This window comes from Myotis nattereri (assembly GCF_964212035.1).
Source record: "Myotis nattereri genome assembly, chromosome: 2".
NCBI classification, from domain to species: Eukaryota; Metazoa; Chordata; class Mammalia; order Chiroptera; family Vespertilionidae; genus Myotis; species Myotis nattereri.
In genome coordinates, this window is record NC_138076.1 from 82,252,038 (window position 1) to 82,396,216 (window position 144,179).

At 41.3% G+C, this 144,179-nt stretch overlaps 1 protein-coding gene across 2 annotated transcripts; it reads left to right on the forward strand.

Annotated features, from left to right (window-relative positions):
* Positions 1-3,534: 3,534 nt before the first annotated feature.
* On the forward strand, positions 3,535-91,803 carry NAA16 (N-alpha-acetyltransferase 16, NatA auxiliary subunit). 2 transcript variants are annotated; one of them, XM_081083776.1, is made up of 21 exons: positions 3,535-3,835; positions 10,864-10,948; positions 12,539-12,643; positions 14,392-14,549; positions 17,846-17,980; positions 26,812-26,965; positions 32,724-32,843; positions 34,152-34,178; positions 35,848-35,943; positions 56,965-57,071; positions 66,785-66,857; positions 69,826-69,995; positions 70,341-70,493; positions 71,444-71,572; positions 77,451-77,664; positions 78,379-78,572; positions 81,368-81,476; positions 82,175-82,273; positions 82,605-82,748; positions 88,740-88,837; positions 90,455-91,803. In XM_081083776.1, the coding sequence occupies exons 1-21, from the start codon at positions 3,782-3,784 to the stop codon at positions 90,650-90,652; spliced, it is 2,622 nt and encodes an 873-aa protein (XP_080939902.1). In that variant the 5' UTR covers positions 3,535-3,781; the 3' UTR covers positions 90,653-91,803. The 2 variants fall into 2 exon arrangements, with proteins under 2 accessions (XP_080939902.1, XP_080939903.1); XM_081083777.1 differs by lacking the exon at positions 34,152-34,178.
* The last annotated feature ends 52,376 nt before the right edge of the window (positions 91,804-144,179 follow it).

Here is a 144,179-nt window from a genome sequence, read left to right on the forward strand (position 1 = left end):
ATTCCCTGATAGGGCACATGCCTGGGTTGTGGGCTCAACCCCCATTGTGGGGCCTGCAGGAGGCAGCCAACCAATGATTCTGTCATCATTGATTTTTTTTTAAATATATATTTATTGATTTCAGAGAGAGAGATAAAAATATCAGTAATGATGAGAGAATCATTGATCGGCTGCCTCCTGCACGCCCCCTACTAAGGATTGAGCCCACAACCCGGGCATGTGCCCTTGACCAAAATCAAACCCGGGACCCTTCAGTCCACAGGCCAATGCTCTATCCACTGAGTCAAACTGGCTAGGGCTCATCATTTGATATTTCTATCTCTCTCTCCCTCTCCCTTGTCTGAAATCAATACGAATATATTTTTAAAAAGTAATTCTTTCCTCAATTCCCATTCTTCTAAGATGACCTTGTTTTACTAGTACGTCCTTCCTAGGACTTCCCAAGGTCTAGAATTATCTTGTTTATTTATGTATTTGTTGTCTGTCTCTTCCCATTAGAATATAAGGTAACATAAGGAGAGAGAAAATGCAAATAGCGGGGGAGAGGGGGGATTAAAAGTTCAGGAAAAGCTGAAGGAGATGGGATCAAGAGCTCCAAGGGAGGCTCTGGCTGGGTAGCTCAGCTGAATGGAGCATTGTCCCCATACACCAAGGCTACAGGTTCAATCCCCGTCCATCAGGGCACATACAAGAATCAACCAATGAACTCATGAACAGGTGGAGCAACTGATACCTCTCTCTTTCCCTCTCTCTCAAATCAATTAAAAAAAAAAAAAAAGAGCTCCAAGGGAGGAATGACAAGGTAGGTGGAAGAGAACAGAAACATTAGGGAATCTGAGGTATAATGTATTATGCAATCTGATGAGTTATTTTCCCATCAGCCTTTAGTTACATGGTTAAATTGGTTATGGGAATAGCAGCAAAATGCTTGATTTTACCCTGCCAGCTGGCTCTGTAAGATATGTTGTGTTTATGGGTTGGAGAACATCCTTTTCTAGATTCTTTACTCCTTGGCTCTACTAGACTTAGCAAGAGAGTCACTGGTCCATATCATGTATGTAAAAAGTGCTTTGGTAACTGGGAAGGTCTTTATAGTTGTTACTGCTGTTTTACTGTGTGCATGATCCTTAAGGAGGTACACCCCACCTGAAGCACCTGGACAGAATACCTCGATGAAAGCCCACTGTGACACCAATGGGGCTTCAGCATTCTTCCTGAGAGACAGCGAGTTCAGATTTACAATGCTTTTTATTTTTTATTTTTACTATGGGCTTAGAAATGACTAAGCATTATATTCACATAACCTTGCTGTAAAAGATTACAATAATGTTATTATAACCCCATTTTCTGTTGAAAGGTGGAAATAAGATTTGCTCCAGACTAAACAGGAGGTCAGTAATAAAATTATAGCCATTGGCTAACCCAGACTTTCTGACTGCATGCATTACATCTTTTATGTAGTCTAAGGTTCAGGCTGACAACTACCAGCAACACTACTGTCATTCTCTTCAGTTACTCACCTCTCCCTTGACCCCTATCCTAGGTGTGCATACATTGTATGTCAACGTGTGTGAAAGACAGATAAGGAAAATAGTAAATATGAGTGTTTATAACTACCTATTTCTTGGTATTAGGGATTTCAGGTTTTCTTTGAACTGCTGGGAAGCCTGTGGGAAGGGGAAGAGGCTGGCAGTGGGTGGGAAGCTGCAGAGTGCAAATGTAGAACCAGCATAGGCTGCCTGATTTAGGGGTGGAGAGAGCCATGGTGAAATCTGGCAGCTACCACAGGTTATCCATTTGTAATAAGTTAGACTGGACAAAGCCCAAAGGAAACTTTCATAAAAGATAAACATTACTTGTCTCCAAATATTTACAGTTTAGCATTATGTCCCCTACCCCTCTTAATTTCTTTTTTCAGTTTGTCATTTTGATAACTGGAGGTGAGGCAAAGTGGCTTGAGATGGCTGAAGTACATTCCAAGAGGATCAAGGGATGGCCTGACTGGAGGACTGGAGCTTCAACTTGTCCCACAATTAACCCTTTACTCCTGAGGCTGTAGATAAATCGGGAGCCAAAGAATTTTCCTGAATATTGCTAGAGTGAGCAAACAGTGGGTAGAGACTATGGAGTGTCTGGGTATGAGGGTGCTGTGAGCAGGCACTTTTCTGCCCCTGCTCAGCTGTCTAGATTACGACTAGTTCAGGTGCAAATCAGCCAGTTTTCCATGAAGCCCTCATTCCTCACTTCCTTCTTTAACATCTTGGGGAACCTAGTTTCTGACCAGAAAACAGGCCCTCTGGACCTCCCCCTTTTAAATAACAGCCCCCTCCCTATTTGAAAAGATTCCCATGGTACTTTCTCCCATCTCAAACACAGGCTAGAGGGGGAAAAATATCAAATAAGCTGCAACCCATCTCAGATTATATAGCCCATTAAATGCCATTATGCATCAATTACCCTGTAGTCTTACAAACATGCACAAATTAATATCTAGAACATGTATAAATAAGTTTATGTACCTAATGTCTACATAGTCCTTAATAGTAAACCTATGTTGTATGTATGGCTATTCTTTTTTTTTTTAAGTTATCTCACCATTATCTGATTTTTTAAAAAAGTTATATTTGTATTGATTTCAGAGAGGAAGGGAGAGGGAGAGAGAGATTGAAACATCAATGATGAGAGAGAATCACTGATTGGCCCAGCAACCCAGGCATTTGCCCTTGACCAGAATTGGACCTAGGACCCTTCAGTCTGCAGGCTGATGCTCTATCCACTGGGCCACACCAGCTAGGGCTGTATGGCTATTATCAACGATGGATATCTGTATCTTTCGAGGCTCACATATGTTCTATCACTATTCTATTTTCTTCTGCTTTGTTTTTGTTTTGGGATATACTCCCTTTCATGTAGAGCAGATAGTGTTCCAGAGTTGGAAGATCCTGGGTTTGAGTTTTGTTGCTCTCATTATACCTTGTATAAAGGGGAACCATCTGAGGAGAAAGAGTAGGTAGACTTGGAGGATCAGTGGCCCCATAAAACCACCTTAATGCTCACTGACAATGTTAGGTGTTCTAAACTGCTGGGAAGGCTTTTTTTGGGGGGGGTGGGGGTTACTTTTTTTCTGAGACATCTCAAAGGGCTTTCACATCAGCTCACGTCAATGCCTGCTTCATGCCCTCACTACGTTGTGAATACGTCATTGGTCTGCACAAGTTCATCCATCTATTTTGGGTTCGAGCCCCGTTTTACTAGTAAATTCCTGAGCGGAGAGAAATCCCAAAAGTCTGACTCTGATATAACCGACATTATCTTGGGCCACGAGACTAAACAATCATAGCACCATACGAACGACTTACGAGGAGCTACGGTGCAGGAGCCGCACCCCTCCTCCTCCACCCCCCCACCCCCCCACCCCCGCACCCCCGTCCCCGCCAAGTGACCCCGGACAACTCCCCATCCCCAGCACCGTCCTCCCCGCCTCCCGGCTCCCCGCAGCCCCGCGCCCCGCGCATGCGCACACCGCCCGCGGGAGGGGGCGGGCCCGGCTGCCATCTTACCGCGCGGGAGACGCGCCGCTCGCCCCTCACCTGGGCCGGTGCTGGCGGCGTTTTCCTTCTCCGTTGCCAGCCCTGGCGCAAGAGCCCCGCCGAGGCCGCCCAGCCCCCACTCCAGGCCGATGAACTGACCCGTCCTCCGCACCGACTCTCGGCAGCGGCTCGTCCCCGGGTCCACCCTGCGGAGCGGAGCGCCCAGCCGCCCAGCCTCCCCGCCGGCCGCGATGCCGAGCGTGCAGCTGCCCCCGAAGGAGAGCAACCTCTTCAAACGCATCCTGGTGAGTGGCGGGAGGCCGCGCCTTCGCGCCCTGGGCAGCCCCGATCCGGCGGCGGCGCCGGCGAGGCCGCCTGGGTCCGCGCCCGGGTCTTTGTTTACCTCGGAGGCTTCGCGGGTCCGCCCGGCCGCTGCGTCCCGGGCCGCGGACGCCGGGCCTCCTGCGGCGCCCTCCCTTGGCACCGACTCCCCGGGCCTCGGCGCCGCGGACGGGGACTCCCGTCGCCCACGGGTCAGGGCCGCGTCGGCAGGTAGCGGCGCCCATGCCCACCTCGGCGGAGCCTCGAGGGCGGACTCGCGCGCGACCTGTTCCTTCTGTCCGCCCGGTTGGTATCTTTGGCCAGCCTCCCCCCGGAGGTGTTCCTCCCCTGCGTTGTGCTGGTTAACGCCGGTGCCCACGGAAGCCGGGGCGATCCTGTGGCGGGCGGGCCCCGGGGGTGGACGGCGCCGGGAAGATCGGGGGGCGCCGCAGGCCAGGCTGTCCGCGGGGGGGAGACCGTGCCCGTGTTCGAGGTACTCAGCGCCGCTGGGAAGTGAAAGGTGGGCACGGGCTGCATTTCTAAAGTATAAAACCGGACATGGCTCTGCTGTTAACTTGCACCGGCTCGACTTCGAGAAAGTGTTCCGGGCTTCGTGCGCTGGCTGGTTTTGCACTGGAGGGGGTCATATGCTTGGCTTGTGAGCAGAAACCTGAATCATGCCGCGGGCCGACGAGAAGGGAGTTCCCCGCAGGTGGTGTGCCGCGGCCCGCTGCCTCCACGGCGTCCGGGGTCCCGATCCTCCATCGCCGAGAGGCGGCGAGCGGCGAGCGTGCCTGTGCTTTTCTCATGTACGCTGGGGACCGTGGATTTTAAACTAAGATTGTAAATAGGTAGCTGTTTTTGTTTTTTCCTAGTTTGTCTTTTCACCTACCTGAACATGAGCGTTTAGATTTTAACAGTGAATTTATTACTTAGAGCTTGTGTTATGTGACTATTAGCTATCGCTTACCTTTGCTATAAATACAAAATTCAGAATGTTTTCAGTATTACCAATGGCAGGTATCCAATTCATAGTAGCTGTTCTGTCCCAGCTAATAGAAACTTCACATTTAATCCTTACTTTCGCTTTTCTCATAGACGTGTATTTTTCACAGTATGGAACTGGAGAAGTGAACTTTTTTTGCCCCTTTCAGGTGGATTTTTTTTTTTTTTTTTTTTTTGTCTAGGGAATCTGAAATATATTAATGAAAAATCATCTATGACTTTTTAGTAAGATTTCAGGACATTTGGCATTATACCTAAAAGATGACAGAACACTTACTTTCTCTATATATGGGTACTTGTAGTTCTAATCCTGTTATCAGTAGAATAATGAAAAACAACTCCGTGATTCATTATACTTTATTTACAAAAAGGTTAAAGCTGCTGCTGAGTTAATTTTATCCCCAAATAAATTGGAAAATGCTAAACATTTTCTTATCTGGGTATGTAATGTTTACTTTTTAAGCTTATATGAATTTAGGAGGGTGCAGCAAAGGTGAATGATTTAATTATCTCACATTTGCAATAAATGTGGGTAAAATTTTGCTGCAACAAATTCCATGGCAAATTGAAGTCTCTATAATAAAATTATTTTTAAGTTTGGTTGGTGGACCAAAGTGTTTTGTCACCAATAGTAAATTTGTATTGATTATCAGTGTACATAAACACACCCATATCACATGGTCTATGTGACTTATGCCTGTCTATTTTATTCCTCCCCAAACTGGCTCTTAACATTACATTTTGTTGAATTTTTGAGCTCTACTTCATGCCCTCTTTTACGGATGAGACAGTCAAACCCAGGAATGGTAAATGACTAAATGTCTAAGGCAGTGGTTCTCAACCTTCCTAATGCCGCCACCCTTTAATACAGTTCCTCATGTTGTGGTGACCCCCAATTTCATTGTTACAAATTGAACATAATTAAAGCATAGTGATTAATCACAAAAACAATATGTAATTATATATGTGTTTTCGGATGGTCTTAGGTGACCCCTGTGAAAGGGTCGTTCGACCCCCAAAGGGGTCGCGACCCACAGGTTGAGAACCGCTGGTCTAAGGTTTTCTGGTTAGTATCAAAGTCAAAACAAGAATCTATCTTTTCTACTAAATATATATTCCTTACTGAACTTAAGACGTTTCTTTGTTTTTAATATATGTTTTATTGATTTTTTTACAGACAGGAAGGGAGAGGGAGAGTTAGAAACATCGATCAGCTGCCTCCTGCACACCCACTACTGGAGATGTGCCCACAACCAAGGTACATGCCCTTACCGGAAAGGAACCTGGGACCCTTGAATCCGCAGGCCGACCCTCTATCCACTGAGCCAAACTGGTTAGAGCTAAGACTTTTCTTTAACTTGAGTACTTGGGTATTGGAGATAGACTACCTTGGTTTGAATTGTGGCTCTGACTAGCTGTGAAAACTCACGTTACTGTGTGCCTCAGTGCCCAGCTGATATGCCTCTGGGCATCGAGCATCATCCAGTGGACCAAGAGATCCTGAGTTTGATTCAGCGTCAGGGCGCATGCCCCAGTATGGGCTTGATCCCCAGTAGGGGGCATGCAAGAGGCAGCGGATCAATAATTCTCTCTTTCATTGATGTTTCTAACTCTCTCTTCCTCTCCCTTCCTCTCTCTGAAATCAATAAAATAGGTAAATAAATAAAATGGAGATAACATGCATCTCAGAGGCTTTCCTGGCATTTCAATAAAGATTAAATGAGAGTGCCTGCCACATAGTAAATGTTTCAGTAACTATTATTATTACTGTTATATTTATTACTTTAGCGATCACTTGGTCAGTCAGAAACCTCCCCACATATTTTCCTCTTCCCCAGTAGTTTCTTCTGTTCCTTTTTTTCTTCTTGTCATATGTCAGGTGAACTCCTATAGTCAAACTCAGATTATTTTTTATTTTTTTTTAAATAAAGTATTTCTACCATTGTTCTTTAAAATTTTTATTTTATCTATTTTATATTTTTATTGACTTTACAGAGAGGAAGAGAGAGGTAGAAACATTGATGAGAGAGAAACATTGATCAGCTGCATACCCCCTCCTGGGGATTGAGCCTGAAACCAAGGTACATGCCCTTGACTGGAATCAAACCCAGGACCCTTCAGTCCAGGGGCCGATGCTCAATCCACAGAGCTATAGTGGTTAGGGCAGATTATTATTATTATTGTTTTTTTACTTTAAAATATTTTTGGAATAGGTAATATATTCCCATGGTTCAAAATTCAGGTTTCTGTCCTATCCTTGTCTCCCAACCATTAAGTTTCCTTCCCCAGAGGCAATCAGGAAACCTCAATATAAACATTTTTTTTTTCTGTAAACACTTTTCTAATTCTTGCCTGCACATCCTACTCCTGCAGCAAGGATTAATCACTTCCTCCTCCTTTGCTGGTACCCTGTTTGTTTGTTTGTTTGTTTGTTTTAACTTAGTAGGCTGTATTCATTGAGCAGTGCTTATTTGTCTAGAACCAGAGGATGCAAGAGTGTTTAAAATAGGCAAGAGCTGCCCTGGTTGGTGTTGTTCAGTGGTTAGAGTGTTGGCCCTCACATGGAAGGGTTGTGGGTTTGATTCCCAGTCAAGCCCACTTACTTGGGTTGTGGGTTTGATCCCCAGTCAGGGTGCATGCGGGAGGCAATCAACAATCAATGTTTGTCTTTCTCTCTCTCTTCTCCCTCCCCCACTTTCTCAAATCAATAAAAACATGTTTTAAAATAAGCAAGATTCCTGTTCTCAAGGAGCTTATAGTATGGTGGGGGAAGATACTAAAAGAGTAATCACATAAATAGGAATGTCGGGAAATGATAATGCTGTGTAGAAAATAGAGTAATATATAGAGAAAATGTTTGTGTCGGGCTGGGTGGGGGCGAGTAAGAAAGCTGTCAGTATTAAATAGAGTGGTCAGGTAGGTGATGTGTGACACTCAAACCATAAGGAATTAGCCACAGGAAGACCTGAGGAAGAACATTTCAGATGGAAGAAACACAAGTGCAGAGGCCCTACCATGGGGATAAGTACTAGAAAGAACACTATAATAATAAAAGCATAATATGCTAATTAGATCAGACGTCCTTCTGGACGAAGCTGGGGCTGCGAGGGAAGCCCAGGTCCCGGGTGCCAGAGGGAAGCCAGTGCTGGCAGCTGGGGAAAGGAAGGCCTACTCTTGCATGAATTTCATGCATCGGGCCTCTAGTAACAACATAAGTGAGAATGTGAGTGAAAGGAGATGAGTTGTTCTCATGATCAGTGGCTGTGGAGGACAGTCACGGATTACTTAGCCTGGTTGGTGGCATCCTATATAATAAAAGCTAAGTGTCCGACCGTTCGCCGTTCAACCAGTCCCTATGATGAGCACTGACCACCATGGGGCAGACGCTCCGACTGGTAGGTTAGCTTGCTGCTGGGGTCCAGCTGATCAGGACTGGGTTAGTTGGACCGGACACGCCCTGGAGCCCTCCCGCACTCCTCCCCGGCCCCGATCGTGCACCAGTGGGGTCCCTCGGCCTGGCCTGTCCCCTCTCACAATCTGGGAACCCTCGGGGAATGTCAGAGAACCAGTTTTGCATGGGTGGATGAGTCCGTGCACCAGGCTTCCAGTTTGTCTACACCAGGGGTGGGCAAACTTTTTGACTCGAGGGCCACAATGGGTTCTTAAACTGGACTGGAGGGCCGGAACAAAAGCATGGATGGAGTGTTTGTGTGAACTAATATAAATTCAAAGTAAACATCATTACATAAAAGGGTACGGTCTTTTATTTCAGTAGTTTTATTCATTTCAAACGGGCCGGATCCGGCCCGGAGGCCATAGTTTGCCCACGGCTGGTCTACACTAATAAAAGAGAAAGATGCAAATTGACTGTACCTTCACGATGCCCACCAGCCAGTCAGGAGTGAGTATGCAAATTAACCTCATCACCTCCGTGGAGACTGACAGCAGGGAGGAGGCAGCTCCCAGCTCGGCTTGGCCTGCTTGGCCGTCGCCAAGGCAACCTGGGAGCAGGCAAATGTGGCCCGCAGGCAGCTCCCAGCACGGCCTGCGGCAACCTGGGAGCAGGCAAGCCCCATTGGTAGGCAGCTCCCAGCACGGCCTGCTAGGCTGTTGCCAGGGCCACCGGGGAGCAGGCAAGCCTGGCCTATAGGCAGCTCCCAGCACGGTTTGCTTGGCCATTGCCTTGGCGACTGGGGAGCAGGCAAGTGCTGCCCGCAGGTAGCTCCCAGCATGGCCTGCGGCGACCTGGGAGCAGGGAAGCAGCCCACAAGGCAGCTCCCAGCACGGCCTGCTTGGCTGTTGTCAGGGCGACTGGGGAGCAGGCAAGCCCGGCCCGTAGGCAGCACCCAGCATGGCCTGCTTGGCATTCGCTGCGGTGTGGAGCAGGCAGGTCCTGCAGAGAGCAGAGAACCACAGGGAGCGGGCCTAAGCCGTCAGTAGGACATCCTCTGAGGGCTCCCGGATTGGAGAGGGTGCAGGTCAGGCTGAGGAACACGCACGCACGCACGCACGCACCCCCGCCCGGTGCACAGATTTCATGCACCAGGCCTCTAGTATATATATGAAAGCCTAATATGCAAAAGTGTCCCCTTGGGAGTTCGACCGACTAGGAATTCAATCGCTCAATATGACGTGTGCTGACCACCAGGGGCCGGCGCAGAACAAAGGAAGGCCCTGGGCGGCGGCTGGCAGCTGGAGGAAGGAAGGCCCCGGCTGGCAGCTGGCAGCCACTAGGGACAGTACCTGTGCACGCATTTTGTGCACTGGGCCTCTAGTTTAGGAATAAAGAGGTTGCTTACACTTACATTAGACTAGTAATGGAAAGACCATGATCTTTGGAGTCACACCAGAGTTTGCAACTAAGCTGAATCACTTTTAAACACAGTTTATGAACATTTTCCAGATCTGTAAGGTGGAGGTAATGACACCTACCTTAAGGAATTAATATGAGTTATAGCAAGTTCTGTAGACACACAAAATAGGGTTGCTCAAAAAATAGCAGTATTTTGTGTGTGTATTTCTTGGTTCCATTCTTTTTTTTTTTTTAAATATATTTTTATTGATTTCAGAGAGGAAGGAAGAGGGAGAGCAAGATAGAAACCACAATGATGAGAAAGAATCATTGATCAGTTGCCCCACACTGGGGATGGAGCCCAAAACCTGGGCATGTACCCTGCCTGGGAATTGAACTGTGACCTCCTGGTTCATGGGTCAAGGCTCCACCACTGAGCCACAATGGCTGGGCTTTTGGTTCCATTCTTGAAGTACCAAAGGCTTTTAATGCAGTTTCTAGTATTTTTCTGTCGTTATCACATATATTTTTGCTTTTGGGTTTTGAATTTTAAAAAGCTGTAGCAGTATTGATTGACGACTAAATTCCCTGTTTATTAAGTGTATTTTTTTCTGTATCTTCTGTAAAAGTGAAAATGCTCAGACACTAGAACAGTTTGGTAACAGAAACACACTTCATGTTATCCTATATAAGAAAGACAAAATATGCAAATTGACCATCACTCCAACACACAAGATGGCCACCCCCATGTGGACACAAGATGGCCCGCAGGGGAGGGCAGTTGTGGGCGATGAGGCCTGCAGGGCAGGGCAGTTGGGGGCAACCAGTTCTGCAAGGGGGTGCAGTTGGGAGTGACCAGGCCTTCAGGGGAGGGCAGTTGGGGGGGTCCGGGCTGGCAGGGGAGCAGTTAGGCATCGATCAGACTGGCAGGGGAGTGGTTAGGGGGTGATCAGGCAGGCAGGCAGGTGAGTGGTTAGGAGCCAGCAGTCCCAGATTGGAGAGGGTGCAGGCTGGGCTGAGGGACAAACCCCCCCCCCCCCACACACACACACCCCGCACAAATTTCGTGTACTGGGCCTCTAGTAAGTGATATAAATTGACATAAAATCATTCCGTCACATATGTTTTAAACCTCACTTTGGATCTTGAATTATGTAAAAGTTGTTTTGTGTATATTCATTTTATAAAATAATTTTTGTTTATATTTCTTTACAGAAATGTTATGAACAGAAGCAATATAAAAATGGACTCAAGTTTTGCAAGATGATTCTTTCGAATCCAAAATTTGCTGAACATGGAGGTATTGTCTTACCTGTGAGAGATTGCTTTGGGGAAATCTAATTCTAAAATCAGATAGATAGGATTCCTAACAGTGAAAGAAGAATACTTCCCAGATTCCATGGCCTAGTAGCTCTCTAGTGTATAAATATTTAACATTTTTAGTTATATTTCATGTCAGTCTTATTCTAGGTTACTTTACTTCTATCATGTTTAAGTCCATATACACATATACATATACATAGAGAGTCTTTACTATTAGATGAGAGGTTGTTGGTTGATTAATTGGGAAACAGTTGGGAATATATGCCAATATTTTTATAGACGTGATTTCATCTATTTGACTAGAACTTAAGTTTATTCTTTGATTTTCTCTGTGTAAAATTAGGATAATATTTGCAATACCTAAGTAGTATAAAGATACAGTCAAATGCATTTTATTCTTTGGTAGATGCCTTTTATATGTCTGCTGGCCTTTATATATAAATATGACATTTATCATTAGATTGTTTATCTTGAGTTGTTTTTCTAGCACTGGTATTAATAAGTTTGCATTTGCTTGTCTCATCGTTTTTCACTGGTCACTAGTATTTTGTTAAAAGGATAGATGAGGTTAGAATTAGATACACAAATTAAGGTCGTATAGCAAAGCAAAGTTAACTGAGTTCACTGAATATTAGACTTCGGTATTTCTTGAAATTGTCTTATTGGGAAAATAGGCTGACCTGGCTCAGCTTTCTAATGTTGAAAACATTCTTTGAAGGAAATGGAAAGAAGTCTTCATTTCATAGAATTTTAGAAATTTAAACTTGTTTTCAAACTTTTTCACTATGGAACCCTTATCTATTAGTAAGTGGAAGCTTGTAGGGAAGTTCTTTATGTATAAAAGAAAAAAATTGTTTGGTTATAGGAGCTTGGACTCACCATGTTCTGAAAACAAGAATCCACAGACATTAATTTGAAAACAATTGTTCTTATCTAATTCCCTTGTGGATTATTTTTTTGGGGGGGTTATTCAGAGAGTTATTTCAATCTAAAGCATCTTTCATTAATTACTTTAAACATATTTTTGGGTTGCCACTCCTGTCATCCAGTGTTGTATCCTTGAAAGGTAAAAGGGTATTAATTAGCCGAATTAGGATTAGTTAGAATAAACTTGCCAAAAATGCAGTCTATTCCAGTATTGAGTAAGGTGATTTTTTTTCTCTTTGTTAAGGTAGATTGTTTTGTGGGGTGTAAGTCAGATTTGAGATTTGATTCTTGATTCGAATTGATCTCAGGTGAAGGGTGGACTGCTGTATAGATTTAGCTCAACAGGAGTCAGGTGCCTGCTGTGTTACCTTTTCTCAGCAGAATCATCTCAACCCCCTTTAAAGAGTCTTCTAAAGAGCAGAAAGCATTTTAGCAACTCAGCCCCCACCTAAGGAATTTCAGAAAAGGACCTGGGCTAAACTTTAAGCAAATATTTAAAATGCAGCTTTTGGAGAGAAGTTCTTCTAACTATGGGATTAAAAAGATGAATAATATAAGCATGGCAGGTGTCAAATGTTAAAATAACCCTAAGATAATTTGAATCTTTCATGTGTAAATTGAGGTTAAAAATATTTTTCAGAGACTTTGGCTATGAAAGGCTTAACATTGAACTGTTTAGGAAAAAAAGAAGAAGCATATGAATTTGTTCGTAAAGGACTTCGTAATGATGTCAAGAGTCATGTCTGTATCCTTTTGCAGTGGTTGAGTAGTTTAATTTCATGTATATATTTTCAATTTATTAGTGTTTTTTCCTAATTCAAAAATTCAATCCTATGTAGAAGAGAATTTAATGAACTCTGTGTACTAATTACTCAGGTTCAATAATTATCAACATTTTGTAGTATTAGTTTATCTGTCCCCTATGCCTCATTTATTGGAGTATTTGAAAGAGAATCTCTATACAGTAGGTATGTATTTCAGTTGTGCTTATTGTGAGAGAAGAGTGCTAATAATTATATGTGACTTGAACCTCATTGTTTTTTCTATACATCCATAAACTAGTGATATTTCACATCACTCTAGATAACTTATAAACCTGTATAGTGTAGTAAACCTGTATAGTAAAATTTATGTTCTTTAAACTTTTGTTAAGAAACTTTACAAGAAAAATTCAGATGAAATTTGTTTTAAAACATTTTATTTAGTATTAAGTGTGATATTATATTGGTTCTTCAGCTTGTTTCATTTGCATAGGGACATAGCTATTTTCACTGATACTCATAATTGTATTTTTCTGTGTCTAGTATCCAGCTTGTAAAAGAACAAAAGTACTTTTTAAGGTTGGATCATTGAAATTGATATTCATTTCTGTTTTGCTTATTTATATATTTATTAATAACCTTTTCACATATTGTCCTGTTTCTTATGTTTTTACATTTAATTCATCTATGGGCCAGTATTGAACATCAATAGTCTTAGTTGTGTTTTCACATTTTTAGCTTAGGGTTCTCAAAATACTAAATACTTATTTCTTTCTCTTTTTTTTAATATATTTTATTGATTTTTTACAGAGAAGAAGGGAGAGGGATAGAGAGTTAGAAACATCAATGAGCGAGAAACATCGATCAGCTGCCTCCTGCACACCCCCTACTGGGGGTGTGCCCACAACCAAGGTACATGCCCTTGACCGGAATTAAACCCGGAACCCTTGAGTCCACAGGCTGACGCTCTATCCACGGAGCCAAACTGGTTAGGGCAGCCGTGGGCAAACTACAGCCCACGGGCCGGATCCGTGGGCAAACTACGGCCCACCGGCTGGATCCGGCCCGTTTGAAATGAATAAAACTATTGAAAAAAAAGACCGTACCCTTTTATGTAATGATGTTTACTTTGAATTTATATTAGTTCACACAAACACTCCATCCATGCTTTTGTTCCGGCCCTCCGGTCCAGTTTAAGAACCCATTGTGGCCCTCCAGTCAAAAAGTTTGCCCAGCCCTGGGCTAGGGCAATACTTATTTCTTTATCTCAGTGCTTACTCTCGAGCAGAGAGAGAGGGCATATAAGTATGGTAGTGGTTTTGGCTCCAAGATATGCTAAGAATTTAATTTACAATAAATAAAAATTTAATTTTGTGGTTTTTAATATCATTGGTGAATTAAATGATGGTTACATGTTGTTTTAGAATTGATTGAATATAGACTCGTTTTAAAAGATAATTTTTGTATTCTAGTATATTCTGTTTCAATACTAGTACATAGTAAGTGAATGTGCCCAGCACCTAGCTTCAATAATTTAACAGTTGTCAGTCAAGGCTGATCTCATGTTATCTTTTACCATTTGCTCACTGTGCCCTTCCCTCTGACCCCAGGTCATTCTGAGGTAAATCTCAGACAAAAATGCCATTTCGTTAAAGTAAGCTTTATATTAGATAGGTATGTAGCATAGTATTTTCTAGTACCTGTGAATGTCTGTATTTCCTTAACTTAATAGGTTGGCATGTATATGGACTCTTGCAGCGTTCTGATAAGAAATATGATGAAGCTATTAAGTGTTACCGAAATGCCCTGAAATTAGATAAAGATAATCTGCAAATTTTGAGGGATCTCTCTCTGTTGCAGATCCAAATGAGAGACCTTGAAGGTTACCGAGTAAGTACTCTAATCTTAAGTGTACACATTTTAACAGATAGATATAATTTAAAACATGTGAATTCAGAATGAAGTGAGTGTAAGCCAAGATCATGTAGATTTGGTTGTTCATTATAGTCTAGAAGTGGAAAGTCACTTGCGACCTTCCCCCAATAATAGTTGTAGAACTGCATTATCAACAAGGGATAACTTTATTTAATGCTTTTTTAAAAAAAACTGTACTATCTCCTGTGTACAAATGCTGTACTATATTCTTTGTTGGTTTGACATTTACAAATTTGGTAAAAAGAATGCTTATAATTGAAATCTAAATGTAGAGATTAGTTAGCTTTCTTTATTATGGGTTAGTAAATATAAAGTAATGTGAGGATTGCCATTCATCAGTCTTTCTGTAGTCCATACTGGCATCTTCAGCTCTGCTGAACATCTCCATGTGTATCCTAAACTCATTATGTCCAAAACGTAATTCTCTTATTTTCTTTTGTGAAGGAGGCCACCAACTCTTAACACTTTTTAAATAAATTGTCTTTCATTTACTTTTTACTTTTGCCCTTCTGCCATAAGTCATTATACCCTATGCCTAGATTTTTTACAGATGTTTAAAGAGTTCTGCTGAGATTAATATAATTCTCCAAGATTGTGTGGTTTTTCTTCAGCAGTACTTAACAGCCTGGGTGTGGTGAGAGTTAACATTAGTTATATTCATGAGGCAAAGAAATTAAGAATATTGGCAACAGAGTGGTTCCTAAGAGGGATAGTGAAATAAATGAAAGTAAAAGAGCTGGTGGTTAGAAGTGAAGGATGCAAGGAAATAGAGTTACTAATGGTGTCCTCTTAAGAACAAGGGTAGGAATGTCACTGAGTGAAAATGTTGGCAGCATAGGCGCTGTGGCCTGAGAATGAGATAATTTGTTTTTGTGATTTCTGGGTGGCAAATAGGACAGTGATTTTCAACCTTTTTCATCTCATGGCACTTTTAAACTAATTACTAAAATTTGGTGGCACACCAAAAATATATATTTTTGCTAATCTGATCATAAAAAGATATAATTTTGATTGGTTTACAAAAATAACAATAATAGTAATTATGCTTTTTACTCCAAAGTGATTGAAAAAAAAATCAGGTGCCTATACTTGTATATAAGGATTTCTGGTACCAAGAATTAACCAATTAGATGCAACCTTATGTGGCATGACCAATAAGATACAACTCTGTTATATGACCTATGTATTATGGTTCAAGACAGGGCATTCACACCAATGGGCTATTGTGTTGACTGTTGTCATTTTTCTATTTGACAATCTTAGTGATTTTCAACCTTTTTCATCTCATGGCACATATAAGCTAATTACTAAAGTTCTGTGGCACACCAAAAAATAGATTATATTTTTTGCCAATCTGACCAAAAAAAGAATTCATAATTTTTATTCATTCACACCAGATGGCTATTGTGTTGGCTGCTTTCATGTTTTTATTTGACAATCTAAGGGAAAAGAGGTCAGTGCATCTGACTCCTGACTAGATAGTCAGGTATTGCATGTTTTAAAAAATCTCGTGGCACACCAGTTGAAAATCCCTGGTCTAGGATGTGGTTGTAGGAGTGGGTCCCTGAAGAGGGGTAGAGGACATCATTAAAGATAAGGAAATTTTAGATGTAAGATAGGTTGTTGGATGGGTGTTCTACAGTGTTCCATTTGCCCAGGATAATGGTGAGATTTGGCAGAGAGAAGAAAACTGACCCAGACTTTAATAAAGGGGTGGAGTAACAGAAGCAATAATGAAAATAAGGAATGAGAGTGATAATAGCATACTATATAATAAAAGGCTAATATGCAAATTGACTGAATGGCAGAATGACTGGTTGCTATGACACTCACTCACCACCAGGGGAAGACACTTAATGCAGGAGCTGCCCTCTGGTGGCCCCTCAGCCAGAAGCTGGGCTCACGGCTGGCAAGTGCAGCGGTGGGCTGGAGCCTCTCCTGGCCACTGCTGCAGGCAGGTGGTAAGGAATGAGGGGTCCTGGACTGCTAGAGCCCCAGACTGTGAGAGGGATGTCTGCCTCTTGGCTTAGGCCCAACCCGCCCCAGGTGTCTCGGACTGCAAGAGAGGGCGCAGGCCAAGCTGAGGAATGCCCCCCCCCCACCCCCACCCCCCCAGTGCACGAATGTTGTTCACTGGGCCTCCAGTAATTTTATATGCCTAAAAGGAACCAGACACTTAACATGAAGGTAGAGGAGTGATACTAAGTTGTTTCATCAAAGATAATCTTTTTATAAAAGAAGATCTGATCTTGTTATTCCTTTTGGCATTCCTTTTTTTTAAAAAAAATATATATTTTATTGATTTTTTACAGAGAGGAAGGGAGAGAGACAGGGGTAGAGAGTTAGAAACATCGATCAGCTGCCTCCTGCACACCCCCTACTGGGGATGTTCCTGCAACCAAGGTACATGCCCTTGACTGGAATTGAACCTGGGACCCTTCAGTCCACAGGCCAACGCTCTATCCTCTGAGTCAAACCAGTTAGGGCCCTTTTGGCATTCCTTTGACCAGTTCTAACAACAGAGTAAGGGAAGCTAAACACTACATTTTCAAAATTTCATTGTAGCTAGTGTTTTTTGAGACCTGTTCCTCCAAGCAGATGCACTTTTGTAAAACATGGAGGCAGATATGAGCAGTGAAGAAGTGAGGTAAGGAGGTTGTATTTTCTGTTAATGATGGTATCTTGATTCTTCTGGGATAGCCATAGTGGAATTTCTGGTGTTTTCTTCCTAATGTAATAGATACTGACCTATCTTAGAGTGGCAGCAGTGGTGTTTCTGCTTGAAAAGATGTTTGAGAATTCCATCCTATCTCTGGAGCCTACTATAACAATGTAAATCCATTGTAATTTCATATAATAATTTTGTAAACAGCAAAATTTAGTTCAGTAAAAAACTATCTCAATCTCTCTTTTAAGATATGTAATTACCAGAAGAAATTATTATATAAAGGTAATTTTATAAGTCAGCCCAAAAGCATGAGCCTCAGGGCCGACTTTTCAGTGACAGTCTTACAATGAGCATTATATGAGGTATTTTACAAGTTAAATAATTTAGATAAGGCACACAGAAAGTATTTTATTGTGGAACATATATTTGTTAATTGAATACATTAAAAAAGAATTAAAGGTATTGAATTGTTTCCTGAAAACTGTGATGAACAGAAATACTTTACAGAAAGTTTAAAAAGCTAAAAAAAAAAAAAAAAAAAAAAATTATTTATTTATTTATTTATTTATTTATTTATTTAAAGGAGACAAGGTATCAGCTTCTCCAGTTGCGCCCAACACAGCGTGCTTCCTGGATTGGGTATGCTATTGCATACCATTTGCTGAAAGATTACGACATGGCACTAAAACTATTGGAAGAATTTAGACAAACACAGCAAGTAAGTTCATTTTAACATTTTTTCCTACTTTCATAAATAAAATAGTTAACTTCTATATTGTCCCAACCCCCAAATGTGAGTTAAAGTTTTGTGGCCTATGGAAAAATGGGAAAACTGAATTCATTGGTACAACCGCCATGGAAAACAGTATGGAGGATCCTCAAAAAATTAAAATTAGAATTGCCTTATGACCTAGCAATTCCACTTCTGGGAATGTAACGGAAGAAACCCGAAGCACTAATTCGAAAGGAATTATGTTCATTGCAGCATTATTTAAATAGCCAAGATTTGGAAGCAGCCGAGGTGCCCATCAGTAGATGAGTGGATGAAAAAGCTGTGATATATTTACACAGTGGAATACTACTCAGTTGTAAAAAAGAAGGAAATCTTAACCTTTTGCTACAGCATGGATGGACCTAGAGGATACAGTAAACCCTGATTTTGTATACCTTGATTTAACAGACTTTGGATTTATTGGACAAAATTTCCGGACCATATGTCAGACGTGAAAATTAACACCTGTTAAATTTAAAAAATTTATTTATTTAACTATTTATTTTGTTAATCCTCACCTTAGGGTATTTTTTTCCACTGATATTTAGAGAGAGTGGAAGGGGAGGGAAGAGAGAGAGAGAAGCATCGATGTGAGAGAGACACATCAGTTGGTTGCCTCCCGCATACACCCCCAACTGGGGCCAGGGATCAAGCCTGCACCTGAGTTTAAGCCTTTAACCTGGAATGGAACACAGGACCCTTTAATCCAAGGGCTGATGCTCTAACCACAGAGCAAAGCTGGCCAGGGCTTAAAATGCTTTTAACCAGGATTTACTTATAAGAAATTAACAGGTTATTGTTTTGTTATTAATTTGCTGTTATTTTTGAACAAATTTAGCAAATAGGCCATATGTTGGAAAAACACTGTAGTAATTTCGCCAAAATAAATAAATACTACATGTCTACAAGTATAGTCTACATAATTAAATCCAAGAGTCACCCCTCATAAACAATGTTCAGCAAATAATTAAGGTGTGATCACACAGCATTACTTGAGGTAATTGATTTGGTTGTCAAATGAGGAGACTTTCTGTAGCAGTTTTATTTTTTTGAACTCTTCTTTCCACATATATATATATTTTATTTCAGAGAGGAAGGGAGAGGGAGAGGTAGAAACATCAATGATGAGATAAAATCATTGATTGGCTGCCTCCTGCATGCCCCCTACCGGGGACAGAGACCACAATCTGGGTATGTGCCCTTAACCGGGATCGAACCCGGGACCCTTCAGTCTGCAGGCTGATGCTCTATACCAGGGGTGGGCAAACTTTTTGACTCGAGGGCCACAATGGGTTCTTAAACTGGACCGGAGGGCCGGAACAAAAGCATGGATGGAGTGTTTGTGTGAACTAATATAAATTCAAAGTAGAAATCATTACATAAAAGAGTACGGTCTTTTATTTCAGTAGTTTTATTCATTTCAAACGGGCCGGATCCGGCCCGCGGGCTGTAGTTTGCCCACGGCTGCTCTATGCACTGGGCCAAACCGGCTAGGGCTCTGTAGCAGATTTAACACACTCTTACAGGCCAGTGTTCTAATGTGTGTGCTAAGCTATGCCTCAGCCATGTACATTTGTGTACTCTTGGTGACTGGTGAATGCACTCATTTATTAGACCTATTCAGTAATTAAAAGTTACAGTAATACATGTAGAAAACTCTTCTGTGAAATTAAGCTTTTCATACATACTTAATTTTAATTACACACACGTGTCTACATAAGTAAAAACAGCTAAACTAATTTGTCAAATTTTTAATGTATGCATTCAGAAAAATCACATGTTTATATAACGGACTTTTGGTTTTAATGGACACCCCCTTGCCTGAATTAGTCTATTATATTGAGGCTTTACTGTATTATGGTAAATGAAATAAGCCAGTCAGAGCAAGACAAATATCATATGATTTCACTTATATGTGGAATCTAATGAACAAAATAAACAAAATAGAAACAGACTTCTAGATACAGAGAACAGACTGATAGCTGTCAGAACATAGGGGGATTGGATTGGGTGAAAAGTGAAGAGATTGCCCTAACCGGTTTGGCTCAGTGGATAGAGCGTCAGCCTGCGGACTCAAGGGTCCCAGGTTCGATTCTGGTCAAGGGCATGTACCTTCGTTGCGGGCACTTCCCCAGTAGGGAGTGTGCAGGAGGCAGCTGATCGATGTTTCTCTCTCATCGATGTTTCTAACTCTCTATCCATCTCTCTTCCTCTCTGTAAAAAATCAATAAAATATATATATATATATATATATATATATATATATATAAAGAAAAGTGAAGAGATTAAGCAGTACAAATTGGTAGTTGCAGAATAGCTACAGAGATGTGGATTGTAGCATGGAGGATGTGATCAGTAATGTCAAGATAACAGGGTATGGCGCCAGGTAGATGCTAGGGGCAGCAGGGAGGAACACTAGAGTATATAGTTTAATGGCTACTTTGCTATACGCCTGAAACTGGTGTGGAAGGGTATTGAATGTAAACTGTGGTTGGAAAAAAACCCCAGAATTCTTTTTTATGTTATATTTATTTTTTTTCCAGCTTATACAAAGTGGATGTAGAAGCATAAACATAGTACATTTCTACCATCTTCCAGAAAAATATAACCAATATATACAATTATTGTATTAAAAATACAAAAGGGATACAGACTCCATCAGTGTCTTTCTAAAAGATATACAGGTACAAGTAGTATCAAAAGTATGAGGAAATCACCAGTTAATTGTACATTCTGCACGTGACATCACAGAGCAAACTGAGATTAGCAGTCCTATGTTCTACACTTACTTAATGCTTAGATAACATTTGTGCAGCTTGTGGTAGAGTTAGATTTCTGTCTTCCTATATATATGCATTTGAGGTTCATAGTCTATATAATACAACTGGCAAAGAATGCATATATTACATATAAAATTACAAATGCTTAATTAACAATGTAATATATAAGCAAGTAGACATATGCCATGAGACAGAAGAGAATTCTATCTAATAAAAGCCTAATATGCTAAGTGTCCGGTCATCCAGTCGGCCATTCAACCAATCAAAGCATAATATGCTAATGATATGCTAAGGCCACTCAACCTCTTGCTATGATGTGCACTGATCAGCAGGGCGCAGACGCTCTGACCGGTAGGTTAGCTTGCTGCTGGGGTCTGGCCGATCGGGACTGAGCAAGACTGGCCAGACACGCCCTGGAGCCCTCCTGTGGTCCCTCCCCGGCTGGCCAACCTCCTGCGTCCTTCCCTGGCCCTGATCGTGCACTGGTGGGGTCTCTCGGCCTGGCCTGCACCTTCTTGCAATGTGGGCTGAGGGGATTTCCCCCCCCCCCCCTCCAGCCCTGAGTGCATGAATTTTGTGCACTGGGCCTCTAGTTATTAAATAAAGCACTGGCATAGTTTGATATAGTAAAAACAAACTGCATTTCGGCTCTTTTTAAAATTTGAATCTAGCCCTAACTGGTTTGGCTCAGTGGGTAGAGCATTGTCCTGTGGACTGAAAGGTCCCAGGTTCGATTCCAGTCAAGGGCATGTACCTTGGTTGTGGGAATATCCCCAGTAGGGGGTGTGCAGGAGGCAGCTGATCGATTTTTCTCTCTCATCGATGATTCTCTCTCTCTATCCCTCTCCCTTCCTCTCTGTAAAAAAAAAAAAAATCAATAAAATATATTTAAAAAAAATTTGAATCTATTTACATTTCTCTACTGATCTACATGACCAGCTGAATTTAATGGGGGAAAAAATCCAAGACTAGCAGTTCCTCACATTTGAGTACTACTTGGATTGGCAGCCTTCACTTTTCCAGAGTCTGTGCAGAAACAACACAAAAATAGAGTGGAGCGGTCATTTTAGTCGTTATAGGGTTAATAGCAGCTGTGAGCAGGTGATTGCTACACTTAGGCCTTCTCTATCCACCCCATGTCCATTAAACCACTTCCAGGTTAGTCTTTGGCGACTAACCCCCCTGGCGAAGGCTGGCATATCTCACCAGGTTTGGGATCTTTTGATCTTTGATCACGGTCAAGGATTGTTTATTCCCTAATGCCAATTCAGTAAAGGGAGGCTGTCTTGAAAAATGGCTGACAATAGCTCCAACATCCCAAGCTGCTTCCATTGCAATGCTATCCAGTTATAAACATTTCTCTTGAAAAACAAAAAAATCCCTAAAACGAGATGAACAAAAATAAAAAATATATAATTAAAAAAAAAGGGGTGGGATTCAGAATTCTTTCTTTTAAAATTTTTTATTTATTGATTTTAGGAAGACTGAGAGAGACAGGCATCAATTTTTTCCACTTATTTATGCATTGACCAGAGGCCTGGTGCATGAAATTTGTCCATGGGTAGGGTTCCCTAGGCCTGGCCGGCGATCAGGGCTGATCTGTGAGTCGACCGGCGGGGTGATTGGGGGGCTCCCTCTGGCACCTGCCTTGGCTGGCCTGGTGCCTGTGGGCTGGGGGCAGCTCCTGCGTTGAGCGTCTGCTTCCTGGTGGTCAGTGCGCATCATAGCGACCGGTCATTCCTCCAGTTGTTCCACTGTTGGGTCGATTTGCATATTAGGCTTTTATATAGAACTAGAGGCCCAGTGCACAAAATTCGTGCTTGTGTGTGTGTGTGTGTGTGTGTGTGTGTGTGTGTCCCTCAGCCCAGCCTGCACCCTCTCCAATCTGGGACCCCGGTGGGATCGGGCCTAAACGGGCAGTCGGACATCCCTCTCCCAATCCAGGACTGCTGGCTCCCAACCGCTAGCCTGCCTGCCTGCCTGATTGCCTCTAACTGCTTCTGCCTGCCAGCCTGATCACCCCCTAACTACTCTCCTGCCAGCCTGATTGACACCTAACTGCTCCCCTGCTGGCCCGATTGTCCCTAACTGCCCTCCCCTGCCAGCCTGGTTGCCCCTAACTGTCCTCCCCTGCAGGCCTGGTCACCCCTAACTGCCCTCCCCTGCCAGCCTGGTCCCTGCCAACTCCCCTTCCCTGCAGCCTTTGTCCCTCCCAACTACCCTCCCTTGCAGGCCTGGTCTCCCCCAACACCCCTCCCCTGCTGTCCTGATCACCCATAGCTGCCCTTCCCTGCTGGCCATCTTGTGTCCACATGGGGGCGGCCATCTTGTGAGTTGGAGTGATGGTCAGTTTGCACATTACCTCTTTATTAGATAGGATTAGTTGATTTTTGTATATGCCCTGACCAGGGATCGAATCTGCAACCTTGGCATATTGGGATGGTGATCTAACCAACTGAGCTAACTGTCCAGAATTTTTAATGCAAAATAAATAATATAAAAATGTTTGTACACTTTAATTTCAACAATATTCAAATGACAAAGGAAAGACTGTAAAGAAATGAAAGTTTTTTGACTAAGAATTGTTTCTCTAATATATATTGCTTTATACTTGATGTAAACAATAAATACATTTTAACTTGTAAAATACAAAAGAACGAAAATATACACATGAAATTAAATAATTAACATTATTCATATCACTCCAGATTTTGTTATTTTTTAAAGGAATGAAATTACAGAAATAGCTAAAGTTCTCCCATGTGCCTCCCTAGAGGTAGCCACTATTCTGAAATTGGTATGTCATTCCAGTGCATTTACATTATGTATAAGTTCAAAAAAGTTAGTATTATTTTGTATACTTAAAAATCTGTATGGATGATATGCAGGTTTTTTTCATTCAACTTTTCTTGATGTCTGTATTGATACATGTAGGGCTAGTTTACCCATTTTTAACTGTTGTTTGGAGTTTCATTATATGAGTAAGCCATAGTTTATCCATTCTACTTTGCCTCTGTTGAAAAACAGTGCTGTAATGAAGATTCTTGTCTGCTGTTTCATGAGCCACATTTGTGAGTTTCTCTTCAGTGTACACCTAAAACTGGAATTGTAGAGTTGTAGCTGTGTGTATGCCCTTGACCGGAATCGAACCTGGGACCCTTCAGTCTGCAGGCCAATGCTCTATCCACTGAGCCAAACCGGTTAGGGCATAACAAAAATGGTAACATAATAGAGCCACTGTTATTTTTCCACTTGATTTATTTGGGAGTGTCTTCCCTTTCAGTACATAAAGGGCATACTTATATTTTCATAACTACACTTTAGTCCATGTCCGGAAGTACCATAACATTTTTTGTTGTTGTTAATCCTCAACCGAGAATATTTTTTCCATTGATTTTTTTTAAAAACAAATCTTCATTGTTGAGAGTATTACATATGTCCCTTCCCCCCGCCTCATTGCCGTCCCCCCCCCAAGCCTTCACTACCAATCGTCTCTGTCCTTGGGTTATGCATATATGCATATGAGTTCATTGGTTGATCTCTTCCCCGCCCCCCCACACTCTCTCCTGCCTTCCCTCTGTGGTTTGACAGTCTGTTTGACGTTTCTATGTCTCTGGGTCTGATGTGAGAGAGACACTTTGATTGCTTCCTTCATGCTCCCTGACTGGGGCCGGGGATTGAACCTGCAACTCTTTGTTGCTTGGGCTGACGCTGTAACCACTGAGATACACCAGCCAGGGCTTCATTTAACTTTTTAATAAACTGCCCAATTGTTTTCCTGAAGCATTTTGTATTCCCTCCAATAATGTATGAGGGTTCCAATTTCTACTCATCCGCAGCACCAGTTATTGTCTAATTTTTTTTTATTGTCTGATTTTTTGATGTATTGTAACTGAAATCTGAATTCTGCCTGCAGCAATGAAAGCCAAACTTGTGAGACAGGTGCTGGCATCTTGAGAAGATGGGGGACTCTCCCCAGTCCTCAAAAACCCATCTTAAGATCTTGTTGCAGGCAGAGGTTTTCAAAAGGAGGGAGAAGGAAAGCAGAACAGAGATCAGGGGGAGGGGCTGTAGATAGCAGGCAGTGTCCTTGCTGGTCCTGATATGGATTTTTAACTCAGCATCCTTGAGTTGGCCATCTGGTTTTTTTTGTCAGTGAATTGCTGTGTCTGGGCAGTTGGCATTAACCAGAGCCTTGAAGGTCAGGCTGCTCCTTAGGTTCACACAGGAACTGAAACTGCTGGATTGTGAAGTATACTAAAAAAAACCTTTTGACATGTAAGCTCTAGTTTTGAGAAAAATCAGGGGTTAGAGTAACAAGCTGGGTTTAACATTTGCTAAGATTAATATGGGTAGCTTTCTATAAGTATAGCTTATTCATTTCCTGTTACAGTTTCCTAACAACTAATGATATTGACCATTTTATTATGCTCTTATTAGCCATTTATATTTCTTCTTTGATGAAATATCTATTCAAATTTTGTGCCCATTTTTAAATTGGGTTATTTGTCTTACAACTGAGTTGTAAGAGTACTTTATATATTCTTAATACAAGCTCCTTATCAGGTATATTATTTGGAAATATTTTCTCCCAATCTGTAGCTTGTATTTTCATGTTATTAATGGTGTCTTCTGAAGGAGAAAAATTTTTTAATTTTGATGAAGTCCAGTTTATTAATTTTTTTCTTTTATACATGGGGTCACAAAGAATTTTTTCTTCTATTATAAGATTTCTTTTATACTTTTATTGCTTACATTTAGGTGTATGATCCATTTTGAGTTAATTTTTGTGTATGGTATGAATTATGAGTCTAAGGTCTTTCCTTGCATACTTAATTTAATTGTTCCACTATTATTTGTGAGAAGACTACTCTTCCTTCATTGAATTGCCTTGGCACCTTTGTGAAAAATCAGTTGACAAGAATATACTAGCTTATTTTTGGACCTTTTATTCTGTTCCACTGATCTGTATAGGTATCCTTGTGCCAGCGCCACACTGCATTAATTTTTGTAGCTTTGTAGTAAGTTTGAGATGTGAAACACATGTCCTCCTACTTTGTTCTTTTTCAAATTTTTTTTGCCATGTAGGGTTTTTTTTTAATTTCCATTTGAATTTTAGGATTAGCTTATAAATTTCTGTAAAAGGCTTGCTGTGAGTTTGGTAGGGATTGCATTGAATTTATAGATCAATTTGGAATTGCCATCAAAACATTGAGTATTCTGATCCATTACTGTGGAGTGTACTATCTCACCATTTATTTAGGTTTGTCTGTAATTTCTCAGCATATTTTGTAGTCTTCAGTATATAGATCTTATTTCTTTACTTTAAAAATTTTTTAAATTTATTTCAGAGAGGAAGGGAGAGAGAGAGTTAGAAACATGAATGATGAGAGAGAATCATTGATCAACTGACTCCTGCACGCCCCTTCCGGGGATCGAGCCCGAAACCTTGGCATGTGCCGTGACCAGAAATCAAACTGTGACCTCCTGGTTCATAGGTCGACGCTCAACCACTGAGCCCTACCCACGGTGGAGGGTGCAGGGTGTTTAGATCTTGTTTCTTAAATTTATTTCTAAATATCTTGTTCTTTTTGGTGCTGTTGTGAATGAAATTATTTAATTTTCAGGTTGTTACTATAATATAGAGATATAATTGATTTTGTATATTGATTTTTTCTGTCATCTTGCCTAACTCCTTGATGAGTTCTAGTAGGTTTTTTAATGTAGATTCCTTAGGATTTTAACCAATTTTTATACTTTTTTGGGTGTATAGGACCTGTTCCATTTGCTCTATACCAGAGTCCTACCCCTTTACTAGTATTTATTTTAAAGAATGTATTAATCTTTGCTATTAATTACTCTTCTGTTTATAATTGTTCATGGGTTGCTTTTTTAAATCTGTGTGAATTGCTTTCCTTAGAAAGCAGTGAAATTAAAGATCTGAAATTGCTTTCTGTAATTATATAAACATGATAATTTGGTCCTTTCTATTTTTAGGTTCCTCTCAACAAAATTGACTATGAATATAGTGAACTGATATTATACCAGAATCAAGTGATGCGAGAAGCAGATCTATTTCAGGAATCTTTAGAACATATAGAAACATATGAAAAACAAATATGTGATAAACTTTCAGTGGAAGAAATTAAAGGTTAGTTGACCTGCCTTTTCTTTTTAATTAAAGAAAAGAACTAAAACTATACTTTATTCTGTCTTAACACTTAAATAAGATTTATGTTTTAGGTAATATTCTATACACTTATTATTGTGATGTAATTGTTATATTCACTTCAGCGTTTGGTGACTGAGGAACAGAGAGTTAAGTGACTTGCCCGAAGTCACACAGCTAGGTAAGCTGGGTATAGTGCTGTATATGAGGCCAAGAAGTTTGACTTCAGATTTCATTTTCTTAAGCAGAACATTATACTACCTTTATATTTTACCCCTCTATATTTGTATGTCTATATCTTTATCTGTATCTATTCATGTATAGTAAAATATAATGAGAATAATAATTGATACTTGGGATTATCAGGAAGTCAAGTATCATTATGGGCTAATTAGGAAGGCAGGGTCCTGATAGTTTGTTAAAAACATTCATCAAAGGGTTAGCCACATTTTTTCTTAACAAAGCTTTGTTCATCAATTACTCATTTCATTAATACTGTATTAAATAGAATGTCCAACTAAAATCATTAGTTTAAAATTAAAGTTCGTATAGTTGTAGGACTTTTAAAACTTAATAAAAGCTAACATTTATTTACTTTTCCTGTGTTTTAGGGCATGGTAATTGCTTAAACTGCTTAATTTCACTTAAATATTTAGCACCTCTAACATGGGTACTATTTACTATCTCCATTTTATAGCTGAGGAAACTAAGGTTAAGAGATATTAAGGAGTTGTCCAGAGTCACCCCACCTTTTAGGTTCTAGAGTTAATTTCTTTTCTTTCTTTCCTTTTTTTTTTTTGGTTAATCCTCACTTGGTATTTTTCCATTAATTTTTAGGGAGAGTGGGAGAGAGAGGGAAAGACAGAGAGAAACATCGATGTGAAAGAAACACATCGATTGGTTGCCTCCTGCTTGCACCCTGACCAGGACCTAGGCCAGGGAGGAGCCTGCAACCAAGGTATGTGCCCTTGACCAGAATCGAACTCAGGATCCTTTGGTCTGCAGGCCTGCACTCTATCCACTGAGCTAAACTGGCTAGGGAGGTAGAGTTAATTTCTAAGCACATCTTTTTGACTTCAGAGCCCTTATTCTAAAATGTTTTTTTTTAATAGACTAGTTTTAGTTTTTACAGCAAAATCAAGTTGAAGGTACAGAGATTTCCCATATACTGTATTTCCCTACTCATGCATAGTCTCCTCCACTATAAATATCCTCCTCCAGAGTGGCATATTTATTATAATTTTTTAAAGTACATTTTAACTTTAAAAAATATTTTTATTGATTTCAGAGAGGATGGGAGAGGGAGCGAGAGGAGAGAGAGAAACATCAATGGTGAGAGAAAATCACTGATTGGCTGCCTCCTGCACATCCCCTACTGGGGATTGAGCCCACAACCTGGACATGTGCCCCTGACCAGAATTGAACCCAGGATCCTTCAGTCTGTGGGCTGACGCTCTATTCATTGAGCCAAACCAGCTAGGGCTATGTATTACAATTAATGAACCTACAGTAACACATCATTACCACCTGAAGTCTATAAAGTTGACATTTTTGTTAGTTCTTGGTGTTGCACACTCTCTTGGTTTTGACAAATGTATAGTAACATGCAGCCACCATTATAGTATCATATGGAGTACTAGTTTCATCGCCCTAAAAATCCTCTGTGCTCTCCCTATTCATTTCCCCTTGCCCCCATCCCTGGCAACCACTGATCCTTTTACTGTCTCCATAGTTATGCCTTTTCCAGAATGTCATGTATTTGGAATTATGCAGTATGTAGCCTTTTGAGATTGACTTTTCTCACTTAGTAATATGCATTTAAGTTTTCTTCATGTCTTTTCATGAGCCCTTACTTTTAACTGCTGTATTTGACACTTGTTAATATATAGCAACTGACTGACTTAGTTTTTATTGTAAATAGTACTAATATCAGTATTGACTACAATGCTATTTTTCATACTATTGGTAAAATGTGGATAAATAATATTCTGGTTTCTTTCTTATTCTATTACCTGTAATTGATGGGAGAAAATAAAAGGCAATTATTTTTATGTTCTGATGTATTGCTATTTCCTGATTAAATCTCAACTCTTAGGTTGCTTTTTCTGTTTCTCTGTCTTTGTCTTATAGCATTACTAGGGAATGCAGGGATTAAAAAGTAGATATGCGCCAGAACCGGTTTGGCTCAGTGGATGGAGCGTTGGCCTGTGGACTCAGGGTTCCCGGGTTCGATTCCGGTCAAGGGCATGTACCTTGGTTGCGGGCACATCCCCAGTGGGGGCCATGCAGGAGGCAGCTGATCAATGTTTCTCTCTCATTGATGTTTCTGGCTCTCTATCCCTCTCCCTTCCTCTTTGTAAAAAATCAATGAAATATATTTTTAAAAAAAAAAGTAGATATGCTATAGTATGGTCAATTCTGGTTTAAAAAATCTGCAAATTGCAGCATATATTGGTAATGTGGGTCATTTGGGGGTCATCAATTTTAATATAAAGCCGATATTTTGTATTGCTTATAGAGACAGGATATGTTATTTTTATTTTTTCAGTGAAGTTTGCAGACCCAGAGATTTTGATATTTATACATTTATGTCTTTTGTATCCACTAGTATATTAAAATAATTTTAAGAACTGTTAAAGTTAGAGATTTTTATTTTTAAAAAATGCAAGTGTACTTATTTGTCCCATATAATCCTATAGTAATAACCTTTACTGTATAGTAGTAACAGATAATAAAATGTTTGGACTTGAAGAATAGTGTCAACAGGGTAAAAATTAGACTGACCAGAAGTTAATTCTGGAGGAATGGGGCATGTTTATAGTTTTAAGTAGCAAATGTTTACATGTATTCACTTTGTGCCAGGCATTGTGCTAAACCATTTTAAGTAAATTATTTCCTTTGATTATCACAGAAGTGGATTAAGGTAGTTGATATATTAGAGGCAAGGAAATGGACATTGGAAGTTTGTAACTTGTTCAGAGCTAGAAATTGGTAACATTAGTAATTACATCTAGTTAGTTTTACTATACCCTCTTGGTTTTGACAAATGTATAACATGCAGCTTGAATAATATATATCATATATAAGTAGTAAAATAATAGTATATAATCACTACTGTTATATGCTGCCTTCTCTAAGATGATGAAAGCTGAAATAGTATGACTTAAAGACATTTCAGAGGATTATTTGTTTGAAGTGGATTATTTGGGGAATGGGAAATTTTAGGGATGGGAAGTTGGGGTATTTCTTTTTGAGAATCTTCCGTTTATCTTAGACTCGGTGTGCTTTCTGTTATGTTTGAAAAGTTTAGATCTTCATTCCCCATGCCCCCTTTCAACTTGTGTAGCTTCTTGAAAGCCACATAAAAATTGAACCTTGTAGGTGTCCAACATGTGAACATGGTTTGTGTGGTTTCTTGCTGTGAAGTGGGGTTTAGTGTTACTTTTTACAAGTTGATTCAAATTTTAGTGACCTGGAAAGGAAATTAAGAGCATTGAATGAAGAATTGCTTAATATATGAACTTATCAGGAAAAGTACATTTAAATTGTGCAGTAGGAAGATAGGGATATTTCATTAGAATTCATTAACAATCCTATCTAATAAAAGAGTAATATGCAAATTAACCACCACAACCTCACTCCATCACAAAGATGGTGGCGGCCACGGAGCTGGAGCGAGCAGGAGGCTTGGGTCGCCCTAGTGATGGAGGAAGTCAAACTTCCCGCCTGCCCTTGCCGGACCTGAGCTCCGCTTAAGGCTACAAAGTTTCAATTATAGAAGATAAATAAATCCCAGATACCTGCGGAATTCCAGCCTGCGTGGCCTCCTCTCAAGGAGGGGCTGGGGGTGTGGCCAGCCTGAAAACAGTCCTCAGCCCCTCACCCAGGCTGGCCACACTCCCATGGGGTGAGGGTCCCCACTGGGGGGCTTGGCCTACCTGCAAACAGCCATCAGCCCCTCACCCAGGCTGGCCAGGCACCCCAGTGGGGACCCTCACCCTGAAGGGGGTGTGACCAGCCTGAAAATGGCCTCAGCCCCTCATGCAGGCTGGCCAGGCACCCCAGCGGGACCCCCACCCTGATCCGGGACTCCCTTCAGGGCAAACCAGCCAGCCCCCACCCGTGCACCAGGCCTCTATCCTATATAGTAAAAGGGTAATATGCAAACTGACCCTAACAGCAGAAAGACTGGGAATGACTGGTCACTATGACACACACTGACCATCACGGGGCAGATGCTCAATGCAGGAGCTACCCTCTGGTGGTCATTGCGCTCCCACATGGGGGAGCTTGCTCAGCCACAAGCCAGGCTGATGGCTGCCAGTACAGCAGTGGTGGTGGGATCCTCTCCCACCTCCTCAGCAGTGCTGAGGATGTCCGACTGCAGCTTAGGCCTGCTCCCCGCTGGCAAGTGGACATCCCCCGAGGGCTGCCAGGCTGCCAGAGGAATGTCTGATTGCCATCTTAGGCCAAATCCCCCAGGGAGCAGGCCTAAGCCAGCAGGTGGTCATCCCCCAAGGAGTCCCAGACTGCGAGAGGGCACAGGCCGCGCTGAGGGACCCCCTCCCCCCGAGTGCACAAATTTTTGTGCACCGGGCCTCTAGTCTCTATTTATAAAAGCCTAAGTGACCATTATAACTGGTCAACCGGTTGCTCTGATGTGCACTGATCACCAGGGGGCAGATGCTCAATGCAGGAGCTGCCCCCTGGTGGTCAGTGTGCCCCCATGGCCACCCTCCTGTGGCCCCCCCACCCCCCCACCAGCCACCCTCCTGCGGGCCCCCCCCCCCGCCGGCCAGCCCCCCCAATAGGCCCCAATTGGGGGACTCGCCAGCCAACATCCTGGGGTCCCTGCCCCCGGCTACCTGGCCCCTTGATAGACCTCGGTCACTGGCCAGCTGAGAGACCCCCACCCATGCACGAATTTGTGCACCAGGCCATTAGTCTTATGAAGGGTATGTAAAATACGCGTAATGCAGACTTTTACTAACAAATTAATATTCTACATGTGTATTTGGGATATTGTAGGGAGCCAAAAGTGAATCTATTTATATAAAAGCCTAAGTGACTGATTGTACATATGTCTGACCAACCGACTGGCCGGTACATATAACATACACTGGCAGTCTGACCGACTGACTGGCCGGTACATATGACGCGTGCTGGCAACCTATATATATAAAAGCCTAAGCGACTGGACGACCAGACAACCGGCTGGTAGCTGTGACATGCACTGACCACCAGGGACAGACACTCAACATAGGAGCTGCCCCCTGGTGGTCAGTGCGCTCCCATAGCCAACCTCCCACGGCCAGCCAACCTCCCGTGTTCCCTCCCCCTGGCTGGCCAATCTCCCATGGCCCATCCTCCCAGCTGGCCAACCTTTTGTGGCCCCTCTCCTGGCCAACTTCCTGTGGCCCCTCTCCTGGCCAACCTCCCGTGGCCATGATCGGCCCCGATTGCAGGCCAGGCTGAGGGACCTCACCCATGCATGAATTTGCGCACTGGGCCTCTAGTGTTAGTTTAGTAGAATGTGTAAATGAAGGTTCGTTTCTGAAGGCAAGCTGTAAATTAATCTATGTTTAGTTATATATAAACTGCAATCTACCCCAGAGGGAGGCACATACAGTCCTGTCTTCCATAAATATCTACTATGCTAATAATGTTTAGTGAAATCTCTGGGATCAGAAAGGTATTTAATGTTTAAGTTAAATGATTGTGACTTTAAACTTAATTTTAGGGGAAATGCTGTTGAAATTGGGAAGATTAAAAGAAGCCAGTGAAGTATTCAAAAATCTGATTGATCGGAATGCGGAAAATTGGTGTTATTATGAAGGCTTGGAAAAAGCTCTGCAACTTAGTATGTACTGATTTTTCTTTTCTACCTTCTTTTAACTATTGTTTGAAGTACGTATAATAAAATATAAAATTGTAATAATATTTGAAGACATATATTTCTTGCCCTAGAATTCATTTTTCCATGTAGGAAAATTATTGGAGTGAAGATGAATTAAAATATTTATACTTACGTGGTAAATGTGTACAGGTACAGGTAATGATAATGTTACCTATTTAGACAGAGAGATGGGAAAGATAATGAGTGTTCTCTTTCTGGAAAGTGTCAATTATTTAATATTTTTAAAGAATTAGAGGTCTGCCCTGGCTGGTTTGGCTCAGTGCATAAAGCGTTGGCCTGAGGACTGAAGGGTCCCAGGTTCGATTCTGGTCAAGGGCACATGCCTGGGTTGCGGGCTTGATCCCCAGTAGGGGGCTTGCAGGCGGCAGCCAATCAATGATTCTCTCTCATCATTGATGTTTCTGTCTCTCTCCCCCCCTCCCTTCCTCTCTGTCTGAAATCAATAAAAATATATTTAAAATAAAAAAGAATTAGAGGTCTGTTATCCTCAATCTCTAAATAACAGTTGGGATAAAGAAATTTTGATGAGAGTATATGGTATATAACATTGGCATGAAAATTGTTCTCTGAATTTCAGACTAGGTTAATTTGTGTGGAATAAAATGTTATACATCTTTTTAAATTATATAACCTTGACCCTTTTCAGAAATCTAGAGTCATAGTTTAAATTTTCCCTAATACTTTCATAATTAAATGTTGTTAGCAATTAAAATTTCTAAAATCCTGTTATTTATGGATAAATATATGACTGAAATAATTATGAAAGTATGGTTCAGGGGTGTTGAAAGAGCAGAATTTTTAAATTTAATAAGTAGAGTAAATAGGCAGCTACCCGTATTCATTTACAGTAGTATGAACCATGAGAAAAGTTTATTTGTTATGTCCTAATTATTTTTATAAATTAATTCAGGTTTTCTGCTTGTATTTAAAATTTAATGTCACAATTACTAAAGTATTTTTAAATGTTTCTTAAAAAATGGTGGAAATTTAAATATTGGTTAGTTCAATCTGGTTTTTTTATTATTTTTATTAAAAATAGGACAGAAGACATGTCTGAAAGTTGGAAATGTGAGATAACTATGATTTTTCTTTAAACTACCAGTTACTGACATGTAGTTAATAATACAGATTATTTAAAACTACAGATTATTTACATGTTTTAGTAAAATGAATATATTCTGTATTTCAGAATCCATACTTAAACTAAAATGTCTTGATTATAAAACTAATAGCATTACTTTATCTTTTTAGGTTCCTTAGGACCTTTTCTCCCCCATGGTAAGTTCTGGAGCTCCAACCTGTGACTTGAAATAGGGCATTGAAATGGTTCGGTTTTGTCTTAATGGTATTTCAACTATATTTATAACACTTGTTATATCTGGGATAGTGGAAAAAATTCTTTTATGCTTACAACTTAAAAATATCATTTTCTAACATTAGGCCTACTTATAAGAACTGCCTTTTAAAAATACAAACAAACAAACAAACGAAAAGCCCGCAATAGTCTTCATGTGAATTTTAGTGGAAGGGTGCTTGATATTTCATGAAGTTTCCAAATCGCTAACAGAATCTAAAAATTATTTTTCACATATCCCACTTCCAAAAATCTAGCCACATTGGAGCTCCAAAACATATTATTGGGGGAATGAAGAAGTCTTAAAAAAAAGCAAACAAATATAGTGTTTATAGTCATGATTGTGAAACTACATTTATTATGGAAATACTTTGATTACTAACACTAAGAGTTATTCTTAAAATAATTGTATTTCTGTGGTCTGAATTAAAATCCCCTTAAATCTTATAGTTTAAAAGAGGTTTGTTTGCTTTTTCTGAAAATTCTGCTGTCAATTGGCTTATTGCTTATGTAAAATAATGCATGCAATCTATCTTTGTAAATTATGCAGGATATTGTTTTAGAATAACAAACCAGATACAGATTATAACCTGCAAATTTTTGTTGTAGAGTATCATATAGATTATATTAGATGTATAGCCTCTGTTTAGTACTATAAAATTAGGTGGTCTTGGGAGGGAAGATACAACTTTCTATTAGAAGTATATTTTATATTAGTATTCGAAGTATATCATTGTATTTGGGAGAAATGATATTACTACTTTAAATAATCTGTACTAATGGGGTTCTTTATAATGGAGTTTCATTGAACATTTTAAGTGTCTGTCTTAGAAATTTAGTTCTTTTTACATACAAAACATTTACATTCAAGATCTTAAAACTGTTGCTTCTCTTAAGCCTAATCAATGGATATTATACTTGTAGACTTCTGTGGGCTAGTGAGCTCATGTAAGATACGTTATAAAGCAGCGATTTTTAAACTTTTTCATCTCGTGGCACACATAATTACTAAAAATTTGTGGCACACCAAAACATAGATTATATTTTTTGCCAATTTGACCAAAAAAATAGGTATAATTTTGATTCATTCATATTGGACGGCTATTGTTGTGTTGGCTATTGTCATTTTTCTTTTTGACAGTCTACGGGAAAATAGGTCAGTGCCCCTGACTAAATAGTCAGGTATTGCATGTTTTAAAAATTCTTGCGGCACACTAGTGTGCGTCTTCTTGCACTCTGGTTTAAAATCTCTGTTATAAAGGAATGTTTTCTTTTTCATGGGATGTACATTAAGGAATACAAGGCAAATGTAGTTTATCTTAAGTATTTGCATCTTCTGTGTATATGATTTGAGTTGCATATACAATCTGTTTTACTAAAAAAAGTTTTGGATTTCTCCAGAGATTGGGTTTAAAATGGTTATTTTCTAATTGCATTATTTCACCACCACATACTTTTTAATGTGATTCTTACAAAAATTGAGAGTAGCTTTAATATTGTTAATTTAATCTCATAATTTTTAAAGTTTATTAGTGTTTTATGATAGATACAAGTTTTGATGCTTTGAATCTCACACATGTTTATTGATAATAGGCACTTTAGAAGAGAGGCTTCAGATTTATGAAGAAATTAGTAAGCAGCACCCCAGAGCAATTTTACCTAGAAGATTGCCTTTGAATCTTGTCCCAGGTAATATTAGGATATCTTTGTAACACTAATAATTATTTGTTAAAATTCCTCAGCACTATTTACATTTTACATCTGTATCATTCTTGGGGGTGGGAGTGGTCAGTTATGAATTTATTATGCATTTGTTAATAAGAGTGTACAATGTATAGCTATATGTAGGTTTTATGTATCAGAAATTATATAAAATTATTTTTCTTATGTGACTTTAAAAATTAAATGCCATTTTAGAAGGTAAATGAAATTCCCTGGAGTTGATGACAAATTTTATATGAGGTGTTATGATTTAAGTGGTAGAAATTTTGAAGTTTTGGATAATTTCAGAAGATAAATTCAAAGAAAGAATTGTGAGCTTTGTACCCACCGTGTTCAAGATAAGAATATCACCATTCCTATTGAAGGTCTTCTTTCCTCAGATTTGACCTCTTTCCTGAAAGTTGGTTTTATCATGCCATTGTTTTTATAGAGCTCTATATATTTTATATGCCCAGAAAGAAAATCCTCCAAAAGCCCTGCTTTTGTACTTATTATAAATTGAAGTACAATGGTTTGTATTCTGTGATTTGCTTTTATTGAACAACTAGTGACCCAGCGCATGAAATTGCGCGACACCGGGGACCCTAGACCCCGTCATGCTGTGGGACTCTCTCAAGTCCCACCGCTCCAGGGGACCCAGAGTCAAGTCCCTGCCCACCTGCGCGCACCTCACCATGCACGCAGCCCTGCCTACACACGCGTGCCTCGCCGCACTGCGTATGCAGCCTCCTGGTGACCGGTCTTTGGTTGTTACGTTGTTAGGGCCACTGGGATTTTATAATATAGACTAGAGGCCCGGTGTGTGAAATTCGTGCACTTGGGAGTGGGGGTTCCCTCAGCCCAGCCTGCCCCTCTCACAGTCTGGGAGCCCTCAGTGGATGTCCTACTGATGGCCACAGTCTGGCAGCAGAGGCTCGGAGCAGGCATCCCGTGTGTGTGTGCGCACATGTGCGTGTGTACGTGTGTGTGTCTGCTGGGGCCTGCCCCCAGCCACGCCACATAGGCTTGAAGCAGTTGCCGTGTGCATGTGTGTGTGTGTGTCCCCACTGGGGGTCTGCCCCCAGCCACATTGGAGGCTCAGAGCAGGCACTGTGTGTGTGCGTGTGTGCGTGTCAGGCTGGCGGGTGACTTAAGGTCCACACCATGGAGACTTGGAGCAGGAGCCCCTCTGTATTGATCTCTCAGGCTCCTGGCCTCCACTGCATATTGTACTCTCCATTGAGCTATGGCTAGGTTGGGGGTGCTGCTTGCAAGCCAGGCTTTCCTGCTCCAGGATCACCATGGCGACGAGGGAGCAGGCCCAGCTTAGAGCTGCCCTCAGACTGGGCTTGCTCTCCTGCTCCCGGAACCCCATGGCATACGGGGAGCAGGCCCAGCTGTGGGCTGCCCGCAGGCCGGGCTTTCCTGCTCCCGGATCAGGCACAGCTGGGGGCTGCCTACAGGCCGCACTTTTCTACTTACCGATGGCCGGATCACCACAGTGACCCATAGCCCAGCGGGACTTTCCTGCTCTCCAATAGTCATAGGGTCCCGGCTGGGGGTGGGGCTTAGCAGTGTGGGGCTTAGGCGGCACGGGGGTCCCAGCTGGGGGCTCAGGTGGCACATAGGGGTCCCGGCTGGGGGGCGGGGCTTATGCCCCACTGCCCAGGGCTGCACATGGGGCCTGGATGGCAGCTCGCGCTGTCCTGCCCTGCCTGTAGTATAGGATAGAGGCCTGGTGCACGGGTAGGGGCTGGCTGATTTGCCCTGAAGTGTGTCCCGGATCAGGGTGGGGGTCCCGCTTGGGTGCCTGGCCAGCCTGGATGACGGGCTGATGGCTGTTTTTAGGCTGCCCGCACCCCCTTTAGGGTGGGGGTCCCCACTGGGGTGCCTGGCCAGTCTGGATGAGGGGCTGAGGGCCGTTTTCAGGCTGGCGAGTGACTTAAGCTCCCAGCCTCTCCTTTTTTTTCTTTTTTTATTCTGGGATTTATTTACTTTCTATGGCTGTCACTGGAGCTGAGAGCTGGCTTTAGCTCTGAGGCCGGCTCCAGCTTGAGGCCTCGGCTGCTGAAAGCAGATATCTAGGCTTTGTTTAGTTTCTATTATTGAAACTCTGTCACCATCACTGCCGCTCTAAGCCCGCTGCCGGCTGAAAGCAGCTGTCTGGAGCTTGTTTAGCTTCTATAATTGCAATATTGTTGCATCCGGAATTCAGAGCTGGGCTGCCGCAGGCAGGGAACCTTGGCTTCCTCCGTCACTGGAGCAAGCAAGCCTCCTGTTCGCTTCAGCTGCCTGGCTGCCAGCCACCATCTTGGTTGGCAGTTAATTTGCATATCCTGCTGATTAGCCAATGGGAAGCATTCGGGGGTATGGTCAATTTGCATCTTTCTCTTTTATTAGTATAAACTAGAGGCTTGGTGCACAAAAATTTGTGCACTCAGGGGGCAGGGGGGTCCTTCAGCCCGGCCTGTGTCTTCTCGCAGTCTGGGACCTCTCAGGAGATAACTACCTGCTGGCTTAGGCCTGCTCCCGGGTGGCAGAGTGCAGGCCCAATCCCTAGGTGCAGCCCCTGGTCGGGCTCAGAGTAGGGCCGATTGGGGAGTTGGGGCGCCGCCCCCTGTCATGCACAGAGCAGGGGATTGAGGAGCTCCCCCCTGTCACTCACAGAGTAGAGCTGATAGGGGAGTTGGGGCACCACCCCCTGTCACACACAGAGCAGGGCGGATCAGGGTGTTGGGGCGCCGCACCCTGTCACACTCAGGGAAGGGCCGATGGGGAGGTTATGGCTCTACCCCGTCACACACAGAGCAGGGCCCGTGAGGGGGTGGGGGTGTTGGGGCGCCGCACCCTGTCACACAAAGAGCAGGGTCGATCAGGGGGTTGGGGCACCGCACCCTGTCACACACAGAGCAGGGCCGATCAGGGGGTTGGGGCACCGCACCCTGTCACACACAGAGCCGCAGGGCGATAACGGGGTTGAGGAGCTCCCCCCTATCAGGCACAGAGCAGGGCTGATCAGGGGGTTGGGGCGCCTTCCCCTGTCACGAACAGAGCAGGGCGGATAGGGAGGTTGTGGCCCCGACTCCTGTCACACACAGAGCCCCAGGTCAATGAGGGGGTTTGGGTGCTGCCCCCGTCACGCTGATCCCGGTGCCTGGAGGCCTCACGGCTCCGCTGATCCTGGTGCTGGGAGGCATATTACCCTTTTACTATATAGGATAGAGGCCTGGTGCACAGGTGGGGGCTGGCTGGTTTGCCCTGAAGGGTGTCCTGGATCAGGGTGGGGGTCCCCACTGGGGTGCCTGGCCAGCCTGGATGAGGGGATGATGGCTGTTTGCAGCTGGTCATACACCCTTCAGGTTGGGGGTCCCCACTGTGGTGCCTGGCCAGTCTGGGTGAGGGACTGAGGGCTGTTTTCAGGCTGGCAGGTGACTGAAGCTCCCAACCGCTCCTTTTTTCCTTTATTTTCTTTTTTTATTCTGGGCCAGCTTTAGCTCTGAGGCTTGGCTCCCACTTTTAGGCCTCGGCTGCTGAAAGCAGGTATCTGGTTTGTTTGGTTTCTATAATCGAAACACTGTTTCAACTCCAGCTCTGAGATCCCGGCTGGCTGAAAGCAGGTTTCTGGGGTTTTGTTTAGCTTCTATATTTGTAACAATGTTTCAAACTGCAAGTTCAGAGGCCGGCAGCGGCAGGCAGGGAGCGTTGGAGTCCTCCGTCACTGAAGCAAGTATGCCTCCTGTTCGCTTCAAGCTGCCTGGCTGCCGGTCTCCATCTTGGCTGGCAGTTAATTTGCATATCGCCCTGATTAGCCAATGGGAAGGGTAGCGGAGGTATGGCTAATTACCATGTTTCTCTTTTATTAGATAGGATAGTATATTAGCGACCTTGATTCAGGTTGTTGCATGTAGGTAAACTCATTCACATTTGGGCTGTATAGTAGGTAAAAAGTACATTAGCTCTTTACATAATTGATATCTTTTTGATGACTTTACAAAAAAATTTGCCTTTTTAAAATATGTTTATTTTTAGTGGAAGTGTTATAGGTTATGAGTTATTTATTGGAACTTCTGGCATGTCCTTTGATACAAGCCAGATCCTAGGAAGCTAACTTAAACATATTCTAGGCCTGGGTTAAGGAGGGAGTATATTTTCTAATGAATTCTACTTTATAGGGGAAATATTTGTTTAAATAATTGGGCTATAATTTTATTTTTATTAAAAAATTCACAAAAAAATAAAATAAAATAAAAATTTCATGAAATTAAAAGCATTTTAGTTGAATGACTTACAAAATATATGAAATGCTTCTTTTAAATGTATTGGTTTAGACAGTAGACATCAATATATTAAAATATTTCCACTAGTACATTTCAGTTCCACAAATGATAAATAATATTCTTCTAATACTCTTTTTAATTTTGTATTTGTAACATACTGAGAGCAAATTTTCCTAATGTTTTCCAAGGAGCATTAAATCCAAGTGGATATTAGTAGGTTTTGGGGGCTTGGGGGGCAGTGCTGGTGTTTTGGGATGTTCTTCAGTCAAGTGAGTTTGGGAAACTGGGTGAAACACAGCAGTCAGGCCGAAACCGGTTTTGCTCAGTGGATAGAGCGCCGGCCTGCGGACTGAGAGGTCCTGGGATCGATTCCGGTCAAGGGCATGTACCTGCGTTGCGGGCACATCCCCAGTAGGAGATGTGCAGGAGGCAGCTGATCGATGTTTCTCTCTCATCGATGTTTTTAACTCTCTATGTCTCTCCCTTCTCTGTAAAAAGTCAATAAAATATAAAAATAAATAAATAAATAAATAAATAAATAAATAAATAAATAAATTCCCTTCCTTTAAAAAAAAAAACAACAAAACACACAGCAGTCAGGTTTCTATAGGACTTAGAACTTACAATGTATGCATTGTGAATTTCCAAGATGCTGTATACTGTGCAGGGAGGAGCATTTTCCTAATAAATTGTTTTATGGAAGATGCTTGGGCTCACATTTCTGTATCTCCTTCAAAAACAAAACAAAACACCTCCTACTGGGGATGTGCCCGCAACCAAGGTACATGCCCTTGACCAGAATCGAACCTGGGACCTTTCAGTCCACAGTCCGACGCTGTATCCACTGAGCCAAACTGGTTAGCACAAGAGAAAATCATTTATCAGCTGACTCCTGCACGCCCCCTACTGGTAACAACTGTTGTCTCTAGGGAAGATTCCAGTCAAGGGCATGTACCTTGGTTGCGGGCACATCCCCAGTAGGAGGTGTGCAGGAGGCAGCTGATCGATGTTTCTCTCTCATCGATGTTTCTAACTCTCTATCCCTCTCCTTTCCTCTTTGTTAAAAATCAATAAAATATATATTTAAAAAATGATTTTCTCTCAGCATTGATGTTTCTATCTCTCTCTCCCTCTCCCTTCCTCTCTCAAATCAATAATGATAGTCATAAAAAAAGAGAGAGAGAATGCAAGGTGAAACTTTTGAAAAAGGCTTTCCAGTTTTTAAATATGAAGGCTTAGTACATACAGAATAGTGAACAGAGCAGAATTCCTGGGGTTGTTTACTAGCCTAAAATTTTAAGTTCCGTGAAAATAATGGGATATAGCTCCTTTTCAAAGTAATTAGTTTAGTTCATCATGTTTTATTAGTCTTTACTGGCCAAGGTTGGGGAGAGCTGAGGAGATAATCAAGAGTTTAAACATAGAATGCTTGTCAAATGTTGCTCTATTAGTTATTTTTGTTTCATTTATTTATTTCGAGATATAATTGGTATATAATATTGTAGACGTTTAAGGTGTAGAATTATTGATTTGATAAATTTTTATCTTGCAATATTACTACTGTAGTGTTAGCTAACACCTCCATCTGGTCACATAGTTATCTTCTATTTAGTACTGAAAACCGTCTCCATTATTTAGAACTAGAGGCCCAGTGCACGAAATTTGTGCACACGTAGAGTCCCTAGACCTGGCCAGCGATCGGGGCCAATTGGGGCCGTCCAGCTTCCGGCCGGGGTCTCCCTTCGTTCCGCGCCGCCCCCTAGTGTTCAGCACACATCATAGCGAGCAATTGAACTCCTGGTCTCCCAGTTGAACTCATGAGGGGTCAATTTGCATATTAGCCATATATATATATATATATATATATATATATATATATATATATATATATATATAATAACTTTTCAGTGATTCGGATACAGACTGATATTAGTGTTTATGTTAATCATTGTAATAGTGGTTTTGGAGACATCAATTTTTATGGGGATCTATGCTATATATCTAGAGAGAATTGGCATAGCATCTATGTAATCAGATTGTAAGCTATAATACTAAACAGGCCCATGACTGATGGGTGTTTTTCCCCCACAAAAGAAAGACTGGGGTCACTAACAAGTTATTTAAAAATAACTAGGAAAAAAGGGAGATTATTTTGTTGAAAGGTTTTCTTATACCTAAAGCAAAAAATTATGAGATGGGTAATAGTAATTTTTGGATATACTATGTGACTGAGTAATTAAGTAGCTGTCTGTAGGCTTCTTGTTTGGATGATAAATTCATACAGTTTTAAATAAAAGAGTACAAAATTGGCTCTGTCCTCTGGCTACCAAGTTTACTTCCCTAGAGAGAACCGTTGTTACCAGTATATGGTGTGTTCTTCTAGAAATACATTGTGCATATACAAACAAAAATATGTTTGGCAGGTTGATTTATAGCTTTTTTTTCTCCCCTTTTGTACAAAAGTGATAGCAAACAGAATGCTCTGCTCTTGTTTTTGTTTTGTTTTTTTCTCCCGCTTAACTCTGTATCTGGAGTTTAGTTCTCTTTGAGCACATAAGAGCATCCTCATTTTTTTCTCATAGCTGAATAGGTAAATAACAGTTTAATGGGAAAAGAGGCTTTTAATATTGAGGATGATTGGGAGTTGAGTATATTACAGTATCCTATATAATAAAAGGCTAATATGCAAATTGTCCCCTTGACTTGGAGTACAACCAGGGGGCAGGGCGTGCCAACCACCTTCGGCTCCTCCCTTTGCCGGCCCCGCCCCCGATTGGCCCCATCCCAATTGGGGGCGGGGCCAGCCCACCAACCTCTCACATCCCCTTCTCCCGGCTGTCCGGGCCCAATCAGCCCCATTTGGGGTGGGCCACCCTGACCCCACCCATGCACAAATTTGTGCACTGGGCCTTTAGTTTTAAATAAAATCTGCCAGTATAATATGCATAGACGGAGAAATTTAACCAAGAAGTGGAGTTTAGTCTCTGACATGCTTGTTTTTTCAATAGGTGATAGCAAATATGGAAAAAATTATTAACCATACAAATACAGTAGCTGTCAGATATCAAGGCATATAATGATAGACAACATTTATTGATTACTGTATGTCATACACACTGCTTACTGTTATATACTTATTATCTTGTTTGAACCATACAAGAGTACTCTTGAGGCTAGTGGTGGTGGTAAACTCATTTTGCAGTGGAGAAAGTTTTTTAGTGGGCAAGTTATTTGTGGAAAGTCATACAAAATAAGAGGAGGTTAATATTCCTGTAAGCAACAACATCTCTGTCTACCACAATACAATATTTTTAACTTTTGCTTTATATCAGAGGACATGCTGGAAAGATTTGATCTCTGAAATTACTTTTGATTTTTAATGAAGTAATGATGTTTATTTAACCCAAAGAGAAATTTTGTGTTGTCTTGGTAATCTGTGATTTTCAAAAGACCTATGCTTTGTATTTGATCAAATAAAAGATTAGTGATAATCTGAAAACAGTATTTATACTAATTCAAGTTAACAAATGTTGTATGTTTTTACATTCGATAAATTTTCCACTCAGTAAAATTTAAATTTCTCTTTTATATTTTATGACATTTAATTATAATGAGTATACGTATTTTGTTTAGCGCTATTGGTCATAACAAATGGAAATAACCACTTCAGGTTGGTGCTTTTTTTTTTAAAGTGTGATTCGAAAAGAAACCTCTTAAGAGTTCATTTTTTTCAATCTTACTTTCGGTTAAACATTCATGACATACTTGCATTCGTTTTTTTTTTTTTTAATCTTTATTGTTCAGATGATTACAGATGTCCCTCTTCCCTCCCATAGTTCCCTTCCACCCAGTTCCCCCTCCACCCTAGGCCCTCGCCAACCCAATGTCCGCGTCTATAGATACTGCATACATGCATATAAGATCTTTGTCCAATCTCTTCTCGCAGCCCCTCACACCCCTGAGAATTGTCAGTCTGCTCCATTTCTATGCCCCTGATTCTATTAGAATCACCAGTTTATTCTGTTCATCAGATTTTTTTATTCACTTGATTTTTAGATTAACTTATTGATAGATTTGTATTTGTTGTCATTGTGTTCATTATTTTTTATCTTTACCTTTTTCTTCTCAAAGAACACCCTTTTCAGCATTTCATATAATACTGGTTTGCTAAGTGCTGAACTCCGTTAGCTTTTTTTGGTCTGTGAAACTCTTTATTTGACCTTCAATTCGAAATGGTAGCTTTGCTGGGTAGAGTAATCTTGGCTGTAGGTTCTTGCTATTCATCACTTTGAATATTTCTTGCCACTCCCTTCTGGCCTGCATAGATTCTGTTGAGAAATCAACTGACAATCGTATGGGTTCTCCCTTGTAGGTAACTAACTGTTTATCTCTTGCTGCTTTTAATATTCTCTCTTGGCTTTTGCCCTTGGCATTTTAATTATGATGTGTGTTGGTGTAGTCCTCTTTGGATTCCTCTTGTTTGGGGTTCTCTGCGCTTCCTGGATTGGAAGTCTATTTCTTTCACCAGGTAGGGGGGAAAGTTTTCTGTCATTATTTCTTCAAATAGGTTTTCAATATCTTGCTCTCTCTCTTTTTCTGGCACTCCCATAATTTGGATGCTGGTACACTTGAAGTTGTCCCAGAGACTCCTTACACTATCTTCATATTTTTGGATTCTTTTTTCTTTTTGCTCTTCCGGTTGGGTGTTTTTTGCTTCCTCATATTTCAAATCTTTGACTTGATTCTTGGGATCCTCTAGTCTACTGTTGGATCTCAGTATATTATTCTTTATTTCAGTCAGTGTATGCTTAATATCTGACTGTTCCTTTTCCATATTTTTGGCATTCTCACTAAGTTCCTTAGAGGTTTCAAGATTATTGAGTAACCGTATAACTGACACGGTTTGCTTTCCTCCATTTCTTTCATTTGTTACATGTTTCTTTGTTTCCCCATTTTGGCTGCTTCCCTGTGTTTGTTTCTATGTATTGGTTAGCTGCTAAGTCTCCTTGAGTTGGTAGAGTGGCCTTGTGTAGTAGGTGTCCTATAGGGCCCAGTGGCTCAGCTTCCCCAGTCATCTGAGGAGGACACTCTTGGTTCACCCCTTTGTGGGCTGTGTGTACAGTCTTGTAGTTGAGCCTTGATTGCTGTTGTTATCACTGGGAGGAATTGACCTCCAGGCCAGTTGGCTGTGGGGACCAGCTGTGTCTACAATGGAAGAACTGCTGTGCAGGAGACACCTTTATGGGGCAGGACTTGCTTCAGTGGGGCTTTGGTGCTCACTGATTCTGCCCCTTGAATATGTCACTTACGGATGTGAAGAGTTGTAATCTGGTCTAGTCTCACACTGACCACTGGGTACACTGGCTCTTGGATCTCCAAGGAGGTGCAAAGTTAGCTACCCAGCAGGAGCTACAGAGAGATCTGCAGATTCCTCCTCATTGTATGGGGTTTGGAAGTACCCAGATGAGGCCCAGCTGTGAAGCAAGGCAGGCTGGTGCTGGTACGGCCTTGGTCCTTCTTATAATAGCTTTGAGGCTCCCTGACCCAGCTGCAGCTTGTTTGACAGGTTTTAGGCTTAGAAAGGATAGTCCATTTATATGCAAAAGCTGCTGAGCACAGCTTGGATGGGGTTGTAAATTGGTTAGGGCGGAGTCTCGGGGAATCTCCAGGGCGGAGCAAACAGCAATAGCTGCCAGTCAGCCCTTCACCTGGGAGGTCCTAGCACAGGAACATTGACCCCCCCCCCCTCCCCTCCAGCACAGGAACAATGACCGTTGCGAGCACCTCCATCTGGAAGAAAGCTGCCTCTATGTTCCTGTGCTGATGCCGAACAGTCCAGTTTCTCCTGGTATTGTTATTTTATAAGTCAGCAAGCTAAACAGAGGACACCTTATTAAGCCAAATTTTGGAGTCTTTTATTTCGCTGTGGGCTCAGGAATATTGCTTCTCAAATTCTGAGCAAAAACATGGAGGAAGCCCTCCCTTTTTATATTCTCCCAGTCCTTTGTTTCCCAAATATGGAATTATACTTCTGGACCTTTCGCGGGCTTTGCCCTATGTAGATATTTTGCAGGAAGCTTGTAACCTGAGCTGTAACTTGAGCATAGTACATTTCAGATTACTGGAGTATGGGAGTAACCAAGGGACATCAGCGGAGCTGCTTGCCAAGTCACATAGTTGCACTTATTTTTTCTATTATTTAAGCAAGCGTTTACGGAAGCCAAAATAGCAGGGCTAAAATTTCAAACAGCAGTTTTTACAAAATTGAGGTTACTATGCTTCATTCCCCACTGGTTTTATATACATGAGCCAAATCATTGACTCTTGGGGTCCATTGTTGGGGATGGATTTATATCGACCCCTTAGGACCATGAGCTTGATAGAATTAATTCTTCGTTGAATAAAGTTAGTAAAGCAGTTTATGCAATAGAGGCGCAGAGTGAAGACCAGGAGTACATGCGAGAGTCTCAGCTTTTGTGGGTCTGATGAAGAGTTTTGGGTTTTCTATTTTGCTTTAGCCATCTTGAGTCGGGTATGGTGGAGCCACGGCAGGATTCCATTGACCTTTAATGCTGAGGGGTGGTCAGGATATTGGTATACGATCCTTTCCAGGTAGGAGTCAGTCCTTGGGTGGTAAATTTCTTTACCCAAACAGTCACCAGGTTGGAAGGGATAGACCGGATCAGAAGTTGGTACAGGTAGAGCGTCTTGGACGTGCTTCTGGACTGCTTTCTTGGTGGACTGTAAAACCTATAAGAACTTGAATAGCCGAAACTGGTTTGGCTAAGTGGATAAAGCATCGGCCTGCAGACTGAAAGGTCCCAGGTTCGATTCCGGTCAAGGGCATGTACCTTGGTTGCGGGCACATCCCCAGTAGGAGATGTGCAGGAGGCAGCTGATCGATGTTTCTCTCTCATCGATGTTTCTAACTCTCTATCCCTCTCCCTTCCTCTCTGTAAAAAATCAATAAAATATATTTAAATAAAAAAAAAGAACTTGAATAAAGATTGACTATGGATTTCAGCTTTTCTAGATTGGGTATATAGTGCTTATCTCTTAGAAGCTCTGTAAGCTTAGTGTGATTCCGTGTAAGCTGGTGAGGTGGGTAGGTCAGGGTCTGGAAGAGTCACTAGAATCTGTAGAGGCCCCACTGGTTTTAGGGCATCCTCTCGGGCTGCTTAATCTTCGGCCTGGTTCTCTTTTTATTCTAGGGAGTCCCCCTTTCCTTGTAAATAGTACTGTGGATGTGAACCATTCCAAACGCGCACCTACTATCAGTATAAATCGTTACTGATTTTTCTCTTGTCCAATGGAGAGCCTGAATAAGGGCAGTTAACTCGGCCTTCTATGCTGATGTCCTGCGAGTCAGTGCCCGAGACCAGATGGTTCGGCCTAAAGTAACTACCACCACCCCCACATACCTGATTCCTTCCTGGACAAAAGTGTTCCCATCCGTGAACAATACCTCATCTGGCGATGTCAATGGGGTGTCAGTGAGGTCCAGGCCAGCTGTCTGTACTAAGTCGACGACCTCCAAACAGTTATGCAAAGGTTCTTCATGGTCATCGTCCAGGAGGAGGCTGGCAAGGTTGATGGTGAGGGTCTTGTGGAACCTGATGGGGGCTGGTCGAGTAGAGGAGCCTGAAAGTGAGTGTTTGACATCCAGCGCTCCGGCGTGCTCCGGAGTAAAGCCTCAACCACATGTGGGGTGGATAGGATTAGTTCCTGCCCTAGGGTTAACTTGTCTGCTTCTTTGACAAGTATAGTTGTGCCTGCTACCGCCCGGAGACAAGTAGGCCAACCAAATGCAAAGGGGTCGAGTCTCTTGGACAGGTAGGTTGTTGGTCTTTTCCAAGGCCCAAGACTTTGGGTGAGAACACCTTTTGCTATGCCCCTTGTCTCATATATGTATAGGTGGAAAGACTTAATTATATCTGGTAGCGCAGGTTGGCCCATCGTCCTTGCTCTGCTCATGTCTGTCTCATTGCCTAATATGTTACCTCAAGGATCTTGGCTCTGAACTCTTTCAGGGAAAATGGATGTCATTGGGGCCCTCTGGCTACTTCCATGCTGAAGAGGGACGGAGTTTTCTTTCAGAGCCAAGAGAAACCAAGATGGCGGCATAGGTAAACACCTGAAAATGCAGCCTCGCACAACCACTTCAAAACTACAACTAAAAGATTAAAGGGACATCATTCAGAACCACAGGAAGGCTGGCTGAGTGGAAATTCCACAACTAGAAGGAAAGAGAAAAGCACACTGAGACTCAGAGGAGGTGCGGAAGTAAAGTGCAGAGGTACAAAGGCACACATGGAAAGGGCTGGCAACTGAGGACGTGGTTGTCTTTTTCAATCGGGAGGGAGACACAAGCTCCCGACTGCTGTGAACTGCACTTCTGGGCAAGTCTCTGGGGACCCAGACTCATACGGGGAGAAACTGGACTGTCTGGCATCGGGCCCAACTCGAGGGCGGCTTTCTCTCAGAGGTGCTTGCAGCGATTGAGGGACACTGAGACCCCGGGACTCTTAGGGCAGGGCTGAGGGTCAGCCATAGCTGTTTACTCCGCCCTGTTGATTCCCTGAGACCCCGCCCCACCCAAGCTGCTAGCAGAGGCATTTGCATATGAATGGCCTAGCCCTTTGCAATCTAAAATTACCTAACAAACTGCAGCTGGGTCAGAGAGACCCAGAACATCCAAAAGAAGGCCCAAGGCCCCACAGCAGCTTGCACTGCTTCACAGCTGGGCCTCATCTGGGCACCTCCAAACCCCAAACAAGGAAGAGGAATCTGCAGATCTCTCCGTAGCTTCTGCTGGGTAGCCTCAGGCAGAGGCTAAATTAGCACCTCCTTAGAGATCCAAGAGCCAGTGTACCCAGTGGTCAGAGTGGGACCATCCAGATTACAACTCCTCAGATCCATAAGCGACACACTCAGGGGGCAGACTCAGTGAGCACCAAAGCCCCACTGAAGCAAGTCTTGCTCCAAAGGGTGTCTCCAGCACAGAAGTTCTCCCACTGTAGACACAGCTGATTCTCACAGCCAATTGGCCTGGAGGTCATTTTCTCCCAGTGACAACTACACTACAACAATCAAGGCTTAACTACAACAAGACTGTGCATAAAGCCCACAAAGGGGTGCACCAAGAGTGTCCACCTCAGGTAATTGGGGAGGCTGAGCCATTGGGCCCTATAGGACACCTAGCACACAAAGCCACTCTCTCAACACAGGGAAGCAGCCAAAATGCGGAGACAAAGAAACAGATCACAAATGACAGAAACGGAGGAAAACAAACGACTGGATATAGAGTTCAAAACCACGGTTATAAGGTTTTTCAAGAATTTTCTAGAAACCGCCGATAAATTTAGTGAGACCCTCGAGGATATGAAAAAGGACCAAATATAAATTAAGCATACACTGACTGAAATAAAGAATAATATACAGAGATCCAACAGGAGACTAGAGGATCTCAAGAATCAAGTCAAAGATTTGAAATACGAAGAAGCAAAAAACACCCAACTGGAAAAGCAAAAAAAAAAAAAAAAGAATCCAAAAATCTGAAGATAGTGTAAGGAGTCTCTGGGACAACTTCAAGTGTACCAGCATCCAAATTATGGGAGTGCCAGAAGAAGAGAGAGAGCAAGATATTGAAAACCTATTTGAAGGAATAATGACAGAAAACTTTCCCCCCTACCTGGGGAAAGAAATAGACTTCCAATCCAGGAAGCGCAGAGAACCCCAAACAAGAGGAATCCAAAGAGGACCACACCAACACACATCATAATTAAAATGCCAAGAGCAAAAGACAAAGAGAGAATGTTAAAAGCAGCAAGAGAAAAACAGTTACCTACCTACAAGGGAGTACCCATACGATTGTCAGCTGATTTCTCAACAGAATCTATGCAGGCCAGAAGGGAGTGGCAAGAAATATTCAAAGTGATGAATAGCAAGAACCTACAACCAAGATTACTTTATCCAGCAAAGCTATCATTCAGAATTGGAGGTCAGATAAAGAGCTTCACAGATTAGAAAAAGCTAAAGGAGTTCATCACCACCAAACTAGTATTATATGAAATGCTAAAAGGTATTCTTTAAGAAGAGGGATAAGAAGAAAAAGGTAAAGATTAACAATTATGAACAACAAATACATATCTGTCAACAAGTGAATCTAAAAATCAGTGAATAAAAAATGTGATGAACAGAATAAACTGGTGAATATAATAAAATTAGGGGCATAGAAAGGGAGTGGACTGACAATTCTCGGGGGGAAAGGAGTGTGGGTGGTGCGGGAAGAGACTGGACAAAAATCGTACACCTATGGATGAAGACAGGTTGGTAAGGGCATAGGGTGAGGTGGGAACTGGGTGGAAGGAGCTCTGGGGGGAAAAAAGGGAGCAACTGTAATAATATGAACAATAAAGATTTAATTATTAAAAAAAAAAAAGCCAAGAGATCCTTGCTGTCAGAGGGACGATGAGGCCTGGGCACAGAAGGAGGAGGTGGGCTTGTGACCTGGCAGAGACAGACTGTATTATAAAATTTAGTAGTATTGAGCAATTAGAACAGCAAGAGTTACAACAAATGGTCTGGTGGAAGGGAGAGAAAACATTTCAGTTCTAATAACTTCTATTGAAATAGAATTTTTCTCCTTAAAATTACCCTTATGTTTATTAAAAGAGCCAGATTAAGACTAATTTACTTATTGTATTCAATTTGGCCTGATCGTTTGCATAAACACAACAAGAATGGTAATTGATCACTTTTGCCAGAATTTCATGATTGAGTCTCAATGTGCCCCTTAGGGCAGAGAAGTCAAGACATCTAGCTGCTGTCAGGCCTGCCTGCAGTGTCTGCTGGGTTAGGTGAATTCCTCACCTGCAGTGGCTCTACCAGGGCCCATGCCCTAGGCTTTAAGGCCCATCTCAGTAACCCTCCTATTCGTTGTGGCCTAGAGTGCATGGGGGTTCCGCAGGGACACAGAGGTGCCCTCGTTGCTCCCCTTCTCCCCTGGCCAATTGCCAGCGATGGCAGGGTATGGGCCTGACACTCCAGCACCATCTATTTTCAGAGCTAGTAAGCAAGATACCAGGCTTTCTATATGGCACTCTTAAAGGCTTTTAAGTCTTCAGAGTCTGGATCAGGCTTTTTAAAACATGATATTCCAGTCAAAGTTTTTGTTCAATAAAACTGTTCGAAACTGGTGTTATTGAATTTATGCAAAGAAATGCATTGCCGTGATTCATTCACTAAGAATTGCCAAATTTCGGAGGGATCATATAGGGAGAAAAATATACTGACCTGCTTTAAGATCTTCCGATTTTCTTTGCCAGTCCTTTTTATGGACTTTTCAGAGTAATATTTTTCTCAATGTATTATAACAAAACAGTCTCCAAATGAGAAGAAAAAATTTAAAATGACATGTTTATGGATTTCATTATAATGCAAATGGTATGGAATGGTGTCTATAAAACCCAACATTCTATAATACTATATCAATAATTATTAGTTATAACTGTATTTGACAAAGGTTTCTATGTACCTTTATATAAAATCTTTTCTTTATGAGAGAGAAAACAAACGTGAGGCATTTCAGTTTCTTAAAATTTAAACCCTTGAACGATTGTCAAAATTGATTTTACTAAAAGATTATATATTAAAGTGTATTAGGAACATAGGGGAGCAAACTTTAGTTCCTATGATTAAAAGATGGTCCTTTTTTATTAAATACCTGATAAATATAATTATTTTAGTAGAAAAGAACTGACTAAAATAAGGCTTATTTTTCTAACTTTATCTGTACTTGAGTGTGGACAGTAAATAATACTAGTTGGATTTCTTTTATCAGTCCCCCTGAGTACTTTGGCATAACTATGTACCGTCTGTTTAGGGAGGCAGAATGCAAATTATTTACTCTTCCTGGCTTACTGCTCTATATCATTTAATTAATCTTCTAATAATTCTCTTGTCCTTTTTATTACATACACAGCCTGTATAAATTTTATACTTCTAAAGTAGCTTTCAAACCTTCTTTCTATGTCCTTTAAAAATGCATAACCATCCCTTAGACCAGGGGTCCTCAAGCTTTTTAAACAGGGGGCCAGTTCACTGTCCCTCAGACCGTTGGAGGGCCGGACTATAGTTTTTAAAAAAACTATGAACAAATTCCTGTGCACACTGCACATATCTTATTTTGAAGTAAAAAACAAAACAGGAACAAATACAATATTTGTATTTGCATGTGGCCCACGGGCCGTAGTTTGAGGACCCCTGCCTTAGACCTTCTATTAAGTATCTCTACTTTAATATTCTTTCTTTTTGCTATACCCTCAGCAACCTGATTGGCCCTTTCTTTTTTTTCTAAAATGTATTAGAATTCCTTATTCTTAGAAACCCTAATTTTTCAATGATTACCAGAAAGCAAACAGATAACACTTCTCAGATTAATATTTGTGAACAAACCTTAAATGTATTTTTACTTTTTCAACAACAAAAACTCTAACAAAGTACAAGAGACCTTACTTCTGCAATAAAAACTAAGAGGTAAATTAAAACTTGTCTAGCAAAACCTGCTATATTCTTCCTTCGAGATAACATCTCAGGCTACTGCTGCAGCTCTAAATTCTTTCACAGCCAGAAAAGCTGGGTTTTGGTGGTGTAGTGACCAAAGGGCTACTTGGAGCCTGAGGGGGAGGCTGAGATTATAAATTATCCTCTTGGCTGATTTCTTAGATTCTCCCCGGGTTGTATAGGGAGAGGAGTGCAGGATAAGGGTCTTACTGCCCTTGTTATTTTTTGTTTCTGTTTTTAGACTTTTCTGCCTTTATAGGGAGAGAGAGGACTGGATTTTCGTTATCAACATAATTATTACCGAAAAGCTTTATTTAAAACAGGGATAACTTAATGTGAAAGTACTATTTTTTTAATTACGCTGTTAACTATGATTGCCCCTTCTGTTCAAAGAAAGGGCATGCTAATCTGGCTGGGTATTTTATGCCTCTAGGGCCACCCTTGGAATAAGGTCTAACCTTATTTGAGAACTGCCCATTCTCTTGCCGCCATGCTCCAAAGTTTAGCCTTGGTTCCGGCTTGGCTGGTCTGCGCTGGCTTGTGATGTTAGAAGCATGCGCGGACCACCCGCTTCCATCCCGGTCACGTTCTGGTTAATACTAACGCTGTCAACTGGATGTTTAATGGACATGATGCTGGGCAGAGTTTTGCAAATTTCTCCGTCCTGCTGAGTTTGGCAAGTACTATCGTCCTTTTTGCCCTTGGAAACCTCTGGGCTTTTGTTCAGAGCGAAATGCCCCCCCCCCCCTATTTTTTTCTGTTTTCTGTTTTTATCTTTCCCCCTCTCCCCCTCCCTTTTTGCATTAACTATTCCCTCTGTCCTGGGCAGTAAGAGATAAGGGAGCTGTAAATAACAGGTTTTTTGTTTAAATAAATCTCCTTGAGACTTCTATGACTTTTTATAACTCTGTTGCAAATAGTTAACTTTAGAACTCAATTTTTTCTCTAGCTTTTCCTGACGAGTAGCCTTGAAACTTAGCTGGCCTTTGTTTTAAATTCTCTGGGTTATAACCTTTACAAATTTTATACCTTTAAATTAACCTTAGAATTTTAAAATTTTAACCCAATATAGTAAACTCATAAATCAAGGAAAAGCAAATTAAAAGTTCTCTAGCGGTCTAATACTTAAAAAGAAAGAGAAGGACAATTCCTAAGAAAAAAGATTCTTAGCAGCTGCTGGAATGTCACCCTGCAATTTCTTTTACAGTTCTGTATCATTTAATAAGGCGTCCTCTGTTTAGCTTGCTGGTTGTGCCAGAATTTCAAAATCAGCCCTACTGGGCTTCCCCCTAAAGCTGGGCTTGCCCCAAACAAATTAAACAAAGAGACAAAAACATCAACAAATACTCTTATGTTTGCAGCCAGATGGCCTAAACCAGCCGTGGGCAAACTACGGCCCGCGGGCCAGATCCGGCCCGTTCGGCTGTTCTATCTGGCCAGCGGAGCCGAAAGAGCGGAGCGTTCTCTTGCTCTCCCCTCCGCTCCTTCACCAGCAGCAGTGTTAACATGTATTAGTTCACACAAACACTCCATCCATGCTTTTGTTCCGGCCTTCGGGTCCAGTTTAAGAACCCATTGTGGCCCTCGAGTCAAAAAGTTTGCCCATCCCTGGCTAAACACTCTCAGTTAACAAAAACACACAAAAGCACAGGATAATACAAAGTAGCTTTCGCATTAGTCAGGCTCTCATACTCACATTTACATACCAGTCAGTCCGAGCCACTTCCCCTGCCCCCAAAGTCAGGTCTGAATTCGGAGGGCACTTCAGCAGACATTCGCTCGGAAGTTAAACAGTTATCTGGATTCCTGCCCAAATTCCCTAAAAGAAACAGATGTGGGTTCCCTCCCTGAACCCACACCCCAAGACAGGACTCTCAACCAACGTCTTGGTAAGAATCTACCAGAGAAGTTACGACTGCCTCCAGTCCTCTCAGTACAGGATTACCGATCACAGGCGGACAGGCAGGAAAGTGAACTCGAAATCCCTTAATCGCATTCACTTACCTCCAGAGGTTTTCTGGTGACTCCGAAAGAATGCAGGGGTATGTCAGGCGTCCTCCGTCTGGCAGCCAGAACCACCAAGGAGTGTCTCCAGGGCCCTGGAAGCTTCCCAGGTGGTGCGTCTCCCCTGGGGACCTCCTAGGAGCTGGCAGCCAGGCCTCGGAAGGCTGTCGGCCTTTGGTGTCTGAGACCAAGTGCTAGTAAGCACTATCTCACTGGGGCCTCCAAATGTTATAATGTAAATCAGTGAGCTAAACAGAGGACGCCTTATTAAGCCAAATTTTGGAGTCTTATTTCGCTAGCGGGCTCAGAGGAATATTGCTTCTCAAACTAATGGAGGAAGCCCTCCCTTTTTATATTCTCCCAGTCCTTTGTTTCCCAAATATGGAATTATACTTCTGAACCTTTCGTGGGCTTTGCCCTATGTAGATATTTTGCAGGAAGTTTGTAACCTGAGCTTGTCACTTGAGCATAGTACATTTCAGATAACTGGAGTATGGGAGTAACCAGGGACATCAGCAGAGCTGCTTGCAAGGTCAGATAGTTGCGCTTATTTTCTCCACTATTCAAGCAAGTGTTTACAGAAGCCAAAATATCAGGGTTAAAATTTAAAATAGCAGTTTTTACAAAATAGAGGTTACTATGCTTCAGTATATGTATGGGTGCCCCCAAGTCTCACCCGGCACTGGAGCCCAGAGCAAGCAGGAGCTTGTATCTCCCTCCTGATTAAAAAAGCGGCACACCTGGGTGCCAGCCCGTTCCATGCCTCCGCACCTCCTACTAGTCTCAGTGTGCTTTCCTCTTTACCCCTCTATTTGTAGTACTTCCACTCAGCCTTCTTCCCCGCAGTTCTGGATGATAGTTATGTATTTTAGTTGTGATTTTTATGTTTGTGTGCGAGGGAGCAAGTATGGGTGTTTACCTATGTCGCCATCTTGGTTCTTGTACCATGCATTCTTTTTTTTAAAAAAATATATTTTTACTGATTTTTAGAGAGAGGAAGGGAAAGGGAGAGATAGAAGCATTGATGAGAGAAACATTAATTAGCTGCCTCCTGCATGCCCCCTAATGGGGATTGAGCTTGTACCCAGGCATGTGCCTGACCTCTTGGTGCATGGGGTGATTTTCAATCCATGGAGCCATACCAGCTAGCTCTTTTTTTAAATGAGTGGACAAATACATGTCTTTATATATTAACCTTTACTGTCAAAATGTTCATATACCTGAGTTAAAACCTTTGTATTTGATGTTAATATCTTTTTGAGTTTTTTATCTGCTTTCGAAAACTAATACCAAAATTTTTTGGGGAAGCTTTAACAGTAGTAGAATTATTTACTTGATATTGCAAATAAGGTATTTCTTTTAATTCTAATGTTAGAACGCCCCAGGGCTCAGTCTAATGTCTAACAACATATGTTCTTTTATTTATGGTCTTTCTTACCCCTGAAATGTTAAGTTCCATGATTTTTAAATTTTAACACATTGTTCGCGGGTAGTTTTTATCGCGTGCTAACAAGTCGCGCGGGCCATTTTTGCTAATTTTTTGCGCAAATGGCAACGTTCAGTAAAATTACGATAACTTTAGTTTATGTATTTATACGTTTCCCGCATACAATGTGTTAATACCCAGTATTGGGAATGGTGCCTGGCACATAGTCAGTGCTTGATAGATGATTGTGGAATGAATGAATATTGAAGTGGAACATTTGTAAATACCGCAAATATTTTTAAAAAAATATTTTGTCTGCTACTTGAATATAGTCTAGTTACAGTATAATCATTTTATAATCTTGAGTTGCCTGCTCATAGGACTGACTCTGTCCTGGATAGGAAAGATATTTTGCTATGGGGATTATATTTAGGGTGGGGACTATATTTATGGGGACTATATTTTTACTCAAGCTGCATAGTTGTTTTGTTTATCCATCTTTGGAAGTGTTCCTTAAAGATATTTTGAACCTAGATCTAGGGAAAACTATAGCTGCCAACTGAGATATTTGGTGTTAGGTTTTTTGCTGGTAACAAACAAATCATGCTGCTGACTGACTTTTTGGGTTTAAAAATTGGCAAGAAGGGTATTTGTTTCTGAATTGATTTTTATTTATAAAATCATTTTGAGAACTGTTTGCATTAATCAGACCATAACAAAGTACACTTTTGTTTCTAGGTGAAAAATTTAGAGAGCTAATGGATAAGTTCCTGAGAGTTAACTTCAGTAAAGGCTGCCCACCGTTGTTTACTACTTTGAAATCTTTATATTACAATACAGAAAAGGTAAAATTTGGTCTTCATTCACTTTTGCTGTAGTCTTTTTACTAAATTATTTTAGAAAGATTTCCATGTAAATAATATGCTATTTATATAATAAAAGCCTATGTGGCGTTGTGCGACGCTTTCACAAGATGTCTGCCCCCACATCCTCACAAGATGGTCACCACAAGATGGCCAGCAGGAGAGGGCAGTTGTGGAGGATCAGGCTGGCAGGGGAGGGCAGTTGTGGGTGACTAGGCAGGCAGGGAAGGGCAGTTGAGGGCAACCAGGTCTGCAGGGGAGGACAGTTGGAGGCGAGATCAGGCCTTCAGGGCAGTTGGAGATGTTCAGGCCGACAGGAGAGGGCAGTTGGGGGAGATCGGGCTGACAGGGGATCGGTTAGGGGCCATCAGGCAGGCAGGCAAGCAGTTAGGAGTCCTGGATTGTGAGAGGGACATCCCCCACGGGGTCCCAGATTGGAGAGGGTGCAGGTCGGGCTGAGGGACACCCCCGTGCATGAATTTTGTGCACCAGGCCTCTAGTCTATATATATATATATATATATATATATATATATATATATATATATATATAAAAAGGCTAAGCAACCATTACAGCCTCACTATGATGTGTACTGACCACCAGGGGGCAGATGCTCAATGCAGGCACTGCCCCCTGGTGGTCAATGTGCTCCCACAGCCAACCTCCCACAGCTGACCAACCTCCTGCAATCCCTCCCCCCAGCCAGTCGGCCTGATCAGCCCCATTCGGGATAGGGTGAGATGGCCTGATTGGCCCAGATTGCTGGGCAGGCTGAGGGACCCCCCACCTGTGCATGAATTCGTGTACTGGGCCTCTAGTGATTTAATAATTTTCTCTGTTCTAATAATGTTATTCTCTTGAACTGAAATTATATTCATGCAGTGTAAGTACTATCAAAGTGTATGTTAGTCTGTGAAATTTGCACTAAGATGGTTAAAGGTTTGTATTTAATCGGTATATTTTTCTATAAATTTGACATATTGTCACCAGAGGTCTATATTTATTTTGTAATTAATCATTTATTTTATAGTATGATTGTGGACTTTCTAATTTGTTACATATGCTTTCAAAGTTAGCATGGATAAATGAGTTAGTGCAACAGTACCAAGTGGCTGTCGGAGGGGAGGGATTGTGGGGAGGGTTAGGTGAGAAAGGTTAAGGGATTAAGAAGTACAAATTGGTAGTCACAAAATAGTCCCGAGGATATAAAGTACAGCATAGAGAATATAGTCAACAGCGTCGTAAAGAACTACGTATGATGCCAAGTGGGTGCTCAAAATGCCACTTGGTACTGTTAGTTTTAACTCAAGCCTACATTTTAATGAATATAGTTTAGCTGGTTCTTGAATAAAGAGAACAATACTTTTCTGTTTCTTAAAATTAGGTAAGAGGCACTTGGCCTTAAACTGAGTCCATCTGCAGTTTGAGAGATTTTTGGAAAGTCTGAAGCCTGAGGCAAGAGGCTAGTTGTATGGATAAGCCACTGGAAATGGCTTGGGTGGCAGGGAATCACCAGGGTGGGGTTAACAGTGTGGGCTAGGTTAATGGAGACTGAGACATGGCGCCAGCTGGTCAGCTCTCTGTAGAGGAGGTCCCAGCACTTTTGTCTGAGAGAAAGCTGCCCCTGAGTTCCTGCCCCAATGCCAGACAGCTCAGCTCCTCCCCATGTATCCCTGGATACCCTCAAACTGCTGCCCCACTGCTGGAACTCAGAGGGAGTGAGTCCGAGTAAATCTATGTTCTGGCCCTTTAAGAGGAATGCCTCCGATTCGAGCAGTCTCTGTCACACAGCCACAATTTCCACTGGTTTTTACAGTCCAAAGTTTTGGGGTCTTTTCTTCCTGGGCTGGGGGTCTGGTGTAGGGTGGGACCCCTTGCTCTTCACGGAGGCCTCCTCAGCCAAGATATCCCTTCCGGTTTTAAACATGCCACCTGTGGGTGTTAGACCAGCCCTTTTAGCACCTCTCCCCCCACCAGTCTTAATGTGCTTATTTAATTCTCTAGTTATAGCATTTTTATTGAGCCAGATTTCAGGCAATTCTGAGTGATGGTTTTCCAACAGGATGAGGCAGTTGCTTCTGCTTACAGACTGTTATTCTCAATCTCTTAATGGGCCTTGGAAACTCCACAGGGTGGGGTAATGGGTTTTCCCTTAGGGTAGGGTTATTGCCTTTCCTTCAGGGAAAACCTGCCTAGATAGCAAAGGTCCGCCTTGGGAGAATGATGTCCTCCACAGGGTGGGGGAATGACTCAGGAAACCCGGGTGTCTGTCTTCTGAGGTCTAACCCCGCAGCCCCAAACCCTTGCTTCTGCTCATGCAGCTCTAGTCCACTCTGCTGGAGTCCCGGGTGAGTGGCTGCACACGAAAATTTATGTGTTGGCCCTTTAAGAGGGTGCCTGCATTTTCAGCTGGCCCTACCGGCAGACAGAAACTGCTGCTTTTCACAGCCACATTTTTTGTGAGCACCTTACTCAGTTCTGGTGGTGCTCTCTTCTGGGGGGTCCAGCTTGGGGTTTAGACCCCAGAGTTCTCAGTGGGAACCCCCACAGCTGAGATAACCCTCGAACTTGAGCTACTGTCTGTGGGAGCCCAGCCAGCCCTTTTGCGCTTCCGCCATTTCTACCAGTCTAGTCTATGCGGTCTCCACTTCCTTGGTTATCAGGGTTCTCTCCAGCTAGTCTTCAGTTAATTATTCAGGATGGTTTTTCTGTATTTTAGTTGTAATTCCAGTTTGGTCCTGGGAATGTGTCCGTGTAGCTTCCACTTATTCTGCTGCCATTTTGGAATCTCTGATAAAAAATTTTTAAGATTCAAGAAATATGCCTAATGAACCAAGGAGCTAGTGTTCTTTGCAGTTTCTTTCATTTAGGAGATTTCATGTGGGCTTTACATTCTCTTGATTTTTTTTCTCAATCAAATATTATTTTGAAGTTCTGAAACTGAAGATTTTATTTTACTCAGTAGTGTTTATACTCCTTTATGAAGAATTATATGTAACTTCAATATGTTTTGTTGTACTTTGTTTTATTATTGAATTGACTAAAAATGTTTCACCCTGGAGAGGCAAAGTGTATATGCCCATATTTAAAACTGGCTGTAGCTGCAGTTTTTGCAACTGCCAGAAGATGGCATTGTAAGTTCATGAAAAGATATTTGGCTCTATAAATTAAACCATTTGAGTAATGAATTTCTAAGGGTAGAAAGTTGTTTAAGTTACAGATATTCTAAGTGAGATTGACAGAGTGGTATTGACCATAGTGGGTTAAAAATGTTATCTTTTATGTTGTTGCTAATCCTCACCCAAAGACATTTTTTCCATTGATTTTGAGAAGAGGGAGGGAGGGAGGAAGGGAGGAGAAAGAGAGAGGTAAGAGACACATTGATTAGCTGTTTCCTGCATGTGCCCTAACCTGGACCAAGGATTGAACCTGCAACCCAGGTACATGCCAGTAACTGGGAATCAAACCCAAAAAAGAGGAAAAAACTAAGATGGCGGCATAGGTAAACACCGGAAATTGCTGCCTCGCACAACCACTTCAAAACTACAATTAAAAGACAAAACAGACATCATCCAGAACTACAGGAAGGCTGGCTGAGTGTAAATTCTACAACTAGAAGGAAAGAGAAAAGCACACTGAGACTCAGAGGAGGTGCGGAAGTAAAGTGCAGAGATACGGAGACGCATGTGGAAAGGGCTGGCAACGGAGGACGCAGTTGTCTTTTTCAATCGGGAGGGAGACACAAGCTCCCAACTGCTCTGAACTCCACTTCTGGGCAAGTCTCTGGGGACCCAGACTCATACGGGGAGAAACTGGACTGTCTGGCATCGGGCCCAACTCGAGGGCGGCTTTCTCTCAGAGGTGCTTGCAGCGATTACCGAGGGACACTGAGACCCCGGGACTCTTAGGGCAGGGCTGAGGGTCAGCCATAGCTGTTTACTCCGCCCTGTTGATTCCCTGAGACCCCGCCCCACCCAAGCTGCTAGCAGAGGCATTTGCATATGAATGGCCTAGCCCTTTGCAATCTAAAATTACCTAACAAACTGCAGCTGGGTCAGAGAGACCCAGAACATCCAAAAGAAGGCCCAAGGCCCCACAGCAGCTTGCACTGCTTCACAGCTGGGCCTCATCTGGGCACTTCCAAACCCCAAACAAGGAAGAGGAATCTGCAGATCTCTCTGTAGCTCCTGCTGGGTAGCCTCAGGAAGAGGCTAAATTAGCACCTCCTTAGATCCAAGAGCCAGTGTACCCAGTGGTCAGAGTGGGACCATCCAGATTACAACTCCTCAGATCCATAAAGGACACACTCAGGGGGCAGACTCAGTGAGCACCAAAGCCCCACTGAAGCAAATCTTGCCCCAGAAGGGTTTCTCCAGTACAGAAGTTCTCCCACTGTAGACACAGCTGATTCTCACAGCCAATTGGCCTGGAGGTCATTTTCTCCCAGTGATACCAACAACAATCAAGGCTTAAATACAACAAGACTGTGCACAAAGCCCATAAAGGGGTGCACCAACAGTGTCTACCTCAGGTAATTGGGGAGGCTGAGCCATTGGGCCCTATAGGACACCTAGCCCACGAAGCCACTCTATCAGCACAGGGAAGCAGCCAAAATGCAGAGACAAAGAAACAGGTCACAAATGACTGAAATGTAGGAAAGCAAGCTACTGGATATAGAGTTCAAAACCACGGTTATAAGGTTTTTCAAGAATTTTCTAGAAACCGCCGATAAATTTAGTGAGACCCTCGAGGATATGAAAAAGGACCAAATATAAATTAAGCATACACTGACTGAAATAAAGAATAATGTACAGAGATCCAACAGCAGATAAGAGGATCCCAAGAATCAAGTCAAAGATTTGAAATACGAAGAAGCAAAAAACACCCAACCGGAAAAACAAAAAGAAAGAAGAATCCAAAAATATGAAGATAGTGTAAGGAGTCTCTGGGACAACTTCAGGCATACCAGCATCCAAATTATAGGGGTGCCAGAAGAAGAGAGAGAGCAAGATATTGAAAACCTATTTGAAGGAATAATGACAGAAAACTTCCCCTACCTGGGGAAAGAAATAGACTTCCAATCCAGGAAGTGCAGAGAACCCCAAACAAAAGGAATCCAAAGAGGACCACACCAAGTCACATCATAATTAAAATGCCAAGAGCAAAAGACGAAGAGAGAATCTTAAAAGCAGCAAGAGAAAAAAAGTCAGTTACCTACAAGGAAGTTCCCATACGATTGTCAGCTGATTTCTCTCAACAGAATCTATGCAGGCCAGAAGGGCGTAGCAAGAAATATTCAAAGTGATGAATAGCAAGAACCTACAACCAAGATTACTTTATCCAGCAAAGCTATCATTCAGAATTGAAGGTCAGATAAAGAGCTTCACTGATAAGAAAAAGCTAAAGGAGTTCATCACCACCAAACCAGCATTATATGAAATGCTGAAAGGTATTCTTTAAGAAGAGGAAGAAGAAGAAAAAGGTAAAGATAAAAATTATGAACAGTAAATACATATCTATCAACAAGTGAATCTAAAAATCAAGTGAATATACAATCTGATGAACAGAGTAAACTGGTGAATATAATAGAATCAGGGGCATAGAAAGGGAGTGGACTGACAATTCTCAGGGCAGAAAGGGGTATGGGAGGTGTGCGAAGAGACTGGACAAAAATCGTACACCTATGGATGAGGACAGTGTGGGGGTTAAAGGCAGAGGGTGGGGTGGGAACTGGGTGGAGGGGAGCTATGGGGGGAAAAAAGAGGAATAACTGTAAAAATCTGAACAATAAAGATTTATTTTAAAAAAAAAGACTCTTCAGTGTGTGGGCCAATGCCCTTACCACTAGCCATACTGACCAAGGCAAACACTTCTATTTTAATTTTGCTTTATAATAAATCTTTTTTTTTTAATATATTTTATTGATTTTTTACAGAGAGGAAGGGAGAGAGATAGAGAGCCAGAAACATCGATGAGAGAGAAACATCGATCAGCTGCCTCCAGCACATCCCCTATTGGGGATGTGCCCGCAACCCAGGCACATGCCCTTTACCGGAATCGAACCTGGGACCTTTCAGTCTGCAGGCCGACGCTCTATCCACTGAGCCAAACCGGTTTTGGCATAATAAATCTTTTTGAAATATTTTTATCAGATTTCAAATTCTAGTGTGACTCGAACTAACTAGAGCAGTAGTTCTCAACCTTCCTAATGCCGCGACCCTTTAATACAGTTCCTCATGTTGTGGTTTCCCCCAACCATAAAATTATTTTCGTTGCTACTTCATAACTGTAATTTTGCTACTGTTATGAATCGTAATGTAAATATCTGATCTGCAGGATGTATTTTCATTGTTAGAAATTGAACATAATTAAAGCATAGTGATTAATCACAAAAACAATATATGTGTTTTCCGATGGTCTTAGGCGACCCCTGTGAAAGGGTCGTTTGACCCCCAAAGAGGTCGTGACCCACAGGTTGAGAACCGCTGAACTAGAGGGCTTCCTATAAACAGGTTACTGCTCATCCCAGAGTTGTAAATCTGGGGTTTGGTCCAATAATTTGCATCTCTAACAGATTACCAGGTGATGCTAATGTTGATGACATTAACGATCTGAGAACCACACTTTTAAGAACCATGAGGTTTTTTATTTTTTAAATTACTGTGGTGAAATTTTAGCATAAAATTTACAATTAACTGTAAGTTTTGTCTTTTTACCGCGATCAGCAAGGCTAGAGAGCAGATGAATCATGAGTAGGGGTGGCTGGGGACTGAGAAAAGGAAAAAAAAAGAGACATAGAGACAGTAGGGAAAGCTGGGACCAGGTGGGATAGCTGCCCTCTGATGGAGGGACAGTGACCCAGAGCTGGTGCAGGAAGTTTTACTAGAGTTTAAGACAAAGGAAATTATGTGAAATCATGGTTAAAGATCAAGCTATAATTCTTCATTCTTGTGTCTTCTTTGTAATTGTCACTCCTGGCTGAGCCCGGATAATTGTGTCCATTCCTTGCACCAGGCTGAACATAGATAATGAAACCCACCCCCTGGCACCTGAGCTCAAAGGGTCAGGCTGACAACATACCTGCCTCTGGTATGGTATGTTTCCAGGACGTGGTCTTGCCGACGTCACTGGACTCAGCCAACAATCAGCTCATGTGCCTTCCCAGGCACTCTCTACAATTAACCATTTAAGTGTATAGTTTAGTGGTAGTGAGTACATTCACATTTTTGTGTAATCATCATCATCTTCTATCCCTATATCTCTTTTCATTTGTAGAATTGACATTCAATACCTATTAAACAATAACTTTCAATTTTCCCCTCCTCCCAGCCCCTGACAACCATTATTATGCTTTCTGTCTTTATGATTTTGAGTAGGGTTAGGTAGCTCATATAAGTGGGATCATATAGTACCTGGCTTATTTCACTTAGCATAATGTCCTCAAGATTCATTCATGTTTAGAATATTGCAAACTTTCTTTCTTTTTTAAGGCTGAAAATATCTCAAGTTATGTACATACCATATTTTGCTTATCTATTCATTCATTGATAGGTACTTGGGTTGCTTCCACATTTTGGTTATTGTGAATAATTCTCTTCTAGATCCTGCTTTTATTTTTGGGATGAATATACTCAGAAATAGAATTGCTGGGTCATTTTGTAATTCTGTTTTTAATTTTTTTGAGGTAGTGCCATGTTTTCCATAACAATTATACTATTTTACATTCCTACCAACTGTGCAAAAGTGTTCCAAAATCTTTATATCCTCATCATGTTGTTTTTATTTGTTTTGTTTTAGCCATTCTTCCTGGGTGTGAAGTTGTATCTCATTGTAGTTTTTATTTGCATTTCTGTAATGATTATTGGTGTGCCTCTTTTCATGTGCTTATTGGTTATTTATATATCATTTCTGGAAGAATGTCTGTTCAAGTACTTGTCTCGTTTTTTAAATCAGATTGGTTTTTTTGTTTGTTTTTTGAGTTCTCTGTATATTCTGGATAGTGATCTTTTATTAATACATGATTTGCAAATATTTTCTCCCATTCTGTGGGTTGCCTTTTTACTCTGTGGGTAGAGGCTCTTGATGCACAAAATTTTAAAAATTTCATGAAGTTTAATTTGTCTATTTTTGTTTTGTTTTGTTTGTTACCAATACCTTTGGTGTCATATACAAGAAAGCATTGCCAAATCCAATATTGGGAAGCTTTTTTGTCCTGTTTTTCCCCCCTAAGAGTTTTGTTGTGATAGGTCTTATATTTAGGTTCTTAATCCATTTTGAGTTTTTGGTTTCTAGTGTTACTGTAACTCTGTGAGTCAAGAATTGCCCTTTAGTAATAAGTGTGCTGGGGACATTGGTGACCAATATAGCAGAGTAGTTAAAAAGCTAACCTCTGGAGCCTTGTTGCTTGGGTTAATTCTGGTTCTTCCATTTTGTACTTAACAGCTAATTTTAATTTTCCTTTGCATGTTTAAAGCATTTGTGACAATTAGTGGCTTATTATTGTTATTGTTACCCTGCCAGGTATATTCTTTCTTTCTGGTGGTATTAGTAGCATCCTACTTTATAAAACTAGAAAACTTTCGAATTATCAAAATAATACCATATTGGTCAGACACTATTAAAAGTTTTAATGGTTTTCCTTCACTTTTATTTTTGACATTATAACAGATTTCATTACACAAAACGTTATAATCCCCAAACCATATCTATAATAATAAAAGTGTACTATGCTAATTAGAAAGCCAGGGCTTCGAGGGAAGCCCGAGTCCAGGGTGCTGGAGGCAAGCCGGTGCCAACAGCCAGGGGAAGGAAGGCCTACTCTTGTATGAATTTCGTGCATTGGGCCTCTAGTATACTATATAAGTCAGACAGAAAGTATGTACACATAACTTTGTTGTAAAAAGGTATAGTTGCTATGGAAATTCCTTCACTTTTGACCTTTATTTATTTATTTATTTTTTTGAGTTCACAAATAAGATAGTTATTTTCTAACTTATTCTAAATAGTTAACATTAATAGGCATTTAAAACCAATAGGTACATTTAATGTCTACTGCCACTTCTAATTTATGTAACTTTTCATTTGGCACTTTTAGGACATAGCACATTTATAGTGCAGTTTATAATATTCTTGTTCTACCTGAGTAGCATTGAAATTCAAATCTGTTTATTAAAGTGATCACTAAAAACAATGGTAGCTTAAGCATCTAGTTTACTTAACCTCCTCTTCGATGAACTCACTGTATAATTTGGATCAATTTTATTTGACTTTTTTATGAGTGATATTTTAGAAAATTTGAATATGACTACAACTTCACATTAAAACAGTGAGAAACAAACAGCAAATAAATTAACTTGGTAATAAATTATACAGATGTGTTTATTGGGGAAATAAAGGTTTTGTAATAACTAATAATAGTTTGTCCTTCAAAACCTGAAACTACTTATTGAGATGAGAAATTAATGACATTATATTTTATTATTAATAAAGAGATCAGTGTGTTTTGTGTGTATGTGTGTGTGTTTTCTCACTTTTCCCCACATAGGAACTGGGGAAGAGCAGACACTTTAGTAGCTTAGTTAATTTTTAATTTTGAAATAATCTGTATATTGTTTCCAAATCTAATTTAATTTATAATAAATATAAATACCTTTAATGAAATATTTAAAAAATTTAAAACTATGTTTCTTTAACAGATTTCTGTGATCCAGGAACTTGTTACTAATTATGAAGCCTCTCTTAAAACATGTGACTTTTTTAGCCTTTATGGTAAGTTTAAATTAGATTCAACTGGAATTTGATTATTCATTTTAATCCATATTTAATCATTTACAGTAAAACTATCTTATGTTTATTATGTACATGATACATGATGGCCATTTACTGAAAAGTTTTTGAATTAGTGAATGAAAAAAAAGAGCACTTTAATTTAACTTATGTTTTCCATAATGTGAGGTGGGAGTTAACCCTATTTTAACACAAGTAAACAGACTTGAGAGACTGAGTGAGTGGCTTGCCAGAGATGATACAGTTCATTTTATTGAAATGCATTATTACTGAATCCCTACTCTCCGTTTTTTTTTTTTACTTTAAATTCTGTAAAATTTGGTTCTTTGTTTTTCTGTTTGTAGGGGCATATGTAAATGAAGGCTACTTCAGAAAACACTCTAGATTGCTTTCAGTGATGCAGATGATAACTTTAGTCTGGTTTCTTCGTGTCTTTTATATGTCATTGCTCCTTTGTTTTTGTTAGTTTGAAACAAATTCCAAATAATAGACACAGAAGTAAATAGAATAATGAACTCTTGTGTCCTCATCACCCAGCTTCTGCTATGAACATTTTGCCAGTCTTATTTGAAGTACCTTCTGTCTACTTCTTTTCCGGGAATATTTTTAAAGCAGACATACTGTTTTACCTGTCATTACTTTAGTATACATCACTAGCTGTTTAAAACACTTAACAGAAGATGTAACCACAGTTCTAACACAGAATTAATTCTCATACCGTATTATCTAACACCCAGAATACATGCAAATTTCCCTGATTACCTTAAGTCTTTGTATAATTTGTTTATTTCAGTCTGGATCCCACTAAACTCCACTTTTGATTTTTATGTCTCTGATATTCTTTTAATCTTGAGTAATGTCCTCCACTCACTTTTTAAAATAATGTTATTTGTTGAAAGGTTATTTGTCTTGTGGAATGTCCCATATTCTGGATTTGGCTGATTTGCTTTCTCATGGTATCATGTAATATATTTTGCTATCATCCATATTTCTTGTAAACTCATAGTTAGATTTACAGGCTTGATTAGAATCAGGTTCTATTTGAGTACTTCATATGTGATGCATTGTGCTCCTGTTATATCACAACTTGAGGCAGAAGATACTCTGTCTCTCTGTAATGTTAAGGTTGGTCAGGGTTTAGACCAGCTGTAGGCAAACTACGGCCTCCGGTCCGTTTGAAATGAATAAAACTAAAAAAAAAAAAAAAAAGACGGTACCCTTGTATGTAATGATGTTTACTTTTAATTTATATTAGTTCACACAAACACTCCATCCATGCTTTTGTTCCAGCCCTCCGGTCCAGTTTAAGAACCCATTGTGGCCCTCGAGTCAAAAAGTTTGCCCACCCCTGGTTTAGACAGTGCCAGCCTGATCTACCCATTAAAGCATTCCTCATTGGCCTCTCACCTAATGGTTTCAGCAGCCACTGAGAATCTTTGCCCCAATCCCTTATTCAAATCATCATTTCTTCTGTATTTATTAGTTAGAAATGTTATAAAGAGCTTCCCCTCATCAAATATTCAGTTCCTCTGAACTATAGTTTATGGAGGAGGAACAAGATAAATGCTGGGCTCTTTGCCTTTCTTTATTATTTGTGTTTTAATTTATAGTAATTTGTGTGTTTGCATGTTGTTGTTTTATTTGGTAGCTAGTCTAGATGACCTGAGTTTTTCTGATGTAGTATGGGTAAATTCTCTTTTTCATTCTTTTTTCCTCATTTTATACCTGTAGAATTTAGCCAATTCTATAATCTATTTTGAGAGCTTGGTGTTTATTTCTTTATTTACTCTATTGTAGCTTGAGGATACAGTATGGGTAACAGCTGATTGTATGTGAGTGTTGTTGTCACATAGGGTTACTTCTACCTTGTCAGGAAAGTATCCTATATAATAAAGAGCTAATATGCAAATGGTTGACATGCCCTCGTGCCGGGGCTGGGGGACCTGAGGCCGTGCCCCCTGCCCTGGCGCCGGGGCCGTGGAACCTGAGGCCATGTTCCCTGCCCAGTGGGGCTTGACAGGGACCTGAGGCTGTGCCCCCTGCCCTGTGGGGCTTGATGGGGTTGGGGCTGGCCAGGTCTGGGTCTTGGACGATTTCGAGGTTCACACAGTTGTGCAGGGACTTGACTCTGGGTCCCACGGCATGCCCCAGACTGACAGGAGGGAGATTTTCATATACATCTTACTATTTTTCTTTCATCTCTGACACTTCTATTATAGAGAAAGGGCAAATAGCAATATTAAAATATTTCCTGTAATTAAATTCCTTTTAATGTGCACAAATTTTGTGCACCTGGCCACTAGTCTATATATATAAAAGGCTAATATGCAAAGTGTCCCCTTGGGAGTTTGACCGCTTGCTATGATGTGTGCTGACCACCAGGGGGCGGCGCGGAATGAAGGAAGGCCCTGGCTGGCAGCCAGAAGGCCCCGATCAGTCCTGATTGCCGGCCAGGCCTAGGGACCCTACCCATGTACAAATTTCGTGCACCGGGCCTCTAGTCTTCTTCATACTCTTCAACTTTGGGTTTCCCTGATTTAGTGTTGAAGCCTAGACAATGTTAAGCCCTGGCAGTTCTTGCCTTTGTGGAAATCTTGCGGTGGTAGTTAGGGACATTTTTTCTCCTATCTACTTTCCTTGACTTTTCCTGGGTCTGCTGTCTTACGTGCCCAGCCTTGAGAATTCGTAGTTAGATTCTTTGGAGTGAGGGTGGGGTTAGAAGCCTATGAAACTAGTATCTTATTTCTTTGCTTGGCTGCTACTTTTTGAACTTGATGGCAAGAAGTCATACCTCTTTCTGTTGAAATTGGTTATTTTGCTGGCTTTTTACTGTTTATTATTATAACAACTTTTTATTTCATTATGCTTTGGGGCAGAGAAAGTATCTGATATCCTTTATTCTTTACTTTGCCTTCTTCCCTATAATAATTTTATATTTGTTTGATTGCAGAAAATGGGGAGAAGGAGCCCCCAACAACACTACTCTGGGTTCAATATTTCCTGGCACAGCACTTTGATAAACTTGGGCAATATTCTGTGGCTCTGGATTATATTAATGCTGCAATTGCTAGTACTCCAACTCTAATAGAATTATTCTATATGAAAGCAAAAATTTACAAGGTAAAATCCTAGACATATTTTTTGAATAATTGAAAAATTTAACCACTTAAGAACTCTTGGAGTTATTTTTCTGTAGAAATAACTTTTATGGAACCCTGATAATCTATTTTTAATACTCTAATAATCCTAAAGAGTTTTAGGTTGCATATTTTTATACTCAGTGTTAATCATTTGATTCAGCTCTTAGTAAGTGTGAATTTTAATTTATCTAAAGATTTCTAGATAAATTTTACAGAAATGGCACCAAATTTCTAAGTTGTTTTTCTAAACTGTTGTTATTTGTATTGTATCCATATTCTCTTAATCATAAACTATTAATTTCTGTAATATTTTAATCTCTTAAAGCATATAGGTAATCTCAAAGAAGCTGCAAAGTGGATGGATGAAGCACAGTCTTTAGATACGGCTGATAGATTCATAAATTCCAAATGTGTAAAATATATGCTTCGAGCAAATATGATAAGAGAAGCAGAGGAAATGTGCTCCAAGTTCACAAGGGTAGGAAGTAGCATGTAATGATGAGTCAATAAAATTAAACTTCACTACTGTGGTGATTTTTGAAGTTTGCCACTAAAGTTCTTGAGAATTCATTTTTGTTATTTTTTTAAATCCCATTTAGCTTGTATCCTATGTATGGTTTCTTACAGAGGAGGTTGAGTGTGTGTGTGTGTGTGCATGTGCTTCTGGGGGGAATGGTTAAAAAACAATAGCAGGAGCAGCCCTGGTTGGGTGGCTCAGTTGATTAGAGCATCCTTCCGTAAACTAAAAAATTGCGTGTTCGATTCCCAGTCAGGGCACATGGAAACATACCTAGGTTTTGAGTTTGATCCCCAGTCAGGGTGTGTATGGGAGGCAACCAATCGTTGTTTCTCTCATGTAGATTTTTTTGTTTGTTTATTCCTTTTTCCTCTCTCTCTTCCTCTCTCTCTCTAAAATCAGTAGAAACATATCCTTGGGTGAGGATTAAAAATAAAAAAGCATTAGCAGAAGCAACCTAACTTTATACAAAAACTAGAGGCTCGGTGCACAAAATTCGTGCATGGGGGGGTGTCTCTCAGCCTGGCCTGCACCTTCTCCAATCTGGGACCCCTCAGGGGATGTCTGCCTGCCAGCTTAGGCCCTGTCGCAATCTGGGATTCCTTGCTCCTTACTGCTTGGCTCGCTGCTCCTTACTGCTCCATATGTCTTCTGGCTGAGCGGTGCTCCCCCTGTGGGAGCACACTGACCACCAGGGGGCAGCTCCTGAGTTGAGCGTCTGCCCACTGGTGGTCACTATGCATCATAGCAACTGGTCGTTCTGGTCGTTCCGCCATAATGGTTGATTAGGCTTTTATTATATAGATTGCTATTGTCATAATATTTGTAGCTATAGTTGTAAAAGAGAAAATGAGATATTTTGAATCTCTTTTATTACTTGCTTCTTATATTAATGAATGCTTGTATTTTAGGAAGGAACATCTGCCATGGAAAATCTAAATGAAATGCAGTGTATGTGGTTTCAAACAGAGTGCATTTTAGCTTATCAGCGTTTGGGGAGATATGGGGATGCCTTGAAAAAATGCCATGAAGTAGAAAGGGTAAGTTGATAGAATTTTGACTTTATTTTTCTCTTGTAAAGTGATGGAAAAAAGCAGTTATTTTTCTACATGGCATCATCTACCTTTTTTATCTACTTTGGAAATTTCACTGTGAAAATTCTTGACCTTTAGTCTTTCAAACATTCAGAGGTTGTGAATAAATGATTGCTTTTGTTTATCCTCATATGGTTATGATTTCAACATCTCCATATTTTTTTCTAAAGGAAGAAGTAAAGGATTAATTTAGTAAGTCATTATTGCTATTAATAACATATATTCAAAATCTCTATTCCCTAATTGGGCCATTATTTGATTTTCATTACTAGCCTAGAAGGACACACGAGCTGATGGCCATCTCTTTTCCCTTTATGTCAGGATCTGCTCAGTAGTCAGCCTCTCTCCAGTTTGTCTTCCCGGGATATTTGTTCTCACATTCAGTACTTTGTACAGCAGTCTGTGACTGATTTGCAGGCTTATTTTTATTACTTGCTTTTAGGATGATGTGTGTGATGTGCCTTAGTGAGGGGCCTTTTCTTTTCCTTTGTGTGAATTTTGTTTCCTGTTCTTTGTCATCTCTGAAGCACTCTCCTTCCAAATGGACAACAGGAGGAAAAGAGCCACAAATGCACCCCTGAGGCAGTCCTCAGCAGCCCTCAGTTGGGCTCTATCGGCACCACTGTTCCCATGCTGACGCAGTATTAAACCGCAGGCATCATAGTCAGGTGAGCCTGAAGTCTGCACTCTGGCAGTCACTTTGGCCTTTTTCCCATATGAAATTTCTGAGGTTATCCAAAGGAAAGGCTAAATTTTAGGGGGTGGCTTTTGATGGGAACTGGAGCTAGGATTATACCTGAGCCCTTTTATAAATAACCTAGTTTTTGCTTTGTTTTCTTTTCTTTTTAAGCCTGGGCTTGATGGTTATATCTCTGGGAACTATTTTCATCTCCTTGAAAATATAAAGCCCTTGGATGATAAGTGAACTATTCAGGAAATATCCAAATATTGTGTAAATCAGGCTCTTCTGTGATACAAACGTAGATCACTAGCTTGATGACTGTTACTTTAAAACATTGTTTGTAATTAGGAAAGATCCATTTTTCATTAACCAAGACATTCTTGGTGAGAGACAGATTGTTTACTTATGGATCAGTAATTCCAGCAGGACCATAACTGGAAATTTATTAGATTTTCTGTGAAAATGAAATTTGAATATCCTTAGGATCATTATAATTATGAACTTTCCAGCTTCATTCCATTCCTCCTAACATTAATAACTATATTACTAATTGCTTTTTAATATTTTTGAAGGTTGTTAGACTATGATTTCATTACTAGGTTTTATTTAGATATTTTACCTTGAATTTTTAGTGATTTTGGCTGAGTAACATGAAGTAAAATTCTGTAATGTCAGAGATTAAGTACAGTTGACCCTTGAACATTGAGGGCCCTTGGGGCACTAACCCCTTTGCAGTTGAAAATCATCGTATAACCACTGTCTGTCCTTTGCATATGTGGATTTCAAACCATGGATCAAAAATAGAGTTGATCTTTGAACAACATGGGTTTGAACTGCACAGGTATTCTTTATACACAGATTTTTAAAAATTATAAAAACCTATGTTCAAGAATCAGCTGTACTTCTAGTTCAAAAAACATGATTTGGCAAAGCATTTTTGAAGAAAAAAAGTATAGGAAATCATTGGTTGAGATTAAAACAGGGCAAAAATCATAACCATCTGGTCATTGTACATAATTATTATTGCTAGAATCTCTGTTGTATTTAGGATTTGCCTTTGGTGCTTAAGAGTAGAAGAAACTAGAAGCAGATAAACAAGAGCCTATTCTTATGTTACTTGTTAGTCTTTTCGTAGTGAATTCATACTGAAAGTAAGACGTAACTCATCTAGTGATTATATATGAGTGCCTAATACAAATAGGGTGATTAAAACTTGTTGACTGACTCTGCTTCTAAAATTAATTTCTAATATAATTAATGTAATCTAAAAAATTCTTAATGATGTAATTGTAAGGATTTAGGAGTAATTACTGAATTAAAAGATTTATCATGATAGGTATCTGCATGAGTTACTTTTGTTCCTGAGTTTAAAATACTTTAGTAAAGAAATGAGCACCTTTCAAAAATAAAATTTTGTAGTTTACTCTCTAAATAAAAGGTTAGTTAATAGAGAAGTTCAAATAAGGGGCTAAGTCTTGTGCCTTTTAGAACTCCTTCCAGCATTCTTTCTTTGAGGCAGTTTCAGTTGGGATACATATTGCTGTGAGCTCTTACTAACTGGATTTGAAATGTTAGAATTCTAGAATGGCCCAGTGTAGTACTTTTTCTGTCTTTATCTTGCCCCCCTTATAGGATTTTAGGATTATGTATACAGGTTATATAGAGAGAGTCTAACTCAATATGATGTTTAGAACTTGAGTTTTATTCAACGCAAAGCAAAACAACTGTCTTTAAAATATTGGATATAGCCGAAACCGGTTTGGCTCAGTGGATAGAGCGTCGGCTTGCGGGCTGAAAGGTCCCAGGTTCGATTCCGGTCAAGGGCATGTACCTGGGTTGCGGGCACATCCCCAGTAGGAGATGTGCAGGAGGCAGCTGATCGATGTTTCTCTCTCATCGATGTTTTTAACTCTCTATCTCTCTCCCTTCCTCTCTGTAAAAAATCAATAAAATATATTTAAAAAAATATTGGATATAAACTTGTGCTCAGAATAAAATTTAAAACTATTTTATCTTTCAAGAATTGAATTTTCGCCTGGCCGGCGTGGCTCAGTGGTTGAGCATCAACCTGTGAGTCAGGTGATCATGGTTTGATTTCTGGTCAGGGCACATGCCTTGGTTGCAGGCTTGATCCCCAGTATGGGACGTGCGGAAGGCAACCAGTCAGTGATTATCTCTCATCATTGATGTTTCTATCTCTCTTTCCCCCTCCCTTCCTTTCTGAAATCAATTTTAAAAAGACCTGAATTTTCTTTTCCCGTTTTTCAGATTGATTTTATTTTAGTGTACTGATTTGTATCTGAAACAGAGCAACAATACATATTTTGAAAACTTTTTGATAAGATGTAGGATTTCTGATAGCTCACAACTATAGGAAGTTCATAACTTTTATCTTCTAGTGCATCCTAATCGTTATCAAATTGACACATGCTTTATAATGGCAGATTCTCTCTATATAAAGAAAATAGTGTTGCTTATTATCCTCTTTGATCTAGTTATTACTATATTTTAATTCCAGAGGTTTTTGTTGTATTTCTGTGTGTGGGTTCTCATTAGTCTACTCCAGTAACTCTGAGAAGGAATGGGTAGATGAATCTGGGTCAGAAGTGAGGGCCTCGTAGCAAATGCCTAATGAAAATCACACTCTTAAGCTCTGAATAGTATTTCTTACTTCTTTGCTGACTTGTCTTACTTTGATTCAAGCCTAACTTTGGAATTTAAGCAATTCCTGCATTACTACTTCCTATCACTAAGAAAAAGAAAGAGAAAGAACTAGTGTTTATGATGAGGGGAGAATTGAGTTAGGGCATAAACAGTATGTTAAAATTTGGGTACCTAGAGTCTGTGGTGAGCTAAGTGATCTTATCATGTTCATGTTTGATCAAAGTGCAGGAAAACTAACTTTATCTGTTTGTGTTACCTAGTATATTTTTATGTTTTATAAATTTAGAGATCTGAAAGTCAACCCAAGATGTGGTACAAAGGAGATATTTGTGGTAATTAGACATTATGTATCTTGATTGTGGTATTGGTTACTCGAATCTAAAAAACTGTACACACAAGTTGTACAAATGCCAGTCTTTTGGTTTTGATATTGTAGTATAGTTCTGTAGGATGTAGCCTTTTGGGGGAAACTGAGGGAAGAGTGTATAGAACATCTCCATACTACCTTGCAACTTCCTCTGTATCTATAATTATTCCAAATAAAAAGTTAAAAAACAGAAAATCAACCTAAGATTATTTAGTTGTTTTTAAGTAGGATTCTCCAAACATGGTTTCTTCCAAAAGCAAAATTATTTTGTAGTACCCATGTTTTCAGGTTTAATCTAGTCATATCTGGTCTACCACCATTAGTTTATTTATTATAGAGTGATCAACATCCAAGTTTGGAGGGCTCAGCAAGTTCCTGAGACACAAGGTTTTCAGTGGAAAAACTGAAAGCCTCAGGCAAAGTGGATAAGTTGGTTACCCTATTTATGGAAGACATTAACTGGAGAGAGGCAGCCTGTGGGCTGTTACTGATAAAGAGGAGGCTTTAAATGTTTGTGATTCCTTCTGAGACTTGACTTAAAAAAATCTATGTTTACTAATGCTGGTAGGAATATCTCTTGAAACGTGCTGCTTCTCAGCCTAAAAAAGGTCCTGTAACCTCTTAAAGTTTTTATCTCCATGAATTTTGGCACTGCAATTTTCCTCAGTCAGTTTTATTGAATTTTAACATATTCTTACTGTGCTAGACATAACTTGATTGACATTAAGGAAGATCATGAACAACTTTATGAAATATATAATTCTTTTTTAAAAAAAAACAAGCTCGCTATTTATGAATTGGTTTGTGTTATTGATGGGAGGAATGCAATTTTCAAATATAATGACATTAAAGCATGGTTCTTGAAGTAGTAAATAAAACTAATATGTTCATTTTTTTTCTATTGTGTACATTTTCCACATTGTGTACTTCTTATCTTAAAATTCTTCTTTTAAAATCTCAGGTACTTAATGTAATTCTGTGTATGGTGTGTTTCTAATTACCAAGACAACTAAAATTATCAAATGATGTGGACACTAATGTGTCCTCTTGCATGGTGAGTTTCTAGGCCCCAGGACAGAGGGAATATGAAGGGTAGAAGAGCTTGCTCTGTATTGGTGTGTTGAATCATTATTTTTTCTGTTTTTGGAGAAGCTACTAATAAAGTAGGAGGAAAAAAAAAAGCAGGCAGAGATGCATGTAGGGAAGAAAATAAAAGTATAAATTGTTTGTAGGGAGTTAATCTTCTCCTTTCTATGTAAGAAATTGGTGCTTAAACTTTTGAGGGGCCATTGACCCTTTGAAATTAGATGAAAGCTTCAAGCTCTTTCCTTAGGAAAATGTTATTAGGTTTATACATAGGCTTCAGACTAAGAACCTTTGCTAAAATGGAATGTAGGTAGATTAATGGTAGCTTATTGAGCGAGAGAAACCCATAATGCTCTGTTTGTATAGCAGTTCACAGCTTAGAATGAACTTTAAAGTATGCTCTTATTTGATCTTTAACAACCTTATGAAATTGGCAATATAGATGTTATTCCTAACTTAAATAATCCAGGATCTAGATAATTGAGGTCACATGCCTGATCAGCACCTGGTCTCTTGAATTGGCCAATATTGTGCTTATTAAGTGTCTGCTGTGTTGGGCCTTGTGCCAGGCAGTAGAGATAGACATGACAAGGCCTACTCTTGAAGAGCTCATAGTTGAGCAGAGCAGTTTGATTTGTAGACATTTTGTGTCAGTCTATAGTATATAGTCTTCAGTCAGAGCTGTTTAACTCTGCCATGCCGATGTTTAAAGAATACCGAGGAGAAATGTTTCATTAAAACTAAAATATCAGTACATGCTAATTTCCAGGCTTAAAAATCTGACTTAGTACATAGAAATTGAGTATCATCACAAAACATGATTTCTAGTGAATGATCATCACTTGTAGAAAGAAACTTCACTTATATGCAAAGAACTTGTTATCCTTCATAGTGTTAAACACTGAAGAGGGCAAATAAGTGAAATTGTGACTGTTAAAAATGTTTTGGGGGCTTTTTATGATGTTCTTTTCAGAAGTAGACATTATTGACAATGTAAGAAATAATTTTGTGGTTTTGTTTTTAAGCATTTTCTTGAGATAACTGATGATCAATTTGACTTCCATACATACTGCATGAGAAAGATGACTCTTCGTGCCTATGTTGATCTTCTGAGATTAGAAGATATGCTCAGAAGACATGCCTTCTATTTCAAGGCTGCTAGATCAGCAATTGAAATATACTTGAAATTGTATGATAACCCCTTAACCAATGAAAACAAACAACAAGAAATAAATTCAGGTAACTGAGAAAGAACTATTTTTTAAAATTGAAAAGAACACTACATTTAAGAATGTTATTAGTATAAACAGTCCATAGAAAAGTACATTATCAAATGGATGTGAAGACTGTGTGTGTGTGTGTGTGTGTGTGTGTGTGTGAGAGAGAGAGAGAGAGAGAGAGAGAGAGAGAGAGAGAGAGAGAGAGAAATTGGGGGAAGACTTAGAAAAAGCGACAGGATGATGTTCTGTAGCTGATGCTTCTTAATCACACCAATGCAATGACTTGGAATCTTTATTTTTATCTTTAGTAAGGCCAATTCAGGAAAAATAGAAATGTCTATTGGCTAGGCTCTCTTTGACATCATTATTATTATTATTAGTTTGTAATTGAAAAAGGCTTTGAGCTCCTTAGGGAAAAATAATTATTCTTACAACTTCTAGTATCTAATAATGCTAATGAGAATATATAGCTTTTATTCACTAAAATGTTAATATCTAGGAATATTTGAAAAATAGCATAGAGGCAAGTTTCTGATCTTTTATTTGTGATATTTATGTGGTGTCTAGAGATCGTAAGTGTGCTTATATACACTGTCTTATCCTTGAAATACTCTTAAGAGAGTAGTTGCTATCATCAGCCCCAAAAAGCTATATTAGTAGTTTGTATTGTATAAGAATATGAGAAAAAATGGAAACATTGACTCAGAATGTTTATGCATTTGGATATTTATAGAAAACCTGTCAGCTAAAGAATTGAAGAAAATGCTTAGCAAGCAGAGAAGAGCTCAGAAAAAGGCTAAATTAGAAGAAGAGAGAAAGCATGCGGAAAGGGAACGTCAACAAAAAAATCAAAAGAAAAGAAGGGATGAAGAAGAAGAAGAAGCCAGTGGTCTCAAAGAAGAACTTATACCTGAAAAATTAGAAAGGGTGAGATGAATTTATTATGTTAATTTGGTAAAATTTATGTTCTGTTCTGGCTATAAACATGTTTTATTTAAATTTATAAATCAGAAGCCATTTGTAACATTGTTAAAAAATATATTTTTATGATTTCAGAGAAAGAGAGAGATAGAAACATTAATGATGAGAGAGAATCATTGATTAGCTGCCTCCTACATGCCCTCTACTGGGGATCAAGCCTACAACCCGGGCATGTGCCCTTGACCAAAATTGAACCTGGGACGCTTCAGTCTGCAGTCCAACGCTCTATCCACTCAGCCAAACTGGCTAGGGCCATTTGTAACATTACAAATGATATGCTATAAATAATTTTTGAGTGATAATATGCAAATTTTGCTAAAGCATATTATACGTAGAATTATAGTTGTGGTAGGCAGAATTATGACCCTCCAAAGGTGTCTGTGTTCTAAACCCTGGACCCTATGACTATATTAAATTTACATGGCAAAGGGGAATGAAGGTGGCAAATGGAATTTAAGGTTATAATTAGCTGGCCTTAAGATGGGAGATAAGCCTGGATTATCCAGGTGGGCTTAATGTAAATTCACAAGAGGCCCTTAAAAGTGGAAGAGGAAAGAAGGTAGGAGTGGTGTGAAAAGGACTCCACCCCCTGTTGCTGGCCTAGAAGGTGATGGGAGGGGTGGGAATAAGGCAGCTATAAGCAAAAGAATGTAGGCAGCCTTGAGAAGCTGAAAAACACATTAAAACATGTTCTCTCTTAGAGCCTCTGAAAGAGAGTGCAGTCTGGCTGACACTTGATTTTAAATCCAGAGAGACCCATATTTAACTTTTAACCTACAGAACTGCAAGATAATAAATTTGTGTTGTCTTAAGACGTTAAATTTTGTTAATTTGTTATAGCAGCAATACAGTTATCTATTATATATGGAAGCATTTCATATATCTTGCTAGGTATGTGTTAGCTACAAAGAATTAGTTCTTGCCCTGGCCGGTTTGGCTCAGCGGATAGAGCGTTGGCCTGCGGACTCAAGGGTCCCAGGTTCGATTCTGGTCAAGGGCATGTATCTTGGTTGCAGGCACATCCCCAGTGGGGAGTGTGCAGGAGGCAGCTGATCGATGTTTCTCTCTCATTGATGTTTCTGACTCTCTATCCCTCTCCCTTCCTCTCTGTAAAAATCAATAAAATATATATTAAAAAAAAAAAGAATTAGTTCTTCATCTCCAGGATTTAATTATTCAGGGACTAGATTTAGGGGAATATTTTTTTTTCCTGTTTTATTTACTGTGAATTTTTAATTTGTTCTTACTTTTAATTTATTTTTATTTTTATTTTTTTTAAATATATTTTATTGATTTTTTTACAGAGAGGTAGGTAGAGAGATAGAGAGTTAGAAACATCGATGAGAGAGAAACATCGATCAGCTGCCTCCTGCACATCTCCTACTGGGGATGTGCCCGCAACCCAGGTACATGCCCTTAACCAGAATCGAACCCGGGACCTTTCAGTCCGCAGGGCGACGCTCTATCCACTGAGCCAAACCGGTTTCGGCTTGTTCTTACTTTTTAATTTGTAATACTTTTTCTCTGTTATTTGATACAATTATATTTGTCTCCTTACTTTATATGTTTGTAGTATAAGGGGCTATAATAAACTTGGTGTAATATCTCCTTCAGTTGGTTAAATAAAAAGATCTGTTGCAGGGATTCAGAACAAGTCACTCCAACATGTGCCTAAAGGCAACCAAGACCTTGTAGACTTAAGAGAAATTCTGCCTCTTTTAACTACCTAGAACAGGGGTTCTCAACCTGTGGGTCGCGACCCCTTTGGGGGTCAAATGACCCTTTCACAGGGGTCGCCTAAGACCATCGGAAAACACATATATAATTACATATTGTTTTTGTGATTAATCACTATGCTTTAACTATGTTCAATTTGTAACAATGAAAATACATCCTGCATATCAGATATTTACATTACGATTCATAAGGTAGCAAAATTATAGTTATGAAGTAGCAACGAAAATAATTTTATGGTTGGGGGTCACCACAACATGAGGAACTGTATTAAAGGGTCGTGGCATTAGGAAGGTTGAGAACCACTGACCTAGAAGAATCGAATTAGGGGCCTTTCCCATAGTAAGAGATTATCAGAGATTACCTTTTTTGACCTCTCTATGTAGCAGGGCAAACTACTAATTATTAAACATCTGCTCTTCTTACCTTCCTCCTTTCTGAAGACTCGAGGTGGTCCTTAACTCAGAATGTCATATATACCTCATTTTCCCTTTCTGTCTTTGAACCTTTCATGTATGTGGGATCTCTGTCTCATGTATACAGGGTTCCCATATGTATGTAATGTATGTATGTATGGTATGTAATTAAATTTGGGCATTTTCTCTTGCTAATTTGTCTCATGTTTATTTGATTTTTAGACCAACAGAAAAACCTTGAGGTTAGAGGAGAGTTTCTTCTTAGTACACACTGTAGAAATTATTTCAGATATGTGTTAATGTAAAATTTGGGGACAGCCCTAACCGGTTTGGGTCAGTGGATAGAGCATCGGCCTGCAGACTGAAAGGTCCCAGGTTCAATTCCGGTCAAGGGCATGTACCTTGGTTGCAGGCACATCCCCAGTAGGAGGTGTGCAGGAGGCAGCTGATCGATGTTTCTAACTCTCTATTCCTCTCCCTTCCTCTCTGTAACAAATCAATAAAATATATTTTTTTAAAAAATTGGGGGATAAATTTGACTTGTTTAGCTGTTTTTAAACTATAATAATTTTTCCTTCTGCTTCAAAATAGGTAGAAAGTCCATTGGAAGAAGCTATCAAGTTCCTCACACCACTTAAGAACCTTGCTGCTGATAACATTGACACTCATCTGTTAGCATTTGAAATATATTTTAGAAAAGGTAATGGTTTGAGTTCAGTTTTTAATTATTTTTTATTTCTTTTTATCTTTAAATTAAATTTATTGGGATAACATTGGTTAAAAAGCCATACAGGTTTCAAGTGTGTACAACTCATCTGCATACTGCATCGTGTGCTCACCACCCAAAGTCAAGTCTTTTTCAATTCCCATTTTTCCCCCCTTAACCCGCTTCAATCTCCCCATCTCCCTTTTCCTCTGGCTGTCACCATACTGCTGTCAGTCTGTGTGTGTGTGTGTGTGTGTGTGTATACATATACATATATATTTCTTAATCTCTTAACCTTTTTTCATCTAGCCACCCTTAATTATATTGGTGGCCATATTCAATATAATCTTGTCCATTAGATCTATTTTTGTTTTTAGGGTTCCATTTCAACCTTCCAAAAATAATCTTAATCCTTTTTTCTTTGCTACTCAAAATTTTACTGGGTAATAACTTAGAATATTATAATCAAATCCATTTTAAGAATAGTTTAAATAATCAAAATGTTTATCTAAAGCATTTCTTCATGATATTTTATGCTTTTCTTTAGAAAATTAAAGTTGTCCTTGAATTTTGCTTATAAATATTATAGGAAAGTTAACGTTTTGTTACTGTATTTTAAGTGAGGCTAAAATAAAGTGAATAAAGTATCAGACATAAATACTGATCCTATTTATTTATTTTTTCTGACACAGGGAAGTTTCTGTTAATGTTGCAGTCTGTCAAACGAGCTTTTGCCATAGACAGTAATAACCCATGGTTACATGAATGTCTAATTAAATTTTCTAACTCTGGTAAGTATAAACAAGATAACATTTATGTAAAAGCAGATGTGACAATTTAGCTATTTTTCATTAAGCTGCAAAGACTTACAAATTGTAAAGCAAAGAAAAAGATAATGTTTACAAAAAGCATTTAAAGGAAGGTAAGTTTATAAATTAAACATGCTTGCAAAGATAATGCTAGAAATTAGTGCATTTTTAAGCTAGAATGTATTTATATTCCAAAGGAGCAATAATATTTTCACTTTGTAAAATATATCGAGCTTAATAAATGTATTTCAACTGATTTTGTTTCAAGGAACTGACCTAAATTTTTAAAATTCTCAAATATTTGTTTTTATAGTGTCTAACCATAGTAATCTTCCAGACATTGTGAACAAAGTTCTATTTCAAGAAATGCAGAAGCTATTTTTCAACAAGGATTTGAAAAGTTTTAATGAGGATTTTCTCAAACATAATGCTACCTCTCTTCAGCATTTACTTTCAGGTTGGTATTTAAATCCTAGGGTTAAAATGTTTATGGAAAAAAGTTAGAATGTGATTTAAAAAAAAAAAGTTTGGAAAGATGTTTAACTTCACTAATTATCAGAGATAAATAAACACTATGGATGCCCTCCTTCACCACTCTTGTTCAACGTAGTTCTGGAAGCCTGGCCATCAGATAAGAAGAAGAAATAAAAGGCATCCAAATTAGAAAGGTGGAAGTAAAACTCTTATTATTTGCAGACGACATGATGCCGTACATAGAAAACTCTAAAGACTCCATCAAAAAACTATTAGATTTAAATGAGTTTGGCAACTTAGCAGGATACAAAATTAACACCCAAAAATCCATAGCAGTTTTATATACTAATAATGAATTCTCAGAAAGAAAAACCAAAAAAAAAAAAAATCCCATTTACCATCACAACAAAAAAATTAAGATACTTAGGAATAAACTTAACCAAGGAGGTAAAAGACCTGTACTCTGAAAACTATAGGACGCTGAAAAAAGAGATAGAGGAAGATATAAACAAGTGGAAGAATATACCATGTTCATGGGTTGGTAGAATCAACATCATTAAAATGTCCGTTTTACCCAAAGCAATCCCTATTAAAATACCAACAGCATATTTCACAGACCTAGAACAAACTCTTTAAAAATTTATATGGAACAAAAAATGACCCCAGATAGCTGCAATAATCTTGAGAAAGAAGAACAAAGTTGGAGGCATCACAATACCAGATATCAAGTTATACTATAAAGACACTGTACTCAAAACAGCCTGGTATTGGCACAAGAACAGGTATATAGATCAATGGAACAAAACAGAACCCAGAAATTGACCCAAGCCACTATGCTCAATTAATATTTGGCAAAGGAGGCAAGATCATACATTGGAGCAGAGACAGTCTCTTCAATAAAATGGTGTTGGGAAAATTGGACAGGTACATAAAAAAAAATGAAACTAGACTAACAGCTTACACCATACACAAGAATAAACTCAAAATGGATAAAAGACTTAAATTTAAGATGTGAAACCATAAAAGTTCTAGAATGGGTGGGCAACCTTTCTGTGAGTGCGTCCAAAACCAGCAAAATCTCTGACTCAAAATTTTTCTGCATGCCAACCCTAATTTTTTGAGAACATGTTACGCCTACTTGAAATCTTTTAAGGTATACGTATGTGAAGAACCTTGAAGAAATAATAAAATTCATTCGAGCGACAAAAACACAGTATATGATGATGAAAAATACATTTTTTAATGTATACATGTACACTGATAGTCCGACAGAAAACTTTATGACTCCGTTTGATATTATCAGTGGGACTTTTGCTGCTGCATCACTGATGACAGAGATTTTACATCAGGTTTATATTTCGTGGCCTTCAGAGATGCACAAGCTCCTCCTTTCATCCGTCAGGCTACTCCTATTACGAGACTTAACAAAATTCATCACTGAGAACAAAGATTCACAAGCGTGTGTGGATGAAACCAAACCCTGGTCGGATCTAGGAAGGCAGGGAGAGTTAAGGCAGAGGCATAGAAATTGCTTTTACCCTCTCTTGTCAATCCATGTCTATGGTCTTTAAGATAACTTGTTATATAAAATTATTTATCTAAGATGCACTTAAACTGAATTTATATGAAAAATATAGAAGTTGATATTAAGAAAAAAATTGTAAATGGGAGATTATAAGATAGGGTTTCGCGTGCCAGCAAAAGTTACTGGCGTGCCATGTTTGGCATGCGTGCCAGGGGTTGCCCACCCCTGTTCTAGAAGAAACCATAGGCACCAAAATCTCAGACTTTGCTCATAGCAGTATGTTTACCAATACATCTCCTAGGACAATGGAAACTATGGAGAAAATAAGCAAATGGGACTACATGAAAATGAAACCATCAACAAAATAGCAAGAGAGCCTACTACATGGGAGAACATACTTGCCAATGATATCCTAACATATATATAAAGAGCTAGATGACCCAACCGGTGACCAGCCACCATGAAGTGCATGGAGCACCTCTCGGTTCCTAGAGCGGGGAGCTTCCCGTAGCATCGCAGGGCGGCAGAGGCCATGCAATGGAGGCCAGGCTAGGCCTAGGGACCCTGACCACGCACGATTTCGTGTGTGCGCTAGGTTTCTAGTATCTGATAAGAGGTTAAGCTCCAAAATATATAGGGAACTCACACAACTTAAATGGAAGACAAACAGTCTAATCAAAAAATGGGCAAAGGATATAAATAGACACTTCTCCAAAGTGGACATGCAGAAAGTCAGGAGACGTGAAAAAAATCTTTGAAGTCACGAGAGATGCAAATTAAAACTACAATGAGGTATTGCCTCACACTTGTCAGAATGGCTGTCATCAACAAATGACAAGTGCTGGTGAGGTTGTGGAGAAAAGGGAACTCTAGTACACTGCTGGATGGGAATATAGACTAGTGCAGCCACTGTGGAAAACAGTATGGAGTTTGCTCAGAAAACTAAAAATGGAACTCCCATTTGACCCAGTGGTTCCCCATTTAGGAATATATCCCAAGAAACCCGAAACACTAATCAGAAAGAATATATGCACCCATATGTTCATAGCAGCACAGTTTACAATAGCTAAGTTTTAGAAAAACCTTAAGTGCCCATCAGCAGTTGAGTGGATAGAATAATTGGTACATCCACACAATGGAATACTACGCAGCAATAAAAAAACCCCAAAACTTTTACCATTTGCAACAGCATGGATGGACCTGGAGAATATTATGTTGAGTGAAATAAGCCAGTCAGAGGAAGATAAGTATCCTATGATCTCACTCATATGTGGAATCTAATGAACAAAATAAACTGATGATTGCTGGGGTCCAACCCCAGCAGGTCCAGGGGTTCCCAAAAGTGTAGACGGAGTCGGCGAAGAAGGAATGACACGGAGACAGCGTTCAGTTGATCAGCAGGCTAGCCAGGATCTCCAGCCAAGTTCTGGTCTGGATCTCCAGCCAAGTTCTGTTCAGGATCTCCAGCCAAGTTCTGGTTAGGATCTCCAGCCAGGTTCTGTGTCCATGTTCTCTTGCTAGGTTCTCCAGCCAGGTTCTGTAGCCATGTTCCCTCGCTAGGTTCTCCAGCCAGGTTCAGTCACCAGGTTCTAGTCAGGTTCTCTTGCCATGTTCTATCCAGGTTCTGTAGCCAGGTTCTGTCTCTAGGTTCTTCAGCCAGGTTCTCTCACTAGGTTCTGTGGCCAGTTTCTGTCCAGGATCTTTTGCCATGTTCTCTCCAGCGAAGTTCTTCTGTCTCTAGGTTCTGTGTAGGTTCTGTGTCTAGGTTCTGTGTCCTGTTGTCTTGTTACATCTGTATTTATACCAGTTGATTCCAATCCTATCAATCTCTATTCAAAGGTTAGGGCGTTTCTTATCTCCATTCCAGGGAGTAAAGATTATGTAGCTTAAGCATGATTGTTCATAGTTAAAGTGATTAATTACCCACCTGGCACTTAGTTAAGGGGTTTTATTCCCTCCCTAACTTCAGGGGAAAATCCCTACCTGGGGAAACAACCTTTCTCAGAGAGGTGACCTTGGTTAAAACACATAGTGCCAAGAAGGTGAGCAAACATATTAAGAACAGTATGCCATATATGCCAGGTCCCTTGAAACAGCAAGGAATGACTGGCTCCCGTCAGATGATCAAAAATAGACTCTGAGACATAGAAGCATGAACAGACTATTGAACCTCAGAGGGAAGATGAGAGGGTGGGTGGGAAGAGATGAACCAATGAACTTGTATGCATATATGCATAACCCGTGGACACAGATAATGGGGTGGGGATGGGAGTGGGCTGGAAGAGTTTAATGAGGGAAAAAGGAGGACCTATGTAATACTTTGAACAATATTTAATGAAAAACAACAAACAAAAATAAAGAAACACAGTAGCACTTTGGATCTTTCAAATTAAGAAAGTTTTTATGTGTTTGGAAAAGATTAAAGTTTAGTAAAGATGTAGTTAACAAGCACTCTTATAGTTTGCTGCTACAGTGTAAATTGCCGCAGCCATGTAAGAAATCAACTTAATCATTCTTATCAAGAACTTCACATTACCTGTATCTTTTGCTATAGTCATACTTTTGTGAATAATTTTAAATAGTTATTCCAAAGCAGAAAAAGGAGTTTTAAGTGCAAAGATGTTAACTGAAATGTGTGAAAATATGGGGAAAATAATGGTAACAGATTAGTGTATGTCCAGTATGTCCAGTAATAGGGAGATGTAGCAGGTTTGTAGGATAGACTACCAGGTAATGGTATAAAATGATGTTATTTCTAAAATGTTATAACAAGGGTAAATATGTTTTAATATGTATGCAGAATTAACGAAATATAATCTCAGCTATGTAATAATATACATGGGATAAAGGCTACAAAAAGTGTATACCAAAGCTTTAATGAATGGTTGCCTTTGGGTGTTGTGATTATCTGTGATTTTTTTTCTTGTATTTTTATTACTTTATGTATTTTACATTTTGAGAATTTACTTATATTCTGCCTTATTACAGGAGAGAATTTAGGCAATTTATATAAATTTATAAAATACAAGATGGCATAAATGCAAACTGAACAAAAGATTGTGGAAAGGGAATTGGTGACAAAATGAAGTATATATAATGAACTCCTAATTTAAGCCATATACTGTATTTAAATACTTTAACCTAAGCTTTTTTTTGTTGCAAAGGGAAACTTCTTGGTTTTAATATCTATGGAAAAAAAGTTAATTCATGTGAGAAATTACACTTCTTGGTAGTAAGGGTAGATGAGAATTTCTCTTTTAAAAAAAGGGTAATGGAAGAAAACATTTCTTTATTATAACTATGGGAAGTGCCTTTCCAAACATATGAAATTCTAAAGAGAAGATAATTTTTGCCATATAAAAATAAAAACACCATAAATTCAAAAGACCAAAAAATATTCACGGATATATAACTGATAAAAAGCTAATAATATACGTGGAGCTCTTATAAATTAACAGTTGACAATATAAATTAATAAACAAAATCCAGAAGTAGCCCTAGCTGGTTTGGCTCAATGGGTAGAGCGTCAGCCTGTGGACCAAAGGGTCCCTGGTTCGATTCTGGTCAAGGGCACAGCATATGCTCGGGTTGCGGGCTCTATCCCCAGTAGGGGGTGAGCAGGAGGCAGCCAATTCTAACTCTGTCTCCCTCTCCCTTCCTCTCTGAAATCAATAAAAAATCCAATAGTAAAATGAACATAGAATATGGACCATGTAATTTATTGGAGAAATATAAACTGGGTTTTATTTATTTTTTTTATTTTATTTTATTTTTTTAATATATTTTATTGATGTTTTACAGAGAGGAAGGGAGAGAGATAGAGAGTTAGAAACATCGATGAGAGAGAAACATCCATCAGCTGCCTCCTGCACATCTCCTACTGGGGATGTGCCTGCAACCCAGGTACATGTCCTTGACCAGAATCGAACCTGGGACCTTTCAGTCTGCAGGCCGACGCTCTATCCACTGAGCCAAACTGGTTTCGGCAGGGTTTTATTTTTTGAAAGCTTTAAAAATTCTTTTCTTTGTGAATATGGAAATATTTTCCTATTGTCCCTCAACCACAGTCCTCTGATAATAATTTGTTTCTTAGATGTTTTATCAGGATATACTTTTTTAAAAATGATTGATTGATGCCACAGGGTAGCCTGTGTTTATATTTTGAATTGGATCATTTTTGGCGGGGGGGGGGGGGGGGGGAGGGTGTTAAATCTGGTCTCCTGGTAAATGTTTAGCAACCATCTGTGTCCCCAACTATGAGTGGAATGTCACTGAATGGGACGTGGGAAGCGATGGCACAATTGCCTCTGGAGAGCTGTGGGAACCAGATCCAACCCACTGCTAATTAAATACTTGGGACCATATTTTAAGCCACTGGTTAATGTAAATTAAATCAAATGTTAGCCATCCATAGAAGTTTACTCATTTTGAAATGTCTTGGTATTTCAGGTGCTAAAATGATGTATTTTCTGGACAAGTCAAGGCAAGAGAAAGCAATCGCCATTGCCACTAGACTGGATGAAACTATAAAAGATAAAAATGTAAAAGTAAGATTTTTCACACTCATTTCCTCCCATTTTTTAAGAAATCACATGAGCATTTATTCCAATACTGTTGACAGTATGGGAGAGCACCAGGTCATCTACAAAAATCTGCTCTGCAGTCCCCCCATAAGCCAGCTGCTTATGTAGGGTAGGACAAGGATTGCTTGGGGAAGTAGGGATTACAGGCATGGGCAAGTAGGGATTACAGGCATGGGGAAGTAGGAGGCTGAGGTGGGACTCCATTGTTTGGGCAACAAGGTGGTTAATCTTCCCATAGGCAGTTCTTGAATGAGAATGGTTCCAAGGTTGTTCCCCAGGTCCAAGGTTGACTTCCTGGTCCAAGGTTGACTCCCAGGGCCTGGGGCACACAACTTCCACCCTGGTCAGACTGTCCTTTCTTTAACCAACACAAGGCAATCATGGTTAACAGCATGATTAATACCTCCCATAACTGGATACTGAGTGATCTAACAAAACATGCCTTTACAACTTAATTCTTGAGTGGGCCTTCTGATTTATGTCTTGATTTGAATATTGTTAACGTAAAAAAACAACAACATTGAAACCTGTAAAGAATTTTTGTGAGTTTATTTGAGCCCAACTGTCGACATATGCCGGGAAGCAGAACCTCAACAAATTGAGATAGTGCTCCGGAGAATGGTGGGGTTACATCCGTATTTATACATTTCAATCAAAGGAGGAACATAGGTGGGCTACGTGAAATTCATTGGTGACAGATTAAGGAGGAGGGATAAAGCAAAGCAGGGAAACCCCTGGGATTGGATAAAAAGTAAAATGACGGATACATACTTAGGTGGGTGCAGGAACAATTAACCTGATGATGAAGGAATTTGTGGTATCTGTCCTGGGACCCAGCACACCTGGTTGTGCCCCAGGGGCTCCAGATACAGGGAAGTCACAAGTTACCCAGACATTTCAAGGGTATGTTATCATAGAGGCAAAAAGACAGATAGGCTCAGTTAAGGTAAATGTTGACCTTGTCAGTGAAGATACTGGCCTAGGACGTAACTGCCCACCATGACTGCTTTTAGTTAAGGTTTAATTTCAGACCATCCTTTGTGGTTACTTTAGGTCTCTGAGTTTGCAAGACCGCCATGCAGGCCTTCCCTGAGCTGTCAGGTCAGCATGTGGCCCCTTTCGTCCACAATACCAGTTCTAATTAAGAGCTATATCACATTAGGCAAGTTACATCTCTTAGCTTCCTTTTTCTCATGTAGAAGATGAGGACGAAAATGCTACGTTGTAGAGTTGGTATAAGGGTTTACTGAAGTAATAAACTGAAGTACTTACTGCCTGCCTGGCACATAGTAATCACTTAATATGTGGGAGCTATTGTTATTAATAAAGGACACTTTCATTTTAGTGATCACAGTTTCAGGGATTCACTTTTTCAAGTATTAGAATTTTACTGCTTTTTTAAGGCTTTGCAGAGTTTATTTTTAAAATGTTCCTTTTTTGAGATGATTACTTAGTATAGATAGCAAGAAGTTATTTTAGACAAGGGCTTGTTGGCCTTCTCTTGGTTAATGAACAGATTGCATCTTTGATTTAAGTGATTAATAACCAAATGTAATTTTTTTATTCCCTTTGTTTCAATAGATTTTAATCAAGGTTTCTGAGGCACTGCTTGATGGAAGCTTTGGGAACTGTAATTCCCAATATGAAGAATACAGGATGGCCTGTCACAGCCTGCTCCCTTTCACGTCTGCTTTCCTGCCTGCTGTGAATGAGGTCAGCAGTCATAGTGCGGCACTAAACCATATGGCCAACTGTGATGTCTTGGCAAGTGAAATTTGAAATCCCATAGAAAATCGGCGCCTATAGATTCAAAGCTGACTTCAGATCAGGGTTCTTTTCAGGGTGTATTTTAATATAGATATGAAATGAAATCATTGGATAGTTTTTTTCAATGGAGTATTCTGTAAGCTTATTCTATTTTTTATCTGACTCTGCCAGTGTACATAAGCATCTGTTAAAATGACCTGTTTATACTTGTACAGTTTTCTTAAACTTTAGAATTATCAGCATTATGGTGGTGCTGTCACTTCTTTATCATAAATATGATAATTTCATTTTAAACTAAGGTGTATATGGTCTCTTATTTTTTTTTTAGATCCTGGTTTTAGAATCTATGGTTTGATCCCTTATTGATTTATCTTATTGGTTTTTTTTTGCTTACTTTTTAATGAAAACACATCAGTTTTAAAGTGGTAACTATATGTATGTTAAAAACAATATGGAACTTCTTTTGTCAGATATTGAGGTTTAGTTTAAAATCTACTTCAGGTTGCCCTTTTCTCTTAATTTTTTCCTGATTTATTATTTTTTAATATACATGAAAATGAAAATTTCTTTTGATTCAGAATGTGGGGATTGGTTTGCCTCTTAATCACTGAAATTCACTGATAAATTTATTGTGTATCTCTAGGTCAGTCTTAAAGTCCCACAAGCAAGAATTATGCTTTCTTGGCTAAATTGCTTCATGTATTAATAAATAATTTATATCTGAGTGGCATATGCCTCAAGGAAGCATAATAGAGCAGAATACAAATTATAATGAAGCATCTTTACTCTTATAGTCATACATAGACTACTAAATATGTTTTTATATCAGCAGAATGGGAATTTAATCTATTAGTTTAATTATTAAAACAGTATTGTCAGGCAATTTTTGTGGAGGATAGCTATTTCCTTCTTGTATAGAAAACGGTAGTGGAATCATTCAATATGTTTCTTGCAGAACTGTGTAAATATGTCTGTAATATGGATACTTCCCTTTAAGGCAAATATAAATTCAAAAGGGAGATTTTATTTAGAGAAGTAGTTCTAATTAATATGATTTTCTTTCACTCTAAGCTATTTTTTAGATTCATAATTATTGAGAGAAAAACACTGTAAAACAATGTCAACCTATATAATGCTGTAATAAATTATTTTGTACAGAGCTGCTTATTGGTGTTGTGTTACTGCTTCACACAATCAAAATATTTTTGCAAAATATTTTTTCTTTGAGAGAGTAAAAACTTTTCATCATCTTAATTTTTACCAATTTATAAAATCACCTACCAATATATTCTGGTGCCACATCAGATTGTTTTCTTTTTAATGTTTTAATCCTTTAAGAAGTAGGCAATCTCTGTCACTAAATATCTTGGCAAATGTGTAATTTGATACAGTGGGGCCTTGACTTACGAGTGTCCCGACTAATGAGTTTTTCGAGATACGAGCCGTTTCTCGGCCGATTTTTTGCTTTGAGTTGTGAGCTAAAATTCGGGTTACGAGCCAGCTTCAGATACCCCACCGCTAGTTGGCGCAGCGAATGTCACAGTGAACGCCACAACATCAGCCCAGCATCACGTGTCTCACTTGTTCTTGTTCACTTTTTGATTTGACATACGAGTAATTTGAGTTAGGAGCTCCGTCACAGAACGAATTAAACTCGTAAGTCAAGGCCCCACTGTATGTTACTTTCAACATAAAAGATGGAATTGTGCTTTCAGCTGTGGTCTTTTAAAAAGTATTCCATTGGGCCCTGACTGGTTTGGTTCAGTGGATAGAGAGAGCGTTGGCCTGCGGACTGAAGGGTTCCAGATTCGATTCCAGTCAAGGGCATGTACCTTGGTTGCGGCCACATCCCCAGTAGGGGATGTGCAGGAGGCAGCTGGTTGATGTTTCTCTCTCATCGATGTTTCTAGCTCTCTATCCCTCTCCCTTCCTGTCCGTAAAAAAATCAATAAAATATATTTTTTAAAAAATAAAAAGTATTCCATTGGAATTATTTAGTTTCTGAAAGTTATAGGCAGATACAGTTGAGATGTGAGCAGTTTGGTTCAAGGTAAGGAAGAAGGCAGGATAATGGGTGACACTGGGATTAGTGAAATCCGGTAATGTATCAGTCAGTGTATAGGGGTTGTATCTGTTCTCCTTCCTATACTCATCCCACTTCAAGTATAAACCGGAGATATGGTCAGGGATCTTTTTTAGATAAGGGGGGGAGGGTTGTATCATGTCCTTTCATCCCCTACCTCCACCCTATTCCCAATTTTGTAGAGGCCCTTTTAATGTAAAGGTAAAGAATAAACATAAGCCTAAAGGAGAGACATCTTAAAACCAGTTGCTTAAAAAAGTCTCTTGTCTCAAGAGAAAAGCAAAAAGTCCTTTGTCCTGTTTGATCCTGCCAAGTTTATCAGAACAGATAGGAAAAAAACCACAAAGATTCAAGGCATAGTGTGATAATTTAAGAATTTGGCTTCAGATTTTGTTTTTGTTTTTTGAGAAATGAATTTAATGTGCAAAGCCTAGAGAATAGAGAACCACAATTCAATCTGTAGTTATTGAGCCCCTAATTTTGTTTCAGATAGTGTTCGAGGTATGACACATAATAGCGAACAAAATTACGTCCTTATTCTGGTGGGGGGAGAGAAAAACCAATATATAATATCAGGTAGTGAAAATTACTGTTTAGAAAACTCAAGCACAATATGAATATAGAGATAAGGGTTATAGTGAAATTTAAAAGTTTCAAAGAATAGTTAAAAGTTTACAGAGAAAAAGTATTATCAGAGGAATGAATTGAATTGACATTAGGTTTCTGAAAAGCGTTATTGAATGTAAGTATCAAAGAAAAAACATTAAAATTTTATATCCAGCCAAGTTATCATTAGAATGTGACAGACAATATTTGAAAAAAAAATATTTTTAATATATTTTATTGTTTTTTTTACAGAGAGGAAGGGAGAGGGATAGAGAGTTAGAAACATCAATGAGAGAGAAACATGGATCAGCTGCCTCCTGCACGCCCCCCTACTGGGGATGTGCGGGCAACCAAGATACATGCCCTTGACCAGAATCGAACCTGGGACCCTTCAGTCCACAGGCCGATGCTCTATCCACTGAGCCAAACCGGTTAGGGCTGAAAATGTTTTTAAGTGTACAAACCTCAGAAGATTTACCTTACAAAGGCCCTCAAGAAAATACTTCAGGAGAAATATTAAAAGATACAAAATCTGGAAGATGCTACAAGAGATGTGAAAAGAAGGGTGATTAAATATTTTTGTAAAGTTGACTGTTACCTTAAAGAGAAACTTTATTACAGCAATTAAAACTCTAGGCATTATCAGTAAGATTTGTTAACATAAGAGATATCAAACCCTGTTAAGAGAATTTTTATGTGTTTATTTGAGCCAAGCTGATGACATATGGTAGGGAGCAAGATCTCAAATGCTCCAGAGAATAACAATTTTGTAGTGTTAATACATTTGAAATTAAGGAGGGAATTTAAGGAAGATTACATGGAAGTGGGAAAGCAAGGCAGGGATCAGATTACATGATAGTTAACATTAAGTGTTCTCTTGAGGGTTAATACCCCCATCTAGGAGTATTCTGGTATTTCAAAGGTGTGTTCATATAGATACACAAAAATAATGGGCAGGGCTGGCTTAAAACCTTTCACTAAGTTATATGCCTGGGGCATGACTACCCATCATGACCCACCTAGCTAGGAATTTATGATCAGATTACCCTGTGAGGTTACTTTCCATAGAACCCCTTTTTCATGCACGACTGGAGTTGGAGATAAAGACTAAGACATAAGACAGCTAAAGTGCCTCTCTGGCCCTGGCCAAGTGGCTTGGTTGGAGCATTGTCCTGTACACCAAAAGGTTGTGGGTTCAATTTCTGGTCAGGGCACATACCTAGGTTGCAAATTCAATCCCCAGTCAGGAGGCAAACTGATTAAAGTTTCACATGGATGTTTCTCCCTTCCTCTTTCTCTAAAATCAATAAAGACATATATTTGTGGTTAAGAGGAAGTTACAGAGATTAAACAAACATGAATATAGTTAGTTATAAAAACCACTATAAGAAAGAAAATGTAAAACAAATCAGACGAATTCAGTTTATCTAGTGGGAAGCAGAAAAAGGAACAAAGATTACAGTAAATGGAAAATAAGATGGCAGAAATTCTGGTGTAACACTGATTTTAAAAAATGGATTAAGTTAAAAGACACCGATTTTTGGATTGTATTAAAGATTGTTTACAAGAGACATACTTAAATAACAGGAAAATTTAAATAAAAGGATGGAATTAGATATAATAGGCTAATATGAACCAGAAAAGGATGGAGTAACAGTCCAAGTAGGATAGAATTTAATGCAAAATATAATGACAAAGAGACATTGTGCATTCATTAAATAAATACAAATGTAAGGAGTGACATTAGAGGAATGGCAAGCATGAGACATCCTTTTGACCACTCCTGAAATTTCAACAAATTAACCAACTATAATTCAACAAAGAATTCCCTACTCAATACAGAGGCATGCTTCAGAGACCCGCACATGGAAGCATATAAAGGTGGGCAATTAAGAATGGGGAGACAAGAAAGGAGGAAAGGTAAGATGGTTGCAGATGCAGCCCTGCAGCTGGGAGCTCGTGGCCCAGGCCAGATTGGGGAGGAAGCCAGTGATAGCAGGTGCTTCCTTTGGCCAGGAGGAATGGAGAGCTGCAGGGGGCAGTCAAGCAGGACAAAGGAGCAAACAGTGACTGAGCCAACAGACTCCTGACAGGAGTATGTGGGTTCTTCCCCATGGAGGTCCACTGTCAGTGGAGTTTCAGACAAAGAAACAATTACAGAGCCCTGCTGCCTCTTGTCCAAAACTTGTTTCCCATTGCTCTTGGTGTCGGGTCAAGGAGCACATTATCTGTAAGCTAAGAGTTATTGCAGCAGAAACACTGTTTCCCTCTGTGATTGATACCCAAGTGAGGCTTTAGGGGGGTTGAGAGGAGGGAGGTCCAGGGTCACCATTATGATGATGAAAAAACAAACCAAGCCCCAACCAGCACTTGACTTACTGTGGAGGTCAAGTTTAGGAGATCACAGAGGTAAAAATCTTGTGATTCAACGCCATCTATTTGAAAAGAGTAGAAAGACCTCTTCAGAAAAATCTGCTAGAGAGGGGCCATTAATATAGACATACATACATATCTAGACAAAGGAGACCAGCAAATACCATGAATAACCATGGTAATGAGGATGATCAGAAAGAAAACAAAGCAAGCTGGAACACATGGAAATATGGGATATAAATTACAGAGATTTTAATATTGAGTTCTGAAAATACACAATGAGATGTGAAAAAATACAGGCAGACAATTCAATACTCTCAGAAAACAAATTAATGAACAAAATAAGTTCTTACCCAAAGAGATTAAAACTTTTAAAAAGAACCAATCAGAAATCTGGTAATGAAGTATGCAATTAAGGAGATTAGGCATAAACTATTGAGCATAGAAAATAGAGCCAACCAGAAGGAGGAAAGAGTTAGTGATATTAAAGATAGGAATCTAGAAATGATGCAGAGGGAAGAGGAGAGAGACCTGAGTATAAAAAAAAGTGAAAGAGCTTTATGAGAAGTATTTGACTCCACCAGGAAATAATAGGTATACCAGAAGAAGAAGAGATGGAGAAGGGAACAGAGAGCCTCTTCAAACAAATAGTGGATGAGAAATTCCAAAACCTATGGAAAGAATTAGATCCTTGAATCCAAAAAGCAAACAACACCTAGTTACCTCAATCCAAAGAGGTCCTCTCTAAGACACATTGTATAAAAACTGTCAAGTTAATGACAAAAAATTCTCAAAGCAGCCAGGGACAAGAAGGAAGTGTCCTACAGAGGCAAACTCATCAAAAATATCATCCAACTTCTCAGCAGATACTCTACAAGCCAGAAGAGAGTGGAACCAAATATTCAAACATCTGAAAGAGAGAAATTACCAGCCATGAATTTATATCCAGCAAAATTATCCTTTAAATATGAAGGAGAAATAAAGATGTTTCCAGGCAAGCAGAAGTTAAGGGATTTTATCACCAGAAAGCCTCCATTGCAGGAAATACTCAAGGGAGTTTTTCTACCTGAAAGAGTAAGGTCACAAAAAACTTACAGCATAAACAGGACAATTTGTGACAAATACATAAAGGGAGAGGAGGGAAGGTCTGAACTGGCAAAGGAGGATGAAGATCAGATGCACTCAAAAGAAAAGAACCTACTGTATATATGCAACTTTATTTTTTTATAAACCTAATGGTATCTACACACAAAAATTCCCAAACTAAGACACATAGCTGAAAAAAAAAAAGGAAACAGCCTGGCCTGTGTGGCCCGGTGGTTGAGCATCGACCTATGAACCAGGAGGTCACAGTTTGATTTCAGGTCGAGGCACATGTCCGGGTTGTGGGCTTGATCCCCAGTGTGGGGCATGCGGCAGGCGGCTGATCAACGATTCCCTCTCATCATTGACATTTCTATCTCCCTCTCCTTCCTCTCTGAAATCAATAAAAATATATTTTTTTACAAAAAGAGGAAATGGAGAAAAGGAGTATGAAATACCACCAAACAAAAACAACAGACAGAAATATAAAGGAAAAGAAGCAATGGAGGCACAGAGATACCAGAAAACAAAAGATAAAATAGCTATAGGAATCCTCATACATCAATAATTACCCTAAATGTAAATGGTCTGAATTCACCAATAATGAGGCACAGTGTAGCAGAATGGGTCAAAAAACAAAACCCAGCCATATGTTGCTTACAAGAGACACATCTAAGCTGCAAAGACAAAGGTAGATTCAAAGTAAAAGGGTGGAAAATGATTCTCCAAGCAAATAACACCCACAGAAAAGCAAGTAAAGCCATACTTACATCCAACAAAATAGATTTCAAGATAAGAGACAGAGGTGGACACTACAATGATAAAAGGAACACTACATCGAGAAAACATAACACTTCTTAATATATATACACCCACCCAATATAAAGCAACTACTCACAGAAGGGAGAAACAGATCAGAACTCAATCATATTGGGGTTTTAATACTCCACTGACAGCTCTAATCAGATCAACCAAACAGAAAAATCAATAAAGAAATAGCCTTAAATGAAACACTAGACCAAATAGACATAACTGACATTTACAGAACCTTTCATCCCAGAATTGTACATTTTTCTCCAATGCACATGAAACATTCTCAAGGATAGAACATATGTTGGGTCACAAAACTAGCATCAACAAATTCAAGAAGATTGAAATTATACCAAGCATATTCTCTGACCATGATGCCTTGAAATTAGAAATAAACTGCAAAAAGGAAGTAAAGAAACCTACAAATACATGGAGATTAAACAACATACTACTAAAAAATGACTTAGTCAAAGAAGAAATAAAAGAGGTCAAAAGATACATAGAGACAAATGAGAATGACAATGCAATATATCAAAACCTCTGGGGTGCAGCGAAAGCAGTAATTAGAATGAAGTTTATATCATTACAGGCCTAGTCAAGAAATAAGAGCAATCCCAAGTAAGCAATCTAACATCACATCTTAAAGTACTATAAAAAGTACAAAAACAATCCGAAGTCAGCAGAAGAAAGGAAATAATAAAAGTTAGAGCAGAATTGAATGAAATAGAGAACAAAAAGACTATACAAAAAAATCAATAAAACAAAGAGCTGGTTCTTTGAAAAGTTTAATAGAATTGCCCTAGCTGGTTTGGCTCAGTGGATAGAGCATTGGCCTGCGGACTCAAGGGTCCCAAGTTCGGTTCCGGTCAAGGGCACGTACCTTGGTTGTGGGCACGTCCCCAGTGGAGAGTGTGTGGGAGGCAGCTGATTGATGTTTCTCTCTCATCGGATGTTTCTAACTCTCTATCCCTCTCCCCTCCTCTCTGTAAAAAAATCAATAAAATATATTTTTTTTAAAAAAAGTTTAATAGAATTGACAAACCCCTGGCTAGACTCACTAAGGGAAAAGACCCATAAAACCAAAATCAGAAATGAGAAAGAAGCCACCACAGGCATCACAGATATATAAAGGTTCATACTAGAATATTATGAAAAACTAAATGCCACCAAATTAAAAAATCTAGAAGAAATGGATGTTCCTAGAAGCATATAACCTTCCTAGACTAAATCATGAAGAACTGGAAAATCTATATAGACTGATCAGCAGTGAGGAAATTGAAACAACCATCAAAAACCTCCCAAAGCCTGGCCGGTGTGGCTCAGTGGTTGGGCATCGATCAGGAGATCACATTTTGATTCCAAGTCAGGGCACATGCCAGGGCTGCGGGCTCCTTCCCAAATGGGGGCCATGCAGGAGGCAACCAATTGATGATTCTCTCTCATCATTGATGTTTCTTTCCTTTCCCTTCTACTCTGAAATCAATAAAAATATCCTATCTAATAAAAGAGAAACATGCTAATTAGCATATGACCACTACCCTTCCCATTGGCTAATCAGGGTGATATGCAAATTAACTGCCAACCAAGATGGCGGCCAGCAGCCAGGCAGCTTGAAACTAACATGAGGCTTGCTTGCTTCAGTGACGGAGGAAACCAACATTCCCTGCCTGCCTTGCCGGCCTCTGAGCCTGCAGTTTGAAACATTGTAACAAATATAGAAGCTAAACAAAACCCCAGAAACCTGCTTTCAGCAGCTGGGATGTCAGAGCTGGAGTTATACATTGTTTCGATTTTAGAACCCAAACAAACCAGATACCTGTTTTCAGCAGCAGAGGCCTCACAGCTGGAGCCAGAGCTAAAGCTGGCCCAGAATAAAAAAGAAAAAAAGAAAAAAAGGAGCAGTTGGGAGCTTCAGCGCTCAGCCCCTTACCCAGACTGGCCAGGCACCCCAGTGGGGACCCCCACCCTGAAGGGTGTGTGACCAGCTGCAAACAGCCATCATCCCCTCACCCAGGCTGGCCAGGCACCCCAGTGGGGACCCCGACCCTGAAGGGTGTGTGATCAGCTGCAAACAGCCATCATCCCCTCACCCAGGCTGGCCCGGCACCCCAGTGGGGACCGCCACCCTGACCCAGGACACCCTTCAGGGCAAACCAGCCAGCTCCACCCATGCACCAGGCCTCTATCCTATATAGTAAAAGGGTAATATGCCTCCCAGCACCGGGATCAGCTTGACAGGGGGCAGCGCCCAAACCCCCTGATCACCCTGTGGCTCTGTGTGTGACAGGAGGCGGGGCCACAACCTCCCTATCCACCCTGCTCTGTTCGTGACAGGGGAAGGCGCCCCAACCTCCTGATCAGCCCTGCTCTGTGCCTGATACAGGGGGAGCTCCCCAACCCCCTGATCACCCTGTGGCTTTGTGTGTGACAGGGTGCGGCGCCCCAACCCCCTGATGGGCCCTGCTCTGTGCGTGACAGGGGGCAGCGCCCCAACCCCCGGATTGGCCCTGCTATGTGCGTGACAGGGGGTGGCACCGCAACCTCCCCATTGACCCTGCCTTGAGTGTGACAGGGGGCTGTGCCCCAACCCCCCAATCGGCCCTACCCTGAGCATGACTGAGGGTGGCATTGCAACCTCCCAATCCGCCCTGCTCTGTGCATGACAGGGGGCGGCGCCCCAACTCCCCAATCGGCCCTGCTCTGAGCCCGACCAGGGGCTGCACCTAGGGATTGGGCCTGCCCTCTGCCACCCGGGAGCAGGCCTAAGCCAGCAGGTCGTTATCTCCCGAGGGGTCCCAGACTGCGAGAGGTCATAGGCCAGGCTGAGGGTCACCCCCCCTTCCCCCAGAATGCACAAATTTTTGTGCACCTGGCCTCTAGTATATATATATATATATATATATATTTAAAAACCTCCCCAAAAATGAAAGTCCAGGACTAGATGGCTTCACCAGTGAATTCTACCAAACATTTAAAAAAGATTTAAAATCTGTTCTCAAACTCTTCCAAAAAACTGAAGAGGAGGAAATTCAACATATGGAAATCAGGCAATGTAATACACCATGTTAACAAAAGAAAGGACAAAATCATATGAGCTTATCAATAGATGCAGAAAAATGGTTAACATACAAGATCCATTTACGATGAAAACACTCAATAAAATAGGAATAGAAGGAAAGTACTTCAACATAATACAGGCCATATGATGAACTTTCAGCTCATATCATACTCAATAGTGAAAAACTGACAGCCTTTCCTCTAAAATCAGGAACAAGACAAAGATATACACTCTCACCACTCTGATTCAAAGTAGTGCTGGAAGTCCTAGACAGAACAATAAGACAAGAGAAATAAATAAAAGACATCCAAAGAGGGAAGGAGGAAGCCAAACTGTCACGTTTTGCAGATTACATGATTCTGTATATAGAAAACCCTAAAGACTCCACCAAAAAGCTGTTAGAAACAATAAACAAATACAGTATAATTGCAGGGTATAAAATCAATATACAAAAATCCATTGCTCTCCTGTATGCTAACAACAAAACTTCAGAAAAAGAAATTTAAAAAAACCAGCAACAACAACCCACACCAATAATTCCTTTTGCAATTGCAACCAAAAGAATAAAATACCTAGGAATAAACTTAAAGAATGTGAAAGACCTATTTACTGAAAATTATAAAACATAATTAAACGAGATTGAAAAAGACACAAAGAAATGGAAAAATATCCCATGTTCATGGATTGGAGAAATCAACGTAGTTAAGATGGCCATATTACTCAAAGCAATATACAGATTTAGTGCAATCCCCATCAAAATCTCAATGTTATATTTTAAAGAAATAGAACAAGAAATCATCAGATTTGTGTGGAACCACAAATGACTCTGAATTGCCAAAACAATCTTGAGAAAAAAGGACAAAGCTGGAGGCATCATGCTATCTGACTTCAAATTATGTTACAGAGCTACAATAATCAAAATAGCATGGTATTGGCAGAGAAACAGACATTGAGATCAGTGGAACAGACTGAAGAGCCTAGCTATAAAACCAAAGGTATATGGGCAGATAATTTTCAACAAAGGAGCCAGAAACACAATCTCTTTAATAAATGGTGCTGGGAAAATTGGAAAGCCACATGCAAAAGAATGTATTACTGTGTGTTCTCATGTACAATCCATGTACAAAAATTAATTCAAAATGGATCAAAGACCTTAATATGAGACCTGAAACACTAAGTTACAGAGAAGAAAACATAGGTACCAAACTTATGGACCTTGGTGGTAGAGAACATTTTATGAACTTGACCCCAACAGCAAGGGAAGTAAAGGCAAAAATAAATGAATGGACCATATCAAACGAAAAAACTTCTGCAAAGCAAAAGAAACTCACAACAAAACAAAGAAGCAGCCAACCAGATGGGAGATTGACATTTGTAAACAGTAGCTATGACAAATATTTAATTTCCAAAATATATAAAGAACTCATAAAATTCAATACCAAACAATATTAACAACTTAATAAAAAAATGGGCAGAGGACCTGAACTGATACTTCTCCCAAAAAGACATCCAAATGGCCAATCTACATATATAAAAGCCTATGCAACTGTACGACTGATGCACACTGACCACCAGGGGGCAGACACTTAATGCAGGAGCTGCCCCCTGGTGGTCAGTGTGCTCCCACAGCCAACCTCCAGTGGTCCCTTCCCCTGGCTGGCCCCGATTGGCTCCAATCGCCAGCCAGGTCTAGGGACCCCACCTGGGCACGAATTTGTTCACCGGGTCTCTAGTAGATATATGAAATGATGTTAAACCTCACTAGCAATTAGAGAAATACAAATCAAAATTACAATGAGATACCACCTCATACCTGTTAGAATATCTATTATCAACAAGACAAGTAGTAACAAGTGTTGGAGAAGATATGGAGAAAATGGAACCTGCATTTTCTGCTGGCGGGAATGTAGACTGGTATAACCACTATGGAAAACAGTCTGGTGATTTCTCAAAAAATTAATAATAGAACTACCATATGACCCAGCAACCTCTCTCCTGGGTATATACCTGAAAAACTAGAAAACATAAAGATTCATAATGATTTATGCATCCCATGTTCATTAAAGCAGTATTCACGGTGGCCAAGACATGGAAACACCCAAATGGTCCTGCTATAGAGGACTGGATTAAGAAGATATGGTACATAGACACAATGGAATACTACTCAACCATATGAATGGGTGAAATACTGCCATTTGCAACAACATGAATCTGTCTTGAGAATATTATGCTAAGTGAAATAACTCAACCTGGCCTGTGCCCTCTCACAATCCAGGACCCCTCAGGGGATGTTGGAGAGCCAGTTTCAGCCCGATCCCCACAGGCCAGGCCACGGGACCCCACCAGTGCATGAATTCGTGCACTGGGCCTCTAGTATGCATATAAGACCTTTGGTTAATCTCTTCCCTCCTCCTTTCCCTCTGAGATTCATCAGTCTGTTCCATGTTTCCATGCCTATGCGTTGAATGTCTGCCCCCTGGTGGTCAGTGCGCATCATAGCTACCAGTTCAATGGTCAAATGGTCCCTTAGGCTTTTATATATATACTAGAAGCCTGGTGCACAAAAATTTGTGTACTCGGGGGGTAGGAGGTCCCTTCAGCCCGGCTTGTGCCCTCTCGCAGTCCGGGACCCCTCAGGAGATAACGACCTGCTGGCTTAGGCCTTCTCCCGGGTGGCAGAGGGCAGGCCCAATCCCTAGGTGCAGCCCCTGGTCGGGCTCAGAGCAGGGCTGATTGGGGAGTTGGGGTGCTGCCCCCTGTCATGCACAGAGCAGGGCGGATCGGGAGGTTGCGATGCCACCCTCAGTCACGCTCAGGGTAGGGCCGATTGGGGGGTTGGGGCACCATCCCCTGTCACAGTCAAGGCAGGGTCGATGGGGAGGTTGTGGTGCCACCCCCTGTCACGCACAGAGCAGGGCCAATCAGGGGGTTGGGGCGCTGCCCCCTGTAACGCACAGAGCAGGGCCCATCAGGGGGGTTGGGGCTCCTTACCCTGTCACGCACAGAGCAGGGTCGATCAGGGGGTTGGGGAGCTCCCCCCTGTCACGCACAGAGCAGGGCCGATCAGGGGGTTGAGGAGCTCCCCCCTGTCACTCACAGAGTAGGGCCGATAGGGGAGTTGGGACACCGCCCCCTGTCACACACAGAGCAGGGCGGATCAGGGGATTGGGGCGCCTCACACTGTCACACTCAGGGCAGGGCCGATAGGGAGGTTATGGCCTACCCCATCACACACAGAGCAGGGCCCATAGGGGGCGGTTGGGGCGCCACCCTCTATCACCCACAGAGCAGAGCCGATCAGGGGGTTGGAGCGCCGCCACTGTCACACTCAGGGCAGGGCCGATGGGGAGGTTATGGCTCTACCCCGTCACACACAGAGCAGTGCCCGTTGGGGGGGAGGGGGTTGTGGCGCTGCACCCTATCACACACAGAGCCAGAGCCGCAGGGCGATCAGGGGGTTGGGGAGCTCCCCCCTATCAGGCACAGAGCAGGGCTGATCAGGGGGTTGGGGCGCCTCCCCCTGTCATGAACAGAGCAGGGCGGATAGGGAGGTTGTGGCCCCGTCTCCTGTCACACACAGAGCCGCAGGGTGATCAGGGGGTTTGGGTGCTGCCCTCTGTCACGCTGATCCTGGTGCCGGGAGGCCTCGCGGCTCCGCTTATCCTGGTGCTAGGAGGCATATAACCCTTTTACTGTATAAAATTGAGGCCTGGTGCATGGGTGGGGGCTGGCTGGTTTGCCCTGAAGGGTGTCCTGGATCAGGGTGGGGGTCCCCACTGGGGTGCCTGGCCAGTCTTGGTGAGGGCTGAGTGCTGTTTCAGGCTGGCAGGTGACTAAAGCTCCCAAACCGCTCCTTTTATTCTTTTTTTTTTATTCTGGGCCAGCTTTAGCTCTGAGGCTTGGCTCCAGCTCTTAGGCCTTGGCTGCTGAAAGCAGGTATCTGGTTTGTTTGGGTTCTATAATTGAAACACTGTTTCAACTCCAGCTCTGAGATCCCAGCTGGCTGAAAGCAGGTTTCTGGAGTTTGTTAAGCTTCTATATTTGTAACAATGTTTCAAACTGCAAGCTCAGAGGCCGGCAGCAGCAGGCTGGGAACGTTGGTTTCCTCCGTCACTGAAGCAAGCAAGCCTCCTGTTCAAGCTGCCTGGCTGCCAGCCGCCATCTTGGCTGGCAGTTAATTTGCATATCGCCCTGATTAGCCAATGGGAAGGGTAGCGGACGTACGGCTAATTACCATGTTTCTCTTTTATTAGATAGGAGTAGAGGTCCGGTGCATGAGTTCGTGCCTGGGTGGGGTCCCTCTGGGTGGCCTGCAGGGATCTGGCTGAAACCCACAGTCCAATGCTGCGTGCAGCTCCTACCTGCCGCTCCTGCTCATCCTGGCCCCACTGTGCCTTCTGCTGGCTCGCTCCCAATCAGTCCTGATTGGGAGAGGCTCACACTGCCATAGTAGCGCTCACCAGCCATGAGCCCTGCTTCTGGCACGCTCCCAAGGGGAATGGCCTGTGGGATCGGGCTGAAACTGGCTCTCCAACATCCCCCAATGGGTCCTGGATTGTGAGAGGGTACAGGCCAGGCTGAGGGACCCCACTGAAGCATGATCGGGCCAGGGAGGGACCACAGGAGGGCTCCAGGGCCTGTCTGGCCCATCTCGCTCAGTCCCGATAGGCCGGACCCCAACAGCAAGCTAAACTACTAGTCAGAGCATCTGCCCCCTGGTGGTTAGTGCATGTCATAGCGAGCAGTTGAGCAGCCTTAGCATATCATTAGCATATTACGCTTTGATTGGTTGTTCAGTTGTTCTGCCGTTTGGTCTATTTGCATATTACCCTTTTATTATATAGGATAGATTACTATATTCCCTTTGCTGTGCTTTGCATCCCTGTGACTATTTTTTATAACTGCCCATTTGCACATCTTAATCCCTTCTCTTTTTTCATCTATCCCTCAAATCCCCATCTCATCTGGCAACCATCAAAATGTTCTCTGTATTTAAGAGTTTGTTTCTATCTTATTATTTTAATTTGTTTTTTAGATTTCACATGTAAGTGAAATTATATGCTACTAGAGGCCTGGTGTATGAATTTGTGCACGGGTGGGGTCCCTTACCCCAGCCAGCCCCGTGGGACCGGCCGGGGGGAGGAATTGTGGGAGGTTGGCCAGCCAGCCTGGCCCCAATTGGGCTGGGTTTTGGGGGGGGGGGGCGGGCACGGAAGGTTGAATGGTTGCTGGCCGTGGGAGGTTGGCTGTGGGGCCTGCAGACTGAAGAGTCCTGGGTTAGATTCCAGTCAAGGGCACATGCCCAGGTTTTGGGCTCCATCCCTAGTAGGGGACATGCAGGAGGCAGCCAACCAATGATTCTCTCTCATCATTGATGTTTTTATCTCTCTCACCCTCTCCCTTCCTCTCTGAATTAATAAAGATATCTTTTTAAAAAATAGCCATAGTGGCTACCAAACTAGTGATATCTGTCTAATAGTTCTTCCTACAAGGGGCATCTTTTCTAATTTGTCCCACCAAAGGGATGTCTTTTTAAAATCCTTCAAGGTGGCTACATGTGCTAGCAGTCACCCGTTTTTGGGGCATTCCATTTATTTGGCTTGTTTGTAAGCTCCCTAAGGCCACCAACCTGGTCTGTCTTGCATATGAAGCACAGAGCCCAGCATAGAGTAAGTGTTAATGTTGATGAATGCTTACAGTCACTACGTCCTGTCACTAATCTCATTTGACTCTCACAGTTGCCCTGTGGGAGAGACATTATTATCATCCTCATTTTATACAACACTAAGGTAATAGGGGCACATGCTTTTCCCAGGGCTACACAAATTTTCAGAGCAGGATCTGAAGCTACTCCTTTCAATTTTGCATCCTGTTCCTTCCTCTCTGTCGTGATGCTCAGTAGTCATGTAGTATGTGTAGGCTGACCTTGTATGTGTTTAGTCTCAACAAGACAGTCAGTTGCCTTAGGGCAAGGCCCAGGCTAAGCCCATTGGCAGTACTCAGATTCCAACTCTGACTTACTATATTTATTTCCTAGTTAGCACACTTGTGATTTAGGGCAGTAATTGTTTTCTGAAACTTTGAAGTATGTGGTTAGTTCATTGTTTCCCCACTGGAGGGCAAGCTTTCCAACTTAATTTTATTTATTCTTCTCATTTCTTAGGAATTAAAGGAACCATCATACACAGGCCTGAGCTGTTTTTTGTGTTTTAATTGTTTTGGGGAAATAAGATTGTTTCCATGTGTTGAAAGCTGTATCATATATAAATTTCTGATTCAGTATGTCTGGATAGTTCCATTCCATAGAGAATGCACATGAGGATTCCAGGTTTCCCTCCTAGTGCCCACAATTATTCCTTTAAATTTTGCTGTGTGTCACAGCACAATTGCACATCCTCTCCCATGACCACCAGGGGACCTGAGAGTCATGTGAGCTTCTTCTAAATGAGATGTTTATCAGCCACCATCAGGGTGACTGAGTAACTTAAGTTCTGAGGTGCTCTCATCTCTTCATCTATGTTTGCTGATGGGAAAGAGGTTTAACAGGCAGCATGCTGCCCTGCATTAGAGGAGGTTCTCCCCTAAGTCATGGGAGGTACTGGAGTCAGAGAATACTTTGAGTGCACCGTTCTGGTCTATTTAATTCTACACTTACAAATGGAATAATTTTATTAGCAGAAAGGATAACTGTCTCATCTACCTAATATGAAGTGGCAACCATTGACAACCAACAAAACAAATGGAAAACTAGGCAGGATTGGCATGATTTCCATTAATAATCATTTGTTTCATATTATTTTTTTCTCTTTCTCATTTATGAGCATGTACATGCTAGCAGGCATCAGAGCTTTAGGAAAATTTGTGACAGAAAAACTTGAAATGGAAAAGACACCATTAGTTGCTTAATTTTCCCACCAGTGGAATTAAGACAGCCAGTATTCCATTTTAGTGGCAAGTCACTTGTATCTAGTGGAAGACACATCCACATCTCCCAGGAGCAGAGTTGGAGGACCCTTGCCCTAACCTTTCAGGACTCTTCTCAGGTACCATCACCTTCCTGAATGCTTCCCTGGTTCCTCTGATGAAGTTAATCTGCCCCAAACATACTTCGAGCCCCTTACGGTGCTTATATAAACACCTCATTTATCACGTTTTACCTTGCTGGGGCCTTATTAGGATGCCTGTCTCATCACCAATGCTGGACTGTAAGCTCCTTGAGCCCAGGGATGAACATCACTGCCTGTGTTTGAACCCCTGCTCTGCTACTTGGCAGTAGTGCAATCTTTGGCAAGTTAGTTAATCTCTCAGGTTCCTCATAAAATGGGGCAATAGTAACCTCTTCATAGGGCTGCAGCAAGTTTACATGAGTTGACATGCGAAGCTCTTTGAACAATGCCTGAACAAGTTAGTGCCATGTCAATGTTTGCAGTTAGTGTTATTAATATCTTGTATCTCCCACAGCACATTGCCAGGGCTTCCTATCAGGACATGGGCTCCTGATGGATTCCACAGAACAAGGTGGCTCTCCATTGTGCCTTGAGGAATTTATTTTGAGACAATAGGAGCCTGTGGCCAGCTCCTCTTCTGGGACATCCGGCCTCCAAGCTCTATTACCCTGCAGGAAACAGCACTGCGTTCAGTGGCTCCCTACCTGGTGCCCATGGCCATCTCATGTGGGGAATTTAAGAAAGCCATTGTAGGTCCCTCATAGGGATTCTTTTTTTCTTAATTATCAGTGTATAATAATGGCCTAAATACATTCCACAAGTCAACTCATGAAAACAGATGTATAAAGTCAAGCAATTCTAATACCCTATTTATACTGTAGACTAGTATAGTCTGAAAGACTTCAGTCACTTAGAGATTTAGATTTGATGCCCTGGGATAGAAGCTGGGGAATATTTCTTCTAAAAACCCAGGAGCCTGTGGAGGGCTATTGTGTTTGGCTCTGGGACAGTGGTTCTCTACCCTAGTTGCACATTGAAGTCACTTAAGGAGCGTTTAAAAAAGCACCATGCTCAGGACCTCTCTCCGTATATTCTGATTCAGCTCAGCTGTGTGGGGCCTGGACTTTGGCATTTTTTAAAAAGCTCTTTAAAAAAGGAACCTAATTTTTATGTTGAGATTCTGTGCTCTGGGAGACGATGAAGTCAGGAGAGGAAGAGCTTGCAGAGTGTGGGATGCCTAGCAGGGAGGTTGTCTTTAGTTTAGTAAATGTTTGGGTCTTGTCTTTTATTTTTCTGCGAGGAAACTGGTGAAACCCTATGCGTCCAAAGAGGCAATTGCTTCTTCAAAGCCCTTTCCACATGAGGCAGGGGTTGCAGTCAGAGCCTCCAGCTAGCTCCTCCCACAGCCCAGAAGTGCCCCAGATCAGGACTGGCCTTGCTACAGTGACTGTGGTGCTTGAAAGAGCCAGAGTAAATCTCATGAAGCATATGAAAAATTGTGAATGTTTGTACTAAGGATTATAAAAGGCTGAAAATCCAATGATTTGAAGTAATATTTTATAATTTTCTTTTAATGCAGGGATGTACAGATTTCAGGTTTTTGTGCAATATGTGATTATTTTAAACTAGAGGCCCAGTGCATGAATTTGTGCATGGGTGGGGTCCAGCCAGCCAAGCCCCAATCAGGGTGGATTGGGGCCAGGCCTGTAGGGAGGAAGAGATGGTGGGAGGTTGGCCAGCAGGCCCACCCTGATTGGGGCCCAGTCAGGGCCAGGCCACCTTGGGGGAGGAGCTGAGGGCAATTGGCTGGTGGGCCATGCCCCTGATTGGGGTGGCCGATTGGAGGAGGAGCCAGCCATGGGGAGGGGCTGTGGGCAGTGGGCCGGCTGACCCCACCCCTGAATGGGGTGGGAGGGGACAATTGTGGGTCAGTGGCTGGGGGAGGGGCTGTGAGAGGTTGGCAGGCCAGCTCCACCCCCAATTCATGTGGGGGGGACCGATCAGGAGTGGAGCTGGCTAGGGGCAGGGGCTGTGGGCTGATCAGGGTGGTGGGGCTGATTGGGGGTGGGAGGGGCTGATTGGGGGCCAGCAGCCTGGGGGAGGGGCCATGGATGGTTGGCCAGCTGACCCTGCCCATGATCAGAGTGGGGAGGCTGACTGGGGCAAAGCTGGCTAGGGGGAGGGGCCAAGGGCTGATTGGGGGGGTGGGGACCTATCAGGGGTGGGGCAGTCCAGGGGGAGGGGCCACAGGCAGTTGGCCGGTTGGCCCTGCCCCTGATCCGGGTGGTGGGAGCCAGCAGGGAGGAGGAGCTGCAGGAGGTTGGCCAGCCCTGCCTCCTATTGGGGTGGGGGGTGCAATCAAGGGTGGGGCTGGCCAGGGGGTGGGACTGCTGGCAATTGGGATGGGGAAGGACGATCAGGGGCAGGTCTGGTTAGAGGGAAGGACCACAGGGGTGTTGGCTAGCTGCCCCACCCTCAATCAGGGTGGGAGAGTCCTGATTGGGGGTGGGGCCTGTTGAGGGGAGGAACTGTGGGATGTTGGCCGCTGGTCCTGTCCCTGATCGGGCCGGTTCGCTGGCTGCAGTGGGAGTCATAGTGACTGGTCATTCTGGTGTTCTGGTTGTTGGCTTTTTATATATATAAACTAGTGGCCCGGTGCATGAAATTTGTGCATGAGGGGGGGTTCCCTCAGCCCAGCCTGCACCCTCTCCAATCAGGAACTCCTTGGGAAATGTCCGACTGCTGGTTTAGGCCTGATGGGATCAGGCCTAAACCGACAGTGAGACATCCCTCTTGCAATCTGGGACCGCTGGCTTCTAACTGCTCACCTGCCTGCCTGCCTGATCACTCCTAACTGCCTCTGCCTGCCTGCCTGATTGCCCCTAACTGCCTCTGTCTGCCTGCCTGATTGCCCCTAACTGCCTCTGCCTGCCTGATCACCTCTAACCGCCCTCCCCTGCCTCACCCTCAAGTGCCCTTCCCTGCCGGCCTGTTCTTGCCCCTAACTGTCCTCTCCTGCCAGCCTGATCTTGCCCCCAACAGCCCTCCCCTACTGGCCTGATCTCGCCCCCAACAGCCCTCCCCTACTGGCCTGATCTTGCCCCCAACTCCCTCCCCTGCCGACCTGATCTCGCCCCCAACTGCCCTCCCCTGCTGGCCTGATCACCCCTAACTGCCTCTGCCTCAGCCCCCACCACCATGGCTTTGTCCGGAAGGAAGTTGGACGTCCAGAAGATGGCCAGTCAAACCGGTCTAATTAGCATATTACCCTTTTACTAGTATAGATTGGAGCCAGCCTGGAAAATTCAAGTCAGGAGTTCTAACCCTGCCTCTTTTGCATCTTTGTATTTGTTACTGCATCCTGGTGCTCAGAAAATGAAGAGAGAGAGAGAGAGAGAGAGAGAGAGAGAGAGAGAGAGAGAGAGAGACCAAATTTAGATATCTATGGAGATAAAGACCCCATGGCTCTGAGTTTCTGATTTGTTGCTCTGTCTTATCCTCACTCTCTACTATTTTTTGCAATATAAATGATCTTTGCTAATACTTCTTTTTTATTTCTAGTTTTCTACTGGTCTTTAGAGTTGCCATTATCACTGCCAAATCCACCCTTTTCTTTTCTTTTTCTTTTTTTTTTTAAGTTTATTGATTTGAGAGAGAGAAGAAACATGGACTGTTGTGCCACTTCTATATGCATTCATTGGTTGTATGTGCCCTGACCAGGATCGAACCCACAACCTTGGTGTATCAGGATGATACTCTAACCAACTGAGCTACCCAGCCAGGGACTTTTCTTTTCTTTTAAAATATATTTTTATTGATTTCAGAGAGGAAGGGAGAGGGAGAGAGAGATAAAAACACCAGTGATGAGAGGGAATCATTTATTGGCTGCCTCCTGCACACCCCCTACTGGGGATCAACCTGCAACCCAGGCATGTACCCTTGACTGGAATCGAACCTGGGACCCTTCTGTCACAGGCCAATGCTCTAGCCACTGAGCCAAACCAGCCAGGGTGAAATCCAACCTTTTCAATACATATTTTGAAATCCTCAAGACTAGCTTGTGAGGGTCCTAATTAAGAATGAAGCCCATTACAAGTGCTGCTCTGCAGATCATATGCTAGCCTGAGGGCAGGGTGCTGTGTGTGTCTGTGTGTGTGTGTAACAGGTATTGGTGTGTTTTTGGCTTGCCATCTCCGATGGACAGAACTTGGTTTACTCTCTTTCAGTAGAAGGATGCCCTCCCACCAGCTATTTACTCTTCTCTTTTCAATTCTAAAATGATCTTGTGACATAAAGATTCATGAATCCCACTCCTGAGAAGTTACCATATAAATAATCAGAAGCAAAGAGAACTGTATAAGTTTATTTTTATGAGATTGAAAAAAGAGAATTTCTAAATATCTATCAATAATAAATTGGTAGGGTAATTGTGGTGTATGCAATGCAACATTACAAATTCATTTAAAATGATGGAGCCCTGATCGATTTGGCTCAGTGAATAGAGCATTGACCTGTGGACTGAAGGGCCCCGGGTTCGATTCTGGTCAAGGACATGTACCTCAGTTGCAGGCTCCTCTCTGGCTCAGGCCCTGGTCAGGGCTCATGCAGGAGGCAACCAATCAATGTGTTTCTCTCACATTGCTATTTCTCCCTGTCTTTCCCTCTGTCTTCTAATCTCTCTAAAAATCAATGGAAAAATATCCTTGGGAGAGGGTTAAAAAAATAATAAAATTATTTTTAAAATGATGGAAAAATTATACAGACAAGGAAAGAGTTCCACAACATATTATTGAATGAGATAAGCCAGTTAATAATAGCATATGTAATATCCCATGTATATTATATTGCATACTAGAGGCCCAATGCATGAAATTAGTGCAAGAGTAGGCCTTCCTTCTCCTGGCTGCCAGCACCAGTTTCCCTCTGGCACCCAGGACCTGGGCTTCCCTCGCAGCCCTGGCTTCATCTAGAAGGTCGTCTGGCAGGACGTTCAGTCTAATTAGCATATTACGCTTTTATTATTATAGATATTTACACACATCTGTGTTCATATACACATGTATATACGTGTTAGCATTGGATAATGTTACTTTCTTTGCATTTTCTTTATTGTTTTATTTATAGTAAACATGGATAATTATTACAAAACTAGAGGCCCGGTGCACAAAAATTTGTGCACTCAGGGGGGATGGGGGGGTCCCTCAGCCTGGCCTGTGCCCTCTTGCAGTCTGGGACCCCTCGGGAGATAACGACCTGCTGGCTTAGGCCTGCTCCCAGGTGGCAGAGGGCAGGCCCAATCCCTAGGTGCAGCCCCTGGTCGGGCTCAGAGCAGGGCCGATTGGGGAGTTGGGGCGCTGCCCCCTGTCATGCACAGAGCAGGGCGATCGGGAGGTTGTGATGCCACCCTCAGTCATGCTCAGGGTAGGGCCGATTGGGGGGTTGGGGCACCGTCCCCTGTCATGCACAGAGCAGGGCCCATCAGGGGGTTGGGGCACTGCCCCCTGTCACTCACAGACCAGGGCCGATCAGGGGGTTGGGGTGCCGCCACTCTCATACTCAGGGCAGGGCCGATGGGGAGGTTATGGCTCTACCCCGTCACACACAGAGCAGGGCCCGTGGTGGGGGTGGTTGGGGTGCCGCACCCTGTCACACACAGAGCAGGGCCGATGAGGGGTTGGGGCGCTGCACCCTGTCACACACAGAGCCGCAGGGTGATCAGGGGGTTGGGGAGCTCCCCGCTATCAGGCACAGAGCAGGGCTGATCAGGGGGTTGGGGCGCCTTCCCCTGTCACGTACAGAGCAGGGCGGATAGGGAGGTTGTGGCCCCGCCCCCTGTCACACACAGAGCCACAGGGCGATCAGGGGGTTTGGGCGCTGCCCCCTGTCACGCTGATCCCGGTGCTGGGAGGCCTCGCGGCTCTGCTGATCCCGGTGCTGGGAGGCATATTACCCTTTTACTGTATAGGGTAGAGGCCTGGTGCATGGGTGGGTGCTGGCTGGTTTGCCCTGAAGGGTGTCCTGGATCAGGGTGGGGGTCCCCACTGGGGTGGGGAACGTTGGTTTCCTCCATCACTGAAGCAAGCAAGCCTCATGTTAGTTTCAAGCTGCCTGGCTGCCAGCCGCCATCTTGGCTGGCAGTTAATTTGCATATTTCCCTGATTAGCCAATGGGAAGGGTAGCAGTCGTACACCAATTACCATGTTTCTCTTTTATTAGATAGGATAAAATCTCTATAATGCCCACTGCAGCCAGTGAAGTGGCCTGATCGGGGGCAGAGCCGGTCATCCAACCTCCTGCAGATGCACACCGCCCCCCTGTGCCGGCCCCACCCCCAATGGGTCCCCACCACCCCTATTGGCCTGCATCCCCTTCCCCCAACCAGCTCCACCTGCGATCACCCCCTCCCCCACACCAATTGATGGTGGGCTGGCCGGCCAACCTCCTATGGCCCTTCCCCTGGTCGCTGACCTCCAATTGGCCCCCCCACTCCAATCAGGGGCAGGGCCCATTGGCCAATCGCCTGCAGCCCCTCCCCCCAGCTGGCCTGGCCCTGATCGGGCCCTGATTGGGGCAGGCCGGCCGGCCAACTTTCTGCCATCTCCTCCTCCTGACAGGCCCAGCCCTGATCTGCTTATTGGGGCCAGACCAGCCGGACCCCACCCGTGCACCAATTTGTAGACTGGGCCTCTAGTTATTTTTATAAAAATTCATATTTTAATATAACATTCTCTAGAATAGAAAAAATTTGTAGAGCTCTGTATTAGTCAGGGTTCTCTAGAGAAACAGAATCAATACTAGCCTCAGGACCAGCTGCATTGACTAATGACCCCCTGCCTTGGTGCCAACCCATCAGCAGAGACCACTGACCCTGAAAGGGCACCCTAGGAAGCTGATGAGTATTCTATTGAGACCGTCCCCTGAGAACTCCCTTAAGATTCCCACCAGCAAAGGAGAAATAAACACCCTCAATGCAAAGGACCCAGTGAGCACACTCCCCCAGGAGAGCATGCCTGTGCCATTCTCTTTCTCCTCCCTCGCCAGCCTGGGTTCTTTCCATTACTGTTGTTGCTAATGATAAAGAGAAATGTTTCCCACAGGGTGGGATCGATGCTGAGAGTGCAGAGGGAATTCCCTATTTACCTGTTCACTCATAAAAAAAGCCCTAAACCCCCTGAAATCACTCAGTTTCCTTTTTAATTTCTTTTTTTCATTTTCTAACTGGGGACATCTCAGTTTGGTGCTATTATATCCTTAATACCTTCCTAATGTTCTCTGGTCACCCCTTTTAACAAAAAAAGGAGGCATTCAGCACTCATCTGTATCTCTAAAATTTTATAGTCTTGTTTTTTTTTTCTTAGTATTTATATTTATGTTCTCTTCTTTTTATGGCAAATTATATTTGTTGTACATTTATAGTGGTGCTTAAAGAAAATTACTTACATGAAAAAGATGAGCTTAATTAAGGACAAATTTGGTAAGTAAAAGTGTAAGTTCAAATGTTGGGTCAATTAGATAACCACATGCAAACAAATCAAGTAAGATTCCTTCTTCACACCACACACAAAATTAACTCAAAATTATACATAAATATATGAGCTATAACATAAAACTCTTAGAAGAAAACATAGAAGTAGATTTTTTAAAAAAAATTTTATTGATTTTTTTTACAGAGAGGAAGGGAGAGGGATAGAGAGTTAGAAACATTGATGAGAGAGAAACATTGATCAGCTGCCTCTTGCACAACCCCCACTGGGGATGTGCCCGCAACCAAGGTACATGCCCTTGACCGGAATCGAATCTGGGACCCTCCAGTCCGCAGGCTGACGTTCTATCCACTGAGCCAAACCGGTTAGGGCAGAAGTAGATTTTTTAGACATTGAATTAGGTGATGTTTTCTTGAATATAAAGCCAAAAGTATAAGCAATAAAAACAAAAAATGAATAAATTGGATTTCATTAAGAGTAAAAACTTTTGTGCTACAAATGATATCATCAAGAAAATTAAAAGGCAACCCACAGATTGGGAGAAAAAAAATTCCCAATTATATGCCGGGTATGGGACCTGTTTCCCAATATATAAAGAACTCTTACAATTTAATAAAAAGAGAAATAACCCAATTGACAAGTGCACAAAGAATCTAAATAGGTATTTCTCCAAAGAAGATATACAAAAGGCTAATCAATAAGCATGTGAAAATCTTCATAGCATTAGTCATCAGGGAAATGAAAATTCGATACCACTTCACACCTATTAGGATGGCTATAATAAAAAAGAAATAATAACAAATATTAGCAATGTTATGGAGAAATTGGAACCCTTACACACTGCTGATGAGAATGTAAAATGGTGTAGCTGCTTGGGAAAATGGCTTCTGGCAGTTCTCAAAATGTTAAACATAGAGTTGCCATTTAACTCAGTATTATCACTCCTAGATAAATAAAAACATATGTCCACACAAAAATTTGTACATGGATGTTTATAGCAGCTCATAATAAATGAAAAGTGGGAACAACACATATTTCCATCACCTGGTGCATGGATAAGTAAAATGTGATGGTTAATTTAATGTGTCAACATGGCTGGACTATGGTCAAACATTATTCTGGATGTTTCTGTTTAGGATTTTTTTTTTTTTAAATAAGTTAACGTGTAAATTAGTGAACTGTGAGTAAAGCAGATTACCTTCCATAATGTGGGTGGGCCTCATCCAATCAGCTGAAGGCCTAAATAGGACAAAAGACTGACTTCCCCCAGACAAGAAGGGATTTTGCCATCAGACTGCCTTTAGACTTCAACTGATTCTCTTCCCTGGGTCTCTAACCTGCCAGCCTATTCCACTCGATTTTTAAAAAATCCTCACCTAAAGATATGTTTTTATTGATTTTGGAGAGAGGAAGGGAGAGAGAGAGAGAGAGAGAGAGAGAGAGAGAGAGAGAGAGAGAGAGAGAGAGATATCAATATGAGAGAGAAGGTCTTGAACCCGAATCCTAGGTATGTGCCCTGACCAGGAATTGTGATGTATGGGATGATGCTCCAACCAACTGAGCCACACTGGCCAGGGCTTATACCACCAGATTTGGACTTGTCAAGCCTCCATAATCACATGAGCCAATTTCTTAAAAATAAATAATCTCTCCTCTCTTTACACACACATGCATGCACACACACACACACACACACACACACACACCCCTGTTGGTCTTGTTTCCCTGGAGAAACCTGACTAATACAATAGTAAAATATATATAACAGAATATTATTTGGTAATAAAAAGCAATGAAGTACTAATTTATGCTACAACATGATGAACCTTGAAAACATTACATAAGTGAAAAAAAATCCACAAATTTTATGATTTTATTTATATTGTTAACATAAAAACAACCACTGAAACCCGTAAAGAACTTTTGTGAGTTTATTTGAGCCAAACTGTTGACATATGCTGGGAAGCAGAACCTCAACGAATTGAGATAATGCTCCGGAGAATGGCGGGTTACATCTGTATTTATACATTGCAATCAAAGGAAGGGATGTAGGTGGGTTACATGAAATCCATTGGTGATAGACTAGAGAGGCAGGAGAAAGCAAAGCAGGGAAACCCCTGGGATTGGATAAAAAGTAAAATGATAGACACATACTTAGGTGGGTGCAGGAACAATTAACGTGATAATAATGAAGGAATTTGTGGTATTTGTCCTGGTGCCCAGCACATTAGGTTGTGCTCCAAGGGGTCCAGAAAAAGGGAAGTTACAAGTTACCCAGACATTTCAAGGGTATGTTATCATAGATGCAAAAAGACAGATAGGCTCAGTTAAGGTAAAGGTTGACCTTGTCAGTGAAGATACTGGCCTAGGACGTAACTACCCACCAGAATTGCTTTTAGTTAAAGTTTAATTTCAGACCATCCTTTGTGGTTACTTTAGGTCTCCGAGTTTACAAGACTGCCATGCAGGCCTTCCCTGAGCTTGTCAGGTTACATGTAGCCCCTTTCCTCCACAATATGAAATGCCTAAAATAGGCAATCCATAGATACATAAAGTAGATTAATGATTCCTTAGGGCTGGGGAGTAGGTGTGGGGGAATGGAGAGTGACTGCTAATAGATATGGACTTTCTTCTGTGGGGAATAAAAATGTTCTCAATGAAATTATGTGATGGTTGTACAACTCTGCGAATATACTAAAAAACATTGAATTTTACACTTTAAATGGGTGAATTATATCACAATACAGCCGTTGTTGTTGTTTTTTTTTTAAAAAAAGTACAGGTAGTAATTGCATATAGCAAAGTTCATGGCATGAGCACAGAATGTGTGAAGCAGGGAAACAAGGAATTGGAGACTGATGTTCCTCTGAGAATCCCCTGTGCCACTCTGGAGACACACTGTCTGTACATGTTTCCTTTTTATTCCCCGTTGTGTTATTCATAGTCACGAGCAAAATCAATCCAATTTTGGCCTTGACTGATAGCTGTATTACTCAACCTGTTTAAAAATACAAGAGCAAAATATAGGTTGGCTTATGAAATAGGAGGTAGAAATGCTGACAGATGCTGAAGAAGGAATCTAAAATACACGTTGGACCACTGCCTGGAAAGAGGAAGGAAGTTTATGTCATGAGGGAAGTTTATGTGATTCTTCACATTCCGAGTGTTTCCATTGAACAAAGAGCCTGAGCTGCTGCTCATCCCACAGGGAGACCAGCTGAGGTGGTGGGGCTGGCCACATGTCCAGCACCCTCCGTTGTCTTTGAGGGTCAGTGTGCCTCAGAGATTTTTTGGGACAGTGGGTGCCAATATATTTCTGAGTCCATTTTCTAAAAAAAAAAAAAAAAAAGTTTTTAGAAGAATGGATTTGGCATAAAAAAACTTGCATATTAAATAAAAATAGTCATTAAGTAGTCAAGCTTTCTTGGGTGCCACCTCCTTCTCTGAGAACTATTGATCATGTACTACCCAACCCCTGTGTTGAGTGGACAGCAAGCCCTGTGACCCTACCTTCCTGGCCATAACAGATTCCAGTAGGGCAGATGTCTGATCCACACTGGGCCAATTGGACCCTCTTCCCTGGAAATCTGAGATTCAAATTTAGAGATTAGTTTATATGCTTCCTAAAAGAAATCTTAGTGACTTCTAAAATTTTTCCAAATTGCCAAGGATGTTATTTCCTGGGTTCCATAAATTGTTACATCCTATCTAATAATAGACAAACATGGTAATTGACCATCCCTTCGCTATGCCTCCCATTGGCTAATCAGCATGATATGCAAATTAACCGCCAAAAAAGATGGTGGCTAATTTTCATACTGCAGGCAGGGCAGGACAGCGCAGCTGCCAGTGTGAGCCACCATCCTGGGCACAGGCCGGCTCCAGAAGCCCCAGAAGCTGCCCAGAAGCCAGTGATTGGGGGGAGATGGGGGTCCCCTGCCCAGGCCTGACACCTCTGGTCGAGGCGTCAGGCCTGGGCAAGGGGCCGATCCGATGATCAGAGGGTGATGGAGGTCGACACCTCTGGCCAAGGTGTCAGGCCTGGGTGGGTGGCGGAGCCGGTGGTGGGGGGATATGGGGGTCCCCTGCCCAGGGCTGAAGCCTGGGCCAGAAGCATCAGGCTTGGGTGGGGGGCGGAGCCAGCAATCTGAGGGGTCTGGGGGTCCCCTGCCCAGGCCTAATGCCTCTGGGCAAGGGGCTGATCCGGTGATTGGAGGGTGATGGGGGTCAACACCTCTGGCCAAGGCATCAGGCCTGGGCGAGGGGCCGATCTGGTGATCGGAGGGGTCTGGGGGTCCCCTGCCCAGGCCTGATGCCTTTGGCCAAGGCATCAGGCCTGGGCAAGGGCGGAGCTGGTGATGGGAGGGAGATGGGGGTCCCCTGCCCAGGCCTGACACCTTTGGTGGAGGTGTCAGGCCTGGGCAAGGGGCCAATCTGGCAATCAGAGGGTGATGGGGGTTGACGCCTCTGGCTGAGGCATCAGGCCTGAGCGAGGGCGGAGCTGGTGATTGGGGGGAGATGGGGGTCCCCTACCCAGGCCTGAAGCCTGGGTCAGAGGCGTCAGGCCTGGGGGGGGGGGGACCAACCCGGGGATTGGTGTGAACTACAGAGGAAACACCTTTTCTGACTGCTCATTGGCTAAGCTCCCTGTATGCCACTGGTAATATTCTTAGTAACTTGGGTAATAAGAATCCAAAAAGGTGATCTAGGGTTTTTCACCACACTCCTAGCAAATAAAACAAAGGTCCACTGCTGGAGGGCTAAGAAATGTCATATCTTGCCCTAGCCCATTTGGCTCAGTGGATAATGCCTTGGCCTGCCGATGGCATGGCCTGGGTTCAATTCTGACCAAGGGCATGTACCTAGGTTGCAGGCTCCTCTCTGGTCGGGACCCAGGTCAGGGCTCATGCAGGAGGCAACTAACCAAAGTGTTCCTCTCACTTTGATGTTTCTCTCTGTCTTTCCCTTTCTCTTCCACATTCTCTAAAAATCAATGGAAACATATCCTCAGGTGAGGATAAAAAAAATAATAAAGAAATTATTATTGGAGAAACTAAGATGGCGGCATCGATAAACACCGGGAAATTGCTGCTTCCCGCAACAATTGATAAATGCATCAAAAACACAAGGTGGACACCATCCAGAACTACAGGAGGGCTGGCTGAGTGTAAATTCTACAACTAGAAGGAAAGAAAAGCACACTGAGAGCCAGAGGAGCTGCGGAGGTGGAGTGCAGAGGTTGAGTGCAGAGGTACGGGGGCTCGCGCGCTCGGAAAGGGTCTGGCACCTGAGAGCGTGGCTGTCTTTTTGAATCCGGAGGGAGACACAAGCTCCCGACGGCTCTGAAATCCGGTTCCGGGAAGTCTCTGGGAACCCAGGACTCATACGGGGGGGAAACTGGACTTTCTGGCAGCCAGCGAGCTTGAGAGCGGCTTTGCCTCAGAGGTGCTTGCAACCATTGCCAGGACACTGGGACTCAAGACTCCTTAGGGCGGGGCTGAGGCTCCGCCATAGCTGCTCTCTCTGCCCTTTGATTCCTTGAGACCCTGCCCCGCCCAGGCTGCGGCAGAGGCTTTTGCATATGAATGCCCTGACCATTTGCAACCTGTAATTACCTAACAAACTGCAGCTGGGCAAGACAGACCTAGAACTTCCAAGAGAAGGCCCAAGGCCCCACAGCAGCTTGCATTGCTTCACAGCTGAGCCTCATCAGGGCACCTCCAAACTCCAAAAAAAGGAAGGGGAAGCTGCAGTTCTCTTCATAGCTCCTGCTGTGTAACCTCAGGCAGAGGCTAAATTAGCACCTCCTTAGATCCAAGAGCCACTGTGCCCAGTGGTCAGAGGGGGGCCATCCAGATCACAACTCCTCAGATCCATAAGGGACACACTCAGGGTGCAGTCTCAGTGAGCACCAAAGCCCCACTGAAGCAAGTCTTGCCCCAGAAGGGTGTCTCCAGCACAGAAGTTCTCCCACTGCAGACACAGCTGATTCTTACTGCCAATTGGCCTGGAGGTCAATTCCACCCAGTGATCCTGCAACAACCAAGGCATAGCTACAACAAGACTGTGCACAAAGCCCACAAGGGGGTGCACCAAGAGTGTCCACCTCAGGTAACTGGGGAGGCTGGGCCCTACAGGACACCTAGCACACAAAGCCACTCTATCAACACAGGGAAGCAGCCAAAATGCGGAGACAAAGAAACAGGTCACAATTGGCAGAAATGGAGGAAAGCAAACGACTGGATATAGAGTTCAAGGCCACGTTTATAAGGTTTTTCAAGAATTTTATGGAAACCGCCGATAAATTTAATGAGTCCCTCAATAAGTATAGTGAGACCATGGAGGACATGAAAAAGGACCAACTAGAAATTAAGCATACACTGACTGAAATAAAGAATAATTTACAGAGATCCAGCAGCAGACAAGAGGATCCCAAGAATCAAGTCAAAGATTTGAAATACAAAGAAACAAAAAATACCCAACTGAAAAAGAAAAAAGAAAAGAGATTCCAAAAATATGAAGATAGTGTAAGGAGCCTCTGGGACAACTTCAAGCGTACCAACATCAGAATTATAGGGGTACCAGAAGAAGAGAGAGGGCATGATATTGAAAACCTATTTGAAGAAATAATGACAGAAAACTTCCCCTACCTGGTGAAAGAAATAGACTTACAAGTCCAGGAAGCACAGAGAACCCCAAACAAAAGGAATCCAAAGAGGACCACACCAAGACACATCATAATTAAAATGCCAAGAGCAAAAGACAAAGAGAGAATGTTAAAAGCAGCAAGAGAAAGACAGTCAGTTACCTACAAGGGAGTACCCATACGACTGTCAGCTGATTTCTCAACAGAAACCATGCAGGCCAGAAGAGAGTGGCAAGAAATATTCAAAGTGATGAATAGCAAGAACCTACAACCAAGATTACTTTATCCAGCAAAGCTATCATTCAGAATAGAAGGTCAGATAAAGAGCTTCACGGATAAGAAAAAGCTAAAGGAGTTCATCTCCACCAAACCAGCATTATATGAAATGCTGAAAGGTATTCTTTAAGAAGAGGAAGAAGAAAGGAACTCTTACCATTTGCCACAGCATGGATGGAACTGGAGAGCGGATAAATACCACATGATCTCACTCATTTGTGGAATATAATGAACAACATAAATTGATGAACAAGGACTGATCCAGAGACGGAGAGGCTTTGATTGGACTGTTGGGCTTTGGAGGGAGGGTAGGGGAGGGTGGGGGTAAGGGGGAAAGATCAACCAAAGGACTTACATGCAGGCATATAGGCCTAACCAATGGACACGGACAACGGGGGGGGGGGGTGAGGGCATGAGGGGGGGGGGTAGAGGGTAACGTGGGGACAAGGACACATATGTAATATCTTAATCAATAAAAATATATTAAAAAAAAGAAATTATTATTATATGAAAGACACATCTTGAAAATGCCTAAAGAAAGTTGTCATTTTTTCATGGTGGAGGGACTGGAGTCCATGATGATGAAAAAACCTTGCTGGCTGCGGTGACTGGCAGTGGCTGCAGCAGCGGGGTGATGGGGCTGGTGCCTTCCCCTGATCAGCCTGGTCACCTCCCACAAGGGAGGCCAGACTGCAGCTTAGGCCCTATCCCCAAGGGGAGCAGGGAGCGGGCCTAAGCTGTCACTAGGACATCCCCTGAGGGCTCTCAGTATGTGAGAGGGGGCAGGCTGGGCTGAGGGATGCCCCCCGCCCCAATGCATGAATTTCATGCACCGGGCCCCTAGTTTTAAAATAATATATCACTCTCTTATCCAGTGGACTCTAAATTCATCCATCCATCATTCATTTAAAAAGTACCTTATTAACAACTTGATATTTTCCATCATTCTTTTTTTCTCTTTAAACTTAAGTTTACAGTTCAAATCCTCCACTTTTTATTGATCACACTATCTTAATTTTCCAGAACAAAAATACCATGTGAATTAAAATTAAAAATTTGCAGTGACCATAAAACTCTAAGTGTGTTAAAAACAAGTAAAATATTCTACATATTTTCATAATCATTCATGTAAAGTAAAATTTTATTTGTCTTTTAAACTGTTCATGTATTCAGTAATAAATATTGATAAGTACAACATATATCCATTTTTATCAGATATATATCATATATATCTGTAATTTATATATAGTGATTAATTTTGTTCAAATAAATGTGCAAAGGAGATGAGTAATTTGTATACTGTTACTCAATTCTTTGAAATTCTTGGTTTTATGTACAAAATCACTTAGTAATTTTCCATCAAATATTATTTTAGTGATTTATTAGTGGACAAACTCTAGTAGATTCTTCTTTTTTTGCAAAGCTAAAGTATTATTTTTGTTTTATTTTATGTTAATTAGGGCCTTGTTGACCTGTAGTTTGGTAAAATAAAAGGGAAAACAATTCAGTAAATATTATTTACAGGGCAATACTACCAGAAAGCTCTGGTCATTCCTGGCTAGCACGGACCTCAATTTCTTAGGTTGGACTTGAGTCCTATTCCTGTAGATCTCAGTTTCCCAAATTTCTATTAATAGTGCTGCCAACCATGGCTCTTTTCTTTACTCCCTCAGCACTTTCTGTCACACATGAATAATACTCCTCAACAGAAAAACACATTAAGCTAAATACAGGGGGTCTCCCCTCTACCAATGTATACACATTTTAACAGCTGATTATATTACATTTTGAAAAGGAAATGTATTTTAATAAACAATGCCCTTATAATTACTCAAAGTGTATATACATTTTTTGGGGGGGACACCCTGTATATTAGAAAGTTTTTACCAAATAGAAAGTGCAGGGTCACTTATTGAAAGGGAAACTAAGGTAGATAGTGAACCAGCAGTCATATGATCTTTCAGTCAGGAGCTAGGGCAGAATATAATTGTTTCACACTCTCTGAGAGCAGCAAAGTATATTTTAAGCCATAGAGAAATCAAGAGAGAGAATGGGTAGAGTGAGGGATAGAAGGAGGAAGAATAAGATCTCAGAGAAGAAAAGTTCTGCAATGGTCTAGGTTATGGAAAATTTTCATGAAATATCCAGCAGTTTACTTGTCTTATTTTGTCTCATTCATTACAATGATGATGGTGATGAAGATGAAGAAGAAGAAAATGTCAGTCACTGTGCTAGGTTTTGGGAGTACAATGATTAAAAGACATTTGGAACTTACAGATTAGTGATATAAACATACAATAAACAAGTAAGAAAAAGATATAATTTCAGATAATGATGAATTTGTGAAGAAAAGCAACCATCAAATAACTTGTTTAGGATGCTTCTGATGAGATTGTCAGTGAAGTCCTTTCTAGGAGGTGAGAGTGAGACTCAACCTGAAGGAGGAGAATGAGTCAACCACAGGAGGCACTCCCAGTGCCAAAGCCAGACAAGGGAAAGGACCTGGAAGTCTGCTGGGAGAGAAAGGAGGCGGGGAATGAGGTTAGAGAAGAGGCAGGATCCAGGTGGCAGGGCCTGTTGCCATAGTATGGAGGCCGTACTTTATGGCAAGGACAATGAGAAGGCTCTTAAGCAAGAGAGATCATTTGTTTTTTATATTTTATTTTGGAAAATTGTAATGAATTTATTGAGATGACAAAGGTTAATAAAATTAAATATGTTTCAGGTGTCCAATTCTATAATACATCATCAGTATATTGTGTTGTGCATTCACCACCCAAAGTCAAGTTTCCTTTTGTTACCAATTATCTCCTCTTTACCCTCTTTACCTCCCCCACCACCTTTCCCCCTGGTAATCACCATACTGTTGTCTGTGTCTATGAGGTTTTTGTTTGTTTGTTTGTTTGTTTGTTTGTTTTTTTTATTAATCCCCTCACCTTTTTACCCAGTCCCCTAACACCCCTTCTCTCTAACAGATGTCAGTCTGCTCTCTGTATCTATGAGTCTGTTTCTATTTTGTTTGTTAATTTATTTTGTTCATTAGATTCCACATATAAGTGAAATCTTATGGAATGGCATTTGTCTTTCTCTGCCTGGCTTGTTTCACTTAGCCTAATACTCACCAGATCCATCCATGCTATCAAAAAGGGTAAGATTTCCTTCCTTTTAGAGCTGAGTAGTAGTCCATTATGTAAATGTACACAGCTTTTTTATCCACTCATTAACTGATGGGCACTTGGGCTGCTTCCAAATCTTGATTATTGTAAATAATACTGCAAGGAACATAAGGGTGCAGATATTCTTTTGAATTAGTGTTTTGGGTTTCTTCAGATATATTCCCAGATGTAGAATATGTCATAAGGCAGTTCCATTTTTATTTTCCATACTATTCCAAACTCCATACTATTTTCCACAGTGGCTGTACCAATCTGTATTCCCACCAACAGTGCACGAGAGTTCCCTTTTCTCCACATCCTTGCCAACACTTGTTTGTTGATTTATTGATGATAGCCATTCTGACACATGCAAAGTGATATCTCATTGTGGTTTTAATATCCATCTCTCTGATGGTTAGTGACATTGAACATTTTTCATTTGTCTATTGGCCATCTGTATGTCCTCTTTGGAGAGTGCCTATTCAGGTCCTTTGCCTATTTTTTAACTGGATTGTTTATTCTTATTGAGTTTTATGAGTTCTTTATAAATTTTGAGTAGTAAGACCTATTGGATATATAATTGGTGAATATGTCCTTCCATTCATTAGGTTGTCTTTTTTTTTTTTTAAATTTTGTTTTATTGCTTAAAGTATTACGAAGAGTATTACATATGTGTCTTCCCCGCCCCCCTTGACATTCCCCCAGCCTCCCTTACCCCCCAGTGTCTTATGTCCATTGGTTATGCTTATATGCATGCATATAAGTCCTTCGGTTGATCTCTTACCCCCCTCCCTCCTGCCCCCCAACCCTCCCCAGCCTTCCCGCTGTAGTTTGACAGTCTGTTCGATGCTGCTCTGCTTCTGTATCTATTTTTGTTCATCAGTTTATAATGGTCTTTATTATCCATAAATGAGTGAGATCATGTGGTATTTTTCTTTCATTGACTGGCTTATTTCACCTAGCATAATGCTCTCCAGTTCCATCCATGCTGTTGCAAATGGTAAGAATTCCTTCTTTTTCACAACAGCATAGTATTCCATCGTGTAGATGTACCACAGTTTTCTAATCTATTCATCTGCTGATGGGCTCTTGGGCTGTTTCCAGATCTTCGCTATGGTAAATTGTGCCTCTATGAACATAGGGGTGCATATATCCTTTCTGATTGGTGTTTCTGGTTTCTTGGGATATATTCCTAGAAGTGGGATCATTGGGTCAAATGGGAGTTCCATTTTTAACTTTTTGAGGAAACTCCATACTGTCTTCCATAGTGGCTGCACCAGTCTGCATTCCCACTAGCAGTGCACGAGTGTTCCCTTTTCTCCACATCCGCACTTGTCATTTGTTGATTTGTTGATGATAGCCATTCTGACAGGTGTGAGATGATACCTCATTATTGTTTTGATTTGCATCTCTTGGATGATTAGTGACTTTGAGCATGTTTCCATATGTCTCTTGGTTTTCGGAATGTCCTCTTTTGAAAAGTGTCTATTTAGGTCCTTTGCCCATTTTTTGATTGCATTATCTTCCTTTTGTTAAATTGTATGAGTTCCCTATAAATGTTGGAGATTAAACCCTTATCAGTGATAACATTGGCGAATATGTTCTCCCATGCAGTGGGCTTTCTTGTTGTTTTGTTGATGGTTTCTTTTGCTGTGCAGAAGCTTTTTATTTTGATGTAGTCCCATTTGTTTATTTTCTCTTTAGTTTCCAATGCTCTAGGAGCTGTATTGGTGAAAAAATTGCTTCGGCATATGTCTGAGATTTTGCTGCCTGTGGATTCCTCTAGTATTTTTATGGTTTCCTGTCTTACATTTAAGTCCTTTATCCATTTTGAGTTTATTTTTGTGTATGGTGTAAGTTGGTGGTCTACTTCATTTTTTTTTTGCATGTATCTGTCCAATTTTCCCAACACCATTTATTGAAGAGACTGTCTTGACTCCATTGTATGTTCTGGCCTCCTTTGTCAAATATTAATTGAGCATATTGGTTCGGGTCAATTTCTGGATTTTCTATTCTATTCCATTGATCTATGTCTTTTTTTGTGCCAGTACCAGGCAGTTTTGAGAACCATGGCTTTGTAATACAGCTTGATATCAGGTATTGAGATCCCACCTACTTGTTCTTCTTTCTCAGGATCGCTGCAGCTATTCGGGGTCTTTTTTTATTCCAGATGAATTTTTGGAGAGTTCGTTCTAGGTCTGTGAAATATGCTGTTGGCATTTTAATGGGAAGTGCGTTGAATTTATAGATTGCTTTGGGTAGTATGGACATTTTAATGATGTTGATTTTACCAATCCATGAACATCGTATGTTCTTCCATCTGTTTATGTCTTCCTCTGTCTCTTTTGTCAATGTCCTGTAGTTTTCTGAGTAGAGGTCTTTTACCTCTTTAGTTAGGTTTATTCCTAGGTAGCTTAATTTTTTTGGTGTGATGGTAAATGGGATTGCTTTTTTAGTCTCTGTTTCTGTAAGTTCACTATTGGTGTATAGAAATGCCATAGATTTCTTGGCATTGATTTTGTATCCTGCTACATTGCCAAATTCATTTATTAAGTCTAATAGTTTTTTGATGGAGTCTTTAGGTTTTTTTATGTACAATATCATGTCATCTGCAAATAAGGACAGTTTTACTTCTTTTCCAATTTGGATGCCTTTTATTTCTTCTTCTTGTCTAATCACAATGACTAATACTTCCAGTACTATGTCAAACAGGAGTGGTGAGAGTGGGCATCCCTCTCTTGTTCCTGTTCTTAAGGGAAATGGTTTTAGTTTTTGCACATTGAGTATGATGTTGGCTGTGGGCTTGTCATATATGGCTTTTATTATGTTGAGGTATGATCCTTCTAGTCCCACCTTGCTGAGCATTTTTATCAAGAAAGGGTGTTGGATTTTGTCAAATGCTTTTTCTGCATCAATTGATAGACTATGTGTTTTTTATCTCTCAATTTGTTTATGTGATGTATCACATTTATTGATTTGTGGATATTGTACCATCCTTGCATCCCCTGGATAAATCCTACTTAGTCATGGTGTATGATCTTTCTGATATACTGCTGGATCCAATTTGTCAAGATTTTGTTGAGGATTTTGGCATCTATGTTCATGAAGGATATTGGCCTGTACTTGTCTTTCATTGTGTTATCTTTATCTGGTTTTGGTATGAGGGTGATGCTGGCTTCATAGAATGAGCTTGGGAGTGCTCCTTCCTCTTGAATTTTTTGTAGTAGTCTCAGGAGGATAGATTTTAGTTCTTCCTTGAATGTTTGGTAAAACTCCCCTGTGAAGCCGTCTGGACCCGGGCTTTTGTTTGCTGGAAGCTTTTTGATGACTGCTTCAATTTCTTCCATAGTTATTGGCCTATTGAGATTTTTAGATTCTTCCTGATTGAGTTTTGGAAGGTTGTATTTTTCTAGGAATATGTCCATTTTCTCCAGGTTGTCTAGTTTGTTGGAGTAGAGTTGCTCATAGTATTTTTTTAATAATCATTTGTATTTCTGTGGGGTCTGTTGTTATTTCACTTCTATAATTTCTGATTTTGTTTATTTAGGTCCTCTCTCTTTGCTTCTTGGTGAGCCTAGCTAAAGGTTCATCAATCTTTTTTTAAAAAATATATTTTATTGACTTTCCACAGAGAGGAAGGGAGAGGGATAGAGAGCTAGAAACATGGATGAGAGAGAAACATCGATCAGCTGCCTCCTGCACATCCCCCACTGGAGATGTGCCTGCAACCCAGGTATATGCCCTTGACTGGAATCGAACTTGGGACCCTTCAGTCTGCAGGCCGACACTCTATCCACTGAGCCAAACCGGTTTTGGCCATCAATCTTATTTATCCTTTCAAAGAACCAGCTCTTGGTTTCATTGATTTTATGTATTGTGTTTTTGGTCTCTGTGTCATTTATTTCTGCTCTGATCTTTATTATCTCCTTCCTTCTGCTCACTCTGGGCTTCTCTTGTTATTCTCTTTCTAATTCTTTGAGTTGTAGAGTTAGATGATTTACTACCATTTTTTCTTGCTTTTTGAGTTAGGCCTGTAGAGCTATAAACTTCCCTCTCAGGACTGCTTTTTTTGTTCTATAAGTTTTGGATTGTTGTGCTTTCATTGTCCTTAATTTCCAGGATGTTTTTAATTTCTTCTTTGATCTCATTGGTAACCCAATCAATATTTAATAACATGCTATTCAGCTTCCAAGTGTTTGAGTGTTTTGGGTTGTTTTTATTGTAGTTTATTTCTAATATTATGCCATTGTGGTCTAAGAAGATACTTGGTATGATTTCAATCTTCTTGAATTTGGGGAGACTTTGCTTGTGACCCAATATGTGGTCTATTTTTGAAAATGTCCCATGTGCACTTGAGAAGAATGTATATTCTGTGGTTTTGTGGTGAAATGTTCTGAAGATGTCAATTAAGTCCATCTGATCTAGTGAGTCAATTAGGATGGCTGTTTCTTTGCTGATATTTTGTCTAGAGGATTTATCCAGTGATGTCAGTGGTGTATTAAAGTCCCCTACTATGATTGTGTTGTTGTCAGTCTCTCCCTTGATATCTTCCAGGAGTTTTTTTTTATGTATTTTTGGGTGCTCCTACATTGTGTGCATATATGTTTATCATGGTTATATCCTCTTGTTGTATCGATCCCTTTAGTACTATGAAGTGGCCTTCCTTATTTCTTGTTATGGCCTTCACTTTGAGGTCTATTTTGTCCGATATAAGTATTGCTACCCCAGCTTTCTTTTCATTTCCATTTGCCTGAAAGATAGTTTTCCATCCCTTCACTTTCAGTCTGTGTGAGTCCCTTCTTCTGAGGTGGGTCTCTTATAGACAGCAAATGTATGGGTCATTTTTTTTTTTATCCATTCAGCCACTCTATGTCTTTTGATTGGAGCATTTAGTCCATTTTTGTTTAAAGTTATTATTAAAAAGTACTTGTTTGTAGCCATTTTTATTTTTTGTGCTGGTGTTCTTTCTTACTGTCTATTCTTTTTGTAGATGGTTTCCTTTGCTGTGCTAAAACCTTTAATTTGATTTATTTTTTTATTTTGTTTATTTTTTTATTTTGTTTCCCTTGCCTGAGGAGATATATCAGAAAAAATATTATTAAGAGAAAGGTCCAAGATTTTATTGCTTATGTTTTCTTCTAGGATATTAATTAAATCTATCTGATCTAGTAAGTCATTTAAGGCCACTGTTTCCTTGTTGATTTTTCATCTTGAAGTTTTATCCATTGATGTCAATGGGGTGTTAAAATTCCCCATTATAAATATATTACTGTTGATCTCTCCCTTTATGTCCATCAAGATTTGCTTTATATATGTAGGTGCTCCTATGTTGGGGTGCATAAATGTCTACAAGGCTTATATTCTCTTGTTGAATTGACCCTCTTATCATTATGTACTGCCCTTTGTTGTCTCTTATTATAGACTTGTCTTAAAGTCTATTTTGTCTTATATAAGAGGCCCGGTGCACAAAACTTTGTGCACTGGTGGGGGGGGGGGTGGGGAGAGGGGTGTCCCTCAGCCCCACTTGTGCCCTCTCACCATCTGGGACCCCTCTGGAGATAACCACCTGCTGGCTTAGGCCCGCTCCCCAGGTGGCAGATGTCAGGCCGATCCCTAGTTGCCTGCCTCGCCTCCCTGGGTTGCGCACAGGGCAGGGCCAATCAGGGGGTTGAGGCCCCACCCTGGGTCCCACACAGGATGCCTGGGTGGGCCAGCGGATCGTCCCAGCCGTCCCAGGTCCGGTCGCACACAGGACCCCCCCCCCCCCCAGGATCGCAGATAGCAGGCCCGGATGGCGGCAGGGCAGGCAGGATGGCGCTGTCCTGCCCTGCCTTCAGTATGCAAATTAGCCACCATCTTTGTTTGTGGTTAATTTGCATATCGTGCTGATTAGTCAATGGGAGGCGCAGCAAAGGTACGGTCAATTACCATGTTTGTCTATTATTATATAGGATTGCTATGCCAGCACTTTTTTCACTTCCATTTGCATGGAATATGTTTTAATATCCTTTTACTTTCAGTCTGTATATGTCTCTCATTCTGAAGTGGGTCCCTTGTAGAAAGCATGTACATGGGTCTTGTTTTCTTATCCATTTATCTACCCTATGTCCTTTTTTTTTTTACCCTATGGATTTTGAGCCATTTAAAGTGATTTTTGTGATTATTGCTAGGTACATATTTATTGCCATTTTATTCTTTTTTTTAAAAAGGGGAAAATGATGATTTTTATTTTTATTTTTATATATTTTATTGATTTTTTACAGAGAGGAAGGGAGAGGGATTGAGAGTTAGAAACATCGATGAGAGAGAAACATCGATCAGCTGCCGCCTGCACACTCCCTCCTGGGGATGTGCCCACAACCAAGGTACATGCTCTTGACCAGAATCAAACCTGGAACCCTTGAGTCTGCAGGCTGATGCTCTATCCACTGAGCCAAACCAGTTAGGGCACCATCTTATTCTTTATAACGAAGTTCTCTGGTCATTGTCTTTTTCTTCTCCTCCTCTTCCCCTGTCGTCTTCTTCTTCTTCTTCTTCTTCTTCTTCTTCTTCTTCTTCTCCTTCTCCTTCTCCTCCTCCTCCTCCTCCTCCTCCTCCTCCTCCTCCTCCTCCTCCTCCTCCTCCTCCTCTTCCTTCTCTTCCTTCTTTGTCTCCATCTTCATCTTCAGGTGTCCAAGGCTAGCTGCCACCCAGCAGCTGTTCAAGAAGATCCTTTAACATCTCTTCTAACACTGTTTTGGTGGTAACGAACTCCTTTAGCCTTTTCTTTTCTAGGAAGCTCTTTATTTCTGATTTATTTGCTTATTTATTTATTTATTTATTTATCCTGCAATTTTCTGGGTAAAGTAGTCTTGGTTACAGGTCTTTGCTATTCACCACTTTGAATATCTTATGCAAATCCATTCTGGCCTTAAATGTTTCTGTTGAGAAATCAGCTGACAGTTTAAAGGGAGCTCACTTGTAAGTAACTAACTGGTTTTCTCTTGCTGCATTTAAGAGTCTCCCTTTGTCTTTAACCTTTGAAATTTTAATTACGATGTGTCTTGTTGTGAGCCTTATTGGATTCATCTTGTTTGGGACTCTTTGTTCTTTGTGAACTTGTATGTCTTTTTCTTTTACCAGGTTATGGAAATTTTCAGGTATTATTTCTTCAAGTAGGTTCTTGATCGATTGCTCTCCCTCTTCTTCATCTGGTACTCCTATGATGCAGATGTTGTTGTGCTTCATGCTGTCCCAAAGGCCCTTTAAACTATCCTCATTTTTAATTTTTTTTCTTTTTGCTGATTTGATTGAGTGTATGCCGGGAGTTGGTCCATCCTTGCTGTTTCAAGGGACCTGGCATATATGGCATACTGTTCTTAATATGTTTGCTCACCTTCTTGGCACTATGTGTTTTAACCAAGGTCACCTCTCTGAGAAAGGTTGTTTCCCCAGGTAGGGATTTTCCCCTGAAGTTAGGGAGGGAATAGAACCCCTTAACTAAGTGCCAGGTGGGTAATTAATCACTTTAACTACGAACAATCATGCTTAAGCTACATAATCTTTACTCCCTGGAATGGAGATAAGAAATGCCCTAAACTTTGGAATAGAGATTGATAGGATTGGAATCAGCTGGTATAAATACAGATGTAACAAGACAACGTGACACAGAACCTAGACACAGAACCTACACAGAACCTAGAGACAGAAGAACTTCGCTGGAGAGAACATGGCAAAAGATCCTGGACAGAAACTAGAGACAGAACCTAGAGACAGAACCTAGCGAGAGAATATGGCAAAAGATCCTGGACAGAACTGGCCACAGAACCTAGAGACAGAACCTAGAGAGAGAACCTGGCTGAAGAACCTAGAGACAGAACCTGGCTATAGAACATGGATAGAACATGGCAAGAGAACCTGACTAGAACCTGGTGACTGAACCTGGCTAGAGAACCTGGTGACAGAACTTGGCTGGAGAACCTAAGCAGAACTTCGCTGGAGATCCTGAACAGAACTTGGCTGGAGATCCTGGCTAGAGATCCTGGCTAGGCTGCTGATCAACTGAACGCTTTCTCCGTGTCATTCCTTCTTCGCCGACTCCGTCCACACCTTTGGGGACCCCTGGACCTGCTGGGGTTGGACCCCAGCAAGTGTATTCTGCTGCCTTGTCTTTTCTTTTTAATATTTTTATTGATTTCAAGAGGAAGGGGAAGGGAGAGAGGGATAGATGATGAGAGAGAATCATTGATTGGCTGCCTCCTGCATGCCCCACACTGAGGATCGAGCCCGAAACCTGGGCATGTGCCCTGACCAGGAATGGAACTGTGATCTGCTGGTTCATAGGTGGATGATCAACCACTGAACCACACTGGCTGAGCCACACTTATTATTTTTTAAATCATTATTGTTGAGATTATTACAGATGTTCCTGTCCCCCCCTCCACCCCCGCATAGGCCCCCTCCACCCGGTTCCCACCCCACCACAGGCCCTCGCCACCCTATTTTATGTGTCCATAGGTAATGCATACATGCATATAAGATCTTTGTCTAATCTCTTCCTACACCCTCTTCCCTCTGAGAATTGTCAGTCTGTTCCATTTCCATGCCCCTGAATCTATTCTATTCACCAGTTTATTCTGCTCATCAGATTTTTTATTCATTTGATTTTGAGATTCACTTGTTGATAGATATGTATTTGTTGTCACTTTGTTGTTCATAATTTTTTATCTTTATCTTTATCTTCTTCCTCTTCTTAAAGAGTAACCTTCAGCATTTCATACAATTCTGGTTTGGTGGTGATGAACTCCTTTAGCTTTTTCTTGTCTGTGAAGCTCTTTACCTGACCTTCAATTATAAATGATAGCTTTGCTGGGTAGAGTAATCTTGGTTGTAGGTTCTTGCTATTCAGCACTTTGAATATTTCTTGCCACTCCCTTCTGGCCTGCAAAGTTTCTGTTGAGAAATCATATGGGCACTCCCTTGCAGGTAGCTAACTGTTTTTTCTCTTGCTGCTTTTAAGATTCTCTCTTTGTCTTTTGCCCTTGGCATTTTAATTATGATGTGTCTTGGTGTGGTCCTCTTTGGATTCCTCTTGTTGGGGTTCTTTGTGCTTCCTGGACTTGTAAGTCTATTTTTTTCACCAGGTAGGGGAAGTTTTCTATCATTATTTCTTCAAATAGGTTTCAATATCTTGCTCTTTCTCTTCTTCTGGCACCCTCCCCCCCCCCCCCCCAATATGAATGTTGTTAAACTTGAAGTTGTCCCAGAGGCTCCTTACACTATCTTCATATTTTTGGATTCTTATTTCTTTTTGCTCTTCTGGTTGGGGTTTTTTGCTTCCTCATATTTCAAATCATTGACTTGATTCTCGCGATACTCTAGTCTACTGTTGAATCCCTGTATATTATTCTTTATGATTAATTTCTGACTGGTCTTTTTCCTTTTTTTTTTTTTTGGCATTCTCACTAAGATCCTTGAAGGTCTCACTAAGTTCCTCAGAGGTTTCTAGAAGATTCTTGAGTAAATTTATAACTGTGGTTTTGAACTCTATATCCAGTATTTTGCTTTCTTCCATTTCTTTCATTTGTGACATGTTTCCTTGTCTCTGCATTTTGGCTGCTTCCATGTGTTTGTTTCTATGTATTGGCTAGCTGCTAAGTCTCCTTGAGTTGATAGAGTGGCCTTGTGTAGTAGGTGTCCTATAGGGCCCAGTGGCTCAGCCTCCCCAATCACCTGAGGTGGATACTCTTGGTGCACCCCTTTGTGGGCTGTGTGCACAGTGTTGTTGTAGTTGAACTTTGATTGCTGTTGGTGTCACTGGGAGGAATTGACCTCCAGGCCAATTGGCTGTGGGGACCAGCTGTGGCTACAGTGGGAGAGCTGCTATGCAGGAGACACCCTTATGGAGCAGGACTTGCTTCAGTGGAGCTTTGGTGCTCACTGAGTCTGCCCCTTGAGTGTGTCACTTATGGATGTGAAGAGTTGTAATCTGGTATGGTTTCACACTGACCATTGGGTACACTAGCTCTTGGGTCTCCAGGGAGGTGCAAAGTCAGCCACTGCCTGGGACCACCCAGCAGGAGCTACAGAGAGATCTGCAGATTCCTCTTCTTTGTATCAGATTTTGAAGTGTCCATGCAAGGCCCAGCTGTGAAGCAAGGCAGGCTGGTGCTGGTGTTGGTCTTGGGCCTTTTATTGATAGCTTTGGGGCTCCCTGACCCAGCTGCAGCCTGTTTGACAGGTTTTAGGCTGAGAAAGGACAGGCCATTCATATGCAAAAGCTGCTGAGCGCAGCTTTGGTGGGGTTGTAAATTGGGTGGGGTGGGCTCTCAGGGAATCACCCAGGTGGAGCAAACAGAAATGGCTGCCAGCCAGCTCTGCACCAGGGAGGTCCCAGCATGGGAACAATGACTGCTGCAAGCCCCTCTGTCTAGAAGAAAATCGCCCTGAGTTCCTACCCTGATGCTAGACAGTCCAGTTTCTCCCCATATGTGTCTGGGTCCCCCAGAGCCTCGCCTAGCACTGAAGCTCAGAGGAAGTGGGAGCTTGTAAATTCAGTTTGTAGTGCCGGCCTTTTAAGAGGAGCAGCTGGGTCTCCAACAGCCTGTGTATCCCTCAGACCCAATCCACACTGGTTTTTACAGCCGGAAGTTCTTACTGCCGTAGGGACTTCTTTCCCCAGCTCTGAAACCCTGGGCTGGGGTCTGGTGTGGGGCTGGGACCACTTCCTCTTCCAGGCAGCTTCCATAGAGGCAATCTCTCTCCTGATTAAAAATGTGGCACACCCAGATGCCGGACCAGCCCATTCTGCGCCTCTGCACCTCCTACTAGTCTCAATGTGCTTTCTTCTTTACCTCTCTAGTTGTAGTACTTCCACTCAGCCAGCTTTCCTGTGGTTCTGGATGACAATTGTTCTGTACTTTAGTTGTAATTTTTATGTGGTTGTGGGAGGCAGCAAGTACAGGTGTTTATCTATGCCGCCATCTTCCGGGTGCTGCCTTGTCTTTTAAATTGCTGATTTGATCCTCTGCTTCATCCAAACTACTGTTTATTCCTTCTAACATAGTATTTATTTAAGATATTGTATGCTTCATTTCTGACTGGTTCTTTTTTATGATTTCTATGTCCTTTTTAAGATTTGCTATCTTGTTTTTGAAGTTCTAGGTTTTATGAGGATCCTTATAACTATTGTTTTGAACTCTATGTCTGATCAATTGCTTGCCTCCATTTGATTTAGCTTTTTTTTTTTTTTTTAAGTTTCTCCTATTCTTTCATTTAGGGGATATTTATTTATCTCCTCATTTGGGCTGCCTCTTTGTGTTTGTTTCTATGTACTAGGTAGATCTGTTACGACTTCCAGTCTTGGAAGAGTGGCCTGATGCAGTAGGTGTCCTGTGGGACCCAGTGATGCAGTCTTCTTGATCACCTGAGCAGGGTGCTCCAGGAATGTCCTTTGTGTGGGTTATATGGAACCTCCTGTTGTAATAGAGTCTTGATTGCTATTGGCCCATTTGTTTATGGTGGGCTGATTGTGAGGACTGACCTTGACTGCAGTGTATGAGCTGCTGAGCAGGTGCTAACCACATGAAGCAGAATTTGCCGGAGCAGGATCTGATGTAGAGATCTCCCTTTGGGTATGCAGCTTATGAAGCTAATTGCATTCCGCCCTAATGTTGTCTGAAGCTGGCCACTGAGTATCTTGGTTCTGGGGCCACTTGGGAGGGACTCTGTTGCAGGCCAATCCCTGGCCCTAGGCAACCTGTGTGGAGATATAGTGATCCACAATTCTTGGCTGCCTCTGCTGGGCCTGGGTGTGTACAGGAAGGACCAAGCTGTGCACCAAGACTGGCTTTTACCAGCACTAAGCCCGGGGGCAGGTCAGCAAAAGTCCCAAGGCACCCTGAGATCTGGTTCCCCACCTTGGCCTTCTGGCTGCCTGTTAGGCTCCGTCACTGAAAGAACCTTGAGTTACATCAGTTAGGTTCTCAGTGAGTTACCGTTTAGGGATGAGTGGTGGTCACCAGATTGATAGAGTTTCCAACTCAGTGCCAGTGCTGGGTCTGAGGCCACTCAGCAAATGTCCCAGGCTGTACCAAGGCTAGCTGCCACTCACCAGATGTCCACAGACTTTTGTGGTGGGGCGGGGTCTCAGGGAGTCAGGTTGAGGATTAAAATGGCCCCGTCACAACTCAGAACCCTAAATGTGTGACTTGGTTGGAGCATCACCCCCACACCAAAATGTTGCAGATATGATTTACAGTCAGCACACATACCTAGGTTGTGGGTTCAATCCCCGGTGGGGGTGCATATAGGAGGCAACTAATTGATGTTTCTCTCTTACATTGGTGTTTGTTTTTTTTTCTCTCTCCCTCCCTCTCTTTCTCTCTCTCTCAAATTAATAAAAACTTATCACCAGGTGAGGATTACATAATTTTTTTTTTGAAAAAAATTCTGCTGGGAGCCTAAGCTCAGAAGAGTGGGACTAGTGGAACTCCAGTGAGGAGTAGGTGCCAGTCAGGCTTGGGGGAATGTGGGAGTAATGGTCTCTGCCCCAGAGCCTGGCAACTCGGTCTGTCTCAGATTCTTCCCAGACTTAGGCAGGGTGCAGCCACTAGGATTTGGGAAGGTGGGGATGCTGGGAGCCCAGAAAATGGGACTAGTGGATCTCCCATGAAGGAGAGCAACCAGTTAGGTTCATAGGAAAGTGTGTGTGTGTGTGGGGGGGGATCCATGGATTTGGTATCCAAATCCATACCACTTAGTCACTGACACCGCCTGAGCCTGCCCCGACCTCTATACTCCAGACTAGGCAGCTGACTCCTCAGCAGGGCATGAGCTCTGCAGTATGGGGAACAGGGAGTCCAGAGGGTGGGGCTATTGCCTTTACCCAGGCAGTGCTCTACCCAAGAAAGATAATGTCTGTGGTGTAGGAGTGGGACTCAGCACAGGGGTCTTGGTGGCTGTCCCTTCAGTTCTTTCCCCAGAACCACAAACCCTAGTCTCTATCACACAACTCTAATCTGCTCCCCCTTCTCTCTGCGGAGCCCAGGATGAGTGGCTGTGAATGAGATTTTGTGGGTTGGCCCTTTAAGAGGGTGTTCGTGTCTCTAGTAGACACATCTCTCTCTGGTGGACAGAATCTCCACTTATTTTTACAGCCAGATGTTATGTGGGTGTCTCCTCCAGGCTCTGGTGCTCTGGGCTGGGGAGTCTGGTATGGGGTTGAGGCCCCACACTCTTCAGAGGGAACCTTTGTAGCTGAGGTATCCCTCTGGGAGCTCAGCCACCATTGCCTATGGAAGAGGGGCCAGGCCTTTTCACGTCTCCTCCCTTCCTACCAGTCTTGATATGGCTTCTTCTGAAAATTCTTGGTTATGAGACTTCTATGCAGCTAATCTTCAGCTGGTTATTCAGTTGATGTTCTATATTTTAATTGTAATTCAAGTTTGGTCCTTGGTGGAGGTGAGCGTAACATCCTCCTACTCTACTGCCACCTTTGATCCCCTGAGTAGCTCTATTTTATTGTTAATACTAGAGGCCCAGTGTACAAATTCATGCACAGGTGGGATCCCTTGGCCTGATCGGGGCCATGGGGGCCATGGGAGGTTGGCTTGGGGGAGGGACCATGGGAGGTTGGCTGCAGGAGCATACTGACCACCAGGGGGCAGCTCCTGCATTGAGCATCTGCCCCCTGGTGGTCAGTGTGCGTCATAGTGTCCGGTCAACCAGTCATTCAGTCACTTAGGCTTTTATATATATAGATAAGCAGTGAAGTGAAAATTTGCTGACCATCCTGGAGCAGATGCTATCAATACTCCCTCCACCCACATCTCTGATGAACTAAGCATTTCAAGATATGGAGATGATGTTCTACTATAAGTATATTTGACTGTCCCTCTGAGAGTTTTTTTTTTTTTTTTTCCTGAGTGTAAGGGAAACAAGTGCCAGGGAGTCAATGCTCCTGGGAAAAACCTTTGGTCAGTGACAAATTAAATTCTGAGCATAAATAAAAGCTTCCTTGCCTCACGTGTAGGATAGCCCTGAGGTGCATTCTACACCATCTCTCCAGGGCTCCCTAAGGAAGTGGGCCCCATCTCACACAGTGGTAACTTACTGACGAAGGCGCTCTACTTTGGCTTCCTTCTCTTCCTTATCACACCCCACTTCCCTTCCAGAGCTTCCTGGGATCACCTAATTTAGCATTTATACTCAAGTCTTATCTTGGCAATGCTTCTGGGCTAACCCAGCTGTACTGGGTTGAGTTGTGTCCCCAAAAAGATATGTCCATATCCTAACCCCCAGTACCTGTGAATATAACCTTATTTGGAAAAAGTCTTTGTAAATGTAATTAAAAATCTCAAGATGAGATCATCCTGAATTACCCCTGAGGAGGGGCCCTAAATCCAAAGACAAGTGATCTTACAAAAAAGAAAAAGGAAAGGAGAAGACACAGAGACAGGGAAGACATAGACAGAGATTGGAGTGCAGCCACAGCCAAGGAATACCTGTAGTCCCCGGAAGCTAGAAGAGGCAAGGAAGAATATTTCCTAGAGCCTTTGGAAGGAGCATTTCTTTGTTGACACCTTGATTTTGGACTTCTGGCTTCTAGAATGGTGAACAAATAAATTTCTGTTATTATAACCCACCAAATTTGTGGTAATGTTTGTTATGGCAGCCACAGGAAACTAAGTTTTATAAAGTGTGGTAGTGATGTTGTACAACCATATAAATATACTTAATGCAACTGAATTGGCTAAGTTAAGATTGCTAAGATGGTAAATTTTATATGTATTTATAGCAACAACAACAAAAAAAAAACAAAAAAGGGAAGGAAAGAAACTAAAGGAATGGGAACTAGAAATTAATAACAGAATTAGGTCTAGTCAGTGCTCAAGGGATCCCTTGGATTGGGAGAGCACCCCAATTGTGATATGGGGAGGGGGCTGTGGTATGGGGAGGAGGCTGTGGTCATGGGGAGTTTGGATTTCTCATCTTTTCTTACATTTCCCAGCTGTATCCCTCAAAGGGCTTAGAAGAACAAACCAGAAAGCATCCTCACTCACTGAAACAAATCAAGCAAACAAACATGAATTGATTTTACCTGGAATATAGCAAATTTTTGCATTCTCTAGACTTGAAGGAAGTTTCTAGCAAAACTCTTTCTCCCTGGCTCCATGTTTCCAGATGTGATTGATGACTGCAATCACTGAAATCGGGTTGAGGTGGTGATTCCATTGAGCATCTGATGGCAACAATTAACTTTCTCACCTAAAAAATCTGCATATACACATCCCCTCATGAATCCTCCTAGGACTTTGTGGACCTAGGGTTATATGTACCTTCTCTAAAAGCTGAGCAATTTCATCTAGGCATATGCCTGCTACATGAGCAGCTGCCACCAGTTCAATGTCAGTGTAAATTAGGCCCTTGATCACAAGTGCTTCTAGAAGCTCTCAATCTCTTGGAGGATACACACACAGTATTAGTTGAGACTTCCCCAGTTTTAAGTGATAAAACCTAATCCAAAAAAGCTCAAGTTAAAAGTCAATATATTGGTTCTTTTAAATGGGAATTCCAGATATGTGGGTTTCAGGCACTGCTGGATTCAGGCTTAGAGTATCATCAGGAATCAGTCTATCTCACACCTCTGCTCTCCTCTGGATTCTAAGAGTTTGCCATGGAGGCAAAGCTCTAGGTGTTCATATTAGTACTACTAATTATTGGAGCAGAGACTAATTCTTTCTTTTCCAGGATCCAAATCAAGCCTTCAGAAAAGGTTCTGCTTGAGTCAGACCCACCTCCTCTGAGGGGCCAACTACACCTTGTGCTTCCTCTCAGGTGAGGGAGGTGGGGCCATGTAATTGACTGCCTTAGAAGGAGAGGGAAGAGTTCCTGAGAAGAAAAGATCCTGGAGGAACAAAGTAGCAGATGCCTGCTGCAGACATGTGCACAAATAATTGCAAATCAGCATGTTGAGTACTACACAAGAAGGACTGGAAGGCCCAGTGTGGACATAGAAGGGGTCATCAACTCTACAGGACTTCTCAAGTGAAGCCAAGTAAACCTTCATAAAAGATATGCATGAAATAATTTTTAAAAATTGAAGTAGAAATATATTTATTTTACTAAAGTTGTTTATCAACAGCTCCATGGCTATTGTCTTTCTTATTCATTGTTCTATCCCTAGATCAAGTAAAATGCCTATATACTTTAGGAACTCAACAAATATTTGAGTTTGAGTTTTATAGAACAGTAGGATAACCTCTTGTTTAGACTAACATTTAAAGAAGTTGGATCACAAAAAGATCATGCTGATAAATTTCTGTTCCATTTTTTGGTATGCCTTTAGCTAACTCTTATTTACAGAGACTTGGTTTTTAAATAATATTGTTACTATATTTTGTCACAAACATCTGACAGCCTTGATTTTGTAAATTCTCAGCTTTTTTTGTTCTACTATCAAATGAAGTATGTATATGAGAACACTTACACAAACTATAAAATCCTAGATAAATGTAAGCTGCTATTATAATTAAAAATTTGGAAATGCCACCCGATGTGGTTCAATTGGTTGGAGCATCACCCTATGCACCAAAAGGTTGCTAGTTCTATTCCTGGTCAGCACACATGCCCAGGTTTTGGGCTCTATCCTCAGTAGGAGGCATGCCGACAGCCAATAGATATTCCCTTTCACATAGATGTTTCACTCTCCCTGTTCCTTCTACTCTTCATAAAAAATCAATTTAAAAAATCCTATATAATAAAAGCCTAATATGCAAATTGACTGAACAGTGGAATGACCAGTCGCTATGATGCGCACTGACCACCAGGGGCAGATGCTCAACGCAGGAGCTGCCCCCTGGTGGTCAGTGTGCTCCCACAGGGAGAGTGCTGCTCAGCCAGAAGCCAGGTTCACGGCTGATGAGCACAGTGGCGGTGGTGGGAGCCACTCCCGCCTCTCCCGCCTCTGTGGCAGTCAGACATCCCCCCCGAGGGCTCCCGGACTGTGAGAGGGTGCAGGCTGGGCTGAGAGACGCCCCCACCCAAGTGCACAAATTTCGTGCACTGAGCCTCTAGTAAATCAATAAAAGAAAAAATAAGCATAAGACAAGAATAGACATTTCAAAGAAGAAAAAACATAAAGCTAATACTCATATGGCAAGAGACTCAAATTCCTTAATTTAAAAAAAACATCTTTTGAGGAAAAACAGGATACTTTAAAAGCCCAGATACAGTAATCTTCCAGGCTAAGAAAAAATAAACATGATGGTGAACCTTTTGAGCTCGGCCTGTCAGCATTTTGAAAAACCCTAACTTAATTCTGGTGCCGTGTCACATATAGAAATTTTTTGATATTTGCAACCATATTAAAACAAAGACATATTTTTGATATTTATTTTATATATTTAAATGCCAATTAACAAAGAAAAATCAACCAAAAAAATGAGTTCGTGTATCACCTCTGACATGCATGTCATAGGTTCACCATCACTGATCTAGAAAAACAAAATGCTAACTTAAACACTCATCCAATATTCCAGGAAAATCAACTAAAACTAAAGGAAGGTGGAATGTTTACTAATGTATTTCTAAGTTTACTTTCTGACTTTGGTTACTCTTGTTGCCTTACACATTGTTGGCACTCAACAATGGTTAATAAATTGATTGATTCACTGTGCCTGATTTTCTGTAAGCCTAACTGTGATTTCTTTCAGACTCAGAACAGATGGGCATAGTTTTAAGACATTAATAAACATTATAAAACATGATCTTCTTTCTCTGACTTCTGCACCCTGTTGGCTATAATAATAAAGCATCCACTTGAAGGAAGAAATCAGATTTAATCTAAAAGGCATGGTATAGTTATGAAGAGCCCAGACCGTGTGGTTGAAAACAAAGTGTTTAGTTGGCAATGCTAAGGAGATCCAGAACAGGAAGGAGGATGGGAATGCCCCGGGCTCCCACACAAATCTTGAAATCAAACAAACGTGCTTTCACAAAACAGGCAGTATATTGTAAGGTGCCCACAGGCAGCACTACTTTAATAAAGGTGACGCTTTAAAGAGTAGTTACTGCTTTTGTATGAGATTGTTAAATGTGAACTCATAGTATTTTTTTTTTCACATTTTTTTTTTCAGGAAAACAGCTCAAAATGTTACTATTTCTAAAGATTGGCCTTTAGGAGAGTATCTAAAGGAAATTAACTGGTGTAATAGCCTTGTGTTTTCTACAGAAAGTTATAATCTAATTGGTATAATATAATTGTTGTGTTGCAATGTGAAAATACATACTAAAAGATTCAGAATTTTATGTTTTTTTGAAGCAGCAATTTATGAATTTATTCCATTAGTAAACCTATGAATAGATTTATGAATTATTCTAAGGAAACAAGCATGGATATACAAAAAGATGTGGCTACGAGACTAGTCATCAAAGGAACATAAAAGTGAAAAAGTGAACATAATCTAAATGATAAAAATGGGGAATTGATTAAATTGCAATTTACCCACATACCCATTAAAATGAAAAACAACAGTTGAAGATATGGAAACTAACATATGGTTACAGGTTATAAACAGTATATAAAATTTAAAATATAAACACCATTATATAAAATATAAAATATATACACCTTACGATCTGTACACCATTTAAAATATATACACCACTGAATGCCTAAAGAAAACAGACTGCAAAGATATGACTGAAAACAGACCAAACAGAGAAAGATAAAAGGCAGCCCAAATAATTAGAGAGCCATAGGAAGGCATGGCATATACACAGAATAGCAGAGATAGAAAGCCGAGGAGTAAAAACACAAACAAAACAATGTAGGAGTATTAGTTTGAAGGAATGAAGGATTCTAAAGGTAAAGATAAAACAAGACAAAATTAGATCTCCTGTGTTGTCAAGTGATGGGTTCTTTGATTTCATAGTCCAGGACAATGCAAACCTGAGTCATCAGCTAAGTAAGTGCCTTTTATACTAAACTTGCACCTTATTTCATCAATGGGGATTGTCTATTACTTTTTCTTAGATT

Excerpts from the sequence above, each read along its gene's own strand:
- NAA16 (XM_081083776.1), top strand. The coding sequence starts at position 3,782 with ATGCCGAGCGTGCAGCTGCCCCCGAAGGAGAGCAACCTCTTCAAACGC. Across the intron at positions 17,981-26,811 it reads AATTTAGACAAACACAGCAA|GTTCCTCTCAACAAAATTGA; the intron begins GTAAGTTCATTT and ends TTCTATTTTTAG. Across the intron at positions 82,274-82,604 it reads AATTAAATTTTCTAACTCTG|TGTCTAACCATAGTAATCTT; the intron begins GTAAGTATAAAC and ends TTGTTTTTATAG.